Source organism: Somniosus microcephalus, chromosome 14 (assembly GCF_052327205.1).
Source record: "Somniosus microcephalus isolate GS21.2 chromosome 14, FLI_Smic_1.0, whole genome shotgun sequence".
NCBI lineage: Eukaryota > Metazoa > Chordata > Chondrichthyes > Squaliformes > Somniosidae > Somniosus > Somniosus microcephalus.
Window position 1 is genome coordinate 85,954,270 of NC_141000.1, and position 144,179 is coordinate 86,098,448.

The 144,179-nt window shown below is 45.2% G+C and overlaps 1 protein-coding gene across 1 annotated transcript; it reads right to left on the reverse strand.

The window, feature by feature from the left end:
* Positions 1–2,764: 2,764 nt before the first annotated feature.
* Positions 2,765–104,459, reverse strand: gpr156 (G protein-coupled receptor 156). Its single transcript, XM_086006857.1, has 10 exons — positions 104,266–104,459; positions 41,976–42,200; positions 39,453–39,577; positions 33,947–34,085; positions 23,967–24,077; positions 15,975–16,100; positions 14,790–14,885; positions 11,424–11,660; positions 5,758–5,919; positions 2,765–4,932 (listed from the first exon to the last, which is right to left on the reverse strand). The coding sequence occupies exons 2-10, from the start codon at positions 42,090–42,092 to the stop codon at positions 3,499–3,501; spliced, it is 2,547 nt and encodes an 848-aa protein (XP_085862983.1). The 5' UTR covers positions 42,093–42,200; positions 104,266–104,459; the 3' UTR covers positions 2,765–3,498.
* Positions 104,460–144,179: the final 39,720 nt, after the last annotated feature.

Consider the following 144,179-nt stretch of genomic DNA (forward strand, 5'->3'; position numbering starts at 1 on the left):
ACCAGTGCAATTTTTGGCCAACAGTTAGCTGGGATATGAGTGAAGCAGTAATTCAGGAAAAACTTCTTTACCCAGAGTGTGGTGAGAATGTGAAACTCGCTACCACAGGGAGTGGTTGAAGTGATAGTATAGATGCATTTAAGGGGCGGTTAGATAAGCATATGAGGGAGAAGGGAATAGAGGGTTATGCTAATAGAGTTAGATGAGGAAAGACAGGAGGAGGCTGGAGTTTCTGTGCTGTATATCCTATGTAATCCTATGTAATGTATTTGAATTTGCCTCCCCAACATGGTGCAGCTGAAATCAAGAGCTCAGTGGAATACGGAGTGGAACCTGACCTGAGCAGACATCAGCCACTTCATGGACCGTGTTGGTTCTTTTTTACAGTATATCTGTAGCCTTATTAATAAACCAATAATATTTCACTAAATAGGGATAATAACACCCAAAATAAGGTAAGGGGAGCTGTGCTGAATCAAACATTATGAAATTTGGTAAAATTGCCTAAAAGATGACAGAATAGCTTTCAGATGTATACTTCCAGAACCAGTGTAAAACGTGCTGTGGATTCCAAAAGGGTGATGGACTCTACTCTATATGCTGTCAGGACAAGCAACTTCTAATAATCAGGGACATAATTTTTCCCACATTGGCATAGGTGCAAACTAAGCACTATTGAATCCAATTTTCATTTGAGTGCATTACCATCAGCTTCTGATCAAACTAATGGGTCGCTTTATAGATTACATTTGCTAAATTAATCAATTGCATTAAATACAGCAGAAAAACAGATATAAACCATGACTAGCCAGTTTCTATATGTAAAGTTTACTGATAAATCTTCTGTTATCAGCAGTTGCTAACATGAAGAAAGAAAATGTGAAGCCAATTCTTTGCTTTTAACAGAATGTGTTAGTAAATGCTTAATCATTAGTAAATGCTTAATCATTAAAACAAGGAGCCAATTTTGGTTTACATTTTTTAATGTTGTATTAAATATGAGGTATGGGAAAGTCGTGGATAAATTCCATCATATCATAAACAGCAGAACCATCAGAGAATTAGTCATTACTTTTCAAGTTATTCTACAAATATTAACAGTGAATTTATTGCTAAACATAGTGACCAAGTAAATAACTGAAATGAATATTAAAATTCAATACAAATATTAGAGTACACACTTAGCATCTTGTTATTAGGTGTGTGAATTGTTAACTGTGCACTAAACAGGAAGTAGCCTTCCTCTCACTGCTAAAATTTGATTTTAAAAAGTTAAGCCAAAAAATTTACTTCAAGGCACTAGATTTTAATTTAACACTATTATCTCATGCAGACCAGACTTGCCCACGAGGTAACTAGTTAAGTCCCATGGTACCAACCAGCAGCATTTCTCCCCTTCCACAATGGCCATTTGCATTAATACAACTGGTGGCAAATAATGTTTGTATCATTGCACCAAGGGAAATTTGGGGCTTTTGTTATTGGAACAGAGAGGTTACCGTGGAAGGGGAGTCTAATGGAGCTTTTCAAAATTATGGAAGGTTTAGAGGTAAATAGTGAAAACTTGTTTACGCTACTTGCCAAAACCAGCATCAAGGAGCAGCGATTTGGGATTATCACTAGAAGAACAAAGGAGGAAGCTGGAAGATTTTTTTTGCTTTACCACATTTAAAAGTAAATTACAAAGGTATTTGAAATGGAACAATATAAAAGAGGACACGGGGAAAGGGCAGAAAAATTGGATTAGAGTAGCTAACTCCAGGTGAACAGCTAGCACCAGCACAGGCATGATGGAATTACTAGATTTACGATTAATAACTCAAAAACAACCCTATCTGTATGAAACCTGGAGAATATGATGGCTATCCTATGAGACAACAGCTAGATCACATTTTCATTAATTAGAAAACTCAATTTTAAAAAAGTTTTTCAACAAGATATCACAAAACAGGAGAAAAATGCATGCTTATATTGCTAACTCAATCAGTTGTAGCTATCTGAAGCTCTATGGAACGATTCAGAGGTTTAAATCCTTCTGTTGGTCAGAGGCAAAAATTAACAATATTGCTACTCATACATAGGTAGAGCCTGCCATGGTGTTATTTTTAGGGAACAGAACACTCCAATATATTATAATGGAACATGTTTTAGTATTGTATAAATCTTAGGTTATATTACATTAAATTTGCATTTTATATTTCAAACAAAATAATCTTATTTTCAAACCTAATATACAGGTAAAGTACCATGATATTGTGCTTTAGATACATTATGGCTTTTGTGGAGGTTTACATCTATGCAGCACGGTGGCATAGTGGTTAGCACTGTTGCCTCACAGCGCCAGGGACCCGGGTTCGAATCTGGCCTCGGGTGACTGTCTGTGTGGAGTTTGCACATTCACAGAATCTACAGTGCAGATAGAGGCCATTTCGGCCCATCGAGCCTGCACCGACACATGTCCCACCCTATCCCTGTAACCCCACGTATTTAATCCCCTAACACTAAGGGTCAATTTATCATAGCCAAATCAACCTAACCTGCACATCTTTGGACTGTGGGAGGAAACCGGAGCACCCGGAGGAAACCCACGCAGACACAGGGAGAATGTGCAAACTCCACACAGACAGTCGCCCGAGGCCAGAAGCCCCCATTCTCCCCGTGTTTGCGTGGGTTTCCTCCGCGTGCTCCGGTTTCCTCCCACAGTCCAAAGATGTGTGGGTTAGGTTGATTGGCTATGATAAATTGACCCTTAGTGTTAGGAGGATTAAATACGTGGGGTTACGGGGATAGAGTGGGATATGTGTTGGTGTTGGTGTAGGGGTTACAGGGATCGGGTGGGATATGTGTCGGTGCAGGCTCGATGGGCCGAAATGGCCTCTATCTGCACTGTGGGGTTTCTGTGATGTACATCTAGAACCAGGAAAGTTCCATGTTCCTGTTTCCCTACATTCAACAGGTAAGTGACTTCAGAGAGAAATCAAATGTATCTGTATGTGTAAAGAGGTGACATTGCGATCACCCATCTTAAAACTTCTGGGATTGATATAATTTAGTGTCTCTGTCTGGTTTGATTTGTCAATAACCATATTAATGCTGTCCAAGGTCCTTGGCAGATGTCTGAAACCTGATAACAGATGGTGGTTCTCCTATCAAATGAAATGAGATTTATTCATACTTGCTGTATCATGGGATCTTACAGTTTAATATTACATTCATGTATTATTTTTGAGAAATGTTATCAAAAAACTATGCACATAGAAAAAGGACACTCCGATAATGGAGTTATTCACTCTCCCTCATTACATAAAGGACAGAGTGTGCTGCTAACCATGTAGAAATCTCTATACATGATTTTGCTTTCACTGTGCAAACCTCAACATTTATAATACACAAAGTAAAGTAAACATTTAAAGAAAGCAAGACTGTCCTACTGAAAGGCAGCTGACAAAGGAGAATTTACGTGGTGCATTTGAAAATGTTCCAAGTCCTGCGAATTGATCATACAAAAGTGGGTTTTAAGTCCTCTTTAAAATTGACAATTGGATGGTTACGAAAATGATTTTGTGACCAATTGAATGATGGATTGCATTGCTCACTATCTGAAGTTTCTGAAGTACTAGAATTGTATGAGCCTCGACAACACGCTTCACAACATGACCTGTGGTAATAGCAGAAATTTTCATCTGAGCTACTCGATTCTGAGTCTGAATAATCATACTGGTATGTTTGAGAAGTTCCCTCTTTACCATCTATTTCAATTTCTTCAGAGGATAAGTGTGCTTTCTTCGAGTACATGCCTGAATAGGCCTTGATAATACATTTTCCTTCTAAAGTAGGATGGTAGACATATCCATTTTTATGGTATGTTTTGCCAGATGGTTGACAGCTGTCAGACTGTACGTCCGTTTTCTCCACTGAGCTTAATGTTGCTGAGAGACTGGTAGATCCATTGTCATCTTTTAATATTTTGTGGTGAATGCTTTGAAGTTGACTGGCATCAGTAGTTTGTGATTTTATTGTATTCCTGCTCAAGTCTTCATTAACCATACACTTGGCATGTCGAGGTGTGGAGTGCAAGAAATAATACGAAGGAAGTGCACCTCTTATTGAATAGAAAGGTGGTCTCCTTCGCCTCATCATATATGGAGAAATACAATAACAGTAATGTTTCAATTGCTCTGCTGTCCTAGTAGACTGTTCAAGCTGAAGATTCTGTAGGATTCGTCTTGGTCTGTCTGGTGAACAGATTGAGCCGACAGCATTAACATTTAGCTCTTGTAGAATCTCTTGCAGTTTCTCACTGCTCACATAATTGTTTTTGATCACTTTTGTTGGATCCTTGACAGGAGGACGACTTTCAACTGACCCAGATCTAATTGATGTTTGAATTGCAGAAGAGACCAGGATTTCACCTGTGGGATGCTGGGTGATTTTCACATGATCATCTATGTTGTTCTGAATTTCTGAGGTTATTTCCAGGGTATCACATGACTTTGGAAAAAATTCTGTAATATTCTCAGAATTTCCTGTCTGTCCTAGATGGTTCCGAGTGTCTCTATGAAAACTCTGATAATCTACAAAGTGTTCTGGCCCCTCCTGAGAATGCAAAGCTGTTTCTGAGAAATTCTTAGCATCGCATAAGATTTGTTGTAAATTACTCTGCACTGACAGAAGTTTAAGATCTTGCTGTGAACCAAGATTCTGATATAGATTCATCTTTACGGTGGACAAAGGCTTCTCACTCAGTGGATCTTCTGTTGCTGTGTTGTGACATTTGACCTCAGAATTAATCAAAGGATCGTGAGCTGTGCTGGATCCCGAAGTGGAACTGTGACCCACAAGCTCTTCAGTGCAATCTGGTGCCATTAAATGCATCAACTTATCCTTCACATTATTAACCTGTTCCTGCAGACTTTCAATTGCTGCATTTTTCTATAGGGAAAAAATAATTTAATCAATCCACATTATAGTTTGAGACATACTTCATTTTTTTAAATCACAGATTTCCCTTTTTCTTCCCACAGGAGTTGTTCACTAACATGCTTCAACAATTAAAGTGAGGCAATCTAGCAAACAGATTTCCCCACATCTTACAACAGCTGAACTGGGCAACAGTGAAAGATATAGCAATGTCAGATTTTCCTTTCTCCACCTTGGAGAGGAAGCATTCTATGTCTAGAAATGGCGCATTCTCTCTTTTCAGTGTTTAATTGTGATTGTAACCAATATGATGTTTCTTAGCAGGAAGTTCAAAAATGTAGGGTTGGCCCATGTCACAGATACCTTCATGCTGATGTAATGTGAAGCCTGTGGGAGAACGAATTGTCAAGGAGAAGTAGAAGTCATTATCATTGTTATCCATTTTAAATTTATTTTCTGTCCCTAATTTTGGACCTCCTGTACCATCCACTATTCCCTGTCGGTCTTGCACCACCTGCTTCACTAGGGTGTTCAACCTAGCCAGGACTGCTTGGGCCTTGGGATAAAATTTAGCCCTTTAATGAGCTTTTCACACAATAAGTGCACAAGCTTCAAGCGCTCCCATATCGCATTGCCACGTACAGTGCATCAAGCAGAGTAGGCTTCAGCGCTGGATAGTACACCAAAGTGTTGCTGCTTGGGTGCATCTGATTGCATTATCAGCCCCATTGTGTAAGGACAGCTCCTACAAACCCATGTCTTACCAATCCTCAGCAACTGTTTTTAATATATTTACAAGTGGCAATGTTTGCTTTATGCATCTCTATACTGTACTACCTCAGTGAGAAGACGCTTCATGGAGTTATTTTCTCCAAGCAGGTAGTAGATCTGCTCATCGCTGTACATGGAACGAAAGCTCTTGCTTGGGCTGTTGAAATATTTGGCCATCTGATTCGGAGTATGGCTTAGTTCTTCCTCAAATTGCTTCCATTGTCTAACCTGTTAAGAGAGCTCAGAATAATTAATTTGGATTTGCTGTAACTTATTGAAAGTTACCTATGAAGCATGTCAAAAATGCTCTATATTGATTAGCTAAGCTTGAAGAAATGTGTATACCTAGAGGAAACAACTAGTGCCAAAATCTTGAGCAGGTATCAAGGTCTATGCGAGGGATAGACTCAGTATTCCCTCAGTTTCAAGGCACATATTCTGTTTAATTGAGATCACATTTAGAGAGAGTTATGAACTGGAATGTAACATTTAATAAATGACAAGATCTCCATCCAGATATGATTTGCATTGTAGTGGAAAGCAATGCAGAAATTGTGTTAGGTTTTCAGCCTGCATGACTACATAGAATTTATAGCAAAGAAACAAGCCATTTGGCCCAACAGGTCTATGCCGGTGTTTATGCTCCACACAAGCCTCATCCCACCTTACTTCATCTCACCCTATCAACACATCTTTCTATTCCCTTCCCCCTCGTATGCTTATCTAACTGCCCCTTAAATGCATCTATGCTATTCGCCTCAACCACTCCATGTGGTAGCTAGTTCCACATTCTCACCACACTGGTACTGTACTGTGACTGTAAAGATAAACTGTTCTCTGTTCCTTCAGTCTTATAATTCCTAATAACACAATAGAACTCAGTCAAGGATCATGAATGTTGAATGCTACCTTCAGCTTATTAATAAATGAATCTTATCAAAAAACCTCAAAAAACCAACCCTTGATCCCTCCGTCCTTACAAACTACCGTCCCATCTCCAACCTCCCTTTCCTCTCCAAAGTCCTTGAACATGTTGTCGCCTCCCAAATCTGTGCCCACCTTTCCTGCAATTCCAAGTTTGAATTCCTCCAATCAGGTTTCCGCCCTTGCCACAGTACCGAAACGGCTCTCCTCAAAGTCACAAATTACACCCTTTGTGACTGACAAAGGTGAACTGTCCCTCCTCGTCCTTCTTGACTTGTCTGCAGCCTTTGACACAGTTGACCACTCCATCCTTCTCCAACGCCTCTTCACCGTCATCCAGCTGGGTGGGACTGCACTCGCCTGGTTCCATTCTTATCTATCTAATCATAGCCAGAGAATCACCTGCAACGGCTTCTCTTCCCGCTCCCGCATCGTTACCTCTGGTGTCTCCCAAGGATCTATCCTTGGCCCCCTCCTATTTCTCATCTACATGTTGCCCCTTGGCGACATCATCCGAAAACACAGCGTCAGTTTCCACATGTACGCTGACGACACCCAGCTCTACCTCACTACCTCTTCTCTTGACCCCTCCATGGTCTCTAAATTGTCAGACTGCTTGTCTGACATACAGTTCTGGATGAGCAAAAATTTTCTACAATTAAATATTAGGAAGACCAAAACCATTGTTTTCGGTCCCCGCTGCCAACTCCGTTCCCTAGCCACTGACTCTATCCCTCTCCCTAACATCTGTCTGAGGCTGAACCACACTGTTCGTAACCTTGGTGTCATATTTGACCCTGAAATGAGCTTCCGAACACATATCCACAGCATAACAAAGACCGTCTATTTCCATAATATCGCCCGTCTCTGCTCTTGCCTCATGTCATCCGCTGCTGAAACCCTCATCCATGCCATTGTTACCTCTAGACGTGACTATTTCAACGCACTCCTGGCTGGCCTCCCACATTCTACCCTATGTAAACTTGAGGTCATCCAAAACTCGGCTGCCCGTGTCCTAATTCGCACCAGGTCCCGTCCACCCATCACCCCTGTGCTCGATGACCTACATTGGCTCCCGGTTAAGCAGCGCCTCGATTTCAAAATTCTCATCCTTGTTTTCAAATCCCTCCATGGCCTCGCCTCTTCCTATCTCTGTAATCTCCTTCAGCCCCACAACCCCGTGAGATATCTGCACTCCTCTAATTCTGCCCTCTTGAGCATCCCTGTTTATAATCGTTCAAACTTTGGTAGCTGTGCCTTCTGATGCCTAGGCCCGAAGCTCTGGAATTCCCTGCCTAAACCTCTCTGCCTCGCTACCTCTCTTTCCTCCTTTAAGACTCTCCATAAAACCTACCTCTTTGACCAAGCTTTTGGCCACCTGCCCTATGTTAAAGGTGCTATATAAATACAAGTTGTTGTTGTTATACACAAGGGCAAGAGTGAAAGATGTGCAATTTTCCATTATATGCAGTTTGATGAGGGAGGTTGGCTTATCGCTTCCAATTTAAAATACAATAAAGACAACTTAAAAGGTAAATATTTCCAGAAGTTAATAGTTCTAAAATATTTATTTGAATAACATTTCAGTTTTACTGTGTATATTTAGGGTAAAATGGGGATTAAGTCTCAAAGGCCCAAGACAACCCCCTAGACTCGAATATCAGTGTAATTATATAATTGCTGCCATTGTGCCACAAATCTTTCAGCTTCTCAAAAAAGAAAAGACTTGCATTTCTATAGCGCCTTTCATGACCTCAGGACATACCAAAGCACTTTGCAGCCAATTGAGTACTTTTGAAGTGTAGTCGCTGTTGTAATGTAGGAAACGCGGCAGCCAATTTGAGCACAGCAAGCTCCCACAAACAGCAGTGTGATAATGACAAGATGATCTATTTCTAGTGATGTTGATTGAAGGACAACTATTGGCCAGGACACCAGGGATAACTCCCATGCTCCTCTTCAAAATTGTGCCATGTGATCTTTTACGTCCACCCGAGAGCACAGACGGAGCCTCGGTTTAACGTCGCATCGAAAGACAGCACCTCTGCCAGTACAGTACTCCTTAATACTGCCCTGGAGTGTCGGCCTTGATCCTGGAGTGGGGACTTGAACACACAAACTTCTGACTCAGAAGAGAGAGTGCTACCCACTGAGCCACAGCTACAAAGGTACAAAAGTGGTGTAAACTTTTGGTGGATGTTACTTTGTTTTTTTATTACATTCCAGAATACAATACAGTTCCACTGACTTCACATTCAACCACTACTTCTCATTATGTCCATCAGCACAATGCCTGAATATCACTTTAGCAAAAATGAATAGAATATTCAGTTTCTACATAATTACAAACTTTCTAAACCACAATTGACCAATTACATATAAAGCAGATGAAGGAAATGATTGTTCTCATGATGGTGTGAAAGGAATTAGTATGTGGCCCCTTGCATTGTTCTTTTGAAGGGCTGTGTGCACTCAGCTGGTCAGTGATAAGACATATCTAGTGAGTATGCTGGATAGCAACTGTGAGCCATACAGCAACCAGCAGCTGTATGCTAATAAGCCTATGTACAATGGCACAGACAGTCAAACCTGACAGGGTACTGAGCATCACTTCAAGCCAATAGTAACTCTGGAAAAATCAAAATCCTCTTCATGCAGCAAAAATACCCCGCTGACCTCATGAATGTGCACATATTGTTTTTCAAATGCACGCAATTAAGTATATGAAATGAGGGCCATTCTACAAATGTAGGTAGTAAAAAGGGGAACACCGCTGTAAGCCAAAAAACAAAAGTGCTAGACAATGCAAAGCTTTATTTGAATGCCTGAGAAAGTTAGCGAATTACAGCTGGTGTACAGATGGATAATCTGACATTTTGGATACAAGCATATATCAAATTTGATGCAGATAACATTGATTTCTAGATTTAACATACATACATACATACATACTGAGTTTCACTTTTTTTTTGTAACTGACAAACATCTGTTTGACTAATGCCTAGAACACTTCTAAAATTATATTGGTAATTTTTTGGATGTGCTGCCCTCCTAATTCCTCAAGTCTCTGATGCTGAGAAGGCAGGCAGATTGCCTACTTTCAAGTGACAAGAAATATGTATTTGGCTGGCTGCTAGAAACAGAGAAGATACCCCCATGGAGGATATCCTGATCCAATCTGCTCTCAGCCCTGCATAGAAGCTGTAACCTATGTTCAGCATGGCTCAGATTGGCAACTAAGTACAGTAGGGGAATGAACCCCATGACACAGCATCAGTGTACAGCATGAGAAGAGGCATAGAACGACCGGAAAAACTGCACCCATACATCCTCCCCTTCTATAACTGCAGAAGCTGGAAAGGGACGATGTGAGATGGAGACTTAGCCCTAAAGGGGTGGGGTGGAAATTCCTTTCGGCCTGTTTTGATAGAATGTGGGCTTTGAACCTCCGCTCTGGGTTAAACAGTATGTCAAGATTTTGCACTGGCTGGTTCAGCCTCCAGGGAAGGGGAGGTAGTCAGTAGCAGGGGTTATGGTTGGGGGAAAGAGGAAAATAATGGCCTGGATTTTGCAGTGGTAATGACGGCGAAACTGTCAGCGTTCGCTGTCATTACTCCTCTGAAAGTGACAGCAACTTCTGGAGTCATCGCATGCGCAGATAAAAAGCAGAAATCATTAAGTTGCTGTCATTGATTCTGCGCTTCTCCACAGGCTGTGCTGTGGAACTCCCCAGAGCCCACAATCAATTCAAATCACACTGAAATGTAGTTCCTGACACAAACTTTCCCTATTACACTGGAATATCGCTGTTAAAACCCCCCGAAAAAGTTAAGCCTTGTTCAAAGAGGTGTAACTGGGTTTAACGGTGTATTGACTGCTGAACAACTGTTGTAGCCCTGAAAAACTAATTTTACATTTGTGGAGTGTCAAATTTTTTCATTAATAAAAATTACTTGATTTTTAATCTAATAACTTTTAAGTTTGTTTATGATATTTCAGCTTCTACCTTAATCTTATGTGTATGTCCCAATCTTTATTTCGCTCTCTGTAAAATTTATAAAAAGTAAAATTATAATCTGTGCATCTTGCTTTCTGGTTTGCTGTCTGTGAGAATTCTTCAATGTTGTTCAGGCTGTTCACCCAGCTTGATGACATCACTGTTGCTGGACACTGGAGATTCGCTTTATTTGGCGCCAGATTCAAACTAACGTCAGGAGAGGTGAAATTAAGGCCACAGAGATCGCTAGATCTTTGCGGGCCGCTGCGAGCGCCGTCGCTTCGCTTCTGACCACAAATTCCAGGCCAATGTCTTTAGTCATCCCAATGTTCAACTGGAGGAAATTGTGGCTCATCTATTACTCAATGTCATGCATTCAGACAGCACTGAACACTCAGTCATGGAGTTGAAGGACATGGTGGGGAAGTAGAACTGGAGGTCATCAGCATACATATGGATGCAAATCACATACCTGTGGATGATATCACCAACAGACAGCATGTACTTGAAGAAGAGAAGGGAGGTCAAGAGAGATTCTAGAGGTGACTATGCAGGGATGGGAAGAAGAGACATTGTTGGAGATGTGTTGGCTTTGTTCTGAGCCTTGTAGGAGTAGAACCAAGCAAGTTCAGTTCCATTATCTGGACAATGTAGGAGAGGCAATGGAGGAGGACACCATAGTCAACCGTATCAAATGTCATAAAGAGTTTGAGGAGAACAAGGAGGTGATAATGCATTATTTTCTACTCTTCTGCTATTCAACACATGACACCATTCTAAGTGTGTTGGAATTGTTACTTTTTCCTCTTACCTGTGGGATGAAGATGAGACAGTTGATAGTTGAGGTACATACAAAGATTCCCCCAGAGGTGATACCATAGGAAAGGTTGGGCCAGGAATCCAAGAATCTGGTAATGGGAATGATTATTCCTGCAGTGAACATGATCAAATAAACTCCCACCATGATGGTGACAGTCTGGTTTACAGGGGGAGAGCTGACATTGCTTGTTAAACCAGCTAGATATGTGCCATATAGCAGAAGACTTCCCTGTGTTTAAAAAAAAAAATAGCTGTCAGTAATATGTAACTGAGCACCTCAGAACTAATCAATGGAAACTTAAAAAATCAAAACTTATTAAAACTAGATTTAAATGAGTGAGATAACTAAAGTTTACATCTGAGTGGTAGCAGTAAAAAAAGTAATCCTAGTAGAAAGGCGGTGACTTTCCCATATTGCCAAATGCAAATTGTAGGGAGAAAGTGGGTGGCTGAGCAACTAAGCAGAGAGACAGAGCAGAGTAGGAGAAATGTTGATAGGAGTGCTGGGATAGGAGATGCTGGTATGAGAAAAGATGAAGTGAAACAGAGTGTACTTTGGCATGAGAAATAACAGGAGAGATAGAGCAGTCACTTGAGACATGCTAACAGGAGTGAGAAACTGAATTGTGACTGCTAAACAATACAACAACATGCATTTATATAGCATCTTTAATGTAGAAAAACTTCCCAAGGTGCTTCACAGTGGCCTAATCAGAAATAAATGAGTGTGGAGCTAAAGAAGGAGATATTAAGGAGAGAAATGGCCGTCAATGGTGAGGCAAAGGGAGGGAGAGGATGCACAAAAAGGCAGAATCAGAGTAGCTAAGAGTTTAGAGGAGGAGATTGTAGGAGGTTACAAAGAATGGGAGGGTAGAGGCTATGCAGGGAGTTAAACATGTGGTTGAGAATTGGAGGTGTTGGATTAGGAACCAATGTCAGGTTAATAAGGACAGAGTGATAGGTGTGGGATAGGCCACAAGCAGCAGAGTTTGGGATGAGCTTAAGTTTACAGTGGGTGGAGGATGGGAGGCTGAGCAGAAGGGAATTGGAATAGTTGAGTCTGGAGGTGAATAAGGCATGGATGAGGGTTTCAGCAGCAGATGGACTGAGGTTATGGAGGTGGAAGTAGGTGACCTTTCTGATGGAGAATATGGGGTCAGAACTTTAGCTCAGGTTAAATATGATGCCGAGGTTGCGAACAGACGGTTAAGCATGAAACAGCAGCTGGGGAGGGGGTTGGAATCTGTGGCTAGTGTATGAACTTTATGGCAGTGGCCGAAGATGATGGTTTTCATCTTCCCAATGTTTAGTATGAGGAAATTGTGGTTCATCCAAGAGTGGATGTCAAACAAGCAGTCTGACAACGCAGGGTCCAGAGATGTGGCAGAGAGATAGAACTAGCGGTGGGCCAGGTGGCAGAAGGCATGGCCGCCAATGGTGGGGCAAAGTTGTGCAGCTGTAGGGCTAGAGATGGTTACAAAATTAGGGAGGGGCGAGGACATAAAAGAATTTAAACAAGAGGATAAGAACTTTCAATTTAAGGCAAATGGAAGCGAGCAAGGTGACCATGTAGAAGAAGAGGGGCGTGCCATGATTAGATCCTTGGGGAACTCAAGGTAATGGAGCAGGTACAAGAAGAGAAGCCATTGCTATGATGTTGTGGCTATGATCGGATAGGTAAGAATGGAACCAAGCGAGGGTAGTCTCACTGAGCTGAGCAACGGAGGAGAGGAAGATGGTGTGGTCGACCATGTCAAAGGCTTCAGAGGGTTTGAGAAAGAAAGACTTACATTTATATAGTGCCTTTCACGACCACCGGACCTCTCAAAGCACTTTACAGCCAATTAAGTACTTTTGGAGTGTAGTCACTATTGTAATGTGGGAAATGCGGCAGCCAATTTGTGCACAGCATGCTCCCACAAACAGCAATGTGATAATGACCAGATAGACTGTTTTTGTTATGTTGACTGAGAATAAATATTGGCCAGGACACTGGGGATAACTCCCCTGCTCTTCTTCAAAATAGCGCCAATTGATCTTTTACGTCCACCTGAGAGAGCAGGTTTAACGTCTCATCCAAAAGAGGAAGGATAATACACCACAATCACAGTGGATGTCATTTGTGACTTTGGTTAGAGCTGTTTCAGTGATGGGGCAGAGACAGAAAACTGACTGGAGAAATTGAACATGGAGTTGTGGCAAAGATGAGCACATATTTTGGAAGCAACATGTTTAATGGACTTTGGAGAGGAAAGGGAGGTTGGAGATGGGGCAGCAAGTGAATGATTTACAATGTCAGCTGGCATAGGGGGCCAAGAAGGGAAGTTGGGTGGTTAGCTGTTTAGTCGGACGTGGTCAAGAGAGCAGGACGCAGGTCTCATGGACAAGATGAACTCAGAGAGGGCATGAAGGAGATAGAGAAACTGTAGAAAGATACAGATTCATTGCTAGGCGGGTGGAGGGGGCAGAGGGGAGGTGGTAAAGCCTAAAGGGTGGTTTGGCTTCGTGGACAAAGAGAAAGGGGGGAAACAGCAGAGACAGCTGAATGGATAGTCTCAATCTTAGTGACAAAAGTCCAGAAGCTCCTTGCACCTGTTGGAAGTAATGGTGGAGGGAAGAAGGGTTTAAGGACATGTTTGGTAGTGGAGAAAACAAGCTTTGCTCTCCAGAATGATCCTGTTTGGCAGAGGAGAGTCTAAGATATTGACATTGTCCAGTTAGATTTGGTTGACGACAGAGGCAGTGCAAGGGAATTTTTCCCCAGTGGTCAGGAACACATTTGTGGATGTTAGATCTGCTGTAGTATAAACTGTTACAATATGAATTTTAGTTTTTATTTAAAAAAAAGGTAACATGTTTTTTAAATTGAGTAATCAAGATGGAGGGTCACAAGGCCTATCAAGGTTGAAAAGAGTAAGAGGTGAAATAAATCAGGAAATAGCGTAGTATTTATAGAAAAGGACTAGCAGCCAGTGGTGAAGAGTTCAAATTCCACCATGACATGGAGTAAAATTGAACAAATTTGGGATCGTAGGATGGAACCAGAAAAATAAATAACCATAATAGTTGCCAATGGTCATAAAACCCAGTTGGTTCACTAACGTCCTTCAGAGGAGAGAACCTGCCACCCCCTACCTTGTCTGGCCTACACGTGACCCAAGTCCCACAGTACATGGTGGACTCTCAATGCCATAGGAAGCCACTTGGTTGTAAAATCGATTGCTAAGAAGGTGGCCCAATAAAGTCTCGTCAGAGTTGCCATGCCCTCTCCACCCACCTCAAGAACAAAGACAGGCGATACCATGCTTGGGCTTTAAAAGCCAAAAATTGGTAAGAGGAAAGAAATAAGAATTCTTACCTTTAAGAGTGAAATAAGAATGATCCAGATGTCTGTGTAACGAGAAACACAACATTTCATCATTGTGATAGAGTAGAAAAGATCTTTTTCAATTGCCTGAGGAATGAGAAAATACCAAGAAAAGTGAGGGTATATCCTAAATACAATCTGATTTGTCTGTTTTCCTTCCTTCCTGTACAATACCATGGGAGATTGACTAATAGTAAATAAAAGTAAATTGTTTTGCACAGTGTTCAGCGCCATTCACAACTCCTCAGATAATGAAGCAGTCCATGCCCACATGCAACAAGATCTGGACGACATTCAAGCTTGAGCTGATAAGTGGCAGGTAACATTTGCGCCACAGAAGTGCCAGGCAATGACTTATCTCCAACAAGCAAGAGTCTAACCACCGCCCCTTGACATTCAACGACATTACCATCGCTGAATCCCCCTTCATCAATGTCCTGGGGTTCACCATTGACCAGAAACCTAACTGGACCAGCCACATAAATACTGTGGCAACAAGAGCAGGTCAGAGGCTAAGTATTCTGTGGCGAGTGTCTCACCTCTCAACTCCCCAAAGCCTTTTTACCATTGACAAGGCACAAGTCAGGAGTGTAATGGAATACTCTCCACTTGCCTGGATGAGTGCAGCTCCAACAACACTCAAGAAGCTCGACACCATCCAGGACAAAGCAGCCTGCTTGATTGGCACCCCATCCACCACCTTAAACATTCACTCCCTCCACCACCAGCGTACCGTGGCTGCAGTGTGTACCATCTACAAGATGCATTGCAGCAACTGGCCAAGGCTTCTTCAGCAGCACCTCCCAAACCCGCGACCTCTTCCACCTAGAAGGACAAGGGCAGCAGGTGCATGGGAACACCACCTCCTCCAAGTTCGCCTCCAAGTCACAGACCATCCTGACTTAGAAGTATATCGCCGATCCTTCATCGTCGTTGGGTCAAAATTCTGGAACTCCCTCCCTAACAGCACTGTGGGAGTACCTTCACCACATGGACTGCAGCAGTTCAAGAAGGCGGCTCACCACCACCACCTCAAGGGCAATTAGGGATGGGCAATAAATGCTGGCCTTGCCAGCAATGCCCACATCCCATAAACGAATAAAAAATAAAATTAGACATTTTCTAATTTTTCAGAAAAAGGAAAAAGAATCAAAATTAGAATACAGTTTCTTTTACCCTCATTCCTGCACTTAAGGATTGCATACACTGCAGTGGGTCAGCCATGCCCCATGTCACCAGAATCAGAATATCCAAGCCAATCACTCCAGCTACCAGCCCCAGTAACTGAATGTCTTTGATAATCTGAAAGGAAAAGCGAATTTGGATCATTACATCACGGAAACATATGAAACACCAACTACTAGCTCTGACATGAAACAGCAACATGAAATTATAACCAGATTTTTTGTTTCTTTCATGAATAGTGTGAGTTACAACTTTTTCAGTGCTTCTCCAATTTAACCAATTCTAGATCAACTAAACTTACAACGAAATTTAAAGAACTATACTCTTAATGGCTACGGGAAAAAAAACACTGCAGACACTGAAACATCTGTAGTTACAATCAGTAAATCTGAGGCCTGTTTACTATACAGCCCACAGTTTGTGTGCCTATAATCTTCACTATTTTTGCCTTCCCAAAATTATTGTTGAGAACTATAGGCAAGCAATGTACAATGAGTGAACAAAAGCTCCAGTATTGCCAAGTTCTGTTAGTAACACTGTTGGGACAGTGCCTTCTACCAGTTTTACAGCACCATCACTGGAGTCCCAGTGGTAGTGCAATTGCTGGTAAAATATTAAAAACAGATTTTGAAAATATAATTCTTGTGTCATAAAATAGACATTTAATGACTACAAAAATGAATTTAATTACAAATGATAGGATAATTTTTCAGAAACACTGGGCTGATACTGGATAGTTCGCAGTTCTATAATTATAGAAATCACTGGGCACCCATACATAGTTAAAATCACCAACTAGAAGCAATTTCTGGATGCACACATATTACAGTGTATCTCAATAAAGCACTCAGTCATGGTCGTCTTCTTGTGGTGCTGAAAGAGCTCAGTCCTACTGCTTGTGACTCCTTCTGGAAGCTTTGTATTTCAGCAGGATGCATTACTAATTTTGATTATTGGACATGTGAGTAAATGAATTACCAATCATGGATTGAATCTAATGAATCGTTACATACTATGTTAAATTTTGTACATGTACACACATTTCATTGAACATTTATTAATGTACAAGTACCAGCAGTACCTGTTACTCCTCTAGGCAATGCTGTGATAGGCCTTTACCGTGCTAAATGTGTCACACTGTGTGGCACGTAACAGTTGCTATTATCACCCTGTGGTTCCCACAAATCGCTCAAAACGCTTTCTAGAATTTTTTTCATCTGCCATTTATCTTAAGTCTACATATTTCACAACACATTAAAATTTATCCACTGATTTTTCCTGTGCGTCTTTTAATGCCTTCATTAAAGATTTTAACGTAAAGGCCTCAGCCTCTCCCATAAGCCTGAGCTTAGGCTTATTTTGCCCAGAACTGAGAATGTGAGCTGAATTTGGATTGTGCAGTACACCTAACTTCCCAGGGTGTTTCAGTACCAGCTAGCTATAATACAGTATTGAAATATTTTCTTTAGCTTCAAGTACTTTGACTTCACTTTTCTTCATAATTTTGAAAAACAAGACAAATTTCAAAAGCTTTAATGAGGTAACATTCATATGGAGCGGTTAAGATGCGAGTGTGGAAGAGAGGGAGAAAATTAGTAAAATGATTTGATTATACGTCTGTTATATCTTTTATTTGTGTTCTATAATCGTCAGAAGTGCATCAAGCTGGGGGAGGGAGAGAGAACGAGAACTTATTAATGTTCGCTCAACTTTCAAAAATAAACCACCAGTTGAATTTCGAAGCCAACTAATTATGCACCTCTGTTTTGTTAACAGTTAGATACTAATTCCTTACACCTGTGAGACAAAGTTTCAAATTGCTAACACCTAAGAGACAGAGGGGGAGAAATTCAGTTGTTTGCGCCACCCGTTGGCGCCTTAAGAGGGCGATAAGTGGGGCGCGAAGCGGCTAGCGCCCGGGCGCAGCGAGACCTGCGCCTCTTGCGACATTGAGCGGACATTTAGCGGCGGCGCAAAACTGCAACGCCCGCTCAGCTGCGCGCACAGATCCTGACGTCATTTCATGGTGCAACGCCCTTGGGGCGCCCTGAACCGGAAATTCAGTGGCGCCCCCCCTCCTTTCCACCTGGCGCTCCCAGCGACTGGTTGACTGGAACGGTTCCCAGTCACTGTGGGGCTGGGGGGGGGGGGCTATTTAAAGGGGGCTCTTCCTGGCTTCTTAGTGGTAGCCATTTTTGGACCACTCCTTCTGTGAGAGAGAGAGAGATTTGCAGAGAGACAAAGGGAGAGAGCTTTCTGCATTGAGTCAGCGCTCGCACAGGTACTTCTGGCTTTGGCCCAGAACTTTGTAGTTGGATTGATTTTTCAGTGCCATAACCTTGAGTGGCCACATACTATGGGGGCTGCAATGGGTGGAAACATTAGGTTTCTCCATTGCATTGAGGGGGCTCAGAGACGCCGAGAGAGAGTGCCAATCATGGCGAGACGGAGGAGGGCCAACAGGCGTTGGCACAGAAGGCCTTACCCCCCCAGGGTATTCCGCCAACAGTTCTCCTACCTCAACATGTCTGAGGAGCAGTGTATTCAGAGGCTTCGATTCAGCAGGGAGGTGGTCACTGAGCTCTGCCACCTGCTTCAGCCAGATCTGCAGCCTCAACTGAGGAGCAGGACGTCTCTGTCGGTGGCAGTGAAGGTGACAGTGGCTCTCAACTTCTATGCCACCGGCTCCTTCTAATCCACTACTGGGACACTGCCAATGTCTCCCAGTTTGCGGTGCATTGCTGCATCCGCCAAGTCACGAATGCCCTCTTTAAAAGGAGACGTCAGTACATTTCCTTCCCCATGACCCTTGACAAGCAGCAAGAGCGCGCAATGGGATTTGCAAGAATAGCAGGCTTCCCCATGGTCCAGGGCGCCATTGACTGCATGCATGTGGCTTTGCAGGCGCCGCAAGAGAATGCCGAGGATTACCGCAACCGGAAGGGGTTCCATTCGTTGAACGTGCAGTTGGTGTGTGACCACAGACAGCTGATACTAGCTGTCAATGCCCGCTTTCCAGGCAGCAGCCACGACGCCTTCATCCTGCGCCAGACTTCTGTGGCAGACCTTTTCGAAGCCCCGGCTCACCCAGGAAGCTGGCTTCTCGGGGACAAGGGTTATCCTCTGTGCACCTGGCTGATGACCCCGCTCTGTGCGCCCAGCACCCCTGCTGAAGAACGATACAATGAGAGCCATCAAGCGACAAGGAACATCATTAAGCACACAATCGGTGTGCTAAAGCAACGGTTCCGCTGTCTGGACTATTCCGGGGGAGCCCTTCACTACTCGCCTGAGCGAGTCTCCCATTTCGTTGTAGTGTGCTGCATGCTGCATAACCTGGCAATCCTCAGGACTCAGCCACTGCCAGCAGACATTGGAGCACCAGCAGAGGAGGAGGAGGAGCACCAAGACGGGAGGGAGGCACAAAGTGCAAGGGCCGTCCGTCAGCGGCTTATTGCAAGTCGGTTCTAGGCCCCCTCTGAGGGAATGGCTTGTGCCATTGAAAGAACATGAATGGAACGGTTCCGCAAACCCTGAGCCGGTCAAGGCAACAAATAGTTCAAAGAGCAAACATGCACAGTCGGAATAAAGACACTTCTTTATTTAACAAACTGTGTGCCCTTCCCACATGACAAAGTAATAGAGAGAAACCCCAAAAAAAGCAGTCAGACACATAACTGGCTCTCACAACCTGGAGACAATGAACAAAAGAGTTAACAAAAAATGACCACGATCCTCGGCCTTCACTAAAAAAATTAACAGCATTTTGCCACACCGCCTACTTTTTGCCCTTCGAGGGTGATCTGCTTCGCTTGCGAGATTGGCCCCTTCGCACCCTGCAGCTCCTCCGCAATGGGACCCCAGTGGCTGCAGCAAGGCTGGGGGAAGGCTGCTGAGTGTCAGAAACTGAGTCAGCAGATGCCCTTGGGGGACGGCCTGGACCAGCTCTGGGCCTGGAGGGCCCGGCTGCTGACTGCTCCAACTCTGCATGGGCGGCAGCAGTCTGTCCTACGGGTGGTGGCAGCTGCAGTGGAGAAGTGACAGTGTTGGCAGCAGGAATGCTGCCATCCTGACAGAGGACAGGCAGTCCCTGGTCGGACGACACACTGGCACTCCCACGGGGCAGCACTGCAGCATGCGGAGCAATCTGCTGAAGCACAGACTGCTGGCCTTCTGCGGCGCAGCGAGGGCCCTGGCGATTTGTGCCCGATGCAGCGAGGGTGGCAGCAGTCAGTGCTCGTGTGGCCTCAATCTGTGTCTGCATCAGACCAGCCACTGACTGCATTGCACCACTAAGCACTTGCGTGGAAGCCGCCTGTGCTGCACCGAAGTCCTGCAGACTCCTTGCCAGTGCTGCACCGAAGTCCTGCAGACTCCTTGCCTGTGCTGCACCGAAGTCCTGGACACTCCTTGCCAGTGACTCAATGGATTCGGGCATCATTGCCACTGCAGCCATGAGCTCAGTGTGCCTCTGCTCCGCCTGGGCGCCCATTTCAGCGAGGAGCCGCACCTCTTCTGCGCTCACTGTAGCACGACTGGAGGCCAGACTCTCCCTCCAGGGAGAAGGCCACCGAGCCTCCCTAACCGCCCCCCCCGCGTTGCTGCAGCCCGCTGGACCCCAGAGCTTCACCCTCCTCAGACCCTTCTCCCCTGCTCCCCCCTAGGGAAGATGTGTCCCCATTATGGCTATGGGCTGCCTCGGCTGAGGGTAGCACTGATGGTCCAGCTGTCTCCTCCTCCTCGCCTTCAGAATCACTCACAGTGGCAGCTTGCGGACCCGCCTCCTCACCTGGCGATTCACCATCTGAAAGCAGGGAGGTACAAGAGTTGCTTTAGCATGAGGACAGGGCGGCAGCGAGGGAGGCATGAGTGCTGCAATGCACTGTATTGGTTCGATAGTGGCAAAGGATGCTGGTGTGAGGCACAAGTGGAAGGAGAGAGGTCAAAAGGTGATGACCTTGCCATTGCTGTCCAGAACGGGGTCGGCATCTCCAGTTTCGATGTGGCCAATCATCCGGCCTGCCATAATGCGCTGGACTCGCTGCTCCAGATCGCTGAGGTCTTTAAGGTGAGGCCAGCCTCCCCCGGTCCGTTGCTGCTGCCTCCTGTTATGGGCCAGCTTGCCCTGCAAGAGAAAGGACGGGCTCTGAGTACAGTGTGAAGCCCTGATCTTGGCTGCACTGCCTCCCATGGTGGAACAGCCCTTACAGTGTGAAGCCCTGATCTTGGCTGCACTGCCTCCCATGGTGGAATAGCCCTTACAGTGTGAAGCCCTGATCTTGGCTGCACTGCCTCCCATGGTGGAATAGCCCTTACAGTGTGTAAAGTGCTGAATGTGCGTGTGAGTTTCATGAAAGGCCCATAGGTATTGGATGAGGGCTGGGCATTGGGGCTTTCAGGACCCTTTGGCCATAAAGTGAGATGCACATGCAGGGATGAAGAGGATACTGAAAAGGGTACTCACCCTGACGACCCGAGTGAGGTCGTTGAACTTCTTCCTGCATTGCACAGGGGTCCTAGGCACCATGCTGCTGGAGGTCACTCTGTGAGCCACCTCCCTCCAAGCTTTGTGGTAGTCGGTGGGCAGCGGCATCCTGCCACTGTCCGGAAACAGGATAGATCGCCTGCGCTCCACTGTGCCAACCAGAACCTGCAGGGCCCCCTCACTGAACCACTGCGCTCGCTCCCTGGCCCTCTCCATGGTCTTAGGCGTTAGAATGTGGCAGCAGGTCTGTCCAGGCCGAGAATCAGGGCTCCGATGTGCAGGGTGTGGCTGCAATCCAAGATCGACCCTCCCCTTTAAGAGCTGACCGGCGCCAGCGTGTCTGCCTGCAATCGCTAACTGGCCGCACCTGCGCCTCGCTTCTCCGGCTTAGCACCTTAGGACAGTTGTGCAGCACCTGCTTTAGCGCTCCAAGCACCTCTTGGGGCGAAGCAGGTCAATTTAGCTGAAGGTGGCGATAATTTGTGCTGGGCGCTAAATTTTGTGCCCGCTCAACTATAACGCCCCAAACGTGGCGATACTGAATTTCTAGGCCAGACAGTTTTACCGAGGTAAAATTTGTAGTGAGTGTTTTATCTTAAATAAAAATCTGTGAGCAAGAGTGATGGAGAATAAAATGACAAGTCTTCTGATTATATACCTGTTGAAGCTTTTCTGTGGTCTCTAAATTTTTTAAGTGCAGTAATCTGAAGGAGTGGGGGAAAGGTTTGCATTTAATAGTTTGATTTTTTAAATTACATCAGTTGAATTTTGAATTATCTTTACCTGTGTTTTGTTGACAGAAAAGGTCAATACTAATCATGTACACTGGTGACAGGTTCTAATTCATGACATGAAACAGAGACAGAGAAAAAAATACAGGCAGTTTATTTCCTCATTCTAATTAGATTTTTTTTAAAAGTTAAATTTTGAAAGCAAACAAGTCCATCAGTGAACCAGATAGAATGGGACAAAATTAAGGTGGCATTTGGCACCTGCCCTTGGGGTACACTATCCATCTCCAATGTCTGTTATATATAAAGTCATTGGCCTAGAAATTGGAACCTTTACTGCCGGCCGTTAAGGCTGGTTTTGAAGAAAGAATGGCGGCTGCCTCGTTTCCACCCACTTCCGGCGCCATATTGGGCGAGTTGGCAGCGCTACCATTGCCTGCGCTCACCACAAATATTTTAATGACCAGGAGCGTGACGTCAATCAGTGTGCAACGGTGAACTGATGCACGCTCAGCGATTTTGGACGTCTCCACTCCTCTTACCACCGTCTCCAAAGCACGCCCGTGCGTGCAGCTGTTGCCAGCACACAGAGCTGGAGAAAGCAGCGGAGGTCTAAAGTCTTCAATAACGCTGCAGAGTATGTCCAATCCAGTGAGATGGCTCATGGTGATTGCTGCAGAAATACATTAGCAGATTGAATGCCTGTCCTGTACATGTTAGATGCCAGTACGCCACCAGAGCAGGTCAGTGAGCCGTGGCACGTAATGTGTACAGAACAACATATGGTTACAAAAATAGTACTGCATCGAAAGGCTTGATCCATTACAGTCGCTTGCAGTTGTGCCAGTAAACTAGGAATTAAATATTTGTGCTTTGTAAATGTTTACTGTTTTTGTTCAAATGTCCATATTGAATATGCATCCTGTTCCTCTGAAGTAACAGGTGTTTGTTTATAAGGGAGAGCCAACAACTTTTTCCTGTTTCTGAAGTAATTTATATATTTGCATTTGCTCGTATTGATATTCTGGTATTCAGGATATCCAGTAAGCTTTTCACATCTCCTGGTCTATTCAGGGAGGAATCGTGGATCACCTGTGCCAGCTCGGACATCCAGAATTGCAAACAAATCTCTCAATTCCAGTACACCATTGCCCTTTCAAAATGCTTATCCGGGTACTTTCTAGAGAGATATACTCCTAAAAAGACTTGCAAGTGAAAAACCTCTATAATAACAAAGCTTATTCACTATGTATATGTATTAAAAGAATACGTTGCTTTATTGTATTCCAGGGAGTTGAATCGGAAATATTGGTTGCATACTTTAAAATATGGTTGATTAGTCTAGTTTTACGCTTTCATTTATCTTGCATACCCTCTCGGTCAACCGAGAAACATAACTGAAAACATTGCAGTTCATTAAGAAACCGCGATTTCCTGAGAACGCTGCACAGATAGATAGGCCCAACCTTCAGTCTCCTGCCGATTTTACCGCCTGAAAAAGCGCATTGCAGGGGAGTTTCTACGCTGCGCTCATTTAAATCAGCAGGCAGCACCAAAATACCGGTGTTGCCTGCGCTCTTTTTACGGGAGGCCGTTAACCTTGGTCCGCAGTGGCACGGCCCGTTTTCCGGCTTAAATCGAATTTCTAGGCCATTAAGTCTAAACTGTTTGATTCCCCTTCTTCTGAGCTTGCCACCTTGTAAAGTTCACGTAAGTGGAGAGAGGTTGGGTGAGGCAAGGGTGATGGAGGTTCACTTGGTTGCTTACCACTCTCTTCTCTGGGACACGGTGAGTGAAAACTTTGTACAGTCGCCATGTCTTTCCTAATATGGGTCCAAATATCAGTGAGGTTCCTATGCACAGCATCCATATGCGAATCTGTAATTTAAAATGAAGGTTTGTGATTACACAAAATATACTGAAACTAACACTGGCAACTCTACAACCACTTGAATGCATGGCCACAGAGATCTGAAGTAAATGTTTTAATCTCTCAACTACCTTTTCAGGAATGTTGGACAGCTGAAAGAAAAATAATTATAGATAAGTAGAAATAATCCATTATTTTCAATGCAAAACATTACTTCATTGGCACAGATCACATAATTAATACCATGTGCTTGGGTATCTCAAGTGCTTGTAACATGCACTGGCTGATGTCAGTTACTTCACAAGATTTTTAAAGTGGTTTTCAAGTCACCAGGGATTTACAATCTTTATGAATAAAAAGTCAAAACTATATTTACTATAAAGAATGACAGGTAATATGGGGATTAAGAGTGCCAAAATCTCTGGATTTACATCAGATGACCAAATCAAAGCCTCTTGGCCATGTTTACCGTCTTGTAAAAGCCTCCTAGTTATGCATTAGCCTAGATTTTCAACAGCATTCCTAAAAATCCAACAATTGTATTCAAAGCATGTTTAAATAGAATTGCAGACCCAGAGCTACTGATCTCCCAAATATTCTGCCTCATGTTTTATAATTGCATTCAGATATACTCATCCCACAGACAACAACACTACAATGTCATCAAGCTTTTATGCAGGATTTTGTTTTCAAATTCTGGGCTGGACTACACCTCCAATGAACTTGTTAAGCAGTTTATGGGAACGGTAGCATAGTGGTTATGTCACTGGACAGAGGCCTGAACTTCATGTTCCAGGGTATGTGAGTTCAAATCCCACCACAGCAACTGGGGAATTTAAATTCAGTTAATTAAATAAATCTGGAATAAAAAGCTAGTAGCAGTAATAGTGTCCATGTGTAGGTCCCTTGCAGTCAGAATCAGGGGAATTTATAATGGGGAACAAAGAAATGGCAGACCAATTAAATACATACTTTGGTTCTGTCTTCACAAAGGAGGATATAAATAACCTCCCAGAGATGTCGGGGGACATAGGGTCTAATGAGAGGGAGGAACTGAATGAAATCAGTATTTGTAGGGAAATGGTGTTAGGGAAATTGATGGGATTGAAGGCTGATAAATCCCCAGGGCCTGATAATCTACATCCTAGGGTACTTAAGGAAGTGGCCCTAGAAATAGTAGATGCATTGCTGGTCATCTTCCAAAATTCTATAGGCTCTGGAACAGTTCCCATGGATTGGAGGGTAGCTAATGTTACCCCACTATTCAAAAAAGGTGGTAGAGAGAAAATGGGGAATTATAGATCGGTAGTGGGGAAAATGCTAGAGTCCATTATAAAAGATGTAATAGCAGAGCACTTGGAAAACAGTGACAGGATCGGACAAAGTCAACATGAATTTACAAAAGGTAAATCATGCTTGACTAATCTACTGGAATTTTTTGAGGATGTAACTGGTAGAATAGATAAGGGAGAACCAGTGGATGTGGTGTATTTGGACTTTCAGAAGGCTTTTGATAAGGTCCCGCATAAGAGATTAGCGTGTAAAGTTAAGGCACATAGGATTGGGGGCAAGGTACTGACTTGGATAGAGAACTGGTTGGCAGACAGGAAGCAAAGAGTTGGAATAAACGGGTCTTTTTCCGAGTGGCAAGCAGTGACTAGTGGGGTACCACAGGGATCGGTCCTAGGACCCCAGCTATTCACAATATAGATGTAATAGCTCCAAGTTTGCAGACGACACAAAGCTGGGTGGGCGTGTGTGCTGTGAGGAGGATGCTGAGAAACTCCATTATGATTTGGACAGGTTGGGTGATTGGTCAGATGCATGGCAAATGCAGTATAATGTGGATAAATGCAAGGTTATCCACTTTGGTGGCAAAAAGAGGAAGGCAGATTATTATCTGAACGGCAATAGATTGGGAGAACGGGAAGTGCAACGAGATCTGGGTGTTCTTGTGTACCAGTCGCTGAAGGTAAGCATGCAGGTGCAGCAGACGGTTAAGAAGGCAAATGGTATGTAGGCCTTCGTAGCGAGAGGGTTCGAGTACAGGAACAAGGATGTCTTGCTGCAGTTGTAGAGGGCCTTGGTGAGACCACACCTTGAGTATTGTGTGCAGCTTTGGTCGCCTTATCTGAGGAAGGATGTTCTTGCCATGGAGGGAGTGCAGCGAAGATTCACCAGACTGATACCTGGGATGGCAGGAATGACGTATGAGGAGAGATTGGGTCGATTGGGCTTATACTCACTGGAGTTTAGAAGAATGAGAGGGGATCTCATTGAAACTTATAAAATTCTAACAGGACTGGACAGACTAGATGCAGGAAGGATGTTCCCGATGGCGGGGGAGTCCAGAACCAGGGGTCACAGTCTAAAGATAAGGGGTAAGCCATTTAGGACAGAGATGAGGAGGAATTTCTTCACCCAGATTGTGGTGAACCTGTGGAATTCTCTACCACAGAAGGCAGTTGAGGCCAATTCATTAAATATATTCAAGAATGAGTTAGATATATTTCTTAAGGGATCAAGGGATATGGGGAGAAGGCAGGGACAGGGTACTGAGTTTGGATGATCAGCCATGATCGCATTGAATGGCGGAGCAGGCTCGAGGTGCCGAATGGCCTACTCCTGCTCCTATCTTCTATGTTTCTATGAAACTACCGGATTGTCATAAAAACGCATCTGGTTCACTAATATCCTTTAGGGAAGGAAATCTATCTGGTCTGGCCTATATGGGACTCCAGACCCAGACTCTGAAATGCCAAGCCACTCAGTTGTACACAACCGCTACAAAAAACAATACTGCAGCGGTTCAAGAAGGCGACTCACCACCACCTTCTCGAGGGCAATTAGGGACGGGCAATAAATGTTGGCCTTGCCAGTGACGCCCACATCCCAGGAACGAATAAAAAAAAGTTTGAAAAATAAAAAGGATCCCAGTGACAAACCCCCCACAGAAATCTGCTTATTTTGTCCTTGGTCTCCCTAGGCTGTGTATATCCTGTAGCAGAGTTAGCAAATATAAGGTAATACACTATAGGGTAAAAGTAACATAGAATCAGAGAAATTTACAGCACAAAAGGAGGCCATTTGGCCCATTGTGACCGTGCAGGCCGACAAAGAGCTATCCAGCCTAATCCCACTTTCCAGCTCTTGATCCATTGCCTTGTAGGCCACAATACTCCAAGCACTTTTTAAATGCGGTGAGGGTTTCTTCCTCTACCACCCTTTCAGGCAGTGAGTTCCAGATGCTCACCACCCTCTGGGTGAACAAAATTTCTCTCAAATTCCCTCTAATCCTTCTACCAATTACTTTAAACCTATGCCCCCTGGTTATTGACCTCTCTGCTAAGGGAAATAGGTCCTTCCTATCCACTCTATCTAGGCCCCTCATAATTTTATACAACTCAATTAAATCTCCCCTCAGCCTCCTCTGTTCCCAAGAAAACAACCCCAGACTATCCAATCTTTCATCATAGCTGAAATTCACCAGTCCTGGCAACAACAACAACAACTTGTATTTATATAGCGCCTTTAATGTTGTAAAATGTCCCAAGGTGCTTCACAGGAGTATTATAAGACAAAAAAATTGACACCAAGCCACATAAGGAGAAATTTGGGCAGGTGACCAAAAGCTTGGTCAAAGAGGTAGGTTTTAAGGAGTGTCTTAAAGGAGGAAAGAGAGGTAGCGAGGCGGAGGGGTCTGGGCAGGGATTTCCAGAGCTTAGGGCCTAGGCAACAGAAGGCACGGCCACCAATGGTTGAGTGATTATAATCAGGGATGCTCAAGAGGGCAGAATTAGAGGAGCGCAGATATCGTGGGGGGGAGGGGTTGTGGGACTGAAGGAGATTACAGAGATAGGGAGGGGCGAGGCTATGGAGGGATTTGAAAACAAGGATGAGAATTTTGAAATCGAGGTGTTGCTTAACCGAGGGCCAATGTAGCTCAGCGAGCACAGGGGTGATGGGTGAACAGGACTTGGTGCTAGTTAGGACATGGGCAGCCGAGTTTTGGATGACCTCAAGTTTACGTAGGGTGGAATGTGGGAGGCCAGCCAGGAGTGCGTTGGAATAGTCAAGTCTAGAGGTAACAAAGGCATGGATGAGGGTTTCAGCAGCGGATGAGCTGAGGCAAGGGCAGAGATGGGCAATGTTACAGAGGTGGAAATAGGCGGTCTTAGTTATGCCATGGATATGTGGTCGGAAGCTCATTTCAGGGTCAAATATGACACCAAGGTTGCGAACAGTGTAGTTCAGCCTTAGACAGATGTTAGGGAGAGGGATGGAGTCAGTGGCGAGGGAACGGAGTTTGTGGTGGGGACCGAAAACAACGGCTTCAGTCTTTCCAATATTTAATTGGAGAAAATTTCTGCTCATCCAGAACTGGATGTCAGACAAGCAGTTTGACAATTTAGAGACCGTGAAGGGGTCGAGAGAAGTGGTGGTGAGGTAGAGTTGGGTGTCATCAGCGTACATGTGGAAACTGGCGCTGTGTTTTCCGATGATGTCGCCAAGGGGCAGCACGTAGATGAGAAATAGGAGGGGACCTCGTTAATCTCCTCTGCACCATCTCTAGTGCGATCACATCCTTCCTATAATGTGGTGACCAGAACTGTACGCAGTACTCTAGCTGTGGCCTAAATGGTGTTTTATGCAGTTCTAGTATTTTATACAGTTCTAGCATAACCTCCCTGCTCTTATATTCTACGCCTCAACTAATAAAGGGAAGTACCCCGTATGCCTTCTCAACCGCCTTATCTACCTGTCCTGCTACCTTTAGGGATCTGTGGACATGCACTCCAAGGTCCCTCTGTTCTTCTACACTTCTCAGTATCCTACCAGTAATTGTGTATTCGCTTACCTTGTTTTCCCTGCACAAATGCATTACCTCACACTTCTCCGGATTGAATTCCATTTGCCACTTTTCTGCCCACTTGACCAGTCCATTGATATCTTCCTGGAGTCTGCAGCTTTCTTCCTCACCATCAACCACATGGCCAATTTTTGTAACATCTGCAAACTTCTTAATCATGTCCCCTACATTGAAGTCTAAATCATTGATATATACCACGAAAGCAAGGGACCTAATACTGAGCCCTGTAGAACCTCACTGGAAACAGTCTTCCAGTCACAGAAACATCTGTCGACCATTGCCCTTTGCTTCCTGCCACTGAGCTAATTTGTTAACTTGCCACTTTCCCTTGGATCCCATGGGCTTTTACTTTTCTAACCAGACTGCCATGTGGGACCTTGTCAAAAGCCTTTGTAAAATCCATGTAGACTACATCAAACGCACTACCCACATCGACACTACTTGTTACCTCCTCAAAAAATTCAATCAGGTTAGTCAGACACAACATCCCCTTAACAAATCCATGCTGACCGTCCTTGATTAATCCGTGCCTTTCTAAATGATGATCAATACTGTCCAGCAGAATTTTTTCCAATAATTTTCCCACCACTGAGTTTAGGCTGACTGGCCTGTAATTACTTGGTCTATCTCTTACTCCCATTTTAAACAACGGTACAACATTTAAACAACGGTACAACATCAACAGTACTCCGGCACCATGCCTGTAGCCAGAGAGGATTGGAAAATGATGGTCAGAGCCTCCGTTATTTCCTCCCTTGCTTCCCTTAACAGCCTGGGATACAATTCATCCGGGCTTGGCAATCTATCGACTTTCAAAGATGCTAAACCCCTTAATATTTCTTCTCTCACTATGTTTATCCCATCTAATATTTCACACACCTCCTCCTTAACTACTATGCCTGCATCGTCCCTCTCTTTTGTGAAGACGCAAAATATTCATTAAGAACCATACCCACGTCTTCTGCCTCTAATAGGCCCTACTCTTTCTTTAGTTATCCTCTTGCTCTTTATGTATTTTGAAAACATTTTTGGGTTTTCCTTGATTTTACTTGCCAATATTTTTTCATGCCCTCTTTGCTTTCCTAATTTCCTTTTTAATTTCACCCCTGCACTTTCTATACTCCTCTAGGCTTTCTGCAGTATTGAGCTCTTGGTATCTGACTCAAGCTTCCCTTTTTTGTCTTATCCTATCTTGTATGCTCCTGGAACGTTCTTTGTGGAACGTATTTGCACTGAACCCTCACCATCTCCTCCTTGAATGCCTCCCATTGCTTTGAAAACTAAGCAGCCAGTTTTCCAGTTTGGTGCTGGGAAACCAGTGAAAATTAAGTATTGGCCGTGGGAAATGGAGGCTTTCCAAAAATTTTGAGGTGATGCTGGTGGGGATGATAGGAATGGTGGTTGGGGTGGAAGGTGGAAGATGTGGGAAAGGGAGATAGATTTAGCTGAGTGGGAAATGGGGGAAGCTGTTGAGAACAAAGCGGGTGGGGAAAGTGGTTATGATTGGACAGAAAAAAATGGGAAGAGGTGAAGCAAGCAGGTAGGAGACATGGAATTGTTGGAGGAGCTGGCAAAAATATGGGAAGGAATAGAAAGAGTACAGAGAGAAGAATGGAAGGTGGGGGTAGAAGAAAAATGGCAATGCAAAAGGTAGAGAAATGAGTGAAGATGAGATCATGGGAGGGAAACAGTGGAAATTAGGAGAGGCATAGGAATGAACAGCAGATGCTGGGGCGGGGATGTGGGAGGGGAGGAGAAAAAAAGACTGGCAGCAATGGTTGCAGCCCTGTGTAGCCCCATCCTTTCCCACCATCCACTAGGAAAGGAAAATGAGAGACAGAAGCAGACGATGAAGAGACTGAAAAAAAGTAGAGTTAAAAACAGCAACATTGAGATAAGAGACAAGACAGAATTCTGAATTAACATAGGTCAATGCAATGAGAACCACTAGTATATTAATTACATACACACAAATAGGCTAACTTATTTCACTTTTTCAAAACCCCCATTCCCTTATTCAGAAACCTCGATAATCTATAAATTAAAAGTCTTGCTATGTGGTATGCACTTTCAGGCCACAAACCTGTTGTCACAACTCTTGTCACTTTTTATGTAATCATTTGTGATGGAAAATAATCCATAGCAACAGGCCAACATTTGATAATGGAAAATCCATGTCAGCATTCAGTGATGCTGTAGCTGCAGTTCTCTGGCCACGAGGTGGCGATGTTGCACTAGCCAATGACAAATCTGAAAATGTAATCCACTGGGCAGAGCACCTGGGGCTACCAATCACTTCAGAAACTACACTACAAACCAATTGTAAAAACTATTGTATAACCGTTTTAAAATCACTGCTCAAAAATTTTTAAATGCCCAACTTACAGCCCCAAAATGTCAAAATGTCTGATCAAACCTAGGGGTTTGTCACTCTACCCACCTGCGCTTCCTGGCCTAAAATGCCCTGCTTCCAACCCTGAAAATGCCAGCTCAAATTCATTCTTGGGGGAAGCCCACCCACTCCCCACTGTTCCCGTTAAAAGTGCCGGCTCTGAAAATGTCATTTCAAATTGGACCTGATGCTGTCCTGAACACTACCTGTTGTTCCCAGCAAAACATGCCCAGCTTTTCCTGAGTATGCTGTCCTTGCCTGCCTGCTCCCGATTCTCCCCAGCAAAAATACTCCCACTTCCAGGCACAACAATATCTGCTCAAATTGGGCCTTGAGGCACAAATACTGTCCTCTTCTGCTTGATTCCTGCATCTTTTATGCCTAAATACCTGCTCAAGTTGCCATGCTGCAGGCCGTGCTCAGCTGCCATGTTCCCCCTGTCCACTGCGATTCATTCCCTGCTGTAGTGTTCCTGCTCATATTGCTGTGCTCCCCATTCAAATATTTTAAAATGCAGCCCTGCTCCATACTTTTTGGCCTTGGGACCTGGTTCCTGCTTTGCTATTTAGTGCCTTCCACCGTACAAATTTATTAATAAGCTGGTATTCCCACTGCTCCATTCATTTATTAATTTGTGGTTCTCTATTATTATTTTGATGGTGCCCACTACTCTCTGTATGTATTAATTACTAGTGACTGGTGCTCTATTAATTCCCTGCTGCTTGGTGATCTATGAACTGATTAATTTGCTAGTGCCCACTGCTCTATTGCTTTTAAAATGATATTCCACTCCCTGCTCTATGACTGGGGCTGATTGCTGGTTTTGTGTTCTGTGGATAAGCTGTCCTGCAGCGTTTATCAGTAACCTTTCACCCAAGGTGAAATGGGCAGACACATGGCTGATGAAATTTAATGTAGAGACCTGTTATATGATGCATTTTGGAAGGAAGAATGAGGAGAAGGAATATAAACTAAATGGTACAATCTTAAAGGGGTTGCAGGAGCAGAGAAACCTGGGAGTTTACATAAACAAATCTTTGAAGATGGCAGGACAAGTTGATAAAATCAATTAAAAATCATACAGGATCCTTGGCTTTATAAATAGAGGCACACAGTACAAATAAAGGAACTTGTGCTAATGTTTTTATAAATCACTGGTTAGGCCTCTGCTTGTGTATTGTGTCCAATTCTGAGCAGCACCCTTTAGGAAGGATGTCAAAGCCTTAAAGCGAGTGTAGGGGAGATTTACCAGAATAATACCAGGGATGAGGGACTTGAGAAGCTGGGATTGTTCTCCTTAGAGCAGAGCAGGATAAGGGGAGATTTAATAGAGGTGTTCAAAATTGAGCGGTTTTGATAATAGTAAATAAGGAGAAAGTATTTCCACTGGCAGGAGGGACGATAACCATAGGACACAGATTTAAGATAATTGGCAAAAGAACCAGAGGGTTGATGAGCAGAATTTTTTTTATGCGGCGAGTTATGATGATCTGGAATACGCTGCCTGAAAGGGTGGTAGATTCAGTAGTGACTTTCAAAAGGGTATCGGATATATACTTGAAAAATAAAAACCTGCAGGGCTATGGGGAAAGAGTGGGGAAGTGGGACCAATTGGACAGCTCTTTCAAAGAGCCGCTACAGGCGCGATGGGCTGAATGGCCTCCTTCTGTGCGGTAAGACTCTAGGAATGGTTTATGAGGGTTGAATTTTCCAGTTGTGGCTGTACAGTGTCAAACAAAGCCAATAACACCATTCGTTGTAATTTAAATTCCCTGCTTTATTCCATTAATTTTTAATCTTGCCCTTATAGTGGCAGCTTCTGCTGCTTGTGGGTGTGCTTATTCTGTGGGAACATTAAGTTGAAACTTCAAGAATGCACAGGTCTTTATTTCCCATGTGCCCCACTGGATTCCAAATCCTTATATAAACAACTTGCACTACACAATTTCATTTCATTTTGAATTAAATTCATCTTTCAATTTTTATATATTTTTCTCCACCATTTACTGCAGTTTACGTTTATTTCCATTTTTAAAAACATTTTTATTTCCAACAACCAAAATATGCTACATCAACATATTCTCCATTAAAACATATAATCCTCGTCAAATAACACATCAAGTACAATTATGTGCACAGAATTCAAGCCTTAAAATATTTAACTCTCACACAATACTTCGTAATAAACACAATTTGACATAATCACCATAAATCGATAGCCCTGATACTATACGCCACATAGGATAAATCAATTTATCCCCCAACTCCCACGCGAGATCTTCTAGGATATATGAAAGTTTCTCTATTCTTTGTTTTCATTTTACGGCCCATAGATAAAAGATTATTTGTCTCGCTCTGCTAAAATAATTGAGAGGGATGACGCTCGTGGTGAAGACTTGCACAGCAGTTATCAAATTTGCTAGTGTTGCTTTATGACTGCCTGACAGGTCAGATTAAATTAGGGCAAATGTTTTTCTTGCTCACATATAAATCCCTTCATATTGTGCACTGATAAAACTTATTCACAAAAAATGCAAGCAAATCCAATTGATGGGCAGTTCTGGGTCTCAGACTAATCATATCTACACCACTACATAGTTCCTAGGATTCCTCACCTGAAAGATCAGCTCGATTGACATTTCCACTGCAGCTGTTTTTCCTTCCTCAATCCCGAACATGTAGCCACTGACATAAGTGAAAACACTTCCAATAATTGTTACAATGTTGAGGTTTGGGCTGGACATTTTCACAATCCTAATAGAAATAAGAAAAGTAAAACAAGACTTGTATAGCGCCTTTCATGACCTCAGGATGTCCCAAAGCGCTTTACAGCCAATGAAGTACTTTTGAAGTATAGTCATTGTTGTAATGTAGGAAATGGGGCAGCCAGTTTGCACACAGCAAGCTCCCACAAACAGCAATGTGATAATGACCAGATAATCTGATTTTTTAGTGATGTTGATTGAGGGTAAATATTGGCCAGGACACCAGGGATAACTCCCCTCTTCTTCGAATTAGTGCCATAGGATCTTTTATGTCCACCTGAGAGCGCAGACGGGGCCTCGGTTTAACGTCTCATCCGAAAGACGGCACCTCCGACAGTGCAGCACTCCCTCAGCACTGCACTGGAGCGTCAGCCTAGATATTTGTGCTCAAGTCTCTGGAATTGGACTTGAACCCTCGACCTTCTGACTCAGAGGCGAGGGTGCTACCCAGAGTCACGGCTGACACATCATTAGTAAGGGCAAAGCACAAGGTGAAATCTTCATGAGGAAACAGAATTGTAAGTATTACTGTGACAAGCTCTTTAATAGCGACAATTTTCATTAAGAATACATTTTTAATATGTAGAGAACCTATATTTATATGGAAGCATGCAGAGTCTGGTGCAGACCAGCTATACTGTAACCTTTGAGCCACATTTACACTGGAGCCCACTTAGTTTGGATTCTGGGAGACATGTCAATGCAGTGGGGCCCCTCCTATTTATACTACTAAATCTAGTTTCCTTAACCTGAAGGCCAAATCCTAGAACCAGATTTTCTTTGTGGGTCTATGAATTATTCTGCTGGCAGCTTATAGGAGCATGATTTAGAAGTATAAACTCACAACTTGGTTCAGGACATTGCATTCCTTAAATCTAAATTTTACTAGTCCTTTACACTAGTGCTCACTTAGTTGGTTTCTGGGACACCAACATCTGTAAACTAGCTCGGGGCTTACACTACTGACTCCAGTTCCCTTACACTGGTTGTAGAGTCACATATCTGTGAAAATCCACCGGTTGTGCAGTGGGGGTGTTCTGGAAACATCCTGATACAAGTGCTGCGACCTCTGCCACTGATTGCAAAGTTTACTGGGCCGCCAAGAGTGCACCTCGGACACCTGCCATGGTAGAGAGGCTGGGAAGTCTGGTGCAAGTAGCGAACTTTGGGGAGGGGTACCACTCAGGAAAAAAATATAGGTGCCCCCTGCTGCCCACTTTAAAGTGATCTTTTAAACTGTAGAAAATATGCTTCAGGGCTCCTGGTACCAGCCTAATTTGAGGCTTTTCTGGCACACACTCACCAAAGGGCCACAGATTTTTGGCCCACCGTTTAGGATTCTGCTACCAGGTTCAGAAAGTTGGATTTAATAGTGTAAATGCAAAGAGTGAGCTCACAGATGATGGTCTCCTGAAATTCAGACTAAATGACCACTAGTATGACAGCAGCAAAGAGGACCCACAGTGTATAGAACAGTAGCCATAGAGGAAGAGTTCAGATATACAATATGATGTCTAAAGCAAGGACTATAGGAGGTAGATTTTAACCGTCACTGCCGGGCGGAAAACAGGCAGTGGCGGATCATTCACCTGTTGTACACCCTGCCGGATTTTCCTTTCCAAAGGCGTTTGATAAAGTGCCACATAATAGACTTGGTAGTAAAATTGAAGCCCATGGGATTAAAGGCTGTGTGGCTGTGTGGGTACAAAATTGGTTGAGGGACAGAAAGTATGGTGAACAGTTGTTTTTCAGACTGGAGGGAAGTGTGCAGTGGTGTCCCCCAGGGGTCGGTGTTGGAACCACTGCTCTTTTTGATATATATTAATGATCTGGACTTGGGTATACAGGGCATCATTTCAAAGTTTGCAGATGACAGCAAACTCGGAAATGTAGTAAACAGTGAGGAGGATAGTAACAGACTTCAGGAGGACAGAGACAGTCTGGTGAAATGGGTAGACACGTCAGATAAAATTTAACGCAGAGAAGTGTAAAGTGATTCATTTTGATAGGAAGAATGAAGAGAGGCAATATAAACAAAATAGTACAACTTTAAACGGGGTATACGTACACAAGTCTTTGAAGGTGGCAGGACAACTTGAGAAGGCTGTTAAAAAGGCATATGGGTTCCTTGGCTTTACAAATAGAGGCATAGAGTACAAAAGCCAGGAAGTTATGCTAAACCTTTATAAATCACTGGTTCAGCCCCAGCAGGTGTATTGTGTCCAATTCTGGGCACCACACTTTAGGAAGGATGTCAAGGCCTTATGATGGGTGCATAAGAGATTTACTAGAATGGTACCATGACTTCAGTTATGTGGAGAGACTAGAGAAGCTGGGGTTGTTCTCCTTAGAGCAGAGCAGGTTAAGAGGAGATTTGATAGAGGTGTTCAAAATCATGAAGGGTTTTGATAGTAAATAAGGAGAAACAGTTTCCAGTGGCAGAAGGGTCGGTAACCAGAGGGCACAGATTTAAGGTAGTTGGCAAAAGAACCAGAGGCACCAGGAGGAAAAGAATGTTTACACAGTGAGTTGTTATGATCTGGAGTGCACTGGCTGAAAGGGCAGTGGAAGCAGATTCAATAATAACTTTCAAAAGAGAATTGGATAAATACTTGGTGAAAAGATTTGCAGGACTATGGGGAAAGGGCAGGGGAGTGGAGCTAACTGGTTAGCTCTTTCAAAGGCCTCCTTCTGTGCTATATCATTCTATGATGCTATGATAATAGGTGGCTGATCCACTACCGCCAGTTTTCTGCCCAATGGTGAAAGTTAAAATATACCCCTAGGAGTATGTTCTGCAAAATAGAAAATAAAAAGGCTACAGTGGTGCAGTGGTCATGGTTCTGAACTAGTAACCCAGAGGTTATGAGTTCATGGCAAGTTGTGAAATTCAATTCAATAAATCTGCTAATGTTTGACCATGAAACCCCCCAAATAGTTCACTAATGTTCTTCAGGAAATGGAACCAGACAACCCCTACACAATCTGACCTACCTACGACTCCAGTGCCACAATATGTGGTTGAATCGTAATGCCTTGATTTATTACAGCACTCAAGGTGGTACCCACCACCAACGTTCCCTCTAAGCTGCGCGGCTGCTCTGCCGGTCTTGCGCAGCCCGGGACCAGCTTGTTCTAATGGTAAATTTCCCGCACACGCGATACTGTGACTGGGTCGCGCAGCCCCTTAAAGGGGTCGTGCACCCAAAAAAAAAAATTAGAGGGAGCATTGCCCACCACCACCTTCTCAGGGCAATAAATGCGGCCTTGCCAGGATCACCCACATCCTGAAAACAAATGTTTAAAACTGTGAATACAATGATTAGTATTACATATGCATTATAATTTGTATTTATCTGAAAATCCAGTCCATAGCCATAATCATGCAAGTTTTTTAATGGCTTGGAACCTAGAGTCACTACTTCTGAACTAGTAACAATCTTACATAGCCCTACCCACTTATGTCAACATGTTGGAGACCATTCCAAGTTTGTCGACAAACGATTTGTCAAAATAAGCAGACACAATAATAAAAATAAAATGGCAATTTCTGAATTTTAAATTTCTGTACATTTATTTACTGTTTTTGCTTTATTTAGGAAAAAAAAGTCATTTAAGAGCAAACTTCAAATGTAAGATTTTAGTATTAATGTGCAGAGAAGGGACTGGGACTCCCGCTTTTTTGTCAGTATAAGCAAGCTGGTGACATAAATGAGTTTGAGACAAGTGGGTAGGACTGTACTGGGTTTTACAGTCTCAATCCAAATTTTAAAAATTGTGCCACAGTTGATTTTTTTCAATGTATTAAAGGAAGGGTTTGGTCTTAATTATGAACAATTCATATAGATTTTGGAAAGAAGAAATAAAATCAAAAGAATGCGCAAATGGTGTAGGAGGGTAAGAAAATTAGAGATAGCAGTAAGAGGGCAAAAAAAGGAACAAATAAAAAAAATAGGTTTTCTCCATGTCATTTTTAAAGCATATTAAACATTAAACCAGATAATTTGATATAATTTTGCTCATAACATTCCATTCCATTATTGTACTTAGTAGTTTCAACCCCTAGAGAGTTTTTCTTTAAAAACAAATTGTTTCTTGGGTTAGAACAATGATAAAACTCAACTTGAGTCGAGACCTCTACACGTTTGAACTACACCGAGTTCTCCATTTCAGGTGTACTGCTTATTCCCTAAGCCACAATTGTACACAACCCAGCAGCCAACTCAAAGTAGCAGTTAGAGGATCAGCAATTCTAGATCTAAATTGAATTAGGCTAATTTTGGGTTTATTCAGGAAATAAGACCCCCAGAACTTTAGCTTATAGCTAAACTATGCTTTTCCCTGCAAGAAAATGATGCCACATGCAATCAGTCGGACCCTGTTTTTTCTGCTTGTCATTTTGTACATCCTTGATGCAATTTTACTAGTAGAATATGATGCACTACCATTATTCTGGGCTTCTAGGAAGTGATCTAATTTATTTTCAATGTTTCCTTGTTGACTGCCCAATCTGTTTAATGTCCGTGGTGGTCAGTAGCTATATACATAGATGCAGCGATCCACGTAATCATGGTAGTGACACTGGTCGCATACATGTCCTGCCCAAATGCTTTTATTCAGCTCATTCAAGCAACTGGAATTCTTGATAATAAATTTGAACAAAATATCTGATTAAGTGGTTCTGAAACTTTTTCAGGCCGAGTCCCATTGAAAAACTCAGCCCCTCATGCGTGGTAAATTTACAAAAAATAAATAAAATCTCTCTCCTCCTTCCATTTGTTCTCTCTAGTCTAGATTTTTTGATCACCTATATTTTTACACCAGTATTAACATATTTAAAATAATGCTGATTGGAAAAATCCAAACCTACCTCTTCTCCTCCTCCATTTCTATTGCGGTTGCTCGTCTCCAATTCCACTTTTTCTGCCTTACTTCTGTCTCTCTCTTACTTTTCCTCCTCCTTTCCCCCCATCTTCTCATGGTGGCAACTCGTACTAGGGTTTAGTTTCATGGGGGGGGCAGCAGAAGACCTCTGATACCTAGCCCAAATGATCACTCTTCACATGTACTAATGGACAGTATAAAATGGGCCATTCAATTCCAGGCGTTTGACCCTGATTTTATTTAAGATACATAGATACTTGGTGACCAATTCTTCCCCTCCCTTACCTGGGGACGCTGAGGTTAATCGTCCAATTCAGCATAGACCAGCGATTGAATCGGGGTCTTTTCTTGTCAATATAATTCAGTGCCAAGTAGTTCTCTTACCCATTGAGTTGGGGGGGGGGGGGGTGGGGTGGAATTAGTTCTCATATTCAAAACAGCTGTTAGAAATGCATTATTCTACATATTGTACCTGTTATTTTTGAATTTGATGGTGAATGTAAGAAAGAAGAGCGCTAGCAGAATCCCACATGATAATAAGGTGCACATCATTCCAAGTAATACAGGGGAGATATGTTTGGCTTCATACATTATCTTCTGTCAAGAGAATCATAGAGGTTATTAAATGCAAACTTTGAACACAAAAAGCACTTACTCACTATTGCAAATATTATTTAAAGATGAATTACCCCATCAGTTTTATTTGGCAAGTAGTCACATAACAAAATTATCCTGAGCAAACGCCATCAAAAATGTTAATATAAAAGTTTATGGATTTGAGGCAATTTTTTGTGCTTACCAAGTGGAATGCTGTCAGTAAAGGGGACTAAACATTTTTCCTCTATAAGCACTTCAGATCAGGTCCAAGGTGTAGACCCTCTACTCTATCTGGGAAATGCAACTTAACCAATGTTATCAAGGAATTTCATGATATTGTTTTCAGTGTCTTGGTCACAGTTCCAGCTTTATTTCAGACCAGTTACTGTATTAAATCACTCCGTTACCCAATAGTGCACATCTTGTACCAATCTAATGGTGACACAAGTTCACCCTTATAAACTCTACACTATTATTTATTGTGCACCATGAAACAATAACTTGCATTTATATAATGCCTTTAATGTTGGAATCATCTCAAGGTGCTTCAGCGAGGTATGAGTGAAACAAATGGACACCATACCAAAAGAGAGGTTAGGTGACCAAAAGTTTGGTCAAAGAAATAGGGTTTTAAAGGAGAAAATGAATGTATAGAGGCAGAGGAGTATAGGGAAGGAATTCCCAAGATGGACTGTAGGCATCTGAGGGCTTGACCACTAATTGTGGGAAAAATGATGGATGGGGGTCAACAAGGACTGGAGTGTTGGGTGAGTGGAACTATGATAGGGGTGGCAAAGTTTTTGATAAGCTGAAGTATATGGAGGGTGGAAGAACGACCAGGAGAACATTGGAGTACTTGTGCCTGGAGGTTACAAAGGCATGTACGAGGGTTTCAGTGGAAGTTGGACTAAAGTAGAGACAGAGGTGAGCAATGTAATGGAAGTAGATGTAGGCAGTCTTTGTGATGAACAGAGTTTGAGATTGGAAACTCAGCAGGTCAAACAGATTGCAAACAGTCTGGTTCACTCCAGAGAGCAGCCAGGGAAGGGGATGGAGATGGTGCCAAGGGTACAGAGTTTGTGGCAGGGACCAAAGATGGTATCTTCAGTCTTCCCAGTGTTTAGGAGTAAGTTACAGCTCATTCAAGACTGGAAGTTGGACAAGCAGTCCGACAGCACAGATGCAGTGGACGAATTAAGAGAGATGGTGGAGAGATATAGCTGGCCATCATCTGTGTACCAGTGAAAGTTGGCCATGTCTGTAGATGAGGTTGCCAAGAGGCATGATGCTGCTACAGAAGAGGAGAGAGCCAAGGATGGATCCTTGGGAGACTACAGGGGTAATGAAGCGGGAGTGGGAAGAGAAGCCATTGACAGAGATGCTTGGGCTGCAATTGGATAGGTAGGAATGGAATCAAGCAAGAGCAGTTTCACAGGAGGATGATGTAGTCGATCATGTCGAAGGCTGCAGAGGTTCAGGAGGAATAATGCACAAAGATGTTGGTCATGACTTTGGTTAGGGCTGTTTCGGTTCTGTGGGAGGGATGGAAACCTGACCGGAGGGTTTGGACAGAGTTGCAGGAGAGATAGGCACCCATATTAAAAAAAATTCAAGGTCCGCTGATCTTAGCCAGGGTAGTAAATAGGATAATTTAATTGGCCGCAGTGCCCCTGGATTAGGGAGGAGGCAAAAAGACATAAACAGCCATTGTTTCTACTCTTGATTTGTATGCTGGAAAGTACACGTGTGTTACATCAGTTGAAGTTCAGGATCAGGTTCAGCAGTGCTGACCTCCATGTTCGAATAGATTGGTGGCACTTGCCATCTAGGTCAGCTGCATATAGTGACACCACTATTTCTGACCAGAATGGAGATGATTGGGCAATTACCCCATCAATCATGCCTGGAGACCACACTGCTGTAAATGACTGAGATTGATTTTACACACATAATTTGTTTGTAACTATCCTCCACTCACTGCATTTTGCTGGAGAAAATCACCCTGCTTTTAATCGGGAGATGTTGCTGTAGTTTCGTTCCTGAGCTCTGTTTGCTACAGTTCCTAGTGACTCTCTTAAATAGACTCTGTAGACTGCTTGTTGTGGTGCGCTCTTTAAATAGACTCTGTTTGCTGAGTAAATAGACTTTGTTTGTAAAGTAAACTGTTCCACCTCCAACTCATTGACTGACACAGTGGTGTCAATAGACACTCTGATCTAGGTCCACAAGTGGATATCTCCACTTAGGTACCAGTGGAACTTTATCCCAGCCACATTATATCCTGGCACAAGTCAGCACCTTCAAGAACTGAAGGGGCAAAACTCTAGGGCAAAAATATGAAATGATTTATAAAATGATCAAAATATTTGCATTGCTCTTATTTATATTTTACACTTACGACTTGGATATTACACAGCTGCTGTAGAAGTCGCTGCCCATCCTCTGTGTTCATGGCTGGATCGATGGTGCAGTCCGCAGAGCTGCACAGAGCACTGCAGTTCGGCATTGTCTCCATATTGCAAGCCACACACCTCAGCGTTTTCAGCTCAGCATCTTCCACTACTTGCCACAGGGTGTGCTGAAGTACTGCAGGTTCATCACAAGAGGGCAGCCTACACCCATCCTGCCAGATAGAATGCATAAAACAACAAAATTGAACAAACAAGTTCAGATATGGCATATTTATTTGCTTTAGAATTTTCTTCTCTTTCTCTACTACTCTCTTGAAGGCTGATAGTTGGTGGAGCACAGTTTCAGAGCCACCAACAATGCTTCAAATCAGTGAGCAGTCAGGTTATTTGAGCATGGGGAGCATTACAGCCAAACCCGATCATGTTCTGACGCAAACTCCCACACAAACTTTCCAGCCTGGGTCACTGAATAGTGATCAAAAATAAAAAAATGTTCCCCTCCCTAGACCAGGGATGATGCGTCTTATAGTAGTGTCTTTACTGTGGCCTAGCTAACATCAGCTAACTTTACACAGACCAAAATGTAGTAACTTCCAGTTTATGTGGCAAAATCCTATGCTGGACTGCGTGCTTACTCACCAGCCATCGAAAGTATTATGTCCGTGTGTAATTGAGACACGGACTGCAGGAGTTGGTTATAACAGGTCTTTACTGAGTGGAGACAAACTGGAACTACTATGCAAAAGTTACTACACAGGCTTATATACAGGGGTGGTCACTACTGGTACTGCAGTATACAGGGGCTGCAGAATATAGTTCCTTCTGCAAAGTACATACACTACAATTCCTCCCCTTTTAGCTAAACAGTACATAACATTCGATTAATAATTAAATAACATATTTACAATTACAGTTGCTAGATACATTAGTTGAAGTTAAGCAATTATAAGTTCAGTCTTTGAGGAGGCTTCCTGATTCTGTCTGGATAACGCCTCTTTGGGGTATCAGGTTCTTCTGGCAAAGTTGATTCGGGATCAACGTCGTTGTTTGGTTCGTCTGCTTCCAATATCACCGATTCTGAGGTAGATGCAATTGGTACTTCGGTTTCATCACCGGGTGTATCAGATCGTGGTGTGGAATTGACGTTTTCCAGTGACTCTAGAATCTGGTCAGCATGGCGTCTTACAATGCTCTCTCCAACGTCCACGGTATACATTAGAGGTCCTTGCCGTGTACAGATCGTTCCTGGCTGCCATTTCTCTGTGCGGTAGTCCCGGGCCAAAACTGGTTGACCTATCTTAAAACTCCTGGTCGGCCTTTCATTCATATTCTGAAACTGCCTGTTCTCCACATCTCTTCTGACGTTTGGCTTAACCAAATCCAAGCGGCATCGTAGTCTTCGATTGAAGAACATCATGGCTGGAGTTTGGTTGGTAACCGCATGTGTCGCATTCCGGTAGGCAAACAAGAAGTTATCCACCTTGTGTTGTAGGGGTATGTCTTCATTACACATTGCCTTCATAGCCTTCTTGAATGTTTGAACGAACCTCTCAGCCAATCCATTGGTGGCTGGATGATATGGGGCGGATGTGTAATGCTTAACACCATTGTTCTTCAAGAACCTCCGGAACTCTTCAGACACAAACTGTGGTCCATTGTCGGAGCAAATCTGTTCAGGCAGCCCATTTCTGGCGAATATGGTTCGTAAGACTGTGATAGTTTTTTCTGTGGTGGTTGAGGACATTTTTATTACCTCTGGCCACTTTGAATGTGCATCCACCGCAATTAAAAACATTGAGTCCATAAATGAACCAGCAAAATCAATGTGCACCCTTTGCCATGGAGATGAGGGCCACTCCCATGGATGTAGAGGGGCTTGTGGTGGGGCGTTTTGGACCTTCTGGCATCCTGTACAGCTCTTGGTCATCTCTTCGATTTCTCTATCGATTCCCGGCCACCACACAAACGCTCTGGCTAAGTTCTTCATTTTTACCCCTCCCAGATGACCCTCATGAAGCTCATTGAGCACTCTATCCTTCAATTTGGGTGGAATTACTACTCTGGATCCACACATCAAGGTTCCTCTGCACACTGACAGCTGTTCTCTTCTCGGCGAGAATGCTGGCAGCAGTGGTTCGCCATGTGCTGGCCATCCCTTCACCGTTAAATCATAGACCCAGGAGAGTGTCGGGTCATTTTGTGTTTCCTTTTCTATGTTTGCATTCGTCACAGGGAGACATTCGACTATGGTCGAGTGGAATATCTCCACTGGATCCACTGCAGGTGCTTCTTCCACCGTCGGCAACGGTAGGCGCGACAATCCATCAGCATTCCCATGCTGTTTAGTTCCTTTGTACTCGATGTCATATTGGTGTGCCCCTAGGAAAAGGGACCACCTCTGTAGCCGTTGTGCTGTCATTATCAGTTAGTAGAGTAAATTTCTGACCGTGCAGGTAGTGATTGAACTTCTTCACCCCCCACACCAGGCTGAGGGCCTCTCTGTCAATCTGGGCGTAGTTACGCTCGGCTGAAGTTAACGAGCGTGACGCAAAAGCTATCGGCCTCTCTGAACCATCAAGGAATTTATGTGACAGTACCGCCCCAACACCGTAGGGAGACGCATCACACGCCAGTCTTATCAGTAGTGATGGGTTGTAGTGAGCCAATACTTCTCTTGAAGTGATTAGGTCCTTACTCTTCTGAAAGGCCCGCTTACATTCATCGCTCCATTTCCATGCTACTCCCGTTCATAGTAGGGCGTTCAGTGGATGCAGAATTGTGGACAAATTCGGCAAAAACTTATGGTAGTAATTCATCAATCCGAGGAATGACCTCAGTTGCGACACATTTTCAGGCGCTGGAGCCTTAACTACCGCTTCAATTTTGTCAGGGGACTTATGTAACCCCTCTTCATCAATCACGTGGCCACAATACGATATCTGTTTCTTAAAAAACTCGCACTTGGGGCGATTGGCTCGTAGCCCATGTTCTCTTAGTCTAGTGAGCACCTGCTCTAGGTTGGCAAGGTGTTCACGGTCATCTTCACCTGTCACTAGGAAGTCGTCCAAGTAACACTGAGTCCCCGGAATCCCTTGCAGGACTTGTTCCATCGCTCTTTGCCATATCACCGGAGCTGATGCTACTCCGAATACCAGTCGATTATACTGGTAAAGACCTTTGTGAGTGTTTATCGTGAGATACTTCCTACAGGATTCTTCAACCTCCATCTGCAAATATGCTTGTGCTAGGTCAATTTTTGTAAAACGCTTCCCTCCAGATAGTGAGGCGAAAATATCTTCTATCCTCAGGAGAGGGTATTGTACTGTGTGAAGGACTGGGTTCACCGTCACCTTGAAGTCCCCACAGATGCGAAACTTCCTTGGCTCCTCAGACGTTTTGTTTAACGTTTTCTTCATGACAGGAATGATGGGTGTCGCCCACTCACTCCAGTCTACCTTAGATAACACGCCTGCATTCTCCAGATTCTCCAGCTCTGCCTCGACGGCTGGGCGAATTGCATATGGTACCGGTCTTGCTTTGAAAAACTTGGGAATTGCATTCTCTTCTATTTTTATCGAGGCGGTTACACCTTTAAGAGTTCCCAGTTCTTGTTGAAATACCTCTTTGGCGTTAGCTAAGATTTTTGACAATCGTCCAGGTGTGACGTCGTCATCCTTTTTACCAGCTACCGTCAGTGCCTGAATGGAGTGCCAGTCTAAACTTATCTTTCTGATCCATTCACGTCCCAATAACGGTGGTCCACCATCTTGCAGTATGTACAGATACAATTTCTGTATTTCCTTGCCGTTGTATTCGACAGGCACCCTTATTCTCCCTCTGGGGTATACTGTTTGCCCCGTATACGTCTTCAAGACAATGGATGTCTCTTTCAAGAGTATGTGTGAGAATAGCCGCTTGTAGTCTCGTCGATTCATGACAGTCAGGGCTGATCCTGTATCCAATTCCATTTTGACTTGGGACCCTGCTATCGTGAGGGTGACCCAAATGGTTTGGTGATCCTCTTTTGCGATTACGTTGTGAAGTTTGAGACAGCTTAGTCTCTTGTTCCCGGATTCACTATCGCTCATCTGGTCTTCGGAACTACTGTCCGTCGTCTTTTGTACTGTCCTGTACTGTTCCTTAGTAGCCTTTTTGTTGTCGTTAGTCTTCTTCCCAGATCTGCAAACCCGTGCAATGTGTCCCATCTTTCCGCATTGCATGCATATTTTGTCCTTGGACCAGCAGTCCTTCTGGTCATGGGTTGTTCTGCCACAGCGATAACATTTTTCAAATCCCCGTGTCATTTCGTGGGTGCCCTATTCCTGTGGCTTTTGCTGTATTTCCGCAGCTCCCCTTGCTGCTGCTTCGTACGATACTGCCACGCTGAAAGCCTTATCTAGCGTCAGCTCTTTCTCTGAGGGTAACCTCTTCTGGGTTCCTTCACTCAGGAGTCCAGAGACAAATTTGTCCCGTAGGGTATCTGTCAGTCCTGCTCCGAACTGGCAGTGCTTTGATAGCTTGCGTAGTTCCGTAAGGTAATCAGCATTGCTCTCATTTTTATGCTGATTTCTCCTGTGGAATTTAAATCTTTCTGCTATCAGCAGCGGTGTAGGATTTAGGTGTTCCTGTAGGGTATCAACAATTTCGTTAAAACTCTTCGCCCTCGGTTTGGCTGGACTAATCAGGTTCCGCAATAGGCCGTACGTTCTTGCGCCCATTAAGTTTAGTAGTACCGATGCCTTTTTCTCATCGGCTACTTCGTTTGCCTCGCAATATACCTCAACTCTTTCCACATACGTGGTCCAGTCTTCTATTGCATTATCGAAGGCAGTGATGTTGCCAGTCTTCGGCATCTTGGAAATCTAAGATGGCGCCTCCCGCGCTTTGCCTTCTTCCCCGATTTAACAAAATGGTGCCTCCCGCGCTTTCCGTCTTCCCCGCTGCTGCCAGCGCTGTTGCTGGCGTTTTATGCCTTGATGGCGACGCCCTATGGTCTTCGCGCACTTCCCCCCCGCTGCTGCTAATGCCGCTCTCCGCGGTTCCCGTGGCAAACTGCAGCTCCTCGCGGCTTTCTGCGCTTCTAAATTCTTTTATTTCCCCCCGTCGTCGGAGCAACCCTGCGGGGCACTTTCCTCCCTCTTCTCGGGTCTGTACACTGCCCGGCTTCGTAGCACCAGCCGCGCCCTGTGTGCTCCACCCTCTCTCTCTCTCCCCTCTTCCCGACAACGCTGCTTGGCCCCGTTGAATAGCCACCCGATCGAGCTCTAGCCCGCCGCAGCCCAGGAAGGATCAGTGTACTACCTGCCACCAGCCCGATTAGCTGGAACACCATCGACAGGATAACCAAGCCCCGCTCTCAACAGCCTCTCCTGCAAATCTTCAACTCTGATGAATCAGAGGCGGTTGCCCACGGTCGACGCCCGTTTCTTCTGTTTGTTTTATTTTTATTTTTATTTTTTCTTTCTTCCTTCTGGCCTCGACCTCTGACAACTTCGCTTCAGGGATGGATCCCCATGAGGTGGTGCAGACTGTAGGTAAGTTCGGATCTGCTCGTCGCCAGTATTATGTCCGTGTGTAATTGAGACACGGACTGCAGGAGTTGGTTATAACAGGTCTTTACTGAGTGGAGACAAACTGGAACTACTATGCAAAAGTTACTACACAGGCTTATATATGGGGTGGTCACTACTGGTACTACAGTATACAGGGGCTGCAGAATATAGTTCCTTCTGCAAAGTACATACACTACAGAAAGGTCAATTCAAAGCCAAATTCAGGGCTTTATTAGACAAAAGTGAATTTGGATTTACAACTCTCCTTTGAAACCAGACTTTGAATTCAGATGCGTTTAAAATTCAACTATGAGAAGCTTGGAGTGTATAATCATCTGAATTCCAGCTACTGCTCGTAGTAGGTCTCCTATGAAAAGTATTTTTAAATGGTATCCAGCAGTGGGTCTGTGAAATACAAGAACTGGGAGCAGGAGTTAAAAAAAACAGAATGTGAGCAAAACTAAAAGAAAGAAATAGTGGGAGCAGGATTTAAAAGCAAAAAGTAGTGCTGTACTTAAACAAACACATTTGGGGCAAATCTAAAAAGTGATTGGGAAACTAATTCAAAAAAATGAACAGCGCAGAACTGTAGTTTTAAAAAAAGATTGGAAATAGGAGTCAAAAGGAAACAGCAGAAGTACATTTAAAAATGGAAATAAATGGGAGCAATACTAAAATAACAGTACAGAATAAAAACAGGAGCTGGATTTGGAGAGAAACTTGAGGAGTGGGCCTTAGGGGAAAAAAATGGAAATATTAACAGGAATAGAAGATGAGTGGTATGGTGCGGTGCCTGCAAGCAGGGCTGTGGATGGATTTAGAGTGCTGGGTTGGGGAGGGATCTGTCTGCAGCTTGAGGGAGGTTTTGGGTCACTGGGGGGGGGAAGGATGTAGTTAGGGCACATGAATTCTGTTGCTTACCTGATCAAAATGTGCCCTTGACCATTTGAAAGTACTCTTGTATCCTGCATCCTTACTTGCCCCTTGTATCTGCATTGTACTCCATAACCCCATTTCCCCCTCGTTACTTCATAGTTCCAGTATCTCTCGCTCTACGCATGCCTTCTGGTTCCCTTGTGCTTGCCTGTTAATGCCTCACTGCCATTGCCTCCCCTACAATTTTCCATTGCCACCAGCCCCTCCCAGCACAGAATCGATTGGATGACATTCCCTTTGCGGCATACCATCACATCATATTCTGCACTCCACCCCATTACCTCTGTCACTCCCTGACCATCATGGCAGCAAACCCATATATGATCCCCATCTGCCCAACACCCCTGAATGCTTTACCCTCCTTGCCAGCAGACCCACAATCTCTTCATTGAATTCTGCTCATCCTAAATTTGGCTGATCTAGATCCTCCTCTCTGACCCATTCTCTCTCCAGCTGCCAACCCTAATGCTCATTTGCTCAAGTCCCCCATCGCCCTCCTCTGTCTCTGAATGTTTCCTGATTCCCACTTCCCCCCCCCCCCCCGCCCCCCGCTCCTAATGGGACATTCCCACAATCTTTCCTTTCTGGATTTTCTCCCTCACATACAAACAAATATGTTCTCTACAAAATAATACAGTAAATATCACACCAAGGTTCCTGCTAAGCTGGGTGGCCAGAGGTCCCGCGCAGGCCGATTATCGGCTTTTCAATGGGACATTTCGTGCGTGCACAGAATTTTGAATGGGCCGCACAGCCCGTTAAAGGGACCGTGCGCCCAAAAGAAAATTAGGGGGAAAATTGTATCACACCCAAACATTTCACTCCCACATACACATCTACACCCTAAAATACAGTAAATATCACCTCCCAGAAACATCTACCTAACAATATTACCTTCCACAAAGATAGAGTATATAAAAATACTACTACATAAAGAAATAAAAAACCAATATTTAATTAAAATTACAAACATTTAAAGTTTATAAAAATGACTGTCACACAAAGAGCCAATAACAAAAAATATTACCCCATGAAAATAAGAGCTAGTATATAATATTGCCCCCACACACAGTCAACATATAAAAATGTTTATATTTTTGAATGAACATGAAAATGAAAAGCCAGTAACAAAAATGTCAACATATTAATCTCAAAAAGATATACAGAGATAGTAATCCATCATATATAAAATTTGGTACAGTATTTGGGTTGTGCATTTCATTGGAATTACTGGCAGTAACTGTTACTTCTGTAGATGCACTTGTTGTCAGAGGTGAGGGCACGGGATGGGTTACCTTGGCTTTCCAGGAAGGTCCTGGAGTATTCGGGAGGATTTGCTTTGTTCAGTGTTTGTAGCAAAATCGTAAACACGTTCTTTATAGGTGTTTAGATTTTGCTAGTTTCTGTGCTGCTTTGTATGTCTGAGAAAGGTTTGACTAAAATGCTCACATCACCAGCCTGTGTACACACATTTGCTTGCATCCCTGTTCTACCAACACTCAAATGTGCCATTCAACCATGTGAGGGAAGAAGAGTACTACTCAGTTCAGTTATAATAGTAAAGTAAATAATAGTCAGATGCTATCACTAAATTCAGGAAAGTCTAGCAACACTTGGCCAGGACAGATCAGATGGTTTTATCTGAATTGGAAGTGCATTAGGAACACAAATTACCCAGAGATGTGTTTATTCTAGATTTAGTTTTGGGCGCTACGCACGTTTTTGAGTGTAGGTTCTGCTTCTGCAGTGGTCTGAAAAATAACACTGAAAGCTACCATATCCAGTGTAAGGAACAAACTGCTGCTGCAGCTGTCCTACTTAAACAAAAAATACGCCAACTGTGTCATTGTATCAGGGTTGTGCCACCATTGACCATTTTCTGACATTATCAATGTTTGCATGTTGGAAGTGTTGAAAAAGATATTTAGAAAATGTTTTAATTTTATTACGTTCAGCTAAGATATTGAATATCAATTTGTATCAAGACTACCATGTAATAGTCATCAATTTTGAACTTAATGGAAAAAAAATCAGGCCAACTCCATTTATCTTCTATCTTTTTTTGAAAATACGTGCAAATGTTACTTTTTTTTCTTGTCTGGTTTCAAAAGACCACACCTCTGATAGTTGCAACAGTGGGCAATAAACAGTGGGCAATAAACAGTGGGCAATAACCTTATTGCAGTTCTTTGCCAACTGTGTCAGCTGCCATCAGCCCTATGATACCGCCTTGACTTTTGTTTCCTCAATGCAAGTAGCAGCAATTCCGGCCGGGGTGGGGGTGGGGGGGCGGGGGAGGGGGTGGGGAGACAGTGAATCTGCATCTCACTGCCCAGTAGTACCATATATTGGGTCGCAAATGCTCTGAGCCACGGCCCACCCCATTTATCATCTTACTATTAAATTATGCTATCAGAATACCGTGGATCCACATTACAATTTTATAGGATATTGAACTGATTAGTTTGACCTAAACCAGCAAAAGCTTGCAAGAAATAAATTGGTTTTATAGGCCTAGAAATTGGGTTCTGGTCTTCCCAGGGCTGTAGCGCCAGAAAGTTTGCGCCAGCGGTAATGCGGCAGCGCCCGACGAAAATTCGGGTGCGCCGGGCCCAGACGGCGGCGGGCGCTAAAACCCTCCTTTAGCGCCTCAAAACGGGCATGAACTTGGGTTTCCCGGCGCTAATCCCCCGCTGCGGCACCCGATGCGGTGCGGCAGGCGGGGGAACTGCAGGCCTCCTCCTCCTGTTAAGGAGGAGCTGCCTGCAGCCGACAACTGTCCGGCGGATTGACCCGACATCTGAGCCCGGCACCTCGGGGAAGTGCCGGGCTCGCATGAGACACTGATCAGGGCCGCGGGGGGGGAATGCAGGAGTCCGGGAAGGGAGGTGCGGGCAGGCGGCCGCCGGGAACGCGGCCGGCCGCCGCTCCACCTTTATGCGCCGGCGCACACTGGGGGAAGACTCTGTTGCCAGAGTCTTAGTTGCGCCTGCCACGGGCGAGGCGGGCGCAACTGAATTTCGGCTTGGGGCCGGGTTACCACGGCAACCGGGACGCTGCGCACACCGATGACGTCATCGGTGCCGGCGCAGCGCTACCGGTCTACCGCCGCGGAAGGGCCCCAGGCAATTTAGGAACCGGCGCCAATTGCAGCGCTAGGCCCTCTAGCGCCGCAAAATTGGTGCTAAGGGCACTGAATTTCTAGGCCATAAAGTTTAATTACATTGAAGCAAATGTGAAAAGGCTATTTTGGTTTGGCAGTGAGCTTCCTGCCCTGAACTTGCCCATCCTCCCAAGGCACTTCGTAGTATCAGGCAGAAATGGGCACCTAACTAAAGAAAGAGATATTAGGAAGGGTGACTAAAAGCTTGATCAATGAGGTGGGTTTTAAGGAGGATCTTAAAAAAGAGGACTGGGAGGTTTAGGGAGAGAATTTCAGAGCATAGTGCTTAGTTGGCTAAAGGCATGGATGCCAATGGTGAGTCAAAGGGAGTGGTGGATGCAAAAGAGGCCAGGGTCAGAGGAACAAAGAGTTCTCAGAGGGTGACAGGCAGGAGGTTAGAAACGTAGGGCAGGCCAAAGTCATGAATGAATTTAAACACAAGGATGAGAACTTAATTGGAGGTGTTGGGACTGGGAGCCGATGTAGGTCAACAAGCATAGGGGCGATGGGTGTGTGGAACTTAGTACAGGATAGGGTACAAGGAGCAGAGTATTAGACGAGATAAATCTGATGGAGGGTGGAGGATGGGAGGCTGGGCAGAGAGCAATTGAATAGTCGAGTTTGGAGGTGACAAAGTCATGGATGAGTGTTTCAGCGACAGGAGCACAGAATGTTATTGAGGTGGAAGTAGGCAGTCTTTGTGATGGTAGTTTACAAGGACAGAGGGGTTTAGGGTGATTTATTTATGAAGAGGTTGGCAATGACAGTGGTTGTGGAAGGGAGGGAGATAGTAGCCAAGGAGAGGGAAATATTTACAGTATCAGCTAGCATGTGGACTAGGAAGGAAAGTTAGGTGGCCAACAGTTTAGTTGTAAGCAGGAGGTGGGTCTCATGGACAACAGGAGCTCAGAGAGAGCACAAGAGGAAATAAGGGAGAAGTTAGAGAACGACACGAGTTCAAGGGTAAGGCAGAGGGAACAGCAGAACAGATGGTCTCAATCTTAATGACAAAAGTCCATGAGCTCCTTGCAATTGTTGGAGACGAGGGTAAAGGCGATAGGGATAGGGTTTCAGGAGATATCCCATGACCTCTACCACCTAGAAGGACAAGGGCAGCAAGTGTATGGGAACACCACCACCTCAAATTTCCCCTCCAAGTCACACCATCCTGACTTGGAAATATATCGCCATTCCTTCATCGTCGCTGGGTCAAAATCCTGGAACTTCCTCCCTAACAGCACTTGTGGGAGTACTTTCACCTCATGGACTGCAGCGGTTCAAGAAGGTGGCTCACCACCACCTTCTCAAGGGCAATTAGGCATGGGCAATAAATACTGGCCTTGCCAGCGACGCCCACATCCCATGAATGAATAAAAAATGATAGTTGGAAGTGGAGAAAAGCAGCTGGGGGTTATCTATGCTCTCCAAGACAATCCTGGAGTAATTATCAGTTTTGGCAGAGTGAAGTCTGTTAGTGCTTGATGTGATCCAGCCAGATCTGGAGATGGATGGCTAAAACCAGTTATGCACCAGATAAACTCAAGTCTGCACCCCTTGGACTTGAGGGAGCAAAGATGGGGGAACAGCCAGGGTAGGAGAGAGTAAGGGTTTTACTGGGGGCAAAGTTGGAGGAGCAGTAGTTGTTGAGCAGATTGCAGAAATATCATGGCATAGGTGGTGGCAAAGGCTAGATAGTTGAGAGTTTGGAAGTGCAATTGTAAATGACTTAGGGAAGTTTTCCAGGGGTTGGAGACTGTCTTGTCTGTTTGTGATCAAGACCATGGGTCACAAGATAGCAAGATCAAGGGGGTGGCTGTGAATATAGGCAAGAAAGAACAAACTTGCATTTGTATAGCACCTTTCATGACATCAGGATGTCCTAAAGTGCTTTACAGTCAATGAAGTACTTTTGATGTGTAGCCACTGTTGTAATGCAGGGAAACATGGTAACCAATTTGAACACGGCAAGATTCCACAAACAGCAATGAGGTAATGACCAGATAATCTGTTTTAGTGATGTTGGTTGAGGGATAAATATTGGCCAGGACACTAGCAGAACTCCCCTGCTGTTCTTTGAATAGTGTCATGGGAGCTTTTACATCTACCCGCGAGGGCCTAGGTTTAACATCTCATCCAAAAGATGACACCTCCGACATTACTGCGCTAAAGTGTCAGGCTAGATTATGCGCAAGTCTCTGGAATGGGACTTGAATCCAAAACCTTCTGACTCAGAGGCAAGTGCGCTACCACTGACTTAAGGAAGGAGAGTTTATATGGATGGCAGTGAAATCAGAGGAGGGCAAGGTGAATTTATATGGAGATTGAAAATCAATGAGGAGTCACTCAGTGCAGAGGCTGAGGGAGGAAAGGAGGAAGGATATTGTAATGTATACAACATTGAAGGGACTACTTTGTCTTGCGGATGTACATCCTTAGTTGCGAGCGTATATAACAGACGCGTATCGATTTGTATAGTCAGTGCCGAAGTTCCAGTTACCCAGTAAAGATCACTTGAAGTTACTCTCAGTCTCTGCTGCTTTATTATTTTATGTAGTTGTGTATAGCGGTACAAACACAACAAATTGGCGCTGAGAATTATGAACCTACGTCTTCCTATTCTGGCATCGCATCCAGAGGACACCGAAATTTGGAAGAAAGGAGCGAGAAGGTAGAGAAAACGGAGCACGCTTGCTAAGCTAGGCAGGGGATACGTAAGTCAAGTGAAAAGTGCACAGGACTTGCATGACGCTAGCTAACTAGTAAAGAAAGAAAAACGGGTTTGGAAAAAAAAATGGCGATGATTGGCACTATTGCAGCATTTGATAGCAGCATTGAAGACTGGGCAACTTACATTGAAAGAGTGGAGTTGTACTGTGAGGGTAACGGAGTGGAGGTAGAAAAGAAAGCCACTGTTTTGCTGAGTGTTATGGGTGCAAAGACATATGGGCTGCTACGTAGCTTATTAACCCCTGAAAAGCCAGCAAACAAAACATTCAAACAAATAGTGGACACACTCCAAGACCATTTAAGCCCCAAACCACTGCTCATAGCCGAAAGATTTAAATTCCATAAACGGAACCAGAGCAAAAATGAAAGCATTTCTGAATATTTGGCAAAGTTGCGCAAATTATCAGAACATTGCCAATTTGGAGTGGGCTTATCAGACACATTGAGGGACAGATTTGTGTGTGGCATGCAAAGTGAAAGCACACAAAAGAAGCTCCTGTCTGAAAAAGACCTCACATTGGAGAAGGCTCTAAGTATTGCAATATCAATGGAAGCAGCAGCACATGGCGCTTTAGAAATTCAACAAAAATCCCTGGAATATTCAACTAATAAAATGTCACTGAAACAAGAAAAGAAGTGCTATCGCTGTGGCAAAATGTCACATGACCACAATGACTGTTGGTTTAAAGACAAAGGCCTAGAAATTCACTATGGCCCCGCCAGCTGCCTAGCGCCCAAAAGTTAGCGCTGGGCAGGAAGCCTATAGCGATCGTCAGATATTCATTGTTAGCGCCCCAATTCGGAAGCGGGCGCTATACCAGGGTGTGCCCACCTCCACTTGGTGCGCTGACACTGAATATCAGCGCTCTTGGCGCCGCTGCGCCAGGCGCTGCGCAGCGGCAGGCTGCGGTACTGCAGGCCTCCTCCTTCTCTTAAGGGGGAGCTGCCTGCAACAGGGAGATCGCCGCTGGATAGTGCCGGCAAATGAGCCCGGCACCACGGAGAAGTGCCGGGCTCGCGGAAAGCAGCCGGCAATGCCGCAGGGGGGGGGGGGTGGTGGAGGAGGCCGGGGAAGGAGGTGCGGGCAGGCGGCCGCCGCAAAAGCGGCCGGCCGCACCTTCCGCTTTAAAGCGCCCCACTAAGGCAGCAGGACGGCCCCATTTTCTGGTCGCTGTTTGCGGCCGCTTCGGAGGAGGCGGCCGCAACTAAATATGGGGATCGGCGCGGTTACGGGGCGGAACCGGGGCACTGCGCACACCGATGACGTCATCGGTGCCGGCGCAGCGCTAACGGCTACCGCCGCCAATACCGCTGCGCTGAATATCTGCGCAAACTCATTTTTGGCGCAAAATCACCCTTTAGGCGTTAACTGGGCGCAAAGCTGGCAGCGCCTTAATGAATTTCTAGGCCAAAGACTGCAGACAATGTGGTAGACGAGGGCACATTGAAAGAGTCTGCAAAGCAAATAAGAAGCCAAAAACTGATACAATACAGAGTAACAAAAAGGTACATCAAGTGACTGAAAACAAGAAACCTTTCAAAGATAGATACAAGGTACACCACGTGACTGGAGACAGTTCAGATAAAGAAAAAAGTGACACAGACTCAGAGGAAGAGGACCTGGCTTGTCTAAAACTACACAGTGTGAAAGAGACAGGGGATCACAGAATAATATGGGTTACTCCAGAAGTGGCAGGAGTTAGGCTGAAAATAGAGTTGGACACAGGCTCAGCTTTAACAGTGATCTCTGTACATGACTACAAATGACTGTTTTCACACATACCGCTAAGGCCAACTAAAGTACTGTTAAAGACATACACAGGACAAAGAGTGTGTCCCAAAGGTAAAATAAAAGTGACAGTGACATACAAAGAAAAAAAAATACCACAACTGAACCTCTATGTAGTGGAAAATGGAGGACCACCATTGCTGGGACGCGAATGGCTCAGGAAAATACAATTGGATTGGCACACCATCCAAGCACTGTTTGTGTCAGCAAAGGAGGACAGCAACGCCACTCCTGAGAGACTGTCACAAATACTCTCTGACTCTCAGGAAGTGTTCAAGAAGAGAATAGGAACACTTAAGGGCATGAAAGCAAAAATTAAGATTGAGGAGAACGCAAATCCAAAGTTCCACAAGGCCAGACCAGTGCCTTATGCAATTCGCCCTTCAGTAGAAGCAGAGCTGGAGAACTTGGAGCAGTTAGGGGTCCTGTCCAAGGTGGATTGGAGTGAATGGGCCACACCTATAGTTCCAGTGATGAAGGAAACCTCCAGCACAAAACCAGGAAAGCCAAGAAAAGTGCGCATCTGCGGAGACTTTAAAGTGACTGTTAACCCAGTCCTCCACACAGTACAGTACCCATTGCCTCGCATTGAGGACATCTTTGCTTCCCTGTCAAGAGGGGAATGCTTCACAAAGATTGACTTGGCCCAGGCCTATCTCCAAATGGAAATTGATGATGCATCAAAGAAATACCTGACAATAAATACGCACAAAGGCCTTTACCAGTACAATCGGCTGGTATTCGGAATAGCATCAGCTCCTGCAATCTGGCAAAGGGCAATGGACCAAGTCCTGCAGGGGATCCCAGGTACTCAGTGTTATCTTGATGACATCATCATTACTGGCAAGAATGACAACGACCACCTTTCCAACCTCGAACAGGTGCTCATCAGGTTATGGGAGTATGGGCTCCGAGCGAACCGAGACAAGTGTAAGTTTTTCAAAAAGGAAATCTCATACTGTGGACATGTGATTGACAAGGACGGTTTACACAAGTCTCCAGACAAGATTGAAGCTGTGATTAATGCACCAACACCTGAAAATGTGTCTCAGTTGAGATCATATCTTGGACTGGTGAACTACTATCACAAGTTCTTGCCCAACCTATCCACAGTGTTACATCCACTAAATGCACTGCTACAGACAGGGTCACAATGGAAGTGGAGCGACAGCTGTGAACAAGCTTTTCAAGAGAGTAAAAGACTCATTACTTCAGAAGAGGTGCTAGCTCACTTTGACCCATCCTTACCTATTCGACTGGCATGTGATGCTTCACCCCATGGCATTGGTGCCGTGTTGTCACATAAGTTCCCAGACGGCTCAGAAAGACCAATAGCCTTTGCCTCAAGATCATTGACTACAGCTGAATGCAATTATGCACAGATTGACCGAGAGGCCCTCAGCCTTGTGTGGGGAGTCAAGAAATTCAACCACTACTTGTATGGTCAACAGTTTACACTGTTAACTGACCACCAGCCTCTCGTTTCAATCTTCAACCCAAGGAAGGGCGTTCCAGTGATGACGGCACAACGGCTACAGCGATGGTCACTCTTCCTAGGGGCTCACCTGTATGACATTGAATACAAGGGGACCAAGCAACATGGCAACGCCGATGGTTTGTCACGTTTACCACTGCCGACCTCCGAGAGAACTACAACAGTTGACTCAGCAGAGGTATTTCACACAATAGTTGAGCAGCTACCAGTGACAAACTCCCTCATTGAAAGAGAAACACGCAATGACCCTACATTGTCAAAAGTTTATGACATCACTGTGAAGGGATGGCCAGCGCATGGTGACTCATTGTTTCCAGCATTCTCAGCTAGGAGGGAGCAGTTATCAGTGTGTCAGAGAACACTGATGTGCAGCTCAAGAGTTGTGATTCCTCCCAAGCTTCGTAACCGAGTGCTAGATGAACTGCATGAAGGCCACTTAGGTACGGTAAAGATGAAAAGACTTGCCTGTGGATACGTGTGGTGGCCGGGAATTGACAAACAGATCGAGGACCTGACAAAGAGCTGCTCAGGATGTCAAAAGGTCCAGAACGCACCACCACAAGCCCCTCTCCATCCATGGGAATGGCCCTCATCACCATGGCAACGTGTGCACATCGACTTTGCTGGCCCGTTCATGGACTCCATGTTCTTGATTGCAGTCGATGCACATTCCAAATGGCCTGAGGTCATTAAAATGAAATTAACCACATCTAAAAAGACCATTTCAGTTCTGAGGACCATGTTCGCTAGAAATGGTCTACCAGAACAAATCTGCACAGACAATGGACGACAATTTGTCTCTGACGAATTCCAAGGTTTCATGAGGAAAAATGGAATCAAGCACTACACATCTGCCCCGTACCATCCAGCTACAAATGGCTTGGCAGAAAGATTCGTACAGACTTTCAAGAAGGCCATCAAAGCAATGTACAGCGAGAGTCTACCACTGCAACACAAGATAGACAATTTCCTCTTTGCTTATCTGAACGCAGTACACGCAGCCACTAATCAGACTCCAGCGATGATGTTTCTGAACAGGAACCTGAGATCTCGCATGGACCTTCTTAAACCAAATGTACGTCATGATGTAGAGAACAAACAGTTCAAACATTTGAATGCTAAGCCAACAAGAAGCTTCAGTGTGGGACAGTCAGTTCTTGCTGGTGATTTCCGGATGGAAAAGTGGCAACCAGGGACAATATCCACAAGAGAGGGACCACTGATGTATACTGTGGATGTGGGAAGAGAACGTTTTGAGACGTCATGTGGACCAAATTCTGGATGTTGAGGTGGAAAACACCCCTATACCTCGCCCAGACTCACCTGACATGGAAACAGACACTCCTGATTCATCAGCATCAGCCTCATCCACAGCTGAGAGCTCTACCTGTGCTGATAGCTCACCTGATGCATCTGTACCTGTACAGTCTCATGTGTAATGTATACAACATTGAAGGGACTACTTTGTCTTGCGGATGTACATCCTTAGTTGCGAGCGTATATAACAGACGCGTATCGATTTGTATAGTCAGTGCCGAAGTCCCAGTTACCCAGTAAAGATCACTTGAAGTTACTCTCAGTCTCTGCTGCTTTATTATTTTATGTAGTTGTGTATAGCGGTACAAACACAACAGATATCTTAGTAAGAAACACGAGGCAGGGCTGGCAGGATGTGAGAGAATGAGGATTTTAAAGAAGAGGCCAGAGGGGTGGAACATGGAGTGCTGGTCGAAGGAGAAGGAACCAGAGGAGTAGGGTGGGTGGGAGGAAGGAAGAGAGTAAAGGAAAGGGCTTTGGACCCAATGGAAGTAAACCTGTAAAATCAGTGGTCTGTGCATGGCCCCACTTGTGACCAGAAAAACAAAAAATTGATGTTGGATAAGTTACATTAAGAATGGATGGGGTCAGATTACAGCAATGGCCTACTGGAGGAAATAAGCTTGATGGGCTGCATAGAACAATTGTCCAATATTGAATAACTTGACAAAATGGAGATTGAATAGCAGATTTGAGACACTTCCCATTATAAAGGAATACTGCAGCTTTAAAAGTTGTTTTTTTATTACCAGTGACCCATGCCTGTGACACCAGTTTGTCACACCAGTCTCGCATAGGTAGGTACAATCCAAAGGTAAACTTGCCACAATTCACTCAAAGTTGGTGGCCAGAAACATCTGGTAAATTAGGTATCCGTAACACATGCAGTATAAAAGCAGATAAAAAGTACTTGGGCGATACTGCATAACTTCACAGCTAAAGTGTTGCAGTCTTAAAACAACTTCCTGATCGGTCAGCAAACTAGGAAGGACATTAGAACAGCACTCCTAGGTACAAAAGGAATGTGTTGAAAGGGAAATGGATTGTTCCGATATGAAAGTGTGAAGTGCAGCTCCATCCTTTGACATCTCTTTGTTATTCAGTGAAGTCCTTGCAATCTATTGTGATGGTTCTATGGAGACCTGGTGGCATAATACGGGGGAGTAAAGTTACCCAGTTTCTATTGCTGATTCTTCACAAGGTAGCTCCATAGTTGTAACACATATATATTTTACTAGCCCATGGGAATACTACCTGTGAATAGGGGATTTGTTCCTAGTTTGCCATATGGTTTTATTGGCATATGTTCCAGTAGTAACAGCATGAAACTGATCTCCCAAGTATGTCCTGTTTAAATTGATAGTGTCTCAGTAAATAATAAATCAGCCCAAATATATTGGGTTGCACAAGTTAGATTTCAAATAACTTTAGGTGAGGATCAACTTCTGAAAGGCAGGAGAACCATAGTATATGTGCTTGCTATGCACAGTCATAACCAGGTCAAACAGAAAATCGGGTTTAAGAAACTGTAGTAGTAGAGTGCTGGGTTAGCATTCAGGAGCTCATGAGCTTTAATCCCACGCTCAAACTTAAGTTGCCTTTCCAAGATTGAGCTTTGTTGAGCTGCTAGAAGCAATGCAGGGCCCTGCCTTTTTATGTCCACTTTTCTACTAGCGTTAATTTAGTTTGGATTCTGGGAGGCTGGTATCAGAGAGTCAGCTCCCAGCATTTAAACTTTAAGTAGCATATACACCACAGAAACAGGTGATTCAGCCCAACCAGTCCATGCCGATGTTTATGCTCCACTCCAGCCTCCTCCCATTCATCCTCATCTAACTCTATCAGCAAATCCTCTATTCCCTTCTCCCTCATGTGCTTATCTAGCCTCCCCTTAAATGCATCTATACTATTCACCTCAACCACTCCCTGTGGTAGCGAGTTCCACATTCTCACCATTCTCTGGGTAAAGAAGTTCCTTCTGAATTCCCCATTTGATTTCTTGGTGACTATCTTATATTGATGGCCTCTACTTTTGCTCTTCCCACAAGTGGAAACACTCTGTCTACTCTATCAAAGCCTTTCATAATCTCAAAGACCTCTATTAGGTCACCCTTCAACCTTCTCTTTTCAAGAGAAAAGAGACCCAGCCTGTTCATCCTTTCCTGATAGGTATAACCTCGCATTTCTGGTATCATCCTTGTAAACCTTTATTGCACCCTCTCCAGTGCCTCTATATTCTTTTTACAATATGGCAACCAGAACTGCACACAGTGCAGTACAGGTACTACTCCAAGTGTGGTCTAACTAAGGTTCGATACAAGTTTAGCATAACTTCTCTACTTTTCAATTCTATCCTTCTAGAAATAAACCCTAGGGCTTGTTTTTTTTTTAATGACCTTATTAACCTACGTCGCTGCTTAGTGATTTATGTATTTGTACTCCGAGATCCCTTTGCTCTTCTACCCCATTTAGATTCTTATTTTTCAATTAATGTGACCTCTTATTTTTCTTACCAAAATGTAATACCTCACTTATCTGTATTGAAATTCATTTGCCAATTATATGCCCATTCTACAAATTAATTAATGTCTTCTTGTAATTTATTGTAGTCCTCCTCTGTATTGACCATCCCCCCACCCCCAATTTGGTGTCATCTGCAAATTTAGAAATTGTATTTTTGATTCCAAAGTCAAATTGTTCTTATAAATTGTGAACAACAGTGGTCCCAGCACTGATCCTTGTGGGACCCCACTTTCCACCTTCTGCCACTCTGAATAGCTACCCTTTACCCCTACTCTCTGCTTTCTGTCTTGCAGCCAGCTTGCTATCCATTCTGCTACTTGTTCTCGGACACTGCATGCTCTGACCTTATTCATTAGTCTATTATGTGGCACCTTAGCGAAGGCATTTTGGAAATCTAGATAAATTACATCTACTGCATTACCCTTGTCTACTATCTGTTACCTCTTCAAAGAATTCAATGAGGTTGGTCAAGCAAGACTTTCCCTTTTGAAATCCATGTTGACCATTCATTATTATATTTTTGGTTTCTAGATCTTTTTCTACTTTCCCCATTTGTAGGGATTCCATTATATTTCCTACCACTGATATTAAGCTGACTGGTCCATAGTTTCTAGGCATGTTCTATCTCCCTTATTAAATATAGGTATAACTATCTGCCAGTCCTCTGGCACTATACCTTTTTCTAATTAATTATTAAATAGGTGAAATAGTGCCTTTGCTATCTCTTCTCTAGATTCTTCTAAAATGTGTGGATTGCCTTGTCCCAGTGGCAGAGTCATAAAGCCAGTTGAAGATAAGAGCCAAATTTGGTCGAGTAACCCTGGAAGCTGGCTCGTTAACACCATTCTCCCAGAATCTGAATTAAAAACACATCCAGTATAAAAGCAGTAAAATAGCAGCTTTGATAGCAGCTGTGGAGAAGTTACACAATCCAACCTGATTATAGGAGGAAAGTTTGGGGGTGGGGGTGAAGAGAAAAGAGGACAATCACGGGATTTGCATATATTCCAATGCAGAAAATTAGCAGAAGGTGACCAACAACTTCAAATTGAAAAAGCTGACAACTCAGCCCGATTATGTGTGAAAACTAGTTATACAGGTGTAACTTAATCTGTAGATACAGCCAACATTCCTTCACCCATATTGGAAGGAGGGGTGGGGGAGGAGCTGGGATGGGGAGTACGTAAAAGCCTGAAGGGGAAGCACAAATGTTAAAGGCACACAATTTATATTCAGGGGGCATGCCTTTGATAACATTTTAGACTTTTGAGATTTACCAATATATTGGAATTCACAACGAACATGAGCACTGCATTTTTAATATTTTCTTATTGAAAACTATTCTCTATTTGCTATTTGGGAATTGATGTGCCTCAATAAATCCGAGACTCGATGTTAGCGAAACAAAACAAGGCTTTTATTGACTTAGAAGGTAACACACAGAGGAGAATGTATCTTCCATCTTCCATCCAGAGGTCTGTCGTACTGGATGTGCTGCAGGCTGGGCCAGCTTACATAGGAGCCAGGTATGGGCGGAGCCCTACACACAGTACAATACAATAGAAATGAAACTGAAACCAACCACAGTCACAGGCAGAGAAATACTGATGAGTGATGAATAGAATATTTCATCACAGGAATGCATTACAAAAATTGGGTCTATGACTACCTTTGGAATAAAGGAGCCAGATTAAAGTCGTATAGACTCTGGAAGCAGGTGAAACAGACATTGTTCCAAGTGAAACAGACATTGGTCTCTCAAAATCCAACCTAAATGAATACTGGCATAAAATCATTTGAGGATAGGTCACACCCTCGATTCGTTGCTTAGATGCATACAAAGTCCATGCAACCTCTCCTGCAGGCTCCCTACCAATCCTAATCTCATCACCCATCTTAATTGCACTGGCTAAATTCACCAGCCTGCACTTTCCCCAGTTTTTCCTTCTGCTTTAATATAGACTCAAGTACAGTACAGAGGGGATTAATGTCTCTTTAATCTAACGAGCGGTAACTTTTAAGGGATAACAGTGATTCTGTTACTTTATGTTCTTCAATTATTAACAACTTTTTTTTGTGAAGGGGTCTATGCATATGCTGACAGCTGAGGCCAGTTGTAGCTCTCTGCCACTACACTGATCGAGATCAAATAACCCACGAAAGACTGGGAATCAAGTCTGGGAGCTTCCTGGTTTGCATGGTAAAGACATCGTATAACTAAAGCATTAAGACAAAATGGTCTCCGGCTTAATTCCTAGTATGTCCCAAGTCAGGGCAGCAATTGAAGCGGCTCAGTTATCCAATGCTAAGGAGGGGGGAAATGAGAAAGGGTTTGCACTCCTCCCGATTGCTATTCAGTATCTGCTGCTAGACAAAGTGCACGTGTACACTGGGTTGGCTATGACACCTCCACGAACAGCCTGCTGAGGTCAACAGTCCAAGCCCACATAGAAACATAGAAGATAGGAGCAGGAGCAGGTCATTCGGCCCTTCGAGCCTGCTCCGCCATTTAATGAGATCATGGCTGATCATCCAAACTCAGTACCCTGTCCCTGCTTTCTCCCCATATCCCTTGATCCCTTCAGCCTTAAGAAATATATCTAACTCCTTCTTGAATATATTTAATGAATTGGCCTCAACTGCCTTCTGTGGTAGAGAATTCCACAGGTTTACCACTCTCTGGGTGAAGAAATTCCTCCTCATCTCAGTCCTAAATGCCTTACCCCTTATCCTTAGACTGTGACCCCTGGTTCTGGACTCCCCCGCCATTGGGAACATCCTTCCTGCATCTAGTCTGTCTAGTCCTGTTAGAATTTTATAAGTTTCAATGAGATCCCCTCTCATTCTTCTAAACTCTAGCGAATATAAGCCCAGTCGACCCAATCTCTCTTCATATGTCATTCCTGCCATCCCAGGTATCAGTCTGGTGAATCTTCGCTGCACTCCCTTCATGGCAAGAACATCCTTCCTCAGATAAGGCAACCAAAACTGCACACAATACTCAAGGTGTGGTCTCACCAAGGCCCTGTACAACTGCAGCAAGACATCCTTGCTCCTGTACTCGAATCCTCTCGCTATGAAGGCCAACATACCATTTGCTTTCTTAACCGCCTGCTGCACCTGCATACTTACCTTCAGCAACTGGTGCACAAGGACACCCAGGTCTCATTGCACTTCCTCTTTTCCTAATCTATTGCCATTCAGATAATAATCTGCCTTCCTGTTTTTGCCACCAAAGTGGATAACCTCGCATTTATCCACATTATACTGCATCTGCCCAATCACCCAACCTGTCCAAATCATACTGGAGTTTCTCTGCATCCTCCTCACAGCACACACGCCCACCCAGCTTTGTGTCGTCTGCAAACTTGGAGATATTACATCTAGTTCCCTCGTCTAGATCACTAATATATATTGTGAATAGCTGGGGTCCTAGCACCGATCCCTGCGGTACCCCACGAGTCATTGCCTGCCATTCAGAAAAAGACCCGTTTATTCCAACTCTTTGCTTCCTGTCTGCCAACCAGTTCTCTATCCAAGTCAGTACCTTACCCCCAATCCCATGTGCTTTAACTTTGCACGCTAATCTCTTATGCGGACCTTATCGAGAGCCTTCTGAAAGTCCAAATACACCACATCCACTGGTTCTCCCTTATCTATTCTACCAGTTACATCCTCAAAAAATTCCAGTAGATTAGTCAAGTGTTGGGTGAAAATAAATTCACATCTAATCTGTGGTAAAGTAAAAGGTGCAGTTTATTGAAAACAGAGCTCTGGGAGAAGCGTCTCAGACCCCGCGGTCTGTGCGAGCACCTTCTCTCCGATGAACAAAATTCACAAGCTTATATACAGTACAAGACTGGAGCACACCGATAGCCGTTATTGCATTACTTATTCCTTGGCCAATCCGGCTCCGTGGCAACAGCCGCTCCCCCCCCAATTATATTACTTCAAAAACAACCTAATTATAACTTTACATCGTTAGCTAAGCCCCTTCTTTCAGTTCTGTCTTTTATCTAAGTTTGTCCAGTTATCTGGACCGCAGGGTCCATTCTTGCTTCATCGTGGCTTCGGCCGATCTGAGTCAGTGACTCGTGATTGGACATGGCTCAAAGGTTAATCAAATATACCTTACATACATCCGCGTGACAGTTGTTACTTCGTAACCCGATTGTTCTGCAAATGTTAACCTTGTTATTGCAGCTTCTCATATCTCCACATGCTTAATCACTTCTGTAGTTCAGTTTCTGACCATCTGTTCCATTTGTGGCTTCAACTAGTTTCAACCGAAACTAGGTTGTCATGCTGTGTCGCTTGACTGCAACATTCAACTGGTTCAAATCCCAACCCTTCACAAGCATGATTTACCTTTTGTAAATCCATGTTGACTTTGTCCGATTCTGTCACTGTTTTCCAAGTGCTCTGCTATTACATCTTTTATAATGGACTCTAGCATTTTTCCCACTACTGATGTCAGGCTTACCGGTCTATAATTCCCCATTTTCTCTCTACCACCTTTTTTAAATAGTGGGGTTACATTAGCGACCCTCCAATCCATGGGAACTGTTCCAGAGTCTATAGAATTTTGGAAGATGACCAGCAATGCATCTACTATTTCTAGGGCCACTTCCTTATGTACCCTACATATGAATAGTCATTTGATGTGGTAAGTAAGGGCAGCTGATCCTGCCAAAGAGAGAAGGAGAAAAAAAATGGGGAGAGGAATTATAAGCCAGTAGAAGTACAAATAATAGCCAAATCAATTTGGAAAACATTAAAAGTACTCAGAATAGTAGATAATAACCAAAGAGGATGAATTATCCAAGCTCAGAGACTAACCTTGAAAGGGCAATACAGACCACAGCTCATAACAACAACAACAACTTGTATTTATATAGTGCCTTTAACCAAGTAAAACATCCCAAGGCGCTGGCACAGGAGTATTTTAAGACAAAAAATTTGACATTGTGCCACATAAGGATAAACAACAAGCAAAAATGCTATCATACTGGTACCAGCAGTACAAGGAGATAACAGCCTTTGGATTCCAAAGCTCACCGATGAGCAGTGGCCTGGTTGAGCAGATGTAGCTGAACATAAGATGCAAACAACCTCCTTCAAAAACTGGAAGAAAGCATCAGTGGAATGTAAAACCTGCTACTATTAAGTTTCATTATTTGTTAATTAGCTTCCCTATGAGGATCCAGTAAAGAAGTATCCCTTGCAGACTTAGCAAATCCATGAAAAACAAGTTATTTAAAAATGTTAGAGCCCACTGAAAGTTAAAAGTTCTTCAGTTGTAGATAGGTATTTCTGACTGAGCAGAAATGTATCACTGCAGAGAAAAGATTAATATTTCTCCACAAGCAAAATATATCCCTTGGTCAGTGACCTGTCATCACAAGAAGCTTCATACAGCAGAGGTTCCCAAACTTTTTTTTTTATCCTGAGCTCTCTTCAGAGATTCGTGTCCCATTCATACACACCCCTATTTCTAAGGAACAGTGGCCTAGAAATTCGAGTAGGCGGAAACCTGCCAGTAACAGTGCAAGCCAAGGCTAACAGCCACCCGCAGAAAGAGCGCAGACAGCACTGGTAATTTGGTGCTGCCTGCTAATTTGCAACCCGCTCTTTCCTGCACTAATCTCAGCAGGAGGCCGAAGGTCATGCCTGAAGGCTCAGTGCGGCGTTCTTGGGCAATGTGCTGTGTCGGATCATTTGGTGACAGCTCCTGGGTTTTGCTAAAGAGTCCGCTGATGGCCCTTGTAGGGTTGGAGCATTGTGCATTGTGGCAGATGACAAGGCATTTGTTTGTCCACGGCTCCCCTCTTAATTTCCCGGACATTTCTCTGGGTCTTGTGTGGGGCCCACAAATGGGTGCCAGAGTGCCTGATACTCCCACCTTTGCTGGCTGCTATAGCTCCACAGATCTTTCACCCAGATGGTTGCTGTGTGGAGGTTTATGTTCCACCATGGTGCTGGAGGGGAAGGGAGAGGGGGATGGGGATGCACAGTCTTGCAGCTAGCAGTGACAGCGCACTACCCTGCATATCGCATAGGGCATTCACTCCCTGGTGAGTGGCTCTTAAAGCACAAGCTCAGATCTGGAGGAACTGTGACTGGAAAGGGTGATTGTGAAGGGGTTGGATCGGGTGGATGCAGGGAAGATGTTCCCGATGATGGGTGAAACTAGAACTAGGGGGCATAGTCTTAGAATAAGGGGCTGCTCTTTCAAAACTGAGATGAGGAGGAACTACTTCACTCAGAGGGTGGTAGGTCCATGGAATATGCTGCCCCAAAAAACTGTAGAAGCTACATCATTACATAAATTTAAAACAGAAATAGACAGTTTCCTAGAAGTAAAGGGAATTAAGGGTTACGGGGAGCGGGCAGGAATTTGGACATGAGTCTAGGTTCTGATCGGTCATGGCCCTGTGGGTAGCGGAGCGGGCCCAGGGGCCGTGTAGCCTGATCCTGCTCCTATTTCGTGTGTCTAATTCTGTTAGATGCAGGAGATGGTTTTGTGATAGTGGATTGGCAGTTAGGATCAGATCAGCCATGATCTTATTGAATGGCGGAGCAGGCTCAAGGGGCCGATTGGCCTACTCCTGCTCCTATTTCTTATGTTCTTATGTTCTTATGAAACGCCACATAAGACTGGCACAGATGTCCTTAAGCCGTTGCATGTGTCCTGTGTAATGAGACAGGATTAATAAAAAATGTCCTAGTAAAGGGTCCCCTTGGAATGAGTGACCATAATATGGTTGAATTCCAAATTCAGTTTGAGGGTGAGAGAGTTGGATCTCAAACCAGCGTACTAAGCTTAAATAAAGGAGACTATGAAGGTATGAGAGTAGAATTGCCTAAAGTGGACTGGGAAAACAGATTAAAGTGTAAGACGGTACAAGAGCAGTGGTCTACATTCAAGGAGATATTTCACATCTTTCAAGATAAATATATTCCACTGAGGAAAAAGAGGAGTAAAAGAAAAGACAGCCATCCATGGCTTAGTAAAGTAATAAAGGATAGTATTCAACTGAAAACAAGGGCATGTAAATTAGCCAAAACTAGTGGGAGGATAGAAGATTGGGAAGCATTTAAAAGCCAGCAAACGATAACTAAAAGATTAATTAAGAAAGGGAAGATAGATTATGAAAGTAAACTAGCAAAAAATATAAAAACAGATAGCAAGAGTTTCTACAGCTATATAAAAAGAAAAAGGGTGGCTAAAGTGAACGTTGGTCCCTTAGAGGATGGGACTGGGAAACTAGTGGTGGGAAACATGGAGATGGCAAAGACGCTGAACAAATATTTTGTATCAGTCTTTACAGTAGAGGACACTAAAAATATCCCAACACTGGACAAACAGGGGGCAATGGGGGGGGGGGGGCGGAGGAGCTAAACATGATTAAAATCACTAAGGAGATGGTACTCAGTAAAATAATGGGACTTAAGGCGGATAAATCCCCCGGACCTGATGGCCTACATCCTAGGGTCTTGAGAGAAGTGGCGGTAGGGATTGTGGATGCATTGGTGATCATTTTCCAGAACTCCCTGGACTCAGGAAAGGTCCCGGCAGATTGGAAAACTGCTAATGTAACACCCTTATTTAAGAAGGGAAGTAGACAAAAAGCTGGAAACTATAGACCAGTTAGCCTAACATCTGTGGTTGGCAAAATGTTGGAGTCCATTATTAAGGAAACAGTAACAGAGCATTTGGATAAACATAATTTAATAGGACAGAGTCAGCATGGTTTTACAAAGGGGAAGTCATGTTTGACAAATTTGCTCGAATTCTTTGAGGATGTAACATACAGGGTGGATAAAGGGGAACCAGTGGATGTAGTGCATTTGGACTTCCAAAAGGCATTTGACAAGGTTCCACACAAAAGATTACTGATCAAGATAAAAAATCACGGGATTGGGGGTAATATACTGGCATGGGTGGAAGATTGGCTATCTAACAGAAAACAAAGAGTTGGGATAAATGGTTCGTTCTCGGGCTGGCAATCAGTAACTAGTGGTGTTCCGCAGGGGTCAGTGCTGGGACCCCAACTTTTTACAATCTATATTAATGATTTGGAGGAAGGGACCGAGTGCAACATATCCAAGTTTGCCGACGATACAAAGATGGGAGGGAAAGCAGTGAGTGAGGAGGATATAAAAAACCTGCAAAAGGACATAGACAGGCTAAGTGAGTGGGCAGAGATTTGGCAGATGCAATATAATGTTGGAAAGTGTGAGGTTATGCACTTTGGCAGAAAAAAATCAAAGAGCAAGTTATTATCTAAATGGAGAGAAACTGCAAAGTGCTACAGTACAAAGGGATCTGGGGGTCCTGGTGCATGAAACACAAAAAGTTAGTATGCAGGTGCAGCAGGTGATCAGGAAGGCCAATGGAATCTTGGCTGTTATTGCAAGGGGAATGGAGTATAAAAACAGGGAAGTCTTGCTGCAGTTATACAGGGTATTGGCGAGGCCACACCTGGAATACTGCGTGCAGTTTTGGTTTCCATATTTAAGAAAAGATATACTTGCTCTCGAGGCGGTTCAGAGAAGGTTCACTCAGTTGATTCCAGAGATGAGGGGGTTGACGTATGAGGAAAGGTTGAGTAGGTTGGGACTCTACTCACTGGAGTTCAGAAGAATGAGAGGCGATCTTATCGAAACATATAAGGTTGTGAGGGGGCTTGATCGGGTGGATGCGGTGAGGATGTTTCCACTGATGGGTGAGATTAGAACTAGGGGGCATAATCTTAGAATAAGGGGCTGCCCTTTCAAAACTGAGATGAGGAGAAACTTCTTCACTCAGAGGGTAGTAAATCTATGGAGTTTGCTACCCCAGAGAGCTGTGGAAGCTGCAACATTAAATAAATTTAAAATGGAGATAGGCATTTTCCAAGCAGATAAGGGAATTAGGGGTTACGGGGAGAGGGCAGGGAAGTGGACGTGAGTCTAGATTCAGATCAGCCATGATCCTATTGAATGGCGGAACAGGCCCGAGGGGCCGTATGGCTTACTCCTGCTCCTATTTCTTATGTTCTTATGAGACAAGGGGAACGTGAACTCATGGTCAGGAGTTTACTGGTGTAAATGGTGCAGAAGAGAATTCAATTACATTTTTAACAACAGCAGACTTTTGAAGAACTCTTGGTGAGAATATGCCGTCAAGCTTTTTCAAAGCAGACTTCCAAACTTTGCATATCATTTTATCAGTTCCTAAACTAGAAAACCCCAATGTATAAAATTTAAGGAAATGCAGCTTTGATTTTTCCTGAGATTATTACAACTGTAGTACAGTACAGTTTATTTTAAAAGTATTTACCTCCTGTACTGTTTGACTGACCGGTGAGAGATTTGATGCATCTCATTGCAAGCAGTTTTCACTCCAATAGCTCTCCATAGTTAACAGTTATTCCAGCAGCTGCTTTTGTATGGGTTCTAGCTCACCGCCACTTTCTCCTGCCTCTCCGCGCTGTCGCATGTTTTGGAGGAGGGTGGGAAGAGGAGCGGCGCGCTCCAAAATGGATGAGCGTGCATCAATTCAGCGTTGCACGCCGATTGACATCACGCTCCTGCTAATTAAAATACTTTCCGTGAACGCAGGCAATGGCAGTGCTGCCGACCTGCTGAAAATGGCGGCCATCGCAGGATCCACCAGAAGCGGGCGGAAGTGAAGCGGCCACCTTTTTTTTTACCAATACGGAACAGCCAGCGCCAACACCTCCAATTTCTAGGCCAATATTTTGTAATCCCCAAGAAGATGGCAGAGTTCAATCCTATTTATTTCAAAAACTGGGGGCAACAGCCAACTGATTCAAGGATTTCTACTTTCATGCAACAATCAGGAGATACCACAGAAATGGCTCACGTTAATTGATGCAGCCTTGCATAGTCGGAGGAGGTGCATTATGGGGCAAACTCAGCAGACTTATGGGATGTTTGAATCTCTGCTGATTTCTAGAAGCAGACATGGATTCATCACTGCTGCTTCTGGTGCATAGTAACAGAAACAGCTCTGCTAGGTCCAAAGTCCACTTCTAGAAGTCAGCGGAGATTCAAACGTCCCATGTTGCACTGAGATCGCCCCATAATGCACCTCCTCTGGCTATACAAGGCTGCACCGGTGGCTCTTGATCTTGACCAACACGAACTCCTTGTGCCGCCGTTAACCTCAACACGCCCCTCCCCCCCTCTATCCCAGGGGTGCACATCCCACAGCTTGGGAATCTCTGGCAGAGGTATAAAATAAATTGGAGGGTAAAAAGGAAGTAAAGGGGGAATATGGGAAAGAAGAACTCTAAAACTAAAAAATATAGTTTGAAAACTACTGGAAAATATTCTGTAAAGACAAAACAGAATGAACTTTCCCCTAACCATTTTTATACTTTCCTTCTGCCTGAAACAGATACTTAACTACCCAATCCAAAACGAAGACCATAATCCTCTAAAGTATAATTGAGCGAGTTTAATGAACTCAGTAACACAGCCAGCAAACATCTACTGTGCTGTCTGCAGAAGAATTTTCTACACTTACATCAGATTAAATGATTGTATGCATACAAAATGATATGAAAGAGATTCATAAATTTACAACATTCAAGAATAGACAATGCAAATGTAATCAGGTGGTGAGCTACATATATCAACCAATAACCAATGATATTTCTCTCTGTGCTGGAGGTGCACTGAAGAAAAGTGTTTCTACCCCATGATTTATCCTCCATCCATCTACAGAGTGTGTCCAGGGAAATGAGGAGTTCTCAAGGAGAAGGGATGCTGTAAATTTCTCACTGCAGTCAAAAAATGATGACCAGGTCATACAATTTTCAGTATTAGACGTTTCCAGAAAAATCATTCTTCCCCAGAGAGGACCCATTGTAAAACAGCATTTACAGTCAAATAGCGCAAGAACTTATTTTTTGTTGGTTTATACTTAACCAGTAGAAATGACTCAGACCATAATTTGATCCCTTACCGTAGATTCCAGAGGCAAAATGACAGTGCTAACCCACCGCACCACTGAGCAGACTTATGTTTTTTCCCCCCAGCCTAATTTCCTTCTCCACCTCCCCCACCCCATCCCTTCTGTGTCATGCTGAGGTACAATTTCATAGACACCTGGCCAAAGTGGCCGTTACTGATGTGTGAGCCTAGTTAGTGTCATTACGCTGCTCAAGCATGGGCCACATTACAGCTCGGGTTTCCAACTCTGGCTGGAGGTATTCCTGGAGGTTTGACCACATGACATCTGCAGATGTTATTGCATTTACTGTATAAAGGTTGGGTCTCCTGTTGAGTATTTTTGCTTGTGGTTTCACGCCTGCAGCTGTTGTGCAAGAAGTTCAAAGATCAAGGAGGCCATCTGCAAGCAGGCGAAGAGGGGAACTGAGGCTGGGGAAGAGGGGAAACCCAAGGTCGGGGAGGGATTCGCAGGGGGGAAACCAAGGCCGCGATCGTTATAGAGGAGGTGGGTTGAGGGTGAGCCCGCTGCTCGGCAGCTTTTGGACCCGTTCCCGGATGCCGCCTCCCAGCAGTTACTATTTTCGCTTGATTGGCCTCGTTACGGCCGATGTGCAGGTCCCTCCAGGCCATTGGTTGCAGAGAGTCAGATTCTCGCCTCTGATGACCTTTTGTTTCAGGTAAAAATTTAAAGGGGCCATGTCCCCTTTGCAAAAGCATTAGGTTTTTCCTCGTAAAGGTGCTGGCTGCTGCAGGAATGGCAGCCCCAAAAACTGAGGCTGCAGCCAGGTTCAATGAGGGCTCCCTCTATGCCCTTGTAGAGGTAGTTAGAGGACGTCAGGAGGTCCTCTTCCCTGGAAACAGAAGGAGGAGGCCTCCTCAGCAAACCAAGGCAGCTTGGCTGCAAATTGCTGAGGAGGTGAGTTCGAGGTCTGTGTGCAGACGCACATGTGTTCAGTGTTGAAAAAGGTTTAATGATCTGCTGAGATCACCTAAAGTGTGGCCTCTGTGTTCTGGGAAATGGAAGTTCAAGAGTGAGGGCTCAGGGAGAATTCCATGTAGAATGTTGGTGGTGACACTGAGCGCAAACCACCGTTTATTGGACAGATGATGCCTGGGGTTTTGAGAATGTCGGGCTTTTATTCATCTCCATGTGCCAGCCACCTGTCGTTGAAGCGTAACCTTACGCGAATCTGGCATGGATGAGTGCATCCCTTGCCTGACGGCCAGCAATGTGGTCACCTGCTGCTGGATTGGCCACATGCCGATCCGCAAAGCGTCGCTCCCCGTCCTCCTCCTCGTCCTCTTAGGAGGCTGTGTGCTGAGCCACTTGTTCATCCGGTAACACGAAGCTGCGCTGCTGTGCAATGTTGTGCAGGGCACAGCAGACCACGATGATTCTGGACACCCTGGCTGGTGCATACTGCAAGGCTCCTCCAGATCTGTCTAGGCATCGGAAGCACATTTTGAGCCAGCCGATGGTTTGCTCGATGATGCTTCTGGTGGAAATGTGGCTCACATTGTAGCGCTCCTCAGCATCGTTTGATGGCCTCCTCATCAGTGTCGTAAGCCACTTTTTCAGGGGATAGCCCTCGTCGACAAGAAGCCACCCGGAAAGTTAGGTTGGTGGATGGAAGAGCTGAGGCACAATAGACTGGTGCAGGATGAAGGAGTCATGGCAACTGCCAGCGTACATTGCGCAAACATGCATGATGATCTTCCTGTGGTTACACACCAGCTGGACGTTCAGGGAGTAGAATCCCTTGCCGTTGACAAATACAGCTGGGTTGTGATGAGGTGCCCTAATGGTTACATGTGTGTAGTCTATGATGCCCTGCACCATTGGCAAGCCTGCCATATTGGCAAAGCCAACCACACGCGTCATAACACTTGGGCCATCCATGGAGAAGTGGATGTAATTGTGCACCTTTGCAGGTGTGTGCGGCTGACTGGGAAATGCCGCTGATGTCTGCAGCTGATCCCTGGAAGGAGCCCGAAGCAAAGAAATTGAGTGCGGTGGTGACTTTGGCAGCAACTGGTAAGGAGTGTCCACCCGCTCCTCTGGGCTCCAGGTGTTGGTGCAGCATTGCGCAGATGTCAGCGACTACGTCTCTCGAATGTCTCAGCCTCCTTTGGCACTGCTGCTCAGTCATGCGGAGGAAGCTGATCCTCTGCCTGTAAACCCTGTGTTGTGGGTATCTCCTGCGGCGAGGTGCAGCCCTGCGCTGAGGCCCTCCGCCCTGTGCAGCATCAGGTGGGTGAGGAGGAGATTGGCGCTCCTGGTGCTGGTGCTGCTGTTGTGGCTGGTTGTGGTGCTGCCACAGCTGCTCTTCCTCCAAATCTGATGACCAGGATGAGAGGATATAAATCGTTGCCATCCTGTTATAGATTTCAATTGAGGCAAGAAGCTTGCAAGCGCAGAGTCGAAGTGGCCTGAAATAATTCCAATCAGGTCACACTGCAGATGGCTGTCAGCTTGAACAGTAGATTTGCAAAATCTTATCCCAAACCTCCAACAAGGTTGTTGCATTTGAATGTCAGCCATGTTACAGGAGCGCTTTTAAAGTGCTGCACCAACGACAACAAATCATGTCCTCCAGCAACTCGTCTCCTTGCAGCTGGCCTGTTTCTGACAAGACGGGAAACAGGAGCCAGCGGCACGAAAATGGGAACCCTCTATCAAAATAGGATTAGCCAGGCTGTTAACTGTCTTAACTACCTGTCCCACCGGTTCCAGTCAGGTCAGTTTGGGAGCAGCTGACCCGACACTCACGAAAATCACGTGGGGGTGGGATGGAGGCGGGTTGGCAGTCTGATGCCATTTCTTCCGATTTTCGCTGCCCAACCGCCTCCTCAGGGCTGTTAAAAATTGAGCCCCAAAAGTGGGAGGAACTTTGATTCCATTGATAACTAATAGTTATTGGTGCAATTTCAGTGAGTTACTAATAGTCATACTGGTAACACTCATAACCTACAGTAATACAATAACTTAGTGATAGTAATAGGTGTAACACCACAATATCTTACCTGTAACTAGTAGTAATTTTGTAACCCGCTGATATTCACCCTGTAACTATAGCCAGAATCCCCCTGCACTGCACAAGGTGCGGTCAGGCTTCCCAGCCAATGACACTTTTAACAGGCCCCATCTCTCTCAACTCTGGTTTAGGACTCATGTTCTATGTGAAGCTTACAACTCTGAACTGGGAGCCTCAGTCAGAGCCAATATGTACTTAGACTTCACACTCCACAAGCCGACCTGAACCAGAAAGCTCATAAAAAGGGCCTGTACCAGTGCTCACTCCTGTAACTCCATTCCCCTCAGATCCTTTTACATTCCTCCTTTTAAAATGCTTATCCCATTCCCTTTTAAATAATGTTCTAGTCTCTGCTTCATGTAGCCCTCCTTCTCCCCTGGTTCTTCCATTGAGAATCCTCAGTCTCCATCCCCATGTTCCCCATTCGCCCATCAATCTTTCACTATTTACCAACAGTTAAGTACCCAGGTTTCTCTGCTGCCTGCTTCTCTCTCAGTGCCACTCCTACTCACCATGTTGCTGCTGCTCCCGGCTCTGTAGCAGGGCCCCATGCCCACCGCATTCATCCTCTGTCCTACACCAGCCAAACCCCAATGCTCCTGACCCCCAGCCCTCAGTCTCCCAGGCCGCCCTAGCCCCAATTGTCCAATCCCCATTCCCAAGTCTCCTTCTCTCCCCTGACCTCCATTCCTATTTCCCTCTCTCTCCCACGACAGCAATTTCCCAGTGCCTCTCCCTCCAGATTCCCCAACTTCCTCTCTCCCACCCACCTCCGAGCACCAATCGTCTGCCCCCTAGTCCTCATTCACCCTAGCTCTGCACCTCTCCCCACTGCGTTTCTCTCCCCCGTAGACTCCAGGCGACCAGACAGTTGAATTTCCAGTCATCCCTAAGCGGGGGCTCTCTGCAGTGGCAGCCGGTGATGTCGCGGGGTGGGGGGCGGGGGAGGAGGTCTTGCTACGGTGTGATGCCCTCATGGGCTGTTAGCAGCAGTACCCAGAACATTCATAGCCAGTCCAAGAGTTGGAGGGTTTTCAACCCTAATTATAGCTCATCCCAATCATGTCCTTGCCAGATGTCCACTTATAGCAAGAGTTGCTGGATAGTAATCAGGAGCAGGAACCTTGGCTGAATTTCTTCTCCCGCGCAGGGACACGGAGGCCAATTGTAGCATCTCTACAGTCACCCTGGAAGACTGCAATCTCAGCACAAATCAAGCTCATTGAAAAGGATTAAATGCTGCTCTTTTATGAACCTACAAAATCCTTGAATGTTCAGCTTTAAACATTTTGCCTTGAGGCTGGCTCTCAGACAAATGGATGTAATTTACTCAGAGTACCTCGAAACAGTACGGAGCTGACCTGGGGTTGTGAAACTAACAAAACAGCTCACAGCACAGAAGAATAGGATTTACTGTATTAATGTCAGCACTTACTAATTTAAAGACTTAAATTAAGGATCTAATAACTGAGGCATTCATAAGTATGTAATAAAGTAGAGACTAAAGTAATACAGATTTAATACATCTCAACATTAAAGACATATTTAAAAGGTTCAACGATTTAATCATGATCCCAATAAGTGTACTTAGATGTTTTTACTATCTATATATTTATAATTAAGATTTATAAGCAGGCCAGTTAATAAAGATTATAGAAATTGATTTCAACGAGATCGGAGTTTCTTATACAGGCATTTACAACCCCATTGGCTAAACTGGGGAAAAGCAGTGTACTTGACACAAATCAGAACTTTACACTCCGCATCTGATATAAAGCTCAGAGGGTTTAGTGTCATTCACATGCAATTAAAAAATCTCAGTAACATTCACACGCAGCCAAAGATAGCTAATGGATACACAAGCTAAATGTACCTTAATAAGATTCATATGTGACAAAACATGTCGATCTTCAGAGGCGAGAGTAAATGTTTTTTTAAATGATCAATTTTTCCCCAAAGTGTTTAAATAAACTTCAATGTTCTAACGCTTCACACATTTTTTCCACACACTTCACTCCACAGCTTTGTGAAATCTGTTTTCATAACAAACCCCCAAATCAGTGAATCATTAAGTAGAGTTTAATTTTGTGTTGTATAAATTATTGCATTTTGGGAACTAATGTTTTATTAAAAACAGCTTCTGTACTAGCCACTGTAACTCATCTCACATTTGCACTGCCTGTGAGTTATGTGGCCAGTGTTGCTCAGTGGTCTACAGCACAAAGCATGTTATTTGTTTCATCCCTGGGAAAATAATTACTTGTAAATAACAGATTCATAAAGTTAATGTTACAACACTATCAGAACATTGCTACATTGATAAATACCGTTATCATTTCTGGCAAGAATGGTTATGATCAACTTGCTTCCTCCCCCCCTCCCCATTTTTTCCACACCTCTTAGGGTACGGTCTCAAGGTAGGGTACAATTCCATGGGTCAGACACATTCACCCACTCAGCTATCGGGGAATTATATTTTGTAATTTAGGTACAAAAAAAGTAAACTTAGAAAATAGAGTCCTTGCTAATCTCTCAGTATTCCCTAAAGAAGCCTAATTACAGTGAAGCTGATTGGTGCTCATTGGCTTGTGGTAAATACATCTTTTGCATACTTGTGTCCCTGCTTTCAGTGCAGATCAGGTCATGTTGAGCCAGAGATCATCAGTGACATGCGGTGTCAATATCAATATACAGTCCACAATAGTCTTAAAAAAGTACTTTAATTTTGAAGTCTTCAGTCTACATCACTGTGGCCCAGAACTTGGTGTCGGGGGCTTGCCGCGCGTGCAAGCCCCCGATGTGCACTTACCAGGCGCGCCGACATCTGAAACCTGGCCCGCAGTGGATTTCCTGTCAGTGGCCCGGTTCTGATGTCGGCGCGCTGTGCTAACCTGACCCAGCGGCGTAGTTAGCGCGATGTGCCAGCTGGGATCAGGTGAGCACTGCTCAGCCAATCAGGGGAGGGGAAACTTCATTCATAAGTTTGAGAGAGTAAGAACTGTCAAACTCATGAAAAGTACTGCACCCCAAAACACTACTTAAACTTTAAATAAAATTTAAAAAAACATCCCAATCATTAAATTAAGTATAAATAAGTTTAAAAAAATAATTTAAACAATAATTTATTTTCTGGAAAAAAATAAATTTTTATTAAAAAGGGTCTAAAATTAAACTTACCTTATTGTAGATTCTTTAAAATAATAAACCTGTGGAAAAAAATTCTAAATTGCACTAAAACACCACTTACCTGTAAAAATAAATACTTACGTGTGTTTTTTACAAGCGTAAAGACCAGAGGCCTTTACACATGCGCAAATCCCCCAAAACAGAGGAAATCCAAGACGCACGCGCTGCCCCCTACAGCGCACGCGCTAGCCTCTTCACCTCTTGGGTTAGAGGAGAGGAAATGCCGGTTTTCAGCGCATGCGCTGTGCATGCTGAAAACTGGCATTTCCTCCGGCCAGACGCGTGAGTACCCCTTCCGTACTCACGCGTTTGGGGAGGAATTACTGCCCCAATAATTCACTGCAATGAAGATACACAATAAGGAGCAGTGGGATACATATGCCACACGTCAAAGAGCACATGATCAATGATCAAACCAGCTTGAATGTCATTCCCTCATATTTCCCACATTCATTGTTTATTACTTTTTCCCATATTTGTTGGCTAATCCTTATTTGAAGGGCTCCTCTATACCATCCAGAAGATGACTTGCTTCGCTAATAAGGAATAATTGCAGGTCAATGGGTGAGGCTCACTGACTATTTCCAAGTAGTAAACAGATGAACTATGCAGTAGTAATGATATGAAGTAGCTATGCACTGCAAAGACCCCCCTCCCTGATGTTAAGAAAGTGTATATTTACCTTCAACTTTAGAGTAATGTCTGCATGTGGGCTGTACAAAGGAGCCCTTCAACTGAGGATTAGTCTACAAAAGACAGGAGAATGTAAACAAAGTGTGATGTAAGATACAGAAAAAAGGTAAATACTTTACATTGAAAATGCATTTCTCCCTCCGGCAGTCACTTTCCTCTTTGTGCTAAACAGTTTGATGCTGTTTTTTGATCTTAGGCCACCAGTGCTGGTGCTTTTGCACTACAGGTTTGTAATTTCAGCAGCAAGTTTATTGGTTGATAACTTACATAAGAAAAACCAAAGATGAGAAAAGGCCATATGGCCCATTAAAGTTTTTCTATCTGGTAAAAAAGACTTGCATTTATATAGCGCCTTTCACAACCTCAGGGCGTCCCAAAGCCCTTTACAGTCAATTAAGTACTTTTAAAGTGTCGTCATGGTTATAATGTAGGAAACACGGCAGCCAATTTGTGCACAGCAATGTCCCACAAACAGCAATGAGATAAATGATCAGATAATCTGTTTAATGATGTTGGTTAAGGGATCAATATTCGCCAAGACATCATGAGAGCTGCTGCTGAATAGTGCCATGGAATATTTTGCATCCGCCCAAGGTGGCAGATGGGGCCTCGGTTTATCCAAAAAAAGACGACACCTCCATCAGCACTCCTTCTGTACTGCAGTGAAGTGTCAGTCTAGATTATGTGCTCAAGTTTCTGGTGTGGGTCTTGAACCAATGACCTTGTGATACAGAGGCGAGAATCCCACCACTGCGCCAAGCTGACCCCGGTTATGAGGTTTGGTTGGTTATTTCCAAGGTTGCAGGAGTGAGAGGAGCACCAAGCCACACAACTGAAATATAAACAATGCTGTGATCAGTTCAGCTATGTGTATGACAGACAGCTCCTTTTTGAATTGAGTAGTCATTCATTTAAATCCAGGAAGCCCTGGCTACTGTTTTGAGGGGTATTTAATAAGTTAAATTGTTCAAATCAGAAAGATTCAATTTGGAACTTTCAAGAGTTAGGCAGACCAGTGCAACACCCACAGTGGTGAAAAATAGGAGAGAATCACTGTATATAACATATTAATTCAAAAGAATCAACATTTTGTAGAGATTTCCTTTTGAGGAGTTGGGTAGTATAATTTCTATTGTAATTATATTTATTCACTTATTGTTAAATACACTCTCTGGATAATCAAAGTGAAAAAGTTGACCTGATCTTGGGCAGGTTACCGAAAGTTTATCTACATACAGTACTAGAGCTAGTAAACATACACAGTATCATTAGGTTTAGAGTAGTTATGGAAATGAACAAGGAAAAATCAAACATGAAAATACTCAACTGGAGGAGGGCTAATTTCAGCGAGTTGAAAGGGGATCTGGCACAAGTGGATTGAAATCATGGATTGGCAGGTAAAACAGTAAATGAGCAATGGCAAGCCTTCAAAGAGCAGATAGTTCAGGTGCAGATTAGACGCATTCTCATGAGGGGGGAAAGGAAGGGCAACCAAGGCTAGATCTCCCTGGATAACCATTAAAGATATTGGCCCTGACATCAGCGCCGACCTGTATGGCTGCTGTTTTACGAGCTCCTCCCCAACTGGTATTTTAATGTTGTATTAAATATATTTAATGTATTTAATATTGTATTTTAATATATCATACTGTTAGTTTTTTAGTATTCTACTGTTTAGTATTTAGCATTCTAGTTTTAGTATTAGTAGTTTAGTTGTTTTTCAAAAAATACTCTACTGTTTAACCGACCTGTATGGCTTATGAGGGTAGCCGCTGTTTTACAAGCTCGTCCACAACTTTCCACTTTATTTATTATTTTATTGTTATTATTAAACAATTTTGTAAGCACTGTTTCTTCACTTATCCGCTACGACCGTCAATCACTTCTGGACATAAGATCGTCCGGACATATAGGACCTACCCCCGATTTTTCGAACTGGGATTCTGCTGCTACTACCATCTACCCTCCCACCTGCTTACCTGACTTCATTCCTGTGATTAGGAAGCGACGACAGCGCAAGCGGGGCAGACGAGCAGGTGCATTAGTGAAGCTGAGGCAACGTGAACACCACCCCCCCTTCCGAGTATTCTCCTGGCGAATGTGCAGTCACTGGACAATAAGCTGGACGAACTCAGGGGGAGGCTCACCTTCCAGCGAGACATTAAGAACTGCAACGTCTTGATTTTCACTGAGACTTAGCTTGATCCATCGATACCGGCTTCGGCCATTCAACCAGAGGGATTCAACATTCACCGGCTAGACCGAACAAAGGACTCGGGGAAGAATAGAGGGGGTGGAGTATGCTTTATGATCAACAATTCTTGGTGTTCCGATGTGGAACTACTTACATCTTCTTGTTCACCCGATCTTGAACACCTGATGATCAAATGCCGACCCTTCTACCTCCCGAGAGAGCTCTCATTCGTGATCATTACAGCGGTGTATATTCCACCACAGGCCGACGCAAATAGGGCACTAAACGAGCTGTATGGGACCATTAGCAGGCTTGAAACTTCCCATCCAGAGGCTGCATTCATCGTGGCTGGCGATTTCAACAAAGCCAATCTGAAGAAAGTACTGCCTAAATACCATCAGCATATCACCTGCCCAACGTGAGCCAAGAACACATTAGATCATGTTTACACTCCATTCCGGGACGGATACAAGGCCCTCCCCCGCCCTCCCTTCGGCAAATCAGACCACGACTCCATCCTGCTGCTACCCACCTATAGGCAGAAACTGAAACAGGAAAAGCCTGTGATGAGATCTCTACAACGGTGGTCGGATCAATCAGACGCTATGTTACAAGACTGTTTTGATTTCACTGACTGGGATATGTTCCGGAATGCCTCGGACAATGACATCAACACATATACAGATTCAGCCATTAGTTTCATAAACAAGTGCATAGATGACATTATAAGAACATAAGAAATAGGAGCAGGAGTAGGCCAATCGGCCCCTCGAGCCTGCTCCGCCATTCAATAAGATCATGGCTGATCTGATCCTAACCGCCAATCTACTATCACAGAACTATCTCCTGAATCTAACAGAATTAGACACATGAAATAGGAGCAGGATCAGGCTACACGGCCCCTGGGCCCGCTCCGCTACCCACAGGGCCATGACTGATCCGAACCTAGACTCATGTCCAAATTCCTGCCCGCTCCCCGTAACCCTTAATTCCCTTTACTTCTAGGAAACTGTCTATTTCTGTTTTAAATTTATGTAATGATGTAGCTTCTACAGCTTTTTGGGGCAGCATATTCCATGGACCTACCACCCTCTGAGTGAAGTAGTTCCTCCTCATCTCAGTTTTGAAAGAGCAGCCCCTTATTCTAAGACTATGCCCCCTAGTTCTAGTTTCACCCATCATCGGGAACATCCTCCCCGCATCCACCCGATCCAACCCCTTCACAATCTTATATGTTTCAATAAGATCGCCTCTCATTCTTCTGAACTCCAATGAGTAGAGTCCCAACCTACTCAACCTCTCCTCATACGTCCATCCCTCATCCCCGGGATTAACCGAGTGAACCTTCTTTGTACTGACTCGAGAGCAAGTATGTCTTTTCTTAAGTATGGACACCAAAACTGTATGCAGTATTCCAGGTGCGGTCTCACCAATACCTTGTACAACTGAAGCAATACCTCCCTATTTTTATATTCTATCCCCCTAGCAATGAAAGCCAACATTCCATTGGCCTTCTTAATCACTTGCTGCACCTGCATACTAACCTTTTGAGTTTCGTGCACCAGGACCCCCAGATCCCTTTGTACTTCAGTACTTTCCAGTTTCTTGCCATTAAGATAATAATTTGCTCTACGATTTTTCCTGCCAAAGTGCATAACCTCACACTTTCCAGTATTGTATTCCATCTGCCAAATCTCTGCCCACTTACTTAGCCTGTCTATGTCCCCTTGCAGGTTTTTTATGTCCTCCTCACTCACTACTTTCCCTCCCATCTTAGTATCATCTGCAAACTTTGATATGTTACACTTGGTCCCCTCCTCCAAATCGTTAATATAGATTGTAAAGAGTTGGGGACCCAGCACTGACCCCTGCGGAACACCACTAGTTACTGATTGCCAGTCTGAGAATGAACCATTTATCCCAACTCTCTGCCTTCTGTTAGATAGCCAATCCTCTATCCATGCCAGAATATTACCCCCAATCCCGTGATTTTTTATCTTAAGCAATAATCTTTTGTGTGGCACCTTGTCAAATGCCTTTTGGAAGTCTAAATACACTACGTCCATTGGTTCCCCTTTATCCACCCTATATGTTACTTCCTCAAAGAACTCCAGCAAATTTGTCAAACATGACTTCCCCTTCATAAAACCATGCTGACTTTGTCCTATTAAATTATGATTATCCAAATGTCCTGTTACTGTCTCCTTAATAATGGACTCCAACATTTTACCTACCACAGATGTTAGGCTAACCGGTCTATAGTTTCCAGCCTTCTGGCTACTGCCCTTTTTAAATAAGGGTGTTACATTAGCAGTTTTCCAGTCTGCCGGTACCTTTGCCGAGTCCAGGGAGTTTTGGAAAATTATTACCAATGCATCCACAATCCCTACCGCCACTTCCCTCAAGACCCTAGGATGTAAGCCATCAGGTCCAGGTGATTTATCCGCCTTGAGTCCCATTATTTTACCGAGTACCACTTCCTTAGTGATTTTGATCGTGTTTAGCTCCTCCCCCCCTATAGCCCCCTGTTTGTCCAGTGTTGGGATATTCTTAGTGTCCTCTACTGTAAAGACTGATGTAAAATATTCATTCAGTGTTTTTGCCATCTCCATATTTCCCACCATTAATTTCCCGGTCTCATCCTCTAAGGGACCAACATTTACTTTAGCCACCCTTTTCCTTTTTATATAACTATAAAAACTTACTATCTGTTTTTATATTTTTTGCTAATTTACTTTCATAATCTATCTTCCCTTTCTTAATCTTTTTGTTATTTTTTGCTGTCTTTTAAAGTTTTCCCAATCCTCTATCCTCCCACTAGATTTGGCTACCTTATATGCCCTTGTTTTTAGTTGAATACTATCCTTAATTTCTTTACTTAGCCACGGATGGCTGTCTTTTCTTTTACACCCTTTTCTTTTCAGTGGAATATATATTTTTTGGAAGTTGTAAAATAACTCCTTAAATGTACACCACTGATCATGTATCGTCTTACCCTTTAATCTATTTTCCCAATCCACTCTACTCAATTCTGCTCTCATACCTTCATAGTCTCCTTTATTCAAGCTTAGCACGCTTGTTTGAGATCCAACCTTCTCATCCTCTAATTGAATATGGAATTCAACCATGTTATGGTCACTCATTCCAAGGGGATCCTTTACTAGGACAATTTTAATTAATCCTGTCTCGTTACACAGGACCAGATCTAAGGTTGCTTGTCCCCTGGTCAGTTCAGTTACATACTGCTCAAGAAACCCATCTCTAATACACTCAATGAACTCATCCTCAAGGCAGCCCTGCCCAGTTTGATTTGTCCAATTAATATGATAGTTAAAATCCCCCATAATTATAGATGTTCCCTTATTACAAGCCTCAACTATTTCCTGATTGTTACTCCGTCCAACCGAGTTGCAACTGTTCGGAGGCCTATATACTATGCCCACTAGTGTTTTTTTTCCCTTATTATTCCTTATCTCCACCCAAACTGTTTCATTATCCTGATCTTTTGACCCAATATCATTTCTCTGTATTACAGTGATTCCTTCCTTTATTAACATAGCCACCCCACCTCCCCTTCCTTCCTGCCTGTCCTTCCTGATCGTTAAATAACCTGGTATGTTTAATTCCCAGGCATTGTCACCTTGCAGCCATGTTTCTGTAATGGCCACAAGATCATACCCATATGTAGTTATTTGTGCCATTAACTCATCTATTTTGTTACGAATGCTACGTGCATTCAGATAGAGAACTTTCAAATATGTTTTGTGACACTTAGTTCCTGCTTTTGCCCTTTTTATTACTTTACCTTTTACTCCATACCTTCTGCCCCTTCCTGACACACTCTGGTTTTTAATTTCCCCACTGCTACCTAAGTCTATGACCTTCTCTGTTGTTATTTTTATTATTTGCTCTCTAGGAACCTCCCCCCACTAGTTAGTTTAAAGCCCTCTCTACAGCCCTAGTTATATGATCCGCCAGGACTCTAGTCCCAGCACTGGCCAAGTGAAGCCCATCCCAACGGAACAGCTACCTCCTGCCCCAGTACTGGTGCCAGTGTCCCAGGAAGCAAAACCCATTTCTCCCACACCAGTCTTTGAGCCACGCATTTAACTCTCTAATTTTATTTGTCCTAGCCAAATTTGCTCGTGGCTCAGGTAATAATCCAGAGATTATTACCCTTGAGGTTCTGTTTTTTAATTTGACCCCTAGCTGCTCATACTCCTTTAACAGAACCAGCTTCCTAGTCCTATCTACGTCGTTTGTACCAACATGGACCACGACGACTGGATCCACCCCCTCCCACTGCAAGTTTCTTTCCAGCCCAGAGGAGATGTCCTTAACCCTGGCACCGGGTAGGCAACACAGCCTACGGGACTCTCGCTCTTGGCTGCAGAGAACTCTATCTATCCCTCTAATAATACTATCCCCTACCACTACAACATTTCTATTTACTCCCCCCTCTTGAATGGCCCCCCGTTCCACGGTGCTGTGGCCAGGTTGCTCATCCTCCCTGCAGTCCCTGCTCCTGTCCACACAGGGAGTAAGAACCTCGAACCTGTTGGCCAAGAGCAAGGGCTGCGGCTCCTCCAACACTACCTCCTGGATCCCCGTACCTGCCTCGCTCGTAGTCACACCGTCCTGACCCTGGCCATGTGCTACATCTGAATTAATTAACTTCATAGGTGTGACCACCTTCTGGTACACTGAGTCCAGGTACTTCTCCCCCTCCCTGATGTGTCGCAGTGTCTGAAGCTCAGACTCCAGCTCATCAACACGGAGCTGGAGATCCTGTAGCAGCAGACACTTGTCACAGATATAATCACCGTGAGCCTCAATGGGGTCTACCGGCTCCCACATCTCACAACAGTAACACATCACCTGCTCCATTCTATGTAATTAATTAAACTTTTTATTGTTACCCGATTTTAGATGCTAGTATCCCCTTTAATTAATTGGATTTAAATTAAATCAATCCCTCTAATTACACCAGTTAAATGGTTTACCAACAGTCACTCTGCACCAGAAAGGCCTTATTAAGTACAACCAGTTAAAGATATACTCTAGGGCGCTTATTTACCAACTGTCCCCACTACACCACAGAGACCCGAGAAAAAAACCCACCGAATTTAAGCTTGTAATGAAAAGGAGAAAGAAAGAAATACTCACCAACCAATCACTTACCTGCTTCCTGGTGACGTCACACTTAGATTACTTTTTACCTCTCTCCTCTGCTGCTGAATTGGTACGCCTCACCTCGCAACTGCCGCCGCTTTTAAGCTCTGCCGCCGGTCACTGCCCCCTCACAGGTCCGATGCTCTGATCTCCGATGCGGCAGAGCTTAAAAGCGGCGGCAGTTGCGAGGTGAGGCCCGATCAGAGCATCGGACCTGTGAGGGGGCAGTGACCGGCGGCAGAACTTAAAAGCGGCGGCAGTTGCGAGGTGAGGCCCGATCAGAGCATCGGACCTGTGAGGGGGCAGTGACCGGCGGCAGAGCTTAAAAGCGGCGGCAGTTGCGAGGTGAGGCCCGATCAGAGCATCGGACCTGTGAGGGGACAGTGACCGGCGGCAGAGCTTAAAAGCGGCGGCAGTTACGAGGCGAGGCCCAATCAGAGCATCGGACCTGTGAGGGGGCAGTGACCGGCGGCAGAGCTTAAAAGCGGCGGCAGTTGCGAGGTGAGGCCCAATCAGAGCCGAGGATTGTTGTACGAACATTTCCCAACCAGAAACCATGGGTAAATGGTGATATTTGTGCTATGCTAAAAGCACGGTCCATCGCATTCAACTCTGGGGACATAGATGAGTACAAGAAATCAAAGTACGAGCTAAGAAAAACCATCAAAAATGCAAAATACACGGATAAAGTGGAGTCACACTATCATAGCTCAGATTCGCGAAGGATGTGGAGTGGACTACAATCTATTACGGACTACAAAGGGAAACCCAGCTGTGTCATGCCCAGCAATGCCTCTCTCCCGGACGAGCTTAACACTTTTTACGCCCGGTTTGAGGCCAACAACAACTGGCCTGTTACAAGGGCGCCCGCGGCTCAGGACGACCGGGTCTTCTCAATCTCCATGGCTGACGTGAGCAAGACTTTTAAGAGAGTGAACACCCACAAAGCACCCGGTCCAGATGGAATCCCTGGGCATGTCCTTAGAGCATGCGCTGACCAGCTGGCAGCCGTGTTTACGGATATATTCAACCGTTCACTGTACCAGTCTGTAGTCCCCACCTGCTTCAAGATGACATCGGTTATTCCAGGCCCCAAAAAAACAAAAGTAACCTGTTTAAACGACTACCGCCCCATAGCACTCACTTCTGTCATCATGAAGTGCTTTGAGAGGCTGGTCAAAACCCACATCAACTCCTTACTAACTGACACACTGGACCCACTCCAATTTGCTTACCGCCCAAAAAGATCTAGGGATGATGCCATTGCCACTGTACTGCACACTGCCTTATCACACCTGGATAAGAGGAACACCTATGTGAGAATGTTGTTCGTTGATACCATTATCCCCTCCAAGCTTGTCAACAAGCTCAGTGAGCTAGGACTTAACACCTCCCTATGCAACTGGATCCTGGACTTACTGACGGGCAGACCCCAGGTGGTGAAAATAGGCAGTAACACCTCCTCAACACTGATCCTGAACACGGGAGCTCCCCAGGGTTGTGTGCTCAGCCCCCTTCTGTACTCCCTGTTTACTCACGATTGCGTGGCCACGCACAACTCCAATTCCATCATCAAGTTTGCTGATGACACTACCGTTGTAGGCCTGATCACAGATGGCGACGAGACAGGCTACAGGGAGGAGGTAAGAGCTCTAGCAGAATGGTGCAAGTACAACAACCTCTCCCTCAACATCAGCAAAACAAAGGAGATGATCGTGGACTACAGGAAGCGGCAGGGGGAGGGACACACCCCAATCTACATCGAAGGGGCTGAGGTGGAGAGGGTCAGCAGCTTCAAATTCCTGGGTGTATTCATTACGGAGGACTTAACGCGGTCACATCACATCGACGTCGTAACGAAGAAGGCATGCCAATGCCTGTTCTTCCTCAGGAGACTGAAGAAACTTGGAATGGCCCCCCAGATTCTCACCAACTTCTACCGGTGCACCATCGAGAGTATCCTGTCCGGCTGCATCACTACCTGGTATGGCAACTGCACCACCACAGACCGCAAGGCTCTACAGATGGTGGTGAAAGCTGCACAACATACTATAGGAATTAAACTACCTGCTGTCCAGGATATCTACCCCGAGAGGTGCCGGGGGAAGGCCCTGAGAATCATTAAAGACGCGAGCCACCCCAGCCACAACCTCTTCGCCCTGCTCCCGTCCGGTAAGAGATACCGAAGCATACGGACTTGTACCAGCAGGTTTCGAAACAGCTTCTACCCCCAGGCCATAAGACAAATGAACGTATAATTTATTATTTTTTATTACTGTTGTTTTACTTATTACTGTATTTCTATTAGTATTTTATCATTGTTATGCCATATTTATTCCAATGTTGGGAGGACTCGTAAAAATCAACATTTCATTGTGCAGCACACACGTCTGCTGCATACATGACAAATAAAATTGAATTGAATTGAATTGAAATTGCAGTCGGGGGCGTAGCTAAGGAGCATGCCGCTGACCTCAAAGAAATCTGCACTTACCTGGTGCAAAGCCCCAAACGAAAACTTGCTTTGAAATGCTGCAGAGTTGTGCATGGTATAGTGGCCCACGGATCCCAGGGCTATCCGTTGTACATAAGCATACCTGGGATCACATGGGGCAGTACTCCTTTCACTAGCCAATCAGGAAACAGAGAAAGCCCTGTTTGACTAATATGCTTTAAAAGGAAGATACAGATCAATTGGAATCCAGCCTTTCTTGCAAGCTTACATCAATACATTTCCATATATCTGTAAATGACCTGACAAAAAGTTGAAATCTATTTTAACCCATAAACTTGATAACATACATATAAAAAAAACACAACACCTGTCACCTCAGAATTGTGACGACCAAACCCTTTTGTCAATGAAAGAAGATCGATAAGGGTTTTTAAAACTGGCAACACAGTTTTTTGGTTGATATTGAATTTTGAAATAAGATTGACTCTTTTACGTGTTCTTTTTAATTATTATGGCCCTGAAATTGCAATTTTCTCATCGCCCCTCTCCTTATGCTGTGCAAACAGGCTCCTATGCCTGTTTGCACCAGCTGTAAAATTTGCCCGCATAATTGATTAAGTTGGTGGATAATTAGCCCAACTTTTTGTCAGCAATGAGGATTTGAATGTCGCAGAGGATCATCTTTCTATTCGGAACTTGACAGATAGCATGAGTGATATACCTATCAATTCCTCCAATAAAAGGCGAAGAGTTACGAAGGTGACTAAAGGTTTTTATTGACTAAATAACAGAGCCCACTCTCGTGGGTGATCCGATCCAAGCAGGAGGAATACCAGCCAGTCGCTCACCTTTATACCTGGCCTGGTGGGTGGAGCCAAGGCGGAGTTGGCAGTGGTCATCCCAGGTATAGCAGTGTGGCAAGAGGCGACCTCGTACCGTGATACAATAGTGGTCAGTGATACAGTTATAACGAACAGTGGTGAACAGTGCTAACTACTAACAGTGATACGATAGTGAACGTGGTTTACCACAATGAGGAAATCCTGAACTTGTAGTCAATTTCAAAGACAGTATGACGGCGTACCTAGACTACGCCATCACTGAGACTACGCCGTCATACCGACTGCAAATTCAGGGTCATAAGAGATTAAAATGAAAAAAATGAAAAAGAAAAAAGGAGGCTCATGATAAATATCAGGCTCCATAATACAGTAGAGAACCAAGCTGACTACAGAAAGTACAGTGAAGAACTAAAAAAGTAGTTAATTTTGTGTGTATATGGACTTTCAAAAGGTGTTTGATAAAATACCACATAATAGACTTGTTTGTAAAATTGAAACCTTATGGATATGAAATTGGCTAAGAGACAGAAAACAGAGAGTAGTGGTGAACAGTTGTTTTTCAGATTGGAGGGAAGTATACAGTGGTGAATACAGTGTCCTCCAGGGGTCGGTATTAGGACCACTGCTCTTTTTGATATATAGCAGTAACCTGGACTTGGGTACAGGGCATAATTTCAAAGTTTGCAGATGACACTAAACTTGGAAATGCAGTAAACAGCGAGGACGATAGTAACAGACTTCAGGAGGACAGAGACAGACTGGTGAAATGGACAGACAATTTGGAAGATGCAATTTAACGTAGAGAAATGTGAAGTGATGCATTTTAGTAAGAAGAGGCAATATAAACTAAATGGTACAATTTTAAAGGGGGTGCAGGTTAAGAGAGACCTGGGGATTTACGTACACAAATCTTTGAAGGTGGCAGGACAAGTTGAGAAGACTGTTAAGAAGGCATACGGGATCCTTGGCTTTATAAATATGGGGAAAGGGCAGGGGAGTGGGACTAATTCGATAGCTGGGCCAAATGGCCTCATTCTGTGATGTATCATTCCATGATTCTATAACATACTTGAGGTAACACAGAGCTGGGAATCAGCCATGAGATTAATCAAAAGTACAGAAGCTGAAAATTCATGAATAAGGATAGAAAGTACCCACAAATATAAAAGCAACCTCACTTCTGGAATGCCAGGATTTATATAGCTAAAGGGAAATGTTTTTCGATCCACAAAGTATGATCAGTAGAGACAGATGACAGGATTGATTTACATCAGATGTAAAATTAGCAATAGGGACTACAACCATTCCATAAAGTAAAGGTAAGTAGATTGCAGTTCTCTCAGGTTCTTCTTTTGTACATCTCTAACTTTTTCCAGTTCTGACAAAAGGTCATCGACCTGAAACGTTAACTCTGTTTCTCTCTCCACATATGCTGCCTGACCTGCTGAGTATTTCCAGCATTTTCTGTTTTAGTGCACATGTGTAGTCATTGGTTATGATGGCATTAGGCTTGGCTGTTGATTATAGTTGACTAGCCTCATTCTCTAGGCTCACACATGAAGAATAGCCACTTTGTCAATATACAACGTGAGTCAGCACCTTCATGGAGAGGAGGGAAGCAAAGGGGAGAAAACTGAGAAAGAAAGCAGGGGAGAGGTAAGGGGAGTAAAGAAGACAAATACCCAATATCTAACTAGATCACAAGCCCCTTACAATGTTGCAACCAGCAGCAGATTTATAATAAAGTGTCTTTTTGCACTGCACTTATTGCATTACCTGGTAAGAAAAAAAATTGGACACACAGGAGTGCACTGTATTGTACTGACTGTACTAGAACCACTCATTTATAACAGGATGTTGACTAACATCAGTTTAAGGAAGATAAATCAGTCATGGAAAATGTACAAACAGCCTAGGGACTACTGTTGAGCCAAAACATCACAAACTTGTAAGGACTTTGACTTACAGTCCATAAAGCGGTGTCATATTACATTAACAAGTGAAATGTTCAAATATACCCAACCTGTGGAGACTGAAAGCTGCCTTCCATCAACAGTATATTCTCCAAAATCCAAATTTTGAAAGGCCTGTGCAAAAATGTTATATGCACTCAAATCTGGCACAGATATGCTCTTCAATTAAATTTGATAAGAGTAATGAAAACAATTTAAACATTGGAAAATAATGAATTAGACGTGCAGGACTTTAGATTGTCAGCTTCTGGTAATGATTCTCTATAAATGATAAATGGTCATTCTACAGCTAGATGGTCAATTTGTGAACTCATAAATGTCTAATTAGAGTGGGATTATGAACCAGAGTCTATTTAGGTGCAGCAAATAATCAACCCTTTGATTACGGAATGCAGTTCTTTATGAGCAATGTTTTTGAACCACAATGTTTTTTTAAAAAACTCAAATTTTGTATATTGTAGGTCAATAGCTAGGAGCAGATCAATATTAGCTCTTTAAAATATCAAACAATAGAAATCTTCACAAATGCATTTACAATGCTGTTACACATAGCAACCAGAAGAATTCTTACCCCCTGGTGGTTTTGGCATAAAAGCCAAAAATTCTTGATGGCAATGAAGCTTTAATCACAAATATAATTGTAATGGAAAAAAATAATTTCATAACTGTTACTCTGATGTGCCCAGCACTTTCTTGACAGCAAAGACTGAACAATTAGTTATCTTTGGGGGAGGGATTCACTTCTAAATTTCCCCTCTCTTTCAGTCTATCAACTGTCATCAATAATAGGCTATTAAAACTATTTAAAACTATTAAGCAAACAATTCATACTAAAATCCAAGTGTAAGGAATACCAAAAATTAAGTGTGGCAGCCATGTTTAAAATCTCAAGCACAGTATACTAACTGCCATATTGCAGTGGTAGCAGGGAGGGAGGAGGGGGGAGAAGGGAGGGGGGGAAGGAGGGGGGAAGGGGAAGGAGGGAGGGAAGGGGAAGGAGGGAGGGGGTAGAGGAGGGGGGAGGGCGGGGGAGGAGGAGGGAGGGAGGGAGGGGGAGAGGAGAGAGGGGGAGGGAAGGAGGGGGGAGAGGGGGAGAGGGGGGAGGAGGAGGAGGGAGGGAGGAGGGAGGGAGTGGGGAGAGGAGAGGAGGAGGGAGGGAGGGAGAGGAGGAGGGAGGGAGGGGGAGAGGAGGGAGGGAGGGAGGGGGAGAGGAGAGAGGGAGGGAGGGGGAGAGGAGAGAGGGAGGGAGGGGGAGAGGAGAGAGGGAGGGAGGGGGAGAGGAGAGGGAGGGTGGGAGGGGGAGAGGAGGGAGGAGTGAGGGGGAGGGAGGGAGGGGGAGAGGAGAGAGGGGGAGGGAAGGAGGGGGGAGAGGGGGAGAGGGGGGAGGAGGAGGGAGGGAGGAGGGAGGGAGTGGGGAGAGGAGAGGAGGAGGGAGGGAGGGGGAGAGGAGGGAGGGAGGGGGAGAGGAGAGAGGGAGGGAGGGGGAGAGGAGAGAGGGAGGGAGGGGGAGAGGAGAGAGGGTGGGAGGGGGAGAGGAGAGGGAGGGTGGGAGGGGGAGAGGAGGGAGGAGTGAGGGGGAGGGGGAGAGGGGAGGAGCAGGAGGGAGGGGGGAGGAAGGGGGAGGAAGGGGGGAGGAAGGGGGGAGAGAGGATGGAGGGAGGTGAGGGGGAGGGAGGAGGAAGGGGAGGAGGGAGGGAGGGGGTGGGGTTGGAGGAGGGAGGGAGGGGGAGGGGTTGGAGGAGGGGGGAGGGGGAGGGAGGTGGGGGAGGGAGTGAGGAGGGAAGGAGGAGAGGGGGAGGAGAGGGAGGGAGGAAGGAGGGAGGAGGGGAGGGAGGGAGGCAGGGAAGGAGGGAGGGAGGGGGAGGGGGAGGGAGGCAGGAGAAGAGGGAGGGAGGAGGGAGGGATGCGGGGAATGAGGGAGGGAGGGGGAGGAGCAGGAGGGAGGGAGAGGGGGGAGAGGAGGGAGGGAGAGGGGGGAGAGGAGGGAGGGAGGGGGAGGAGGAGGGAGAGGAGGGAGGGAGGTGAGGGGAGGAGGAAGGGGAGGAGGAGGGAGGGGGAAAGGAGGAGGGAGGGAGGGGGAGGAGGAGGAAGGGAGGGAGGGAGGTGAGGAGGGGAGGGAGAGGAGGAGGGAGGGAGGGAGGTGAGGGGGAGGGAGTGAGGAGGGAGGGAGGAGAGGGGAGGAGAGGGAGGGAGGGAGGAAGGAAGGCATGGAGGAGGGAGAGAGGCGGGGAAGGAGGGAGGGAGGGGGAGGAGGGTGGGAGGGAGGCAGGAGAAGAGGGAGGGAGGGAAGGAGGAGAGGGGGAGGAGAGGGAGGGAGGGAGGGAGGAGGGGAGGGAGGGAGGCAGGGAAGGAGGGAGGGAGGGGGGAGGAGGGTGGGAGGCAGGAGAAGAGGGAGGGAGGAGGGAGGGAGGAGGGGAATGAGGGAGGGAGGGGAATGAGGGAGGGAGGGGGAGGAGCAGGAGGGAGGGAGAGGAGGGAGGGAGGGGGGAGGAGGAGCAAGGGAGGGGGAGGGAGAGGAGGAGGGAGAGGAGGGAGAGGAGGGAGAGGAGGGAGGGAGGGAGGTGAGGGGAGGAGGAAGGGGAGGAGGAGGGAGGGGGAAAGGAGGAGGGAGGGAGGGGGAGGAGGAGGAAGGGAGGGAGGGAGGGAGGTGAGGAGGGGAGGGAGAAGCGAGGGGGAGGAGGAGGGAGGGAGGTGAGGGGGAGGGAGTGAGGAGGGAGGGAGTGAGGAGGGAAGGAGGAGAGGGGAGGAGAGGGAGGGAGGGAGGAAGGAAGGCATGGAGGAGGGAGGGAGGCGGGGAAGGAGGGAGGGAGGGGGAGGGGGAGGAGGGTGGGAGGGGGTAGGAGGGAGGGAGGCAGGAGAAGAGGGAGGAAGGGGGAGGAGAGGAGGAGGGAGGGGGAGAGGGAGGAGGAGGGAGGGAGGAGGAGGGAGAGAGGTGGGGAGGAGGAGGGAGGGAGGGGGAGAGGGAGGAGGAGGGGGGAGGTGGTGAGGAGGAGGGAGGGAGGTGGGGAGGAGGAGGGAGGGAGGGGGAGAGGGAGGGAGGTGGGGAGGAGGAGGGAGGGAAGGAAGGAGGAGGGGAGGAGGAGGGAGGAGAGGAGGAGGGAGATGGGAGGGGGAGAAGGAGGAGGAGTAGGAGTAGGAGGGGGAGGAGGGTGGGAGCGGGGAGGAGGGAGGGAAACAGAAGAGGGAGGGAGGAGGGAGGGAGGGGCAGGAGAGGAGGAGGGAGGGAGGGGGAGAGGGAGGAGGAGGGAGGGAGGTGGGAGGGAGGGAGGGGGAGAGGGAGGAGGAGGGGGTGGTGGTGAGGAGGAGGGAGGGAGGTGGGGAGGAGGAGGGAGGGAGGGGGAGAGGGAGGGAGGTGGGGAGGAGGAGGGAGGAGGAGGGAGGGAGGGAAGGAGGAGGGGAGGAGGAGGGAGGAGAGGAGGAGGGAGATGGGAGGGGGAGAAGCAGGAGGAGTAGGAGTAGGAGGGGAGGAGGTTGGGAGCGGGGAGGAGGGAGGGAGGGGCAGGAGAGGAGGAGGGAGGGAGGGGGAGAGGGAGGAGGAGGGAGGGAGGGAGGAGGAGGGAGGAGGCGGGAGGGGGAGGGAGGGAGGAGGGGTAGGAGGGAAAGAAGGTGGAGGAGAAAGAGGAGGTGGTCAGAGTCTACAGCAATCCCATGGGGGAGCATACATGGGAGTGTGTGTTCTAGTTTTCCTACAGTTTAGGAAGAGTCTCACCATCTGTGTATTAATGATTTTAACTTGAAATCTGCTCAGATTATCCAAATAGCAGAGGATCTACATTCAATTTATGAAATAATTTGAGCAGTAGTGTACTAAACACATCTTTCAGCTTAAAAGAAACTGACCACTGTGGAAGCTGTGGTCATACAAAATATCCTCCCAGATAAATCTGTTCTTGCTCTCAAACCTTAAGACACTCAACTCATTTCCAGATCATGTACTACCAAAATTGCAGCAGATCTTGTAAATGTTGCTCCATCACCCTGTAGTGACTCCAAATGTTAGCTACAGGTCAACAATGCAGATTACTGATTAGAACAGTCTGCTAGGGAAGCCTGTAGAAATTCTGTACAGTTGTCTTCTACCTTGTTGTTTAGGGCTGTTCCAGTGCTTCACAATTCTACACAATTAGAAGATAGTAATTGAAAGTTCAGCTGGCACCAAATCCTTGTTGGATGATGTACTTCAAAATTGTACGTGATCTCAAATATAATGCAGTGATATTTATATAACCCCTCTGCTTGGTATGGTGCCAAAATACTGCTATGCTGACACCCATAAAAAAACACACGTTTTCCTTTACTACTGCCAAATCTCTAATTAGAATGAAAACAACTCTATTAAATCTTTGATGCTGCATCCAAAACAGCATTCCCCTTGGCAATGTATACAGTCAAAAGGCATAAACCCAAGATTGAATACATTTCCACATAACGTCAGATCTGAGAAGAATTAGAATAGAATTTTAAAAATTACAAGTCAATTTTAGGGTTAGGGAAGGACAAACTGCTTTGATTTAAGCCTCACCAATTGAATGATTTTCAAATGTGGCTTTCTTCTGGCTCCCAGAATTCCTCGTTGGACTGAGTGGAGAGAAACAGACAGACAGACAGGCAGACAGACGGGACAGAGGCTGGAGTGGGGCTTGGACCCACAACCTTCTGGCTCAGAAGTAAGTGTCCCAACACTGCACCAAGCTGACATTTGTAATTTAGTCCTGATCAAAGGTCTAGAAACTCCTCTTCTTCTTGTTAGGCAGTCCCTCGGAACCGAAGATGACTTGCTTCCACACTAAAAATGAGTTCTCAGGTGACTGACGAGTCCAATGCGGGACCTACAGTCTCTGTCACAGGTGGGGCAGACGGTGGTTGAAGGGGCGGGTGGATGGGGTGCTTGGGTTGATGTGCGTTCCTTCCGCTGTTTGTGCTTGGCTTCCGCTTGCTCCCGGCGAAGAGACTCGAGGTATTCGGCACCTTCCCGGATGCTTCTCCTCCACTTTGTACAGTCTTGGGCCAGGGATTCCCAGGTGTCGGTGGGGATGTTGTACTTTTTCAAGGAGGCTTTGAGGGTGTCCTTGAAGCGTTTCCTCTGCCCACCTGGGGCTCTCTTGCCATGTCGGAACTCCGAGTAGAGCGCTTGTTTTGGGAGTCTCGTATCGGGCACGCGGACGATGTGACCCGTCCATCGGAGCTGATCGAGCATGGTCAAAGCTTCGATGCTGGGGATGTTGGCCTGAGCAAGAACACTGATGTTGGTGCGCCTATCCTGCCAATGGATTTGCAGGATCTTGCGGAGGCAGTGTTGGTGTTACCTCTACAGTGCTTTGAGGGGCCTGCTGTACATAGTCCATGTCTCTGAAACATACAGGAGGGTGGGTATTACTACTGCTCTGTAGACCATGAGCTTGGTGCCAAGTTTGAGGTCCTGGTCTTCAAACACTCTCTTCCTCAGGCGACCGAAGGCTGCACTGGCACACTGAAGGCGGTGTTGGACTTCGTCATCGACGTCTGCCCTTGTTGACAGTAGGCTCCCGAGGTATGGAACGTGGTCCACATTGTCCAAGGCCTTGTCATGGATTTTGATAATCGGGGAGGTAGTACTGTGTGGCAGGGGCAGGTTGGCAGAGGACCTTTGTCTTACGGATGTTTAGTGTAAGGCCCATGCTCTCGTACGCTTCGGTGAAGGTGTTAACGATGGTTTGGAGTTCGACCTGAGTGAGCGCAGACACAAGCGTCGTCTGCATACTGTAATTTGACTGTAATTCTAGACTGTTTCGTCTAGAAGTCATGACCAACTGTATGAGTTTAACTGGATTAACAGGCTCTCCAAAAGGGGAACCTCAAATTTATCACTTTTATTCATTAACAAAATAATTGTACTAATGGCACACCTGGGTCCTTCCTAGTCTGTATAGCTCAGCAGTTCACTGGATAAACTGACTGACCCTTTGAGTGAACCAGATGATTTTTTGGGTTAACTGATTGGAGGTACTGGTAGGTGAATTCATGTAGAAATCAGACATGTACTTGTGAGATTTTAGAACAAATTCAGACGATTTATTCCACTGTCAAATAAAAATAATGCAAGTAATTTAGCTTAGTAGGAGCTTGATCAGCTAGCAGTTGATCATCTCTTCTGTGTTCAGATCACCTTGTCAATGTGCTCTGTGGTTCTGCAAACACTTTTTTCCAGTTCCCACTAAGCATTCAATCAAGTAGTGTAATTATCCACCATTGGGGATTTCTACAGGCTTCCCTTGCAGACTGTTCTAATCAGTAATCCGCATTGTTAACCTATAGCTAACATTTGGAGTCACTACAGGGTGACAGAGCAACTATTACAACATCTGCTGCAATTTTGGTAGTACATGATCTGGAAATGAGTTAAGAGTGTCTTAATGTTTGAGAGCAAGAACAGATTTATCTGGGAGGATACTTTGTATAACCACAGCTTCTACAGTGGTCAGGAATGGGGAAACTGTTCTGCCAGCCTGCACAGAGCATCAGGCGGGAGTACATTAATCATTCTCCTCACTGGTGGTCAATTTTTTGGCCAGCCACAAGTTGCTTTGCTTTTTGTGTTTCCTATATTACAACAGTGACTACACTTCATTGGCTGTAAAATGCTTTGGGATGTCCGGAGGTCGTGAAAGGCGCTATCTAAATGCAAGTTCTTTCTTTTACAAATACCCCAGTCTCACGGACACAAACTATTGCATTTATATTAAAGAACCAATTCCTGAAGCAGTTCTCCAGTACAAGCTCCTAGTTCTGTTGCTGTAGAAACTGGCCTGTTTATACCGCATAGTAGTTTAAACAGTTGTGTATGCACAAGTTTATGCAATTGCTTCAAGCTCAAACTGACACCTTGATATGTTTACATCATGATATTAGGCAAACTTTAGCATATTCCCCTCTCTACTATCTTAACAGTAGCATAGCGGTTATGTTACCAGATTGTCGTAAAAACCCATCTGGTTCACTAATGTCCTTTAGGGAAGGAAATCTGCTGTCCTTACCTGGTCTGGCCTATATGTGACACCAGGCCCACAGCAATGTGGTTGATTCTTAACTGCCCTCTGCGGTTCAAGAACGCAGCTCACCATCACCTTCTCAAGGGCAATTAGGGCTGGGCAATAAATGCCGGCCTTGCCAGTGACGCCCACATCCCATGAATGAATAAAAAAGATCTTAATTTACATAAAATAAATGTTTTCATTCCTATTATCCCAGTGTAATTTCAAAGCTCAGCTATTTCACAGGTGCTAGCTAGTACCTGGCCCAGTGGCTGAGAAATGGCAATCTAGAGTAAAAATACTTAATTGGAGGAGGGGCCAAATTCAGTGGGTTGGGAACGGATCTGGCCCGGGTAAGTTGGAATCAAAGATTGGCAGGCAAAACTGTAATCGAACAATAGGCTGCCTTTAAAGAGGAGATGGTTCAGGTACAATCAAGGTATATTCCCACGAGGGGGAAAGGTAGGACAACCAAAGCCAGAGCTCCCTGGATGACGAAAGAGATAGAGAGAGTAAGATGAAGTCGAAAAATGGGGCGTAGGACAGATGTCAGGTTGCGAATACAAGTGAGAACCAGGCTGAATATAGAAAGTTCAGAGGGGAAGTGAAAAAGGAAATGAGGGGCAAAGAGAGAATATGAGAATAGACTGGCAGCTAACTTAAAAGGGAATCCAAAAAGTCTTCTATAGGCATATAAATAATAAACGGGTAGTAAGAGGGGGGGTGGGGCCAATTAGGGACCAAAAAGGAGACCTACGGATGGAGGCAGAGGGCATGGCTGAGGTACTAAATGAGTACTTTGCATCTGTCTTTACCAAGGAAGAAGATGCTACCAAAGTCATAGTGAAAGAGGAGGTAGTTGAGATACCGGATGGGATAAAAATTGATAAAGAGGAGGTACTAGAAAGGCTGGCTATACCTAAAGTAGATAAGTCTTCAGGACCGGATGGGATGCATCCTAGGATGCTGAGGGAGGCAAGCGTGGAAATTGCGGAGGTACTGGCCATAATCTTCCAATCCTCCTTAGATACGGGGGTGGTGCCAGAGGACTGGAGAATTGCAAATGTTACACCCTTATTTAAAAAAAGGGTGTAAGGATAAATCCAGCAACTACAGGCCAGTCAGTTTAACCTCGGTAGCGGGGAAGCTTTTAGAAACAGTAATCAGGGACAAAATCAACAATCACTTGGATAGGGGTGGATTAATTAAGGGAAGCCAGCACGGATTTGTCAAAGGCAAATTGTGTTTAACTAACTTGATTGCGTTTTTTGATGAGGTAACAGAGAGGGTCGATGAGGGCATTGCGGTTGATGTGGTGTACATGGACTTCCAAAAGGCGTTTGATAAAGTGCCGCATAATAGGCTTGCCAGCAAAATTGAAGTCCATGGAATAAAAGGGTCAGTGGCAGCATGGATACGAAATTGGCTAAGTAACAAGAAACAGAGAGTAGCAGTGAACAGCTGTTTTTCAGACTGGAGAAAGGTATACAGTGGTGTTCCCCAGGGGTCGGTACCAGGACCACTGCTTTTCTTGATATATATTAATGACTTTGACTTGGGTGTACAGGATACAATTTAAAAATTTGCAGATGACAAAACTTGGAAGTATAGTGAACAGTGAGGAGGATGGTGATAGACTTCAAGAGGACAGACAGGCTGGTGGAATGGGCGAACATGCGGCAGATTAAATTTAATGCAGAAAAGTGCAAAGTGATACATTTTGGTAGGAAGAACGAGGAGAGGCAATATAAACTGAAGGGTGCAATTCTAAAGTGGGTGCATGAACAGAGAGACCTGGGGGTATATGTGCACAAATCATTGAAAGTGGCAGGGCAGGTTGAGAAAGCTGTTAAAAATAATATGGGATCCTATGCTTCATAAATAGAGGCATAGAGTGCAAAAGCAAGGAAGTTATGATGAACCTTTATAAAACACTGGTTCGGCCTCAACTGGAGTATTGTGTCCAATTCTGGGCACCGCACTTTAGGAATGATGTGAAGGCCTTAGAGAGGGTGCAGAAAAGATTTACAAGAATGGTTCCAGGGATGAGGGACTTCAGTTACATGGATAGACTGGAGAAGCTGGGATTGTTCTCCTTAGAGCAGAGAAGGTTGTGAGGAGATTTGATAGAGGTGTTCAAAATCATGAGGGGTCTAGACAGAGTAGATAGAGAGAAACTGTTCCCATTGGCGGAAGGGTCGAGAACCAGAGGGCACAGATTCAAGGTGATTGGCAAAAGAACCAAAGGCGACATGAGGAAAAAAAATTTTACACAGCGAGTGATTAGGATCTGGAATTCACTGCCTGAAAGGGTGGTGGAGGCAGACTCAATCGTGGATTTCAAAAGGGAATTGGATAAGTACCTGAAGGAAAAAAAACTGCACAGCTACAGGGATAGGGCAGGGGAGTGGGACTAGCTGAAGTGCTCTTGCAGAGAGCTGGCACGGGCTTGATGGGCTGAATGGCCTCCTTCTGTGCTGTAATCATTCTATGATTCTATACCTGCAGGAATGGGGAAACGGTTTAGCCAGCCTGCACAGAACATCAGGCGGGAGTACATTAATCATTCTCTTCACTGGTGGTCAATTTTTTGGCAGCTTTGCTTTTTGTGTTTCCTATATTACAACAGTGACTACACTTCATTGGCTGTAAACTGCTTTGGGACGTTTGGAGGTTGTGAAAGGCGCTATCTAAATGCGAGCTCTTTCTTTTATAATGCTGCTACTGGAAGCACTGCTACCGTCCATGACATGGACCTAAACCATCAATTTTGGTAGTTGTGCTCTGTCTCTGGTGATGAGAACTTCACTTGGTTCACACTTGCTGTTTTCCATTGTTTTCAGAGTGTGGTCAGCAGCAAGTTGCAAATATAAAGCTACAGAATGAGTGCATCCCATGGGCTGATCTCAGCAGTGTTTGTTGGGTTCAATAGGTAGCTCCTAGAGATCCAGAGAGAGGAGTAAATATGAGTATTTAAAGTTATACTTTGACAACTAAACGAATGGAAGTGATCAACTCAAGTGCTTACAATTAATAGTAATCAGAGTAGATTATAATTTTAAGGGTATTAAAAAACAGGGTTGACATTTGAATTTTTGAGTACATATGCAGCCCATAACGTTCAAAGACCTTGGATAGGAAAAGGAGGTTGGAGATGGGGCAGTAGTTTGCAAGGACAGAGGGATCAAGTGTGAGTTTTTGAAGGGTGGGGGGGGGGGGGGGGGAGGGAAATGATGACGGCAGATTTGAAAGAGCACGTGAAAAAAGGTTTTTATAAATATATTGAGTAAGAGAGTGGCTAAGGGAAATGTCGGCCCTTATAGACAAACGCAGATAGATAACGTAATGGCAGATTTATTAAATGAATACTTTGTATCCAGGTACAAAAAGCAAACAAAAAGGCTAATGAAGCGTTGGCCTTTATCTCGAGACAGCTGGATTACAAAGGGGAGGAAGTGATGCTTCAGTTGTATGGAGCAATGGTCAGAACCCATCTGGAGCACTGCGTTCTGTTCTGGGCACCGCACCTCAGGAAGGATATATTGGCCTTGGAGTGGGTGCAACGCAGATTTACCAGAATGAAACCTGGGCTTTGAGAGTTAAGTTATGAGGACAGGCTGCATAAACTTGGTTTGTATTCCCTTGAGTACAGAAGATTGATCTGATAGAGATGTTTAAAATGTTAAAAGGATTCAATAGGGTAGATACAGAGAAATTATTTCTTCTGATGGGGGAATCAAGAATATGGGGACAGAATCTTAAAATCAGAGCGCGGCCATTTTAGGAGGGAAAACAGGAAGGACTTTTTCCACACAAAGTATAGTAGAAATCTGGAATTCTCTCCCCGAAAGGTTGTGGAGGCTGGGACAATTGGCACTTTCAAGACTGTGATAGGTAGATTTCTGTTAGGTAAGGGTCTCAAGGGATATAGAGCTAATGCGGGTAAATGGAGTTGAGGTACAGATCAGCCATGATCTAATTAAATGGAGGAGCAGACTGAAGGGACCAAACACAAGAGCAAAATACTGCGGATGCTGGAAATCTGAAATAAAAACAGAAAATGCTGGAAATGCTCAGCAGGTCAGGCAGCATCCGTGGAGAGTGAAACAGAGTTAACGTTTCAGGTCGATGACCCTTCGTCAGAACAGTTCTGAGGAAAGGTCATCGACCTGAAACGTTAACTCTGTTTCTCTCTCCACCGATGCTGCCTGGCCTGCTGAGTATTTCCAACATTTTCTGTTTTGATTATTGTAGGGACTGAATGGCCTACTCCTGTTCCTATGAGACCCTCCAAACAAGTGCAATTGAAGGATATTCGCATTTGAGAGCATGGCCGGTTTTGTGGACAGAGATTCGTTCAGGTGGAGGGTTAATGGACCGCTGTAAAAGATTGAGGAGACTCAGGCGTACTCTTTCTGATTGGGTGATTAAACAAATCAACTGTAACTAATAAAACTGAACAAATTAAATTAAAATTTCATTGGCCGGGGTGATGATGCACTCCAGTCCCCGCGGTGCCCACCGGTCGCGGAAGTACTCAAGCGTGCCGGCGGACACCGCGTGCTCCATCTCCAGGGCCACCTGGGCACGAACATGGCTGCGGAAGAGAGGCAGGCAATCGGGCCAAACGACCCCCTGCTGCCTGGACCAGTTAATGGCTATTTTGACCAGGCCCAGGGAGACCCAGGTGTATTGCGGTTAGGCTATAACTCACGTCCAAAATTCCGCGATCTTTTAAACCGCGTAATTGGTTTGCGCCCAGATTACGCATATCTCTGAGTGCAAATGCAGAGAAAACGCCAGGCCGGAGTGCCTAGCCTGAAAACTGAATTTTAGTAACAGTGCGGTGGAGCCCACCCCCCTCCCAGACGCCACCACAAATCTGAAAGCAACTGTTATTATCTTGAAGTCGTCAGTTTCATGTTGATTTGAAAATGAACCATTGCAGCAAGCCATACATAACCTTACATCAAAGGACCACAACCACAATACAATGTTCAAACCTTATTCAGGATGCAACACGTACAAATATTAGGACAGGGGCAATGCGCTTCAGTGTTTTATAACTTTGTAAACTTGTTTTTAAAATGTCACGGGTTGAATGAAAGACATTAACAGATTCAGAAACTTACAGTAATTGCACCAAAAATGCTCCTTCCCTCACATAAACAGAGAATGAAAATGTAATGATAAAAGGCTTTAAACTGCTGCGTTAAAGTAAGGCATATTTCCCACTACTTCCAAACGTACCTGCAGTTCCACTCGATACTACTCCAAATAGCAGCATGCCGGTGGAATTTATAATAGAATTGGTTCCATGGAGAAAGTTTAAGTCATATTTATCGAGGTTACTTCAGCCGCTCTGCACAAAGGTCGCTGCCAGGTTGTCTATGATCACAAGGAGTTGGACCATTGCAACTCTGCCTCTCTCAGAATAGAAACGTGCCAACACCTTGAGCGCTCAATAGGAAAGGAGGTGGATTAATTAAAGGGAACGAGCCACTCGCTCCGGTATTTTTGTCGGCAACGAGTTAAAAAAAACAGGCAACAGGGCGAGACAATAAAATAAGTAATAAAAATGAAGTAAATCAGAAAAAAGAAAAAGGGCGAGGCTAACTGGAGAAACAATAAATAAATTAACATATCAACTGCGCCCCTGCTGAAACTACTCAAACTCACTTCCTTACAGTTGGCAGAGAATAGAATTGCATCCTATCTGAGCTGGAATCAAACCTTGCTCCCCGAGGTGAAAGGATAGTGCGCTAAAAGAAATGCTGTAATTCTACTTTGAATAGTCAGCTAACATCCTAAAGACAAACACGGTTCAGCGATAGGTTAGAAGGTTGCTTTTGTTGCTCGGTATCCTGTCCTATTTCCATTTGGTTACTATATTCATTGCCATGAACCAAATGCAAATATTTTACACTACGATCAAAATGCTACACCCTCCTTCCATTCGGTGTTGCGGTTACCGGCGTTCCTAAAGAGAATGCTGATCTTGGCTCCGCCAACTCTAATCTTGATCTGGTAAAGAAGTTTCCTCTATTTCTGCATTCTTTTCAACCATTATGATCAACATTGTGCTTACATTGGTACTCTCCAAAGTTATGGCAGCTGCTGTTGGCTCTCAAAATCTCCATCTCTATGAAATATCTAGCCCAATTCATAATTGTTAGTATGTTTTTCAGCATAGCCCTTCCATTAATAATCGTGTTGCTTATGTTACTAAGCTCTGGAATTCTGCTTTTGAACACTGTCAACTCATCTGTCAATGCTTGGTACATCTCCAAAGTCTTTGACAGGTTCTGTTATTTTGCACTTCTAAATAAGATATTGGAGCGAGCCTTTGGCTTAGCAGTAACATTCACACCTGAGTCAGAAGGTGTAGAGTTTGAACCCCACTTCAGACATTCCTGGCAAATGGAGACCAGAGCTCCGGCTCTGAATTCTGGGTTGAAAGCTAGCGGGATTCTTGTATGCGATGGGTGTGGGTGGATCCCTCCTCATTGTATGGGTGTGGGAACCCATTAAACTCTCCGCCATATAGCACTAACCATCCTATCTGCTGGTATAAAGATGGATATGCCATGAAAGGAGCATTCATGTCATGGCATGTCAGACTGTTAATCAGCCTGTGAATATTCCCACTACTTTACACTATTCTCCAAGGGAAGAGTGTGAATATATGAAAACAAGATGCCCACCAAAGCTATGTTCATACTATTTGTGCTGTACCTAATGGGTCTTTTGACTCTTTTCTTATTAACTCAAGAGTTACCCAGAACTGTGTCCTCTCTCTCTCACTCTCTTCCTTCTTCACATTAATGATCTCTTCCCTCTTGTTATCCAACCCTGTCCATTGACATTGATTCCAGCCTACATTCATCAGCTTATGTCAGTTTGCACATCCTTAGAGCTCACAGCATTCCATCTTTCACTGTGCAAATATGCCTCAGTATTCCTGATCAACTCCATTGCTTCAATGGGGAATTAAAATCTTGTTTCTTTCAATTCTTCAAAGGTAAAGTGATGCCATATATTACCTGTCTGTTTTTGCTGCAAGAGTGGCATATTCTGGGCAAGTGGCAGTAAAAACTGGGATGGAAACCCATTACATCAGCTGCAGCGGCTGCATCTGCATCCTGTAGTCCAGTGATGCTAGGGCCTTGAGCAATGGGGAGGTGCATTTTAAATACACAATTTTCCTAATACAGTGGAGTGCAAAACAAACAATTGCACTGGGGAAATAGGCAGAATTGAACATTTGCAAGTTTCATATTTTATTTTAAAATATTCTTCCAGCATAACAAGCCAACCTACACTGCCAGAAATGCCCAGCATTTTCCTTCCCTCAGTCCTACCTGAGAGAAGTGCCCCAGCAATGCGATAAACTTTCCTGCACCTACCCAAAATACCTCTGACTCTAGAAAATGGGCTGGGGTCAGGGGAACAGCCAAGATTTCCTGCCCAGCCACATTTCCAGAAGCAGAGTGGGACCACAGGAAAGTCAGTCCAAATTTCTTCATGTCTTCTACGATCTACAGTTAGACCTTTTACCAAATCAACTTCATCTATCAACACTCTTGGCATTACTCTCTTCTTTAACCTCCAGTGGAACTTCCACATCATCTTCGCCTCTGCGCTCCTCCAAGAAGCTTGGTTTATTCATTCATGCCTAACACATCTTACCCTTCAACTAAGCTGTATTTGTCCCTCCCACATAGTGACTTTGTACTGAAATTAGAAAATTAATAATTTATAGAGTTCTTGGCCCTATCATTAAGCTTCTGGACAGAGTAATTGTATTATCAAGATTTATTACTTTAATATTTGTTAATTGAAATTAATGGCTACTGCACTTTATCAAACATGTCCTGACTCAAAACTGTAATATAAAGGAAGTATTTGTTGTATATTGTAAAGTAATTCCTATGTAATCTCACAAAGGAAGCGTGTCTAAAAACTGGTGACACACTAATCGTACCTAATCATAGTCTGGTTGGTTCAATACTGCTTTTGTTTGAATAGAGCCTGAAGATCAAAGCAAATGTTTATTTCTTAATGACACTAATTAGTGGAAGTTTAGACTATGACCGATAATTATTGTGTACTTGCTTATAGGATTTCTATGAGGACATAGTGGTAATTAATTTCCTTGAATGATACCATCCCATACTTAAGCTCCAGAAATCTCCCTTTCACAAAAGCATTTTTACTAATGTTGATAAGAATTTGCCTGCCATCCGGAGTATAAAATAGCGACACAAATGTTTTATGTTATTTTTTTCTCAACATCCGCTCCCCCAAAATGATCCACTTAGTCAGTTTGGCTCAGTGGTAGCCTCTGAGTTAAAAAGGGGTCCAAGATTCCTCTAGAATTTGAGCATATGATCTAGACTGACACTCTAGTGCAGTACTGACGGAGTGCTGCATTGTTGGAAATGCTGTCTTGCAGCTGAAACATATAACTGAGGCCTTGTCTTCTTGTTCCGATGGATATAAAAGATCCCACAATACTATGTGAAGAACGGGAGAGTTGTAGCCATCATTTATCCCTCCACCAACACCACCAAAACAGATTAACTAGTTATTTATTTCATTTGCTGTTTATGGGACCTTGCTGTGCACAAGTTGCTGCTGCATTTGCCTACATAACAACTATGATTACATTTCAAAAGTAATTAATTGATTGTGAAGCACTTTGAGCTGTGCTGAGGATGTGAAAGGTACCAAAATAAATGCAAATTCTTTCTTTCTAGCCATTTCATAAGCAATTAACCTATTACTTCAATGGATCAATGAACTACAGCCTTCACGTGTTCCTCTCCTTCAACACAATATTGTCCTACCACATTATTCTTTCTTTTTCCTTGTTTCTCCCTTCCCAAATAATAAACAGGCTATTTCATTCATATCATTGGCACATATGAAAGCATTGAATAAGAAAAGGTGTTTTTACCTACCATACCTACTCCTTCCACGAGCTATGTACAATCATTCTTTTTATTTGGTCCTAGGATGTGGGCGTCGCTGGCAAGGCCAGCATATATTGCCCATCCCTAATTGCCCTTGAGAAGGTGAGGGTGGGCCACTTTCTTGAGCTGCTGCAGTCCGTGTGGTGAAGGTATTCCCATGGTACTGTTAGGGAGGGAGTTCCAGGATTTTGACCCAGTGACAATGAAAGAACAGCAATATATTTCCAAGTCAGGATGGCGTGTGACTTGGAGGGAAACTTGGAGGTGATGGTGTTCCCATGTGCCTGCTGCCCTTGTCCTTCTAGGTGGTAGAGGTCGCAGGTTTGGGAGGTGCTGCCGAAGAAGCCTTGGCAAGTTGCTGCAGTGCATCTTGTAGATGGTACACACTATGCCACGGTGCACCAGTGGTGGAGGGAGTGAATGTTTAAGGTGGTGGACGGGATGCCAATCAAGGAGGTTACTTTGCCATGGATGGTGTCGAGCTTCTTACATGTTGTTGGAGCTAAGTTCAACCAGGCAAGTGGTGAGTATTCCATCACACTCCTAACTTGTGCCTTGCAGATGGTGGAAAGGCTTTGGGGAGTCAGGAGGTGAGACACTCGCCTCAGAATACCCAGCCCGCTCTTGTTGCCACAGTATTTATGTGGCTGGTCCAGTTAAGTTTATGGTCAATGGTGACCCCCAAGATGTTGATGGTGGAGGATTTGACAATGGTAATGCCGTTGAATGTCAAGGTGCAGTGGTTAGACTCTCACTTGTTGGAGATAGTCATTGCCTGACACTTGTGTGACGCAAATCTAACCTATCATGGTCTCTATCCACCCAGTTAATCTCCTGAGAGAAAGTTCTATATAAGTATTCATTGATCCACAGACAATAAAGTAAAACTCCAGAATATTCATCCTTACATCTATATTATTTGACTCTGATATGCTGCCCTCTCGAAATAACCCCTCATTCCTGATCCAGCAGCAAGGATCCATTATGTCCTGTGGAGTAATTGATCACCTCAGTCTATACCTTTTCAGATAAGTTCAAACCTAATTTCCAACCATATTTAATTAGTTCTTTTTTGAAGGAGTTAATTAACTCAGCTTGAATTACGGTTGCCGGGAACTGTTTCCACATATCTGCCACTCTGCAAAGAAAATGTTTCTTCTAATCTCTAAGCTCACTTGAGGCTTATTAGTTTTATGACAGCTAAGCATGCAGAGAATCTGTTTGCAAATCTGCTGTTTTTTAAATCTTAGGACAACTATAATTGGAAGAGTATATGAGAAGTAAACAATGAATTAAGAAAATGTAATCAAACTACCACAACAACAAGTTGCATAAATAGATATTTAACATAGAAAAATGTTCCAAGGTGCTTCCTAGAAGTGTAATCAAACAAAAATGGATGCCGAGCCAAAAAATGAGATATTAGGAGGAGTAACTAAAAGGTTGATCAAAGAGGTAGGTTTTAAGGAGTGCCTGAAAGGAGCAAAGGAAGGTGGAGAGAATTATGGAGTGAGTTCCAGAGCTTAGGGCCTAGATGACTGAAGGCATGGCCGCCATTGGTGTGGGATACACACAGTTAGAACATAGAGTTCTCTGAGAGTTGTAGGGCTGGAGAAGGTTACAGAGAAAGGGAGGGGTAAGGTCATGGAGGGATTGAAACATGAGGATGAGAATTTTAAATCGGAGATATTGGAGGACCGAAAACCAAATGAGGTTAGTGAGCACAAGGGTGATAGGCGAGCAGGACTTGGTATGGGCTAGGATACATGCTACAGCGTTTTGCTGAGCTGAAGTTTATGGAGGTTTGCGGTTAGGAGGCCAGGCAGAGAAGTATTGGAATAGCCGAGTCTGTAAGTGACAAATGCATGGATGTGGGTTTTGACAACAGATGGGCTGAAGCAGGGGTTAAGACAGGCGCTTTACAGAGGTGGAAGTAGGCAGTCTTCAAGATGGAGAGGATATACTCCTTTAAACTTTAAGGGGGAAAAATTCGTGTTCGCCAGCAAAGTTGCCGGTGTCACCAGCAATTTCAGTTAATGGCCGCTGGAAATGGCTACAATGCTAAGCGAGTGAAATTGGTCTGGGGGGCATGGAGATAGGTGGCATAGCGCTCACCTTCCATGCAACTCCGTCCTGGTGGCGTTGCTGGAGGGATCCGGGATGAAGTTTCTGTCCAGGTTCGGCGTTGCAGCTTCCCACAGCCTCTGTGAGCGAAGCTGTGGCGCTCACAAGGAATTGTGGGCAATGAAGTGGTCTGAGAATTAAAGGGGCCATGCACACTGAAGCAATACAAAATAAAATGCAGTGAATCAATACATTTTTCAGCCCTTTTTACCTTTAAAAAAATATTCAACATTTAAAAAAAGTTCCAAATGTGAATATTCAGCTGTTAAAGCCGAATTACCTTCCTAAACTCAACAAATGGGAAAACTGCCTCAGCACTAACACAAATGGCTCAGCAAGCCAAGGAAGGGGCACCGAGGATCTCACACGCAGTACTCCAGCTTTGTGCAGGGAATCGACACTGCAAGAGCGACCCTCTACCCACAGGGGCCAGGAGGCCCTCCAGAACGAACAATGTGGAAGTACATTACCAAAGGCCGTCACTGCCAGCAGTGTCGCCCCCACCACCTGGCTCCAGTGCCCAAAGAAGCTTCGTGACCTCAGAACACTGGTCAAGGTCAGTGAATGCATCTTCAAAAGACGTCTCCTACCAACTGCACCACGAGCCTCACACACTGCTCAATGCACAACCCCCAATCACTCACCTACCAACAATCTGCACCAATGACGAGGCACATCTCCAATTCCTAGCCTCACCTCACCCTCTTGGAAGAGACGGTGCAGGCCATTATTGGCAGGGGCATGGTTGAGCCCTTGGCCAGCGACGGGGCTGAAAGGATACAAGATACTAGTATCCTTGTATGTTATTCTCCTTCTGGCAGGCACCTATTGCTTTCCCACCCTCCTGTCAGCACAACTCCACCCTAGTGCCTTCTTCATTTCACACACCCAAGCAATGCAGCCTGCCCAGCCAATGGGTCAACAAGAAGAGACAGCTTGCCCAGCCAGTTGGACCACAGGCGGATGATTCCATCCCAGATATCCCGGCCACAAAGGGGCTGTCTGGGATGCATCCTTCCGTCTGATTCCTCCTCTTCTGCGTCTCCCTCTTCTGAATCTTCCTCTTCCCTCTGCAAGCGGATGTTGTAAATGTGAAATGACAGCATAAAATGCTGGAAATACTCAGTTGGTCAGGCAGCATGTTGACTGAGACGTGAACTGGTTTTTCTCTCCACGGATGTTGCGTGACCTGCTGAGTATTCGCAGCATGTTCTGTCTTCTCAAAGGCCTTCATTTACCATTCGAGCCCTTGCAAGCGACCAGCAGCAGCATGCCCTACACATTTGAAAAACTTTTAACAACTATTGCATCAAGCCACCACTTGAATAAAATCCAAAAAAAATTCCAAATCCTTAAATTCAAATTTACCTGAATGATGTGTGTGTCCCTTTAAGAGCTTCAGATATCGCCACGGTCAGCCTGCTTGCACGGCAGGTTAAACTTGTGTACTTAGGACCCAGAGCTAAATTCAGCGCTAGAGTCGAAGTTCGCGTTGGTGACGTTAAGTCGGCAGCGCAAAGGGAGAGAGGAATATGGCGGCCATCATGAGATCTGCCACCAGCTGGCGAAAGAGCGGCGGCCGTCATTTTATCGTCATTTCATGGCGCTACAGAGTGTCGGTAAGGAGATGAATTTCTAGCCCTAAATGTTTTTTATATGTAATCTAGAATTCCAATATTCCTCGTATTTGCTATATAAAATTTGCTTCTTCTCTGATACCTGAATACAATTCTTAGACAATAAGAGTCTTCAACTGTAAGCTAATATATATGGCATTGTCTAGGATTCTGCATCAAGCCTGGTGTTTCATGGATATTTAATGACATTTAAACTGTCAGGACCTTTGCAGCTAAGGCACATCAGTTTGACTATATCTGGAGTCATACACATCTCAGACAATGATGTAATATGATACTGTTAAATAATTGAGAAACTAATTAGAAAATAAACCTTAAAATGACAGCACTCTTGTCACACAATACGTATACAAGGGGATTCAAGAGGACTAAATTCAATAACTGATTCCCCTTTCAATGCAACAATTAACCAATTTGAACCCAGAAAAGCTGGTCTTAAAAGGACTTTGGGTTAAAAATTGGAGTAAGCCCGAAAACGGGCGCGGGGATCGGGATGCACGATCAGCCCATGCCCGTTGAAAGTAGTGCAGGCAGCACGCGACGTTCGTGCTGCCTGTTAATTAACATGATTGGTGCGTGCAGCCCAGTGATGAGAGTGCCGCTGATTGGCTGGGCGCCCAGCAGGGGGCCCAAGTTCGTACGAGGCGAGCTCTATTTAAACCTAGCCTCCATTTTTAAACGCAGTCTGCACCTCTTAAAGGGGAGGTGCATTCTGCATTCAGCACCCCACTGTATTTGTCAAGGCAGTTATGGCTCAACAGGGCAGAGAAAAGGCGCCTAGGTTCTCAGACCCAGCACTGGAGGCCTTAGTGCAGAGGGTTGAATGGAGGAGACAGCTCCTCTACTCGCAGGGGGCCAGAAGGCCCTCCAGACTCACAGTAAGAAGGCAGTGGGAGCAGATAGCTGAAGCAGTCACTGCCGGCAGTCTTGCCCCAAGGAACTGGATCCAGTGCCGAAAGAAGCTTAATGACCTCACACGTGTGGTCACATAACACTTCACCCTCATCCCACATTCTCTTCTCACTTACAAGCTTCTGTTGGTGTAAGCAAGCACATCTTGCTTTCCCCCTCCCCTCACCAGAACCCTACCCTTGTGCCTTTCTTCTTTCAGATACACAAGAACTCCAAGCTTCCCAGCCAGTGCAGGAAGAACAACAGGAGAGTGATGGAGAATTGTACCCATGAATTAATTCCTTTACAAGGTGCTCTTTCTTGTAGCCCAACCAAGAACTAATTAAACATCCACAAGTGGGGCAGGCAGATTCAAATGGTAATCTACCCTGTGGAAAATATAGTTTTTCTACTTGCACGACTAAACTGACAAAAAGCTCAGTTTTCCATGCTGATGACTTAGTGGGTACCTGTGCAAGATGGTTTTGCTTTATACAGACTATGAAGTTCCTGGTTTGATACCCCCTTGTCTGTGCTGAGGAAGAGAACTACAACTAGCCACAGCACTACTGGACTAGGGAAGGGGAATAAAATCTCTCAGGTTCCTAACTGCTATCTAGTGGTCCCTGTTGGAAAGTGCCTGTGTGTGGACATTGGGAGAGACAGGATTGGGCTTAAATGGTTTTCATACATGAATAGCCTGCCGGCATTCGCCGTCTCAATTCGCTCACTGGCTCAGCTCACACATAAAGAATGGTCACTTGGATAAGATACTGAAGGATTGGTGGTACAGATGGAACCAAAGCCCAGCAGGATGTCAACTCCTTCAGGAAAATAGGGGGAGGAGAGAATGGGGAAAATTAATAAATAGAGGATATCTTATCAATAGGGAGTCCCTTCATCAGCGTGAAAGACCCATAACACAAGAGTACAGCAGACACAAGCAAATTATGTATAACTGCCTTTCACACAGATAAACAAACATTTAGAACTTGTCATCACAGGGAAGCTGTTTTGTTCATTCTACCAGTCAGCACCTTGAAGCTGAAAATTCCATAAGGATCTTCAAATGAATCTTGGAACACCATGGGAGAAAAATTCGGTTGCTTTACGCCTCCCGTTAGTGCCCAAAGAGGGTGCTAATGGGGTGTAAAGCAACTCGCGCCCGGGCGTGGCACTGCCAACGCCTCCCGTGAAATTCAGCGGAAGGTTAGTGGCAGCGTTAACCGTTAGCGCCCCACGGCACTGCGCCGCCGGCGATGACGTCATCACCGTGCGGAGCGCCCCGCTTGCACCCCGGCCGTGATCTTTGGTAGCGCCCCCTGACTTACCGTCCGACGGGGTCAGGGAGGCCTACCTGCGGCCGGGGTGGCGTTATTTAAAGGCGAGGTGCCCGGCGGCCAGTTTTGTTGCTGGCTGCCTGCCAGCACCTGCCTCCGCTGCCATCTCTGGCCTCCTTACTCGCCCTCCCCCCGCGGAGTGCCAGCTGCGCTCCATGAGCCGGGCACTTCTCTTGAGTGCCAGGTTCTTTTGCCGGCACTCCCGATCCCCGGGGGCCCAGCTGGGGAGGAAGGCCTACAATACTGTGGCGCGACGTGCCGCAGCGCCATGTAGCGCGCGATATTCCCTCGCAGCGCCCCAAGAGGGACGCGGGGGCACTAATTTTTCTGTTGCGCTAAAAGTAGCGCCCGGCAAAGTTAGCGCCCCAAAGGGGGCGCGACTCAATTTTTCCCCCCATAGCTTTAAAATCACACTATGCAGCTAAAAGTGTACAAACAATTAACTGTACGTTCACACCACACAAGTGCTAGGCAATGACCATCTCCAACAAGAGGGAGTCTAACCACCTCCCCTTGACATTCAGTGGCACCACCATCAGCATCCTGTGGGTCACCATTGACCAGAAATTTAACTGGACCAGCCACATAAATACTGTGGTAACAAGAGCAGGTCAGAGGCTCGGTATTCTGCGGCGAGTGTCTTACCTCCTGACTCCCCAAAGCCTTTCCACCATCTACAAGACACAAGTCAGGAGTGTGATGGAATACTCTCCACTCGCCTGGATGAGTACAGCTCCAACAACACTCAAGAAACTCGACACCATCCAGGATAAAGCAGCCCACTTGATTGGCACTCCATCCACCGACTTAAATATTCACTCTCTCCACCACCGCTACAAGATGCATTGCAGCAACTCGCCAAGGCTTCTTCAACAGCACCTTCCAAACGTGTGACCTCTACCACCTAAAAGGGCAAGGGCAGCAAGCGCATGGGAACACCATCACCTGCAAGTTTCCCTCCAAGTCACATACCATCCTAACTTGGAAATATATTGCTGTTCCTTCATCGTCACTGGGTCAAAATCCTGGAATTCCATACCTAACAGTATTGTGGGAGTACCTTCTCTACATGGACTGCAGTGATTCAAGAAGGCAGCTCACCACCACCTTCTTAAGAGCAATTAGGGATGGGCAATAAATGCTGGCCATGCCAGCGACGCCCACATCCCGTAAATGAATAAAAAAAGCAAATCAAGTTCCTCTGTCTGCTATTTGAACAGAGGTGTTAACAATTTAAACTAAATGGGTTAATTCCTCTATTAAAATTTCAAAGAAATTTCACACAGATGCGTTAAGCCTTCAAACATTTATATTCGCACAGTGTAATTTCAAAGTTAATGTATTGCTGACTACAAAACCAGTGGATTTTTCCCAACATGGAGAAAAAGCCGTGTGGGCAGGTGGTGAAATTACCATTTGCTCCAGAAGAGTAAAATGCTTAATGAAGAAGGAAAAGCTGTTGTGAATTGAAAAGCTTTAGATGACTAAAGTTTGTACCCAAATGCATGACATTCAAATGCATCATGTATTTCTGTATATTCTCTATAAATCACTGGTGTGGTAAGCTTTATCTGTCTAATGATCAGTTTTGAATATTTAACTACAGTCTGTCAGAGTCTATAATATTAAATGAGAGGTAGGATAAAATAATCATATTTCTCTAGAACTTCAAACAGGTAGAGGCAAAGAATTAAATTACCAGAAAGCCACACCCTGTTTATCTAAATAGCTGAGTTCTTTGTATATTTAATTGTGGTTCATCTTAATGTTTTATGTTTGAAGCCAGAGTTACAAACTAGGCATGATGCCACCTGTTTACCTGCTGCCTTCATCTCACCACAATTTAAAGTATGTTCAATTGTAGAAAACACTCTCATTTTACAAAGACAGCACAGTCGCAGTCTACATGACTCTAGTCTACTTCAACAGAGGTGTATACTGTACTTCTTTTCATGGCTAGCCCACCCCTGCGGTCATTTAGGGAGTTATAAAGGAAGTTTTAAAGTTGCAAAGGAGCTGGTTGAATACTTTTAGTCTAGCTTCCACCTCACCCACAGCGCTGAGATTACCCGGGTTGAAGCCACTAATGATATCCTATGTCTCAGAGTACTCCGTCATACCGCCTTTGAAATTGCAAGTTCGGGATTTCCGTTTGAGCTTGTGTATGCGCCAAATCCTGAACTTGTGATCTGTCAAGTTCCGACTGTGCATCGGCTTCGCTGCACGTTTCACCTACCCATTCAAATCAACGTGGTGAAAAGTTGGGCTAATTGCCCACCTACTGCACATTGATTACCCTGAAAATTTTTACATCTGGTGCAAACAGGTGCAGGAGCCTGTTGCACAGCGTAAGGTGAGGGGGGATGAGAAAATTGTATTAGTTTATGCAACAGCCCATAACAATAAGGCACTGGTTCGTGTCTGAGCAGATACAAACTTTGAAAGAAACTTTCATTTGTTTGAGTTTGAATACAGGGTCTTTTTTTGTCACCGTCTTTGCTGCCCAAAAGCTTTTTTTAGTTTCGGTTTAATTCCCATCTTCTATTTAGTTGGGATTTAATTCACTTTCATGATTTCCTCATGTTATCAGATATCTAGGCCGGAATTTTCTCCAGTTAGGCGGGTTGGGGTGGGGGGCCTCCGAGGCGGGCGGGAAACCCGGGAGGCCGGGTTTTCTGCTGGCCCTACCGACTTTAATGGCAGGGCCTGATGTGCATGTGAGGCCTCAGATTCCTGCCCGCAGCCAGCCAGCTTGAGAGGCTGGCTGGCTGTGGGAGGGTAGGCCTCAGATGCAGAGAAGGAGCGAGGGGTCAGTCTGGGGGAGGGATCGCGGGGTGCGGGGTGGTTGGCGATTGGGGATTGTAGGGGGGGGTCAGGGATCAGCATGGTCGGGGATCGTGGGGGGCTTGGGGATTGGCATGGTCGGGGATTGTGGGAGGGTCGGAGATTGGCATGGTCGGGGATTGTGGGGGGCTCGGGGATTGGCATGGTCGGGGATTGTGGGGGGTCGGGGATTGGTATGGTTGGGGTTTGTGGGGGGTCAGGGATCGGCATGGTTGAGGTTGGGCGGGAGGGGGGGTCGGGGATCGCAGGAGGGGGTCGGGGGGTTGACAGGGTGGGGGTTGGATGGAGTATCGGTGAGGGGGGGTTGGCTGGGGATTCGGGGGGGTCGAGGATTGGTAGTGGGAAGAGAGGATTGGGGCCGGCCTCAGCATCATCAGTGGGGGTGAGGGGGGGGGCCTCATAGTGGGGATCGGAGGCCTGGGAAGGCGATCGAAGGTCTCGTGGGGAGGCCTCCGATCGTGGGGGGTAGGTTAGGCAGGGGCCCTGGATCCAGGAGGTAGATATAAAGCCACTTACCTCCTGGATGCAGCAGCCCCCACCTTGATTTAACTGCCAGGTTTCATGAATTGTGTGAAACCCGGCCCCGTGCAGTTAAATTCAAAATGGAGCTTAAAAAAGAGGCTTCCAGTCTCATTATAATATTTAAATTGACATACAAATCAAAATCAAAATCAAATCAAATCAAATCAAATCAAATCAACTTTTATTGTCATTGTTAGTGCACAAGTGCAGTACAACGAAATGTAGGCTTGCGGCTCCCGAGAGTGTACATTTAGATTAAGACATTTAAACATTCAACATACATTTGGCTTGTAATACATTAACATAAATATAACCATAATAAAGTGCATTGGCAGATGTGCAGGCTTTAGAGTTTATTTGTGGAGTTCAGTAGGATGACAGCCCTGGGAAAGAAGCTGTTCCTAAATCTGGTCGTTCGGGTGCGAATGCATCTGTAGCGTCTCCCAGATAGCAGGAGGGCAAACAGACTGTGGCTGGGGTGGGTAGGGTCTTTGATGATGGACCGTGACCTCCGTAAACAGCGTTTCTGGTATATGTGCTCTATGGTCGGGTGCCGGTAATGCGTTGGGCAGTTTTGACTACCCGCTGCAGGGCTTTCCGGTCATAGTAGCTACAGCTGCCATACCATACTGTGATACAGTTTGTCAAGATGCTCTCTATTGTGCAGCGGTAAAAGTTAGAGAGGGTCAGGGGTGACAGGTTACATCCCTTCAGCCTCCTTAGGAAATATAGGCGCTGCTGGGCCTTCTTCACCAGAGAGGAGGTATTGAGGGACCAGGAGAGGTCTTCCGTGATGTGGACTCCGAGGAACTTAAAGCTGTCCACCCCCTGGGAGCAGGTTGGTCGCCTGCCCCCCTTCCCGCCTCCGTCAAAACTGGAAGTGGGTGAGTTGGAGGTGGGATCAGGTCAGGAATCCCATTTTTAACAATTTAACTGCCCCCTCGCACCAAACCCACCTGTTTTTTTGGGGAAAATTCTGGCCTTATATTCTCAATTTTAGATTATTTAATTAATCATAACTTTGTGCGTCTAATTGAGGAGAAACGAATTCGATAGGACTATAAGACTGTAATTATAGGTTTGTGTATTATAATCTTGGTTTGTGTATTAAATACTATTACAATGATCATAATTTATTAATAAAATAGCATTTCTGGCTGCTAAATTATTTAAAATGAGTTGTGGGCAAATCAGCAATCTCCTCTGTTTCCTGATTGGCTAAGAGTCAGGAAGTGAAAGGAGCACCGCCCCACGTGATCCCAGGTTCACATACACACAATGGTGCGCCCCGGGATCCGTGGGCCACGACGCTGCGCACAACTCTGCAGCGTTTGAAAGCAACGTTTCGAAGGGGGGTCCGCACGAGGTAAGTGCGGATTTCATTCAGATGTCAGCGGTGTACTCCTTAGCTACACCGCCCACCGCGAATTCAGGGTCATGGTCTGCTGACAGTCATATCCAGTTCCATCCTTGGTCCTTCCTATTCCTCACATATATGGCCTCTTTGGCCACGTTATCTGTAAGCATGGGGTCAATTTCCATATATACATTGACAAGACCCAAGCTTTACCTCTCAGCACCACCCTTGACTGTTGCTGCACTCCGAATGCATGTCCAGTATCAAGCCAGGAATGACCTAGATGTTCCTCCTGATAAACAATGGCCCAGAAATTCAGGTCTCCACGGGTGAGTACGCACGGGGTACTCACCCGTAAGCCCAATGGAAGTGCCGGTTTCCTGCATGCACTGCGCATGCGCGGGAAACTGGCACTTCCGTTCCCCTGAAAGCAGGGGTTAAGAGGTCGTACGCGTGCACGGGAGAGGCTGCGCGTGCGCATCGAACTTGCGTTTCTTTTGCAGGTCTCCAGAAGTTAGACATGTAAAAAGCAGGCTAAGGCCTGCTTTTCACAAGGTAAGTGGTGAATTAATTAAAATTAAAAAAAATTTCCACAGGTTTATTGGCCTAGAAATTCAGTATAGCCACTTTTGGGGCGGTAAAGTCGGGCGGGCGCTAAATTTAGCGCCTGCCGGAAAGTGGAGGCCACTTCGCCGATATTCAGTAGCTTTGGCCAAGGAGTTTGGGCGAGCGCTGAAACTGGCGTTGCACTCCTATCTTTAGGCGCTAAGCCGGCGGTGCAGACTGATAACGCCGAGGCCGGGCGCAGCGCAGGTGCGGTCATGTTTTGATTGACAGCAGACACCCTGACGCCGGCCAGCTCTTAAAGGGGGAAGGGTCGACTTTGTCTGCTGCCACGCCCTGGATAGTGGAGCCCTGCAGCTAGGCCTGAACACTGCTGGTGGACCCAAATAGCGCCTGAAGCCATGCAGAAGGCCCGTGAACGAGCACAGCGCTTCTCAGAGCATGCTTTGAGGGTGCTGCTTAGGGGTTTGGAAAAGAAAAGAGAGATCTTGTGCCCGGACAGTGGCAAGAAGGCTCCCAGGAGGCAGTACAGGAGAGCCTGGAGGGAAATCGCCCAGAGGGTCTCAGCCAACAGCGATGTCCCCAGGACTGGTGACCAATGCCGCAAGAAGTACAACGACCTCACTCGGTTGGTCAGGGTGAGTACCCTTTCCAGTGTCCCCCTCATCCTTGCATGTGCACCTCACATTATGGGCAAAGGGACCTCAAAGGCCTAATGGCCAGCCCTCCTCCCGCAGCTATGGCACTGGCATGATCATCAATAGCACTTTCTGCACTTTACACACTGGCCAAGCTATTCGACCATGGGAGGCAGTGCACACAACAACAGGGCACCACACTGGCCAAGCTATTCGACCATGGGAGGCAGTGCACACAACAACAGGGCACCACACTGTACTTAGAGGCCGTCCTTTCTCTTGCAGGCCAAGCTGGCGCAGAATCTGAAGAGCCGGACTGTCACCGGGGGAGGCCGTGTCCAGTTCCAGGAGCTCAGTGACCTGGAGGAGCGCGTGGCTCGACTCATGCGTGCCCGGGTGGTTGGCCCCGTAGCTATTGGAGATGCTGACCCTGTGCTGGGCCCCAATGGTAAGGACATGACCGTTTGCACCTCTCTCGTTCCCCTTGCGCTTCAGATCTACATCCTTTGCCACTGTCCCACCAATGCGCATAATGCCACCACTCATGCCTCCCTCGCTGACGCCCTGTCCTCACTCTAAAGCTACTCTTGTGCCTTCCTGCTTTCAGCTGGTGAGGAGGAGGTCCCTGAAGCTGAGAGTGCCAGTCCCTCGGAAGAGGAGGGCGACGAGGACCAAGAGGAAGGCGGCACATCGGGGGAACCCTCATCCGCGCCAGGGGATGGCAATGGAGGGGACACGTCTTGCCTGGAGGAGAGCCAGGGGGAAGTGTTGCAGGGGGGTGTAGCTCCTGGGCCCAGTGGCGTCCAGGCACGCGGGAAGGGTCGGGCAGCACGGCGGCCTTCTCCCCAGAGGGGGGAAGTGTTGCAGGGGAGGGCAGTTGCTGGGCCCAGTGGCGTCCAGGCACGCGGGAAGGGTCGGGCAGCACGGCTGCCTTCTCCCCAGAGGGGGGAAGTGTTGCAGGGGAGGGCAGTTGCTGGGCCCAGTGGCGTCCAGGCATGCGGGAAAGGTCGGGCAGCTCGGCGGCCTTCTCCCCAGAGGGAGAGTCCGGCCTCCAGTCCGGAGACGGTCCTCGCCCAGGAGGTGCGCCTCCTTGATGAAATGTCCGCGGACTCGGAGCGGCGCCACGCCGAGTTCATGGGGGTTGTGGGACAGTTGCCTCAGGCCATTGAGTCCCTGGCTCATAGTGTGGCCGATTTCGGGGACTCACAGGCCAGGGGTGTCGACCAACTCGCGGCAGCACAGGACGCGAGTCGAGAGTTCCTGAGTGGTGCCGTGCAGACACTGGCTGGTCTGATGCGGGCACAGACCAGGGCAGTTCGGGCACTCACTTCTGCCACACTCGCTGTGTCACGGAGGCATCGCCAGGGCACCCGCCGCCCTGCTGCAGCACAGCGGTCTGGCCTTCACCAGATTGCTGCGCTTGCTGCAGTGCCAGCCCGGCCGAGTGCCAGTGTCTCTGGCGACCAGCGAGCGCCTGGCATCAGCCAGCTTGCCCCCATTGCTGCAGCCGCCACAGCCACTCCCCCAGCCAAGCTGCGATGAGCTGCTGCAGAGACTGATGCTGCCCAGCCACAGCTGCAGCAGTCAGCAGCCGGCCCCTCCAGGGCCGGACCTCGTCTAGGCCGACCCCCAAGGGCATCTGCCGTCACGCATTGTGCCCCTCAGGAGCCTTCCCCCAGCCTTGCAACACCCACAGGGCCCAGGTTGAGGCGGAGCAACAGGTCGGGCAGGGGCCGGAGAAGCCTGCACAAGGACTCGCCCTCTCGGCACACCAAGTAGAGTGTGTTGCCAACTGTTTTTTTATATGGGGGTGTTTGTGTTCTGTATGGGGGGGTTTGTCTTGGTTAGGCCGAGGATGAAGGCCAATTGGATGGACAAGTTTTGTTATTCCTCCCCAGGTTGTGGGAGTGAGATATGTTTTTGACTGTTTTTTGGGGGTCTTGTCTGTTTTTCTGTTTCATGTGGGAAGGGCCCTGAGTTTGTTAAATAAAGCTTTTTATTTATTCAGCTTGTCCAGGTGTCATGTTTCAAGTGGTTGTTGCGTTAACCGGCTGAGGGCTTGCGGAGCGGCTGCATTCAGGTGCGTTCATTGCCACAACCCATTCCCTGACAGGGGGCCTAGAAGTGTCGTTCAATAAGCCGCCGGCGGACGGCCCTTGGACCTTGTGGCTCCCTCCTGGGCTGGTACTCCTCCTCCTCCTCCTCATGGTCCTCCTGCTCGTCCTCCTGAGGTGGTGGTCCAACGTGAGGTGGCAGTGCCTGAGTCCTGCGGATAGCCAGGTTGTGCAGCATGCAGCAAACGACGACGAACTGGGAGACTCTATCCGGCGAATACTGCAGAGATCCGCCGGAGCAATCCAGGCAGCGGAACCATTGCTTGAGGATGCCAATCGTTTGCTCTATGATGTTCCTTGTGGCTTGATGGCTTTCGTTGTATGCCTCCTCCGCAGGGGTCCTGGGCGCGCGGAGCGGGGTCATGAGCCATGTACACAAAGGGTAGCCCTTGTCCCCAATAAGCCATCCCCTTGGTGGAGGCTGTGCCTCGAACATGTCAGCCACAGTAGTCTGGCGCAGGATAAATGCATCGTGGCTGCTTCCTGGAAAGCGGGCATTGACAGCTAGGATGCGCTGCCTGTGGTCACACACCAGCTGTACATTGAGGGAATGGTAGCCCTTCCGGTTGCGGTAATCCTCGGCATTGTCGATAGGTGCCCGCATAGCCACATGCGTGCAGTCAATGGCGCCCTGCACCATGGGGAAGTCGGCGATCCTGGCAAAACCGACTGCACGCTGCTCCTGCCTCTCTAGGGTCATGGGGAAGGAGATGAATTGGTGTCTCCTTGCGAAAAGGGCATCGGTGACCTGCCGGATGCAGCGATGCACGGCGAACTGGGAGATGTTCGCTATGTCCCCAGCAGCGGCTTGGAAGGAGCCGCTTGCATAAAAGTTCAGAGCCACCGTGACCTTCACTTCCACCGACAGAGACGTCCTGCACGTCAGCTGTGGACGCAGATCTCTGTGAAGCAGCTGGCAGATCTCTGCAACCACCTCCCTTCTGAAGTGCAGCCTCTTAACACAATGCGCGGCAGTCATGGTGAGATAGGACACCTGCTGCCGGTATTCCCTGAGTGGGTAAGGCCTACGTTGCCGACGCCTGATGGCCCCTCTGCGTCTAGGCATGGCTGGCCCTCTCACACAGCGTCTGCGAGCCCTTCGCACATAATGCTGGAACTGAGGGTTGGAACCCCATGCAGCCCCCATAATAAACTTGCAAACAGTGAAATCACAATGAGTCAAATTTCCAAGCTCTGGCCAGAAGCCAAAAATACCTCTCCTATGTTGTCCCAAATCAGTAAGGTCTGTTCCTTGGTCTCTGTCCAGAAATCCAAAGCACTAAAGTCATTGCAGCAAAATGGCTGGCCTTTATAGTTCAGTCTAAGTGCCCTTTAATTATCGCTCCCCGAGGCCCGCAGGGCCTCTGCTGCGTTCCACTTCACAGTTCTTAACAGCGCCACGCCCACATTGGGCGGGCGCCACTGAATTTCCGGTTTGGGGCGCACAAACAGCGTTGCACGACGAAATGACGTCATAAGCTGCGCGCGCAGCTGAGCGGGCGCAAACACTTTGCATCGGCGCTAAAGGTCAACTGAAGTTGGGCGTAGGCGCAGATCGGCCTGCGCCCGGGCGCTAAGTGCCTAGCGCTCGAAATCTACCCCTCTTATGGCGCTAACGGCTGGCGAACGCAACTGAATTTCTAAGCCATTATTTTTAAATACTTTAAAGCAAGGTAAGTTTATTTTTAGCCCCGTTAGAAAATAAAATTAGTTTTTTCAAAAATTTAAATTATTGTTTAATAGTTATTTCATGTAATTTATAGTTTATTTAAAAAATGTGATTTAAAAAAAAAATTATTTGAAGATTTAGTGATGTTTTGGGGGCCGTAGTATTTATAAGTTTTGACAGCTCTTCCTGTCAAACTTATGAATGGAGCATTCCCTGCTCCGATTGGCTCCCCATGGCCCACGTGATCCCAGGGGATGCATCGAACTAACTGCGCCCCTGGGATACGCAAGCACTGCGCGCCGGCAGCTGGAGCAGGCCCAGGATCGGAATTCCACGGGGGCCCACAGCTCAACGGCTGGCGCGCTGGGTAAGTGCAGATCGGGGGCTTGCACCCGCGGGAAGCCCCCGACCCGAATTTCTGGGCCATTGTTGTAACACATTAGTGGTAATGTTCTTATAGTATTACTTCCACAGACACTAACTTTGAAATTTATAATATTGAACAATAGGAGTCCTTTGGCTGGGAACCTGGAGGAAGTATTTTACCTGGTGGCCAACTATATACACAATGTCATCACACTGGCAGCTTTACAGTTACTCAATTTCATTTTGCAACATCTCAGGATGGTACTGTGTTGATTATTCTTCAAAATTATAATTTTACTGTGCACCTAATCTCCTCATTGCCAATGTAAGATGGTAATTATTAATTTATCTCCTAGACTCTAACCAGAGTAAATATATCCTTATCTCTTTAAGTAGTCCTAAACACTCTCGTGATTGTAAATATAAATCATCAAACAAGCCAGTTTTTTTTAAAACTACACAATGGAATCCTCTTAAGTCCATGCCACAGATCAGTGTATAACAAATTGTGAAAAATTAGTTATAATGTATACTTAACAGGAACACAATGTTCTTACTTTTGCAGTTTGGTGCAGGCTTTAAGCCCTTCACCATCGTAAATATGGCTTAATTTTTTCTCGGGATCTTGTTACAGAACTGTGATAGTGGTAAAATCGTGGAAAATTAAAGAGAAACCAAAAATTATTGGTAAAATCAGAATTTTCACCAATCATTTCAGTTTGGAGGCACTTTTATGTGCTTAATAAATAATAATATTGAATTAAAATTTTTTAATTAGGATAGCACACCACGAACTCTAAGGGCTGAATTTTGCCAGCGCTCAGAGGGCGGGTTCGGAGGCGGGTCCGCTGTCAAAATCAAAATGATTGACAGCGGGTTGGGAACCCGCTGCGAGCCCACCTTCATGTAGGTTTCCAAAGTGTCGGGTCTGCGATTTCAGAACAGACCCGACAACAAGTGGCGGGGGAGGCATTTAAGATACTTAAATGCTTGTTATGTGCTTATTAACTACTATTTTGCCAGCCTTTTTTTTATTTTACCACATTTTTAATGGGGTTCGTGTCGTTCGGAGATCACGTCAGGTAAGTAGGTCGGGTTCTCTGTCTTCCCATTGCTGTGAATAGGTGACAGCTGCAAAAGTGGCATGAAAGCTACCATTTCACAGCTGGGATATTGACAGATCGCTTCTGTCATCTCACCTTCAGCTGCCATCTATTCCAGCAACATCAGTGCCCTTGAAAATATCTCACCTTGGTCCTCTGAATCCCTCCACCATCAGCCCCAACACCAACATCACCAGGCACACCAACATCACCAACCTTCTCCGCCATCATTTGATGCTGCACAGGACACAGGGCATCAGCACTCGACAACATTGCTGCCCGGGAGGCCAGCGATGGCATCACCATGGCCAGATTTACTTCACTTGACGCTGTACACCCTGGCTGCCACATGATGCACCAGGTTAACAGCACCCCACACCAACACCATAAAGCATTCCTACAATGACCAAGCCATTCCTTTCACACTCATCACCATTGCGGGGGATACCGTTATGTCTCACCATTCACTGCAACACACTAAGACACTTCCAAAGGTAAGCACAGATCTGTACAATAAGGCAAAGTGTTGAAAATAAAGATTTCAATGTTTGACAAAACATTAACAGAAAATTTACATGAATATTGCATAAAACACCCAAGTGCCTACCCTTGTGTGTTGTTAGTTGGTATGATTGCACTAGGATGAGGGTGAGTGCGAGGGGTGGCTAATGAGATGGGGAAGTGATAATGTAGATAGAGAGGGATGGGTGGAGGTGCAAGGTAAGCTGGTGTGAATAAGGATGTGCAGGAGTAGGGTAGGGAAGGCAGAGCTATGGGGATGTGATGAGTGGCTGAGTGTGGCTTTGCAGTAACATTTCATGATCTACTGAGATAATTGAAAGGTTTGCGCCACTGCAGCCAGGGTCTCCTGATGACATCCCTGCTTTTGCCCTCCTCTGCAATGTGCAACCAGGCTGTGTTGGTGTCCTGGGGAGGTCTCTTCTGCCCTTGGAAGAGAAGAGAACCTCCCTGCGTGCTGTGACTCCCTCCTTAAGCAAATCCTTTTCACAGAGCGGCTGCAGCCGGGAGCGGGACTGGAACCCACCAATCACCTCTCCCACTGCGATCTCGTCTCCACTGGTGAAATCGCAGCCTATGAATCTGGAGCAGGCTATTTAGCTATTTGTATCCAAGAACTTTACAATATGTGATAGAAATATTAGAAATGAACACAAAACCCCCAGTTGTCTATAGGCCTCCAAACAGTAGTGGTAATGTAGGGGATGGCATCAAACAGGAAATTAGAGATGCATGTAACAAGGGTACTACAGTAATCATGGGTGACTTTAATCTACATTATAGACTGGCCAAACAAAATTAGCAATAATACTGTGGAGGATGAATTCCTGGAATGTGTACGAGATGGTTTTTTAGATCAGTACGTTGCGGAGCCAACTAGGGAACAGGCTATCCTAGATTGGGTATTGTGCAATGAGAAGGGGTTAATTGATAATCTTGTTGTGCGGGGTCCTTTAGGGAAGAGTGACCATAACATGATAGAATTCTTCATTAAGATGGAAAGTGAAGTAGTCCAATCCGAAACTAGGGTCCTAAATCTAAACAAAGGAAACTACGAAGGTATGAGGAGGGAGTTGGCTATGATAGATTGGGGAGCTTCATTAAAAGACATGATGGTGGATAGACAATGGCTAACATTTAAGGAATGAATGCATGAATTGCAACAGTTATACATTCCTTTCTGGCACAAAAACACAAAAGGAAAAGCAGCCCAACCATGGCTAACAAAAGAAATTAGGGATAGTATTAGATCCAAAGAGGAGTCATATAAAGTTGTCAGAAAAAGTAGCAAGCCTGAGGATTGGGAACAGTTTAGAATTCAGCAAAAAAAGACCAAGAGATTGATTAAGAGGGGAAATAGAGTATGAGAGTAAAACTTCAAGGAACATAAAAGCAGACAGTAAAAGCTTCTACAAGTATGTAAAAAGAAAAAGATTAGTCAGAAATGGGAGAATTTATAATGGGGAACAAGGAAATGGCAGAGCAATTAAACAAATACTTTGGTTCTGTCTTCACGGAAGAGGACACAAATAACTTCTCAGAAATGCTAAGGAACCAAGGGTCTGGTGAGAAGGAGGAATTAAAGGAAATTAGTATTAGTAAAAAAATAGTGCTGGAGAAATTAATGGGACTGAAAGCTGATAAATCCCCAGGGCCTGCTAATCTGCATCCCAGAGTACTAAAAGAGGTAGCCATGGAAATAGTGGATGCATTGGTTGTCATCTTCCAAAATTCTATAGATTATGGAACAGTTCCTGCAGATTGGAGGGTGGCAAATGTAACCCCACTATTTAAAAAAGGAGGGAGAGAGAAAACAGGGAACTACAGACCGGTTAGCCTAACATCAGTAGTAGGGAAAATGCTAGAGTCTATTATAAAGGATGCGATAACAGGACACTTAGAAAATATCAACAGGATTAGACAAAGTCAACATGGATTTATGAAAGGGAAATTGTGTTTGACAAACCTACTGGAGTCTTTTGAGGATGTAACTGGTAGTATAGATAAGGGAGAACCAGTGGATGCGGTGTATTTGGATTTTCAGAAGGCCTTTGATAAAGTCCCACATAAGAGGTTAGTGTGCAAAATTAAAGCACATAGGATTGGGGGTAATATACTGGCATGGATTGAAAATTGGTTAACAGACAGGAAACAGAGAGTAGGAATAAATGGGACTTTTTCGGGGTGGCAGGTAGTGACTAGTGGAGTACCGCAAGGATCAGTGCTTAGGCTCCAGCTATTCATAATATATATCAATGATTTGGATGAGGGAACCAAATGTAATATTTCCAAGTTTGCTGACGACACAGAACTAGGTGGGATTGTGAGTTGTGAGGAGGATGAAAAGAGGCTTCAAGGCGATTTAGACAAGTTGAGTGAGTGGGCAAATACATGGCAGATGCAGTATAACGTGGTTAAATGTGAAGTTATCCACTTCGGTAGGAAAAACAGAAAGGCAGAGTATTATTTAAATGGTGATAGATTGGGAAATGTTGATGTACAAAGGGACCTGGGTGTCCTTGTACACCAGTCACTGAAAGCAAACATGCAGGCGCAGCAAGCAGTTAGGAAGGCAAATGGTATGTTGGCCTTCATTGCAAGAGGATTTGAGTACAGGAGCAAGGATGTCTTACTACAGTTATACAGGGCCTTGGTTAGGCCACACCTGGAGTACTATATGCAGTTTTGGTCTCCTTACCTAAGAAAGGATATACTTGCCATAGAGGGAGTGCAGTGAAGGTTCACCAGACTGATTCCTGGGATGGCAGGACTGACGTTTGGGTCGATTAGGTCTGTATTCATTAGAGTTTAGAAGAATGAGAGGGGATCTCATTGAAACGTATAACATTCTGACAGGGCTAGACAGACTGGATGCAGGGAGGATGTTTCCCCTGGCTGGGGGATCTAGAACGAGGGGTCACAGTCTCAGGATACAGGGTAGGACATTTAGGACTGAGATGAGGAGAAATTTCAACACTCAGAGGGTGGTGAACCTGTGGAATTCTCTACCACAGAAGGCTGTGGAGGCCAAGTCACTGAATATATTTAAGAAGGAGATAGATATATTTCTAGATGCAAAAGGCGTCAAAGGGTATGGGGGGAGAGCAGGAATATGGTATTGAGATAGAGGATCAACCATGATCATACTGAATGGTGGAGCAGGCTCGAAGGACCGAATGGCCTACTCCTATTTTTCTATGTTCTATGTTTCTATTCATTTTTTTGGCTGTATTCCAAAAACCCAAAAATGATCGAACTCTGATTTTTGACTTATTTTCTCCTTTGAAAATAGCTGTCAAATAAGATCACATCTTTCATTTCAATGGAAAAATATGTAAATTTTAAGGGCTCCAAAGCTAAATTATAAGCAACCCGCTCACCCATGGTGAAGTCAGAGGCATGGGAATAAAGAACAGTTTAGAGGTATGTAGCAAGTGAGGCTGGAAAATTAACAAAAAACAATATTTCCCCAATAGGATAAATTTTAGGGTTCAATTGTTATCTTTTGCTCCTATGGCCCTCTGGGGGCTTCCCTGCCCTGGATGGCACTGTAAAAAAGGGGCCACATTTAAACTTTAAGATACAATGAATTGTGAGATGTTAAAAATACAACATGGTGTTACTCATTATTTATTTAGGCATGGAGGACATACATTCAGGTTTGTAAAACTTGTTTAGCCTGAAGAACATGCACTCCAAAAAGTCATTATTGAGCCCTGCAGTAGGTCAGAAATATAAGTGGTCACTTCAGTAACTGCAGTTCAAAAGTACTTCGCTGTAAAACGCTTTGGGACGTCCTGAGGTTGTAAAAGGCGCGATATAAATGCAAGTCTTCCTTTTCTTTTTCATATTAATCCAAGTTGACAAAGGAGAGGGATTACTATTTCATTATAATATTTATTTGCAATGTACTGTATTTTTAAAACTTAACTATTTTATTTCTAACTTTTAATTTGTATTAAAATTACTCAAATTAGTCAGTTCCAGTATTAACTGAAGAAAGCTGTAGAAAGATCCTACAATTCAGCATCCAATTGTTTCTTAAAATATACCAGGGTTTTTGGCCTAGAAATTCAGTGGCAGCCTCGCCAGAAGTAGCGCCCCGGAAGTAGTCGCGGCCGCCTGCCGCAAATTCACTTTGAGCGCCCCAGAGGGAAGCGCGGTGCTACTCGAGGCGCCCCGCATCCCTCTTGGAGCGCTGCAGCTGAAGATCGCAGTGCAACGTGCCGCAGCGCCACGGCGCGCTGTGGTACTACAGGCCTTCCTCCCCTTCTTAAAGGGGAGGGGCCTGCTGCAACACGATCGACAATCGCGAGTGCCGGCAAAAGAGCCCGGCACCGAGGAGAAGTACCGGGCTCTTGGAACACAGCTGGCACTCTGCGGGGGGGGGGCGGGGCGGGGGGGCTCAGGAGGCTGGGGGGACGGCGGCGCAGAGAGGTGCTGGCAGGCGGCCAGCAAAAAAAATGGCCGCCCCGCACCTCAGCGCCTCTACCGCCGCAGGTAGGCCCCCCTGAACCGGTCGCAATAAAGCAGGGGGCGTTACTAAATTTCGCGATCGGGGCAGTAGCGGGGTGCTGCACACACCGATGACGTCATCGGTAGCGGCGCAGCGCTAACGGCTAGCGCCGCCATTAGCGCACTGCTAAATTTAGCGGGAGGCGTGGGCAGTGGCGTCCAACCCACTAAGTGCCCTCTTAAGGCGCTAACGGGTGGTGCAGCCCACTGAATTTTTGTTTCCATACTCTTCTTAGACGTGTATTGCATACATTGATCATTCTTTGTGTAAAATTTCTTGACTTCAATGCTAAATTTACCTTTTACTAGCTTGAATCTCTGTCCCCTTGTCCTAGTCTTGCTAGTTAACGGAAAGTAATATTCTGGGTTTATCTAATCCATTCCCTTAACTACCTTATAGACCTCTCAGCTGCCTCCTTTCCAGGCTGTAAAGCTCAAGTTTCTCCTTGAAACTCAGAATTTGAATACTAGGGTTCAGCCTCATGACTCTGTGCTGCACTGACTCCAGCATTTGAACGTCTCCCTTGTGTCTTGGCAACCAGCACTGGCTGCATTCTCAAGGTATGGTCTGAACAGAACACTGTACAGTATGATCATCACAGCCCCTGACGTTTTGACGATGTAGTTTAACATTCTGTTGGCTTTGTTGATTGTCGGGCTGCATTGTTTGAACATGTTGAATCTTGAGTGTACTGAGACTTGTAGGTCTCTTTCCGCTTTATCCTTAGCTATTCCAACACCATTCATGGAATACATGTGTCACTTATTTTTCCTTTCTATGTGCAATAATTTACACATCAAATTTCATCTGCCATTTTTCTGCCTACATACATATTCTTTCCAACTCATTTTAGTAGTTTCTGAGCTGCCTCTTCCGAATCCACTGGATTTCCTAGTTTGATATCTACAAATTTGACTACTTTGCAATGTATATTGGAATATACAATTGCTTTAAAGTTAAAAAAGAAATACCCTCAGCTTTACTTTCACAGCTGTGGACTGATAATGACCTACTGGCTGGACACTCTGCATGGAACAGCAGTGGCAAAGTTTCACATTCCTGTGTAACTCTCATTTCCTGAAACACTGTCTATTGTATAGAGAAGTTGAAAAGCACAGTTTCTCACTACTGGCTAGAACATCAAGGAATATGCTAATCTTGAGGAGTATGTGGTTGTATCCATGCTCAATGGGATGCACAAATAACAATAGGATGATGGACAGTTTACTTTGTAGGTGAGGAAAACCTCATAATCCACTTGTAACAAATTCATAAATGGATAAAGAAGGTTTTACTCCTGAGAGGGATTCATTCAGTCACTGGCTTTCCTTAGAAATACCTAAAATACAGTAATAAACATTGAGCATGGTTCAACTAGTCATTCTAGCTGCCTCGGACTCTTTTCTCACCCTCGAAGCCCTCGCAAACCCCCACCCCTGCCCCCCACCTCCCCACCAGACTTACCTCGCCACCAGCAGCCTTCTGCTGATGCTGGTGGGCGCCCAATTTTCATCCTTCCTCACTGGCCAGCTGCTGTTTGCCGCTGGTAATGGCTGAGCAGCTGACCGGTGGGATTCAAATGAGGCCCAGTAATTAAAATCTCCAGGGTCTCTGACTCGCACTCCTCCCATGGGATTGCCGTCCAATCCCGCCAGGTGTTAAAATCAGCCCTTTTATATTTTACTAGTAAAACATTTTATAATAAAATCTTGTTTACTACAAGAATGTCATAAGGTTAGAGGGAGTTTCAAGCTGTCTGAATCCACTGAAATGCATAAATCTTTTCATTATAAAAGGATTACAGCAGAGCCATTATATGGAGACATTCACATGGGCAACAGCAACCCAAAGATGCGCTGCACAAAAGAAGCAAGACCGTGCTATCCTACACTAAACCACACAAAAGCAAAAATAATAACCTAAGATTGTGCAGAGAAATGAAGAGACTGGAATAATTAAAAGGTAAGGAAATTTAACCACAATAAGTGTGTTTTTTTTTAAAAATCTTCAAGTTACTCTGTAATTTATAGAAATATGATCTCTGTCCCCACCCCCATCATGGGTGAGATTAGTACTCGTGTTGTAAAAATGTAAGATGTTTTTATGTCTGGAATCTCACGTTCATGAATTCCAAGCATTCACTGAACAGTGGTATCACCAGGCTCCTCACTGGAACATCCTGTGCCAAATTCAACGGATTAGATTGGAAAGAGCTGAAAATCACTTTTAAAGCCCATTTCTATTTAGTGGAAATACAAGATTATCAAAAGAGAGTAAGACTGATGATGCAACATAGGCAGACTAGTTGGTACAAACCAGTCTGCACTATGTAATGTTTACATTGTAGATCTCAGATTGTTGATCTCACACAGCTGGTATAAAGTGAGGACATTACCACTGGAACTCCGAGCTCCAGATGCCACATTGGCAACCCTCGGTGCATAGATTCACACAAGGATATCAGAAGCTCTCTTCAGTTTTACTCATGGCCCGACTCCATCCCCCTCCCCAGTCTCGGGCTGAACCAGATTGTCCGGAACCTCAGCGTTCTATTTCTGAGCCGAGTGCCTGACCCCATATCTTCTCCATCACAAAGATCGCCTATTTCTACCTCCGTAGCATCACTCGTCTCTGCTCCTCCCTCAGCCCACCCGCACCTTTGTCATCTCCAGACTTGACAATTCCAATGCCCTCCTGGCCAGCTTCCCATCCTCCACCTTCTGTAAACTTCAGATCATCTGAAACTCTGTTGCCCATATCCTATCCCGCACTATCCTGTTCATCCATTACCCCGGTCTCATTGACCTGCATTAACTACCAGTCCTGTAATAAGATCTTATCCTCATGTTCAAATCCTTCCATTACCTCACCCATCCTATCTCTATAACCTCCTGCCGCGCGACAACCTCCCGAACTCCCCATTCCTTTGATTCCGCCCTCTTGTGCATACCCCACTCTCTTCACCCACCGTTGTTGGCCATGCCTTCGGTTGCCGAGTCGCCATGCTCTGGAAGTCTTTTCCTAGACCCCTTTGCCTCGCCACCCTCCTTTCCTTTTTTAAGACCCTCTTTTAAACCTACTTCTTTCGCTGCTCTTAAAATATCTTCTTCTTTGGCTCTGTGTCTATTTTTCCTTATGCCTCTGTGAAGCACTTGGGAATTTTTTTCTACATTAGAAGTATTATATAAATGTAAATTGTTGTTGTTGTGTTTCCATTGGCACTATGTCAGTATGGTCTCAATAAGAGGATTTTTGCTGCCCATAGTGGAGATCTTAGTGGATTCACTACAATATGAAGGTTGAAATAAAAACAGAAATTGCTGGAAATATGTAGCAGGTCGCTCAGCAATTGCAAAGAGAAAATACAGATTATTGACATTGAGTATTTAATGGACAAATACAATCTATTTTTTCTAATATTGTTTTGGTAACTAAGCTTAAAACTTTGTCCTTGTGCAAAGGGAATTTAGCAGCCAGCTATACCCATACTGATACAATGTTGCAAGATTTGTTATCATCCTGGACCTTGGTAACAGGCTCGAGAGGAAATCAAATACACAGTTTAAAAAGATACACTGATTTCGTGTTTGGTTCAGTTTGTATTTGACTGCTAATCCCTTTTGAATTTGTGAGGTCAAGGATTCAAAATCCTGAATGTCCCAGTACCCTTTTTCCGGTATATAAATAAGACTATTGGAGAATTTCATGGGCAAATGGAGAATTCATCAGAAAAGAGAGTTTGAAAATCTCAATAAATAGCCAGGAGACTGACAAAGTTGATATCCCTGAAAGATAAAGGGGTAAAAATTGGGTAGCCCCCTGAGAGGGAGGAGGGGCGCTACTGGATGCTGCGGCACATCACGCTGCAGTACTGCAGGCCTTCCTCCCCTTATTAAAGGGGAGGGGCCTGGAGCAGCGTGTCCCGGCGTCCAGCTGGGCCACCAGGGATCAGGAGTGCCGGCAAACGATCCCGGCACTCAAGAGGAGTGCCGGTTTCACGGGGAGCAGCTGGCACCCCGCAGGGGGGCATCACGGAGGCCGGGGACAGCAACGGGGGCAGGTGCTGGCAGGCGGCCAGCAACAAAAATGGCCGCCCGCCACCTCCCCTTTAACTAGCACCGCCCTGGCCGCAGGTCGGCCCCCCTGACCCCGGCGGACATAGCATCCGGCAGTAAGTCGGGGGGCGCCACCCAATATTACAGCCGGGGCGCAAGCAGGGCGCTGCGCACGGCGATGATGTCATCGCCGGCGGCACAGCGCCGCACGGCACTAATTAGCGCTGCCGTTAACCTCCTGCTGAATTTCGCGGGAGGCGTTAGCAGCACCGCACCCAGGTGGTAGTTGATTTGCGCCCCATTAGCGCCCTCTTAGGGTGCTAACGGGAGGTGCAAATCAACGGAATTTAGCCCCTAAAGATTATAAAGCCCAATTTTAAGCCTGCCCGGCCAACGGGAACAAGGTGGGCAGGTGGTTAAGACAGCAGTAGCATACTTACCACTGCACTCCCAACGCGCTTCTGCCCACTGCCATTTTAACTGCGCAGCTTTTGGATTTGAGACAGGCGTCTGCCCCAGACAGGCAGGGACCTTATGAATGTATGAAAATCGGGGTCAATTAGGACCCTGGCGTCATTTTAACTAAAGATCGCAGATGTCCCGCTCAGTACCTGACCCATCCTTAAAATCTGAAGCAGTATTTCAAGGGGTACTCAGCTGCAGTTAAGTGGATCATAGGATCTTTCTGCTGTTTTTTTTTCCTGGAGAGTTTCCAACTTCCAGATCGCTTTTCTTGCACTGTTTTTTTTGCTTTATCATCCTCAGTGAGGTTTCAGTGCATATCATGGATGTTATTATTGCTATTATCATTTGGATGGAGGAACAGTTACAGAAAGATGAGCAGCAGCTGTCGCAGCCACAGAAACTCGCACCAGCAGTATCTGCACCTATCAGAAGACAGCAGGTGGGGTGGGGCTGCTCATAGGAGGCCATACCCAGCACACTGACCAAGAGTCACTTTCTTGGATCTATCTGAAAAGTAGTGCATCAGAAGGCGATGCTTCTTCAGACACGCTGTCGCAGACCTTTGCAGCCTCCTGCAACTACACCTACTGCCAGCTGGACTACTTTGCCAATGGCTGTGAAAGTTGTAATATATGTGGGTAGAACAAATGAAGGACAGAGACACAATGGCCCAGTAATTCCTGTCACAACGCGCGAGTACAGACGGGGTACTCACGCGTGTGCCCGGAGGAATCGCCGGTTTTCAGCATGCACAGCGCATGCGCTGAAAACCGGCATTTCCTCTCCTCTGACCCAAGGGGTTAAGAGGCAGAACGCGTGCGACTGCACAGGCAGCGCGTGCGCAGTGAAATTCCTTTTTTTTCCCCCCAGAGTTGCCCGAGTGTAAAGGCCTCCGGTTTTTACGCGTGGAAAAACCAGACGTAAGTACTTAGTTTTACAGGTAAGTGGTCTTTTAGTACAATTTAGAAAAAACATTTCCCACAGGTTTATTATTTTTAAAGAATTTACAGGATGGTAAGTTTAGTTTTAGACCCTATTTTTTTTAAATTTATTTTTTTGAAAAATTTGATTAATTGTTTAAAATATTTTTAAAAACTTATTTATAGTTAATATAATCAGTGGGATGTTTTTAAAAATTTTATTTAAAGTTTAAGTAGTGTTTTGGCAGCCCATACTTTTCATGAGTTTGACAGTTCTTACTCTCAAACTCATGAATGAGTTTCCCCTCCCCTGATTGGCTGCACAGTGCTCACCTGATCCCAGCCGGCACATCGCACTAACTACGCCGCTGGATCAGGTTAGCACATCGCGCCAACATCTGAACCGGGCCAGTGACAAGAAATGCAAGCAGGCCCGGGCTTCAGATGTCGGCGCGCCGGGTGAGTGCACATCGGGGGCTTGCACGCGCGGCAAGCTCCCGATCCTAATTTCAGGGCCAATGAGTTGCTAGTCAAGGTGCTTGTTTACTAGGCCAGAGCAAACTGAGCATGCTCATACTAAACCATGTGACAAACCATATGATAATACATTACACTGCTTTCCCCTTAAAAAATGCACATATTCCCCTCTCAAATACAACAAAACTATGGTCCCACCTTTCCCAGCATTACATGTACCACATAACAACAACTCCTGGCTTTTCTCTTTAAATAAACTACAAATGCTACAAATGAACTACAAACCCAGCTTAATACAGTAACAGGTTTGCGGAGCCTTCCTGATCTCCTTACAGAAGGTTTTGGTGTTGAACCAATTTTCGGGCTATTTTGTTTTGGTTCTGAACTCAAAGAAGTAGGTACCACCACTCTGTTTCCCCACTTGATACAACCTTGCTCACAAGACAATTCAGTACGTTGGTTATGGAATGGTTTCAATTCTGTGTCCATGCACTGATCAGTCCATCCATTCAAGGTGTTTTCATACACTGTTTTCAGTACTGGGTCCTTTTGAGTATCATCTGCAATCTCAGTTGCATTCACGGGAAAGTCTTTGTCAACTGCATCTAGCGTGAAAATCTCACCATCACTCCCAACACATGAGTCTTCATGTGGCAACCTGGACAAGGCATCTGCGATTGAGTTTTGCTTTGAAGTGCGATATTCAATCGTGTAGTCATATTGTGACAACAACACAGCCCAACGTTGCATTCTTGATGAGGCCATTGCAGGGATAGCAGATTTGGGTCCTAATATTGCTAGGAGCGGTTTGTGATCAGTTATCAGGGTAAACTTTCTGCTGATCAGAAACTGTTGGAATTTCTTGATTCCAAACACTATGGCGAGTGCTTCCTTTTCAATTTGCACATCGTTTCTTTCGCTCTTTGTGAGGGTTCACAATGCAAACGCAATTGGTTTCTCTTGGCTATCATCCATTACACACCATAGCTAGAAGCATCACAAGCTAACTTAAGTTCACGCTCTGTGTCGTAGTGCACAAGTAGAGCATCGCTAGAGAGACTTCTCTTAGAAGCGTCGTGAGCTTCCTGTTGCGCTTTTGTCCACTTCCACTGGACATCCTTCTTGAGGAGCTCGTGCAATGGAGCTAACACGGTCACTAACTCAGGTAAGAAATGTACTGGACCATTCCAAGGAAAGATCTTAACTCAGACACGTTCTGTGGCTTTGGAGCATTGATGACAGCATCAACCTTTTCCTTCACTAGTTGCAGACCATTTGCATCAACCTTCAGACCAAGGTACACAACCTCGGGCTGCACAAAAGCACTTCTGCTCCCGTTCAATGTGACATTGTGGGAATTCAACCTTTGAAGCACTAAATCTAACACTTGTAGATTTTCTTCCTCGCTGCTTGTTGCAATCAGCACATCGTCTTGATTGCATAAGCCATTTGGAACTCCTTGCAAAATCTTATCCATCGTAGCCTGGAAGATTTTGGGGGAGGACTTTACAGCATACGGCAGTTTGGTGTATGAGTACAGTCCCTTGTGTGTGTTTCATAGTGAGATACTGTTGACTCTCTTTGTCAACCATTCAGCTGAGCGTAAGCGTGCAACAGGTCAAGCTTGGATAAAACCTTTGACCCAGAGAGTGCTACATACAAATCTTGCGATGTAGGTAACGAGTACTGTTCATCATCAACTGCTTGGTTGATAGTAACTTTGTAGTCACCACACAAGCGTACAGTTTTGTCTGCTTTGGGCACTACCACAACCGGGGTAGCCCATTCACTTTTGTCAGTTTTCACTAGCGCTCCATTTTCTCTGAGCTTTGCTAGCTCTTCCTCCATATGACTTTTCAACGCATAGGGGACCAGCCTTGCCTTACAATAGACATTGGACTTGATGCGGATATGTGTGTCATACACAGTGATGCCCTCATAACTGTCTGAGAACATGCTTTTATACTTGTTCAGCATTGTGTCGAGTCGCTTCTTTGAAGCATCTACACTGAAGATGTTTTTCCAGTCTAGTTTTAACTTTCTCAACCAGTCTTTGCCCATGTGGGTTGGCCTGTTGTAGCTCGCTAGAATAATAGGCAGCTTTACTGACTGGCCATTGTGCTGAACTGTACATTTCATTTGTCCACATGTCTCTAGGATTAGGTTTTTAACTCTATGGTACTCTTTGTAAGTGGTATTTGATTAAACTTACTCTCATATGTGTCCTTACTCATGATAGAGCAGTTGATACACATATCAATACATTGCTCGTTGATCAAAAGTTTTGCACAGAAGTCTTTCTCATGATGGCTGGTGTTGCCGCTGGTGGCATAGATACTGTAGATGCCTAGTTCTTCAACATCAGGTGTGTTCACTTCAATATTATGAACTCCTCCCTTTTGTTGTTGCTGCTTTGCATTGCCACTAGAATGGTTCTTACTTCCTGCTTTAGATCCAGCTCTGCAAGCTGTTGAAATATGGCCTTGCTTCTGGCAGTGAAAACACTTCGCATTTCTGTATTGGCAGGACTGTTGTGAATGATTTCCATTGCAGCGATAACAATTCACTGAACTGCTCTCACTGACATGCTTTTGACCCAGTCTCACATCTTTAGGTTTGGCGGTGGCTTTGTGACTGTAGACCTCAGCTGCACTAGTCACTTGAGTTCGACGGAGCTCCCTAGCCATCTCCATAGACAGGGCAATTGTGCATGCTATGTCAAACATTAGGTTCGGAGTGTTCAGTAACTTGGACTGTGTGCGCTCATCCACCAGTCCACACACAAACTTATCTCGCAACACACGATCCAAAAATGTGCCAAAGTTACAATGCAAAGACAGGTTCTTAAGAGCTACAATGTACTCACTGATGGTTTCACTTTGTTTTTGGTTTCTGGTACAAAACTTATAGCTCTCTGCTATTTCTAATGGCTTTGGGTCGAAATGGTCCTCGAGTTTCTCGACAATGTCTTCAAACGACGCATCCTTCGCTTTCCCTGGCGCGAGTAGATTTTTCAACATTCCGTAGACATCCGGCCCGATCTCCGTTAGAAAAGTTGTTTTATTATGTACACGAATTCCTTTATTTTGAGCTTGAACATTCTCATCTGCACCTTCGGTCTCAATAATGTTATTGGCCTTAAAAAACATCTCTATCCGCTCAATGTAAGAGCTGAATGGTGCGCAAGCTCGGTCATACATGCCGAGGCTTCCGATGAATCCCGTAGGCACGGCTGTGATTGTCCCGATCCTGTCGAACAGTGACTCAGCACGCTACCTGTGTACCTGTGAGAATCAACGCCACTGTTGCTGTGTGTGCATACACGCGAAGGTGAAGTACAGACAATTCTGCATCAGCATTAACAGTAAAACATCACAAAAAATTCAGATTGGGGGGAGATTTTCTGCCGTTGGAGGAGGCGGATTTGGACACGGAAAAGGTGGGAAAATCAGATTCAATGAGGGCAGGTTCAGAATCTGCCCCCAACCCGCCTCCGCATTGACTTGTGGGTGGCCTCTTCACAGCTGCAGGTCTAACAAGACATCATTTATTGCATCAAGGATTACTTGCAGGTGCCAGACTTTGGCTTTAAAAGGTCTCTGAGCACTTTTAGAAGGCCTTCCGAAGTCGGAGGTGCTGCAGCTTGAATCAATCAAGTGTGGGACCTCCTTGGAAGACTCTCACCCCGCTTGCAATGAGCGTTTCCCCAAAGGGGAACCATTCATTTTCTTTCTGCATGGACCTCAGATGAGGAGGAGGAGGAGGAGGCTGAGGAGGAGGATCTGGAGCAGGAAGAGGAGGAGGAGCAGGAGTAGGCCAGAGTGCCGGTGTATCGACCAGCGGCAGCACGCAAGCACATGGCTGCCCGGGATGCAAGGGATGAACTTATCCTGGCCAGATTTGCATAGGTTGCCCAAGTTGGCACATGTCCTTGGCTCCATCCTAGGACATCATTGACAATGGACATGACTCTCTGGCCTCCTTTCACTCAGGCTACCAACTTGACAATGCAAGTGTGGCGGAGCCCGCAATGTGGAGCTGCCTAAGGCAAAAGAACAGATGCCATAACACCAACATTTTGACTTCAAATCATTTTAATGCTTTCCAACAGGGATGGCATTTCATCAATACACATAAACATTCTCCCAATCTGCACACAGATCTAGAGGTTATATCCCTTGCCAGCTGTACCCACACAGCCTTGGTTTCTTTCGGAGGCCTCTTCCTCCCAGATGAGTGGAAGAGCACCTCCCTGCTAGCTGTCACCTCCTCAAACAACATTTGCAGTGCCTCATCCGAGAGCCTCGGGGAGGTCCTTGCCTTGGAATTGGACATAGTGGTTTCTCAGAATATGTTGCAGGTGGTGCAGCATAGGCAGAAATCCTGTGGAATGATCCAAGGCAGCAAGAAGCCATAAAATCAGGCTGGAAAAGTGATGTCAACAGAGGCGAGTTTCCGTCCCAAAACACTAATTGAGCAAGGGCATCCCACACCTCTGAAATCAAGTGGCCAATCATGGGAAAATCTCAATTTTTTGAAAACTATCAGTGGAGGCGGGTTTCAAACCCACCCAAACCGAAACCCGCCTCCATCTCGCCTCCAGTGGGAAAATCGCCCCTAGGTGTCACAAATTCACCTTAAATTTTTCCACTCGAAGGTTGAACACTGTGTCCTTCCATGATCCCTAAAAATAGCTTTGGGATCACATCCTTGTTGCCAAAATGTAATATATGTGGGTGGAACAAATGAAGGACAGAGACACGATGAGTTGCTAGTCAAGGTGCTTGTTTACTAGGCCAGGGCGAACTGAGCATGCTCATACTAAACCATGTGACAAACAATGTGATAATACATTACAAAAGTTACTACAACCCTTAACTTCTTCGCCACGAGCTCCCTTCAGTGCATAGCTGCAAGTCACCAACATCCTATTCACCAGCGTTCAGCAGTACCTCACCTTTCCCATTGACCTCAACAGTCAACACGAGAGAGCTCAGGGTGCAGCAGTGGCTGGCTTCCCTTGCGTCCAGGGTGTCATTGACTGCACACATGTTGCTATCAGGACACCAGAACACCAGCCAGCAGAAATTTTCAATAGAAAGGGCTACCACTGCATTAATATCCAGCTAGTGTGCATTTACAGAAACAGGATCATGCAAGTTTCTGCAAGGTATCTAGGCAGCTGTCACAACACATTTATCTGGCACCAGTTTATCATCCACCTAATAGTTAACCCTTCCAGGAATGTGGCAGGATGGTTTCTGGGGACATGTGACTCATAACACCCCTCCACAACCCACAACTTCTGAACAAAAAGGTATAATCAAAGATGAGGGCCCAACAGCATCATTATTGAGCACACCATAGGGCTACTGAAGCAGAGGTTCAGGTGTCTGAACAGGTCTGGAGGCTCTCTACAATATGCCCTACATAGCGTCTCCTGCATTGTAACTGTTTGCTGCATATTTCACAATCGCGCCATACAGAGAGGCCTGCATTTGGAGGAGGTGCTGCAGCAGTCCTCATCAGACAAGGAAAACCAGGGTAGAGGGGGAAGCAGAAGAAGGAGAGCCACCTCAGCACCTTGCAGTAAGAAAGGTGAGGGATCAGCTAATTGCACGGTGAACCAGCTAACCTGCTCATTCACCTGCCATGAGACAATCCAGAATCAGAAGCTGCTATTAAACCACATTACAGAACAAAGCACCAAATGTCATAAAGGTCATTAATTCTGTTCTGGACCGATGGACATTTTTACATGCAATAGCACCCTCTGGTGGCGGTTATTGTGTTAACAGTTTGTAAGCTGGAAAGGTCATCTGTTCCTTTCTTCCTGTGTGAGGTCATTTGACCTTTGTTCCTTTCTTCCTGTGAGAGGTCATTTGACCTTCTTACCTTTCTTCCTGTTGACCCCAGGAAGCAGTTTTGCCAGGAAGAACCTGACTTGAGTAATGGAGAATTTGCTATGAGAGATTCCACTTACAATCTAATGTAATCTGACTTCATATGTTAGGCCAAACGCAATATCTGTGAGTATCTTTAGTTCTTAGCATAATAGCAATGTTGTCAGAGTAATATTTTGATAATACTATGTTTATAAAAGGTTAATATTTAATAGTTACAGAAGTTAGTTCAAATGTTAGTTAGTTATACAATTAGTCTATTCTACTGTTGTAAATATGTTTGTATCTTGTGTAATATCGAATGTGTAGTACTCAGTTTATGTACAAAACATACTTTGTCTTTGTTTACAGTTTCACAAATTCGTTCAAGTAAAAGCTTCAAACAGCAAACGGCTTCATGAAGAATTATTATGAATGAGTGTTTAACTTGCTGGATAGCTAGATAGGAGCACGTCTAGCGCGGCCAGTACAAATTCAATGGCAAAAATAATAATTGCCTTCCACTAATTTCTCACCCAAGTGATCAACCCATGGCAGGCATTCCAAAGCTTCCATCACTGCTTTTTATGGTTGATCCCCTTAAGTCCTCATCTCTGTCCGGCTCAGCAGAGCTAGGAGAGGGTCTCGCCCTCTGGCGAGTTATCGCTTGGGCTGTCCCTACCCCTAGTACTTGCTGCTGCGGACTCGTACTAGGTGTTTCACCACAAGCAGATCCCTTTAATTCAGTTTGAAGTTGTGACACTTGCTGTATATTTGCTGAGGGTTACAAATAACATGCATCATACCGCTCGGGCAAGCCGCCAGCCTCCCCATCCCCAGTGCTCATGGCTGTGTCTGGGCCACTGATCTCCAGGCTTCTTGCTCTGCTAGAGTGAGGGTAATGTGATGTTGGCCTCCTCCACATAGTTTTAGTCTACTCCCTCATATTATGCGCTGCCTTCTCCTTCAAAAAGAGAGGGGGAGAGTGAGTGGCTGTTGAAAAGCTAAGTAGAGATGTGTAGGGCTTGTGCATAGAGTGCATGTGGTGAGAGGTGGAGAAGAAGCAAGATGGATTTAGGATTGGGAGGTGATGAATATAAAGGGAAGTGTGTGTAATGTGAAGTGAGGAAGGAATAATGGACAGAGTTGATGTTTGTGTAAGTGCTAGGATGTGAGAAGAGAATGGTGTCAGTGTATCGTGTAAAGAGGGGAAAGGAAGAGGTGAGTGTGATTGGAATGAGAAAGAAAGTTGGTGCAGCGTGCCCATTTTATTTGTCTTATAATACACCTGTTGAGCGCCTTGGGACATTTTACTACATTAATGGCATTATATAAATACAAGTTGTTGTTGTTGTCCATGTGAAACTATGCTGAAGAATGTGATAGAGATTGGCGGGGAGGGGGTGAAAGGCATATTGTCAGGTGCTGTCGAGAGAGGTGGAGGGATGAAGAGCTGTACTCACCTTTGCTGCTGTTGTGAGCTCATTGAGCCTTTTTCTACATTGAACCCAGGTTCTGGGGGTGATGCTGGTGGCACTGACCCTCCCATTCACCTCTGTCCAGACCTGCTTCTTAGTGGCCTTGGGGCGCTGTTACGGCTGTTGGGAAACAGTATCTCCCTGCTTGCCGTGACGCTCTCCACTACGACCTCTAGTGAGGAATCAGAAAACCAGGGGACAACCCTTCTATTCATCTGTGCTGCCAAAATATTTTGAAGCATTCTTCCAGAAAAAAATCCAAGTGGGGAATGCAATCTCGATTTAAGAGGTGCATCCCCGCTGTAAATAGGCCTCGGTAGGCCGGCTACCCAATTCCCACACGATCGCGAGGGTAGCCCATCAGTCAAATGTAAATGAGGCCCGAGGGTTAAAATTGGGCCTCACACCGACAGTGTCATGAGGGCCTACCGTTCGCCTCGCTCCCCTGCCTGCCTGATTCGTGGCCCAAGTTAAAATCAGGGCTGATCTGTGTATTGATTTGTATGTGGGTTCAATGACGACACATTCATGAAAGAGATGTCTTTTTATCTAAAGTATGTTCAACTCAGTTAACAGCATTACAGGAGACACCATCTTAGAGATCCATCTAAAATGAAACTAAAACTAAACTGCTTGTCTCTCACATGCCCTCTGCTGGTCAGGCATAAATAATCAATCAGGCAAATATGCTGGTAAGGCATCATAATC

Bases quoted from the DNA above. Each gene is read 5' to 3' on its own strand.
- gpr156 (XM_086006857.1), bottom strand. From the start codon at position 42,092: ATGGAGACAATGCCGAACTGCAGTGCTCTGTGCAGCTCTGCGGACTGC. The intron at 34,086-39,452 runs GTACAATATGTA...TATTTCTATTAG, and splicing joins ATCAAATTCAAAAATAACAG to GATTGTGAAAATGTCCAGCC. The intron at 5,920-11,423 runs GTAAGAGGAAAA...CTCTCTTAACAG, and splicing joins GTCTCATCTTCATCCCACAG to GTTAGACAATGGAAGCAATT.